The sequence below is a fragment of the Ixodes scapularis genome, unplaced genomic scaffold (genome assembly GCF_016920785.2).
Source record: "Ixodes scapularis isolate PalLabHiFi unplaced genomic scaffold, ASM1692078v2 PGA_scaffold1__304_contigs__length_218370807, whole genome shotgun sequence".
Classification (NCBI taxonomy): domain Eukaryota; kingdom Metazoa; phylum Arthropoda; class Arachnida; order Ixodida; family Ixodidae; genus Ixodes; species Ixodes scapularis.
In genome coordinates, this window is record NW_024609846.1 from 30,392,048 (window position 1) to 30,536,226 (window position 144,179).

At 48.0% G+C, this 144,179-nt stretch overlaps 1 protein-coding gene across 1 annotated transcript; it reads right to left on the reverse strand.

Moving 5' to 3' along the window:
• Positions 1-17,012: 17,012 nt before the first annotated feature.
• Positions 17,013-120,216, reverse strand: LOC8032665. Its single transcript, XM_029975445.4, has 3 exons — positions 118,777-120,216; positions 26,250-26,433; positions 17,013-20,669 (listed from the first exon to the last, which is right to left on the reverse strand). Exons 1-3 carry the CDS (start codon positions 119,578-119,580, stop codon positions 19,405-19,407), a joined length of 2,253 nt encoding a protein of 750 aa, XP_029831305.2. The 5' UTR covers positions 119,581-120,216; the 3' UTR covers positions 17,013-19,404.
• Between the last annotated feature and the right edge of the window lie 23,963 nt (positions 120,217-144,179).

Below are 144,179 nucleotides of genomic sequence, written 5' to 3' on the forward strand. Positions count from 1 at the left end.
TCAAATGCACTTTGAATAATTTCGTTCGTTTGGCGCACCGCATAGGGGTTCATGACCGTCCGGCGTACTTCTGGCAAACGGTGCGACATTTTTCACACAAGTGCTCGTCTTTTTCTTTCTTAAAACGGTTTGTATGTGCGGATGTGCCTATCTGATTGCAGGATAACTTTATGCGCATACGCGATGTTGAATATTAGTAAACTGCAAGCGGGTGGGGACTTCGCTTCGTGCAGTGCTGCGGGTCAGTACAGAGAAGAGATAAGAAGTGCGTTATAAATTGAGCTTTCCAATGGCGCCTCCGAGTTTTACCTCGCGTATTCAGGCGTATTAAGAAAACAGTAATTGCAAAAAGTAATATTTCGTCTATGGACGCACGAAACAAACTAACTTCCTGATCAACAACACTAATATGTAAAGGCGCGAGCTCGATGTATGCATACTTATTCGTTGCTACAGCTTGTTGATTGGTACGTAAGCAAGATCCCGGAGCTTCGCAGCAACGACATTCCCAGCACTGGCTCGTCCACATACCTCGAAACGCTAACAGAAAGGCTCAAGTACAAAAAAATGAAAGCCGTTTACAACTCCCTGTAACGCCGAATTAGAGCGCAGCTCTTGAGGAGGAGGAGGGAAGGGTACTGAGGGGTGTGGTCAAGTGACCTCGGGTGGCGGGGGGTCACGTGACCTCGTGGGAGTCACGTGACCTTGTGGGAGTCACGTGACCTTGGGACGTCACGCGACGTCGGGGGGGTCACGTGACCCGGGGCCACGTGACGATGCCGATGACGTCATCAGTGACGCCATCAGTGATGATGATGACGATGCGGATGCCGGTGACGTCAACAGTGACGTCACTGATGACGTCATCAGTGATGATGACGATGCGGATGCCGGTGACGTAATCAGTGACGTCATTGATGACGTCATCAGTGGCTATGACGTCAACGGGGGGTCACGTGACCTCGGGGGTATCCCCAGGTCACGTGACCCCAGGGGCGGTCACGTGACCTGGGTAACTATCGTGACCCTCGTGAGGGTAACCCTGGTAACCCTCGTGAGGGTAACTCTCGTGACCCTCGTGAGGGTAACTCTCGTGACCCTCGTGAGGGTAACTCTCATAACCCTCGTGAGGGTAACCCTCGTGAAGGTTACCCTCATGAGGGTTACTAACCCTCGTAACCCTCGTGAGGGTTACGAGGGTAAGTAACCCTCGTGAGGGTAACTCTTGCGAAGGTAACCCTTTTGAGGGTAACTAACCCTCGTAACCCTCGTGAGGGTTACGAGGGTAAGTAACCCTCGTGGCCCTCGTGATCCTCGCAACCGCAACCCTCGTAACCCTCACGAGGGTTACGAGGGTTGCGGTTACGCCGACGCCGACGCCGACGCCGACGCCGACGGCGACGCCGACGGCGACGCCGACGCCGCTCAAGCCGGGAACGGGCCCCTAAGAGCTGCGCTCTAAAATACAACAAGCATGTGTTAAGTCAAGCTATACGTCTCGGGCTTGTGCTAAAGCTTCGTGGTCTGGCCATTTGGGCTAGTTTAGAGACCACAAATGACGCTCTCGGGACCAGAAAACTAGAGATAAGGGCCGTTAACAGTCCACGCTCAGTGTGTAATCTCTTGTCGACGTGCCGATCGAAACCGAAACCATGCCACTCTCCTCCCTGGCCAACTAGTTCCCAGAGTGCAACGCGCGCCGTGTTGCATGCAGGGCTTTATGGAAGTAGTCTATTCCGCCTAGAAGTTCATTAAAATCGCTGTCAAAGTTTGACAAGCACGAATCCGCTGGTTTTGGATGAGACGTGCGGGCCAGACAACACTGCCCGGCTGCATTTCCGCTTCCTCCAAATTCCTTCTCCCGGCACGTCCGCGACGTCATCAAACATGTACAGCTTCTTTTTTTTTTTTTTTTCAATTTTGTTTTCTTTTTCGGGGAGAGCACGGGTGGCGCCAGCGCCGTGAAAGACATGAGTGACGCGCTCGGCCGGCCGGGCGCTCGACTATTGATACTACTGATAAGCCGATGGCCTCGTTGAGCGGGGCTTGTGTTACATCGCATACTTTTGAACACCAAGTAAAAGGAGGAGAGGGAAGCTGCTTTTGTAAGAATTTTGAGTGACAGGTTAATCTTCTATAATCTTCTGGGAGGAGAATAGCGACGCCTGTGCTAATCCAGGAGGCACAAAGGAGGGTCCTGATAAGAGGGGCGCCGCCATCTTGAATTGTCGTCACTTCCAGTATGGGCGACGAAAAAAAAGTAAAACGTTTCAACCTGTAACTATACTCCGTTTCAAACATCGCGTGCAACGCTGGGAAAGCTACTGAAGTAGTGCGCATGAAAAAACACACAAAATTGTGTTACTCCGCGAGATTTCGTGGACGAGCGGTACAAGGCGCTGCTCTGGCGATGCCGGCGATGCCGACATCTCGGTGGCGGTGGTTCGAATCCACTTAGGGCGCGAAGGTTTTTTTTTTTTTTTCCTCGACCGATTTTTTGTGCAAGATTGTGCGTATTGCGGAAGTGCATATTTCAATTCCTCTTTTCTTGTTGATTTTTATTTTTATTTTTATTTTTAATTATAAGAAGGTAGACTAGGGGCTGGTGTTCCGCTCGAACTTGCGCCGGCCTCGTCAAAACGGAAGAACGGTCGAGATCCAGGGCGTCTCTATTTAAAGCCGTTTATTTACATGGTAGCGTGAAAATCAGAGAGTACCTTGAGAGTGTGGTGGACGGTCCTTTATATAACGAATATTGTGATTAGGGGACCGTACTGCCATTGTTCAGGCGGCTTGGCATTCCCTCACGTGATGTGACTTCATGGAAGTTTCCTTCAGAGTCAGAATACTCGCAGGTGTATGAAAGAAGTCATCCAGACGGCAGTATCTCGGTGCTCTGGTGCCGGCGCCCACATGAACCGGGAGTGATTCACAATAGACGCGTACACAACACACGGCACTCGAGATCAGGATCGAGTGTTGTTTCCTTTTCGAGGAAAGCAGGGGCCTCGGAATACAGGCACGGGCATGTGCGTCGTTTACTTAGCCGATCAAGGTTAAGGTGCCTCAGGCAGACGGAGCCGACCAAGGTTACGGTCCCGCAGGCAGAAGAACCCAGACGCTTCGGAATGCAATCACGGGCACCGCCTGCTGTAAGGTCCCGCAAGCAGACGGAGCCGTAGGCACGATTCATCACCGACACAGTTCCTTCATGATGCTTGTTTCACTTTGAAGCCATAAGGCCGATTTCAACACCAGAAATAACAGGTGGCAGTTCACAACACTGTCCGCGTGCTCGGAACTTTCACGTCGCGAGGTCTTCGCTTCGGGGACGCCACCTTGCTGCAGACACTCCGGTGTCGTTACTGACCGTCTCCAGGACCTCACAGACCAACGTCTCCGGGAAACACGTTCTTGAACTCGCGTACACGTTGGCGATCACTTGCTTGCACTTTTGCGAGATCTTCACACAACGAATCTTCGAAAATATCCGAGCAGGAAAAGAAAGCTTCCCGCGTAAGACGCCATCTTCACGAAACCGGCGAGGCAGGGGCAGCCGCACAACCCGAAAACCCGAAGCGAGTGCGAGTGCCGCACGAACGAAAACGGAAAATAATTTGGAGTAGTTTACATTATATTTTCCTTTTTATTGAAAAAGAATGGGTGTTCCCTCGAAGTCATAACGCCACTATTAGTTACTAGCTCCAAAGATGTACACTTTTCGACTTTTTTGTTTTTTTCAGGGGCCGTACTATTTTGTGGAGCGAACGTAGTCGCGGTCGGCTGTGCAAACCGGCGCGCTAGCTTTGACTACATTGCACGCTATGTTTGAAACGGAGTATAGTAAAAAAATAGAGGCTAGCCAAAACGAGAATGTGTGACGGTTAGGCTTATATCCTAAATGTCTTCTATTGGCGTGGCAACGGCAAAGTTACGTTTTCGCCCATACTGGAAGTGACGTCAATTCAAGATGGCGGCGCCCTTGTGGAAAAGGTAACATTTTCCACAGGAGCGCCACCATCTTGAATTGTCGTCACTTCCAGTATGGGCGACGACAAAATAGTAAAACGTTTTAACCTGTAACTAGATAAAAAAAATAGAGGGGAGTCAAAACGAGAATGTGTGACGGTTAGGCTTATATCCTAAATGTCTTCTATTGGCGTGGTGACGGCAAAGCAATGCTTTCGCCCATACTGGAAGTGACGACAATTCAAGATGGCGGCGCCCTTGTGAAAAAGGTCTATATCACGTGGGTGTACATGCTTAGTGATGCCGAATATACAATGTTGTCCGGCTTTGCCACCGTTTCGGTTTCGGTTTGTGACCATGGCTAGAGTAAAATTACACGAAAAATATTTTATTTTTCGCGAAACAAAGGATCGGGGATTGTTTTTGAGTGCTTCAAAAAGCAAAATCGGCCACTATCTCAAAATTTTTGAAATTAAGCGGAGTTGCCCTTTAAAGTCATCCCCACCGGGCCATTTAGCAGTGTATGTAAGGGATTGCAAGTGTTCCGCAATGTTTAGCCACACCAAAATATTAAAACGTTTCAAGGCTAAGAGACCTCGTGAGCTGTACGGGGACCAAATTATTTTGTCCAGTAGGGATGCCTGCGTCAGCGCGCCGTCAACAGCGATGACATACAAATAACTTTATTACCTCAGTCTCACGACTTCGGACTTCTCCTTCCTCGGCCTTCCTCCTCAATATGTACAACCAACTAGCCCGCCAGACGATCTTAACTCAATAACAGGACCGTTCTTTCGCACTCGGGTCTGGACTCTGTAGCAGTCTCTGCCAAATTATATACCAACGTTGTTCAAACAAAAAAGAAAAAAAAAAATCGATGCGTTTCTTTGTTTCGAAAGTCTCTAGACCGAATGCAAAGTTACGACAGGTGGGTCAAACGCGATGTCGATCTCCGGCTATCAGCTTCTATCAAATGGGAGTTTTGCCATTGAACCAGGCTCAAGTCCCGTATGCTGTCTGACTTTTTTTTTTTTTTAACCACCTATTGGAATAAACAAAACACTGGGACTGAGGAGAACCTCACACACAGTTGAGGTTTATTAGGCTAGACCTAGTTCTTTTTGTGTGCTTCACTCTATGCACGCTGTAAGTATCAGTTTTATTGTTTATTACAAGCAATCTCAACCACCTCGTTAATTTTAGCGCTTACGTTTTTTCTTATTACCACAGTGCCACAAAAAGTTTAACATGCATTTGGAGGAGCGGTGGTTTGTTTGTTTTTGTTTTTCCTTGTGGCTGAATAGCGGTGCCTATTGCTGTGACTTCGGCTCAGCAGCAGTCTGCCTTGGTTTTTAATAATTAGGAGATGACACACACACACACGCACACACACACACACACATGCAAAATAACTGTTCATCCATTGAGAAGAAACAAAACGCTTCATCAAGAGCAAGTGCCTGCCCACGGCTTGAACTCTTATTTTTTCTACCCTCCCTGGTGGTGGCCGCATTCAGAATATTTTACGACTGTGGCCGTTTTTTTCCCCCTAAATGCCAGTTTCACTTTTTCTTTTCCTCTGTCGAATTTAAAGTTTTTAGGTACAATACATTCTCCGCGCTTTTTACAATAGCGACAATTATTTCGTGGCCGGCTGGCCTGACGGCGCAGATTCTAGGATGAAAATGGCAGCGTATGACGAAAGCATAAAACGGAAGAGGCAATATTTCCTTCCCGCAAGATGTGTTTCATCATGCGTGCCTCTCGTTGCGACTTGATGAAGACGGGGCGCAGTACAAAGGGACCTTTGCCGCAGCCGCATTGTGCTTATGGCGTGACGTATACGCTCTTAAATCATTTGAAGTCGTTATAGATCGTGTCATCCCGAAAGGGGTTCACCACGGTTGATCGAACGCCATTTTATCGATACACGTTTTAGAGAACGGGCACGTTTTATCGAAGCTCGGTGTAGAGAAACACGCTGTTTATCGAAGGGGGGACGCGGTTGATGATGATGATGACGATGATCCTGTGACTGTTCTCTTTGTAACAGACGAGCCGCGCCCAGTGGCGTACCAACTTGTTTTTGAGCGGGGGAACAAACCAGGCCCCTCCCAGCCCCCCCCCCCCCCCCCCCCCCAGGGCCGCGGGGCGGTGCCCTTGGTATCTCTTGGCCGCCGCCAGCGTTTGCCCTGCCCAGTAGCGGCTGTTTCGGGGGAGGGGAAGGGGGGGCAAAACACGTGCCTTGCCCCCCCACTCGGAGAACTGGGGGGGGGGGGGGCAAGCGTTCCCCTTGCCCCCTCCGGTTAGTACGTCCATGGCCGCGCCCTAGTCCTGCCTGATGTGGCTGAGCTAGCCATGTTTGAGTTTCTCCCACCCATTCTGCCTGCTCCTCTTGTGGACGCATTGCCCGTTTCTGAGTTCAACGGGAACCCCAGTGCTTCCGCTAGCGTCCTTGCGGCATGAGGTTGGGGATTTTCCATCAGAGGTGGCACGAGGCATTCGCAGAATAGCACCAGGGCCCGTTTTCTCGAACGCGAACCGTTAGTTAAAGCTAACTATTGTCCCTAGAAGGGGAATTCTAGGTCACGTGACTGGGAGAGCAGGGGCGCCGAGGGAGGAGCAGTACCTACAAGCAAAATAGCCGCGACGTCGCTTACTCAGGGCTAATAGTTCTGCTTGGTTCTGCTGAACATTCATTTCGATCCGGCTGTTATATTAATGACTCACCATCAACCTATTAGCACGTCAAGCAAAGCGTTAGTTTAGAGGGACAACTAAACTAACCGACGGCAGCATTCCGCGAATGCATCACTCTTCAGCAGTCCGGAATCCAAGACATATGACGGTACATAAGCCTTGCAAGTGTTCTTATGGTGAGTAAAAAAAAATGTTTTGCGAACAAGTGTTGGTGTATATTTATACTAACACGTTTAATTTGTTACACTATGCACGAACTCGTGAGCAGCGATTACTTTGCGGAGAAAGGGGGTTATCCTTGATAAAGTCTTCGTTCTGGGTGAACAGCTGGGACATTGTACTGTGTTCTTCAACCCATGCACAAAGCGTGTAGTTCTTCCGTTTTTTCACCAGATTTCGCATAATCTTAAATCCATTGGTAATAAGTATGGTATTAGCACGGTCTTCAGCAATGATTACAGACTGAATCGGTTGACTCCGTTTGCTTCCGCCAGAGCAGGGTGCACTAAGAAACACAAGGAAAAAGAGGTCAGTTGCGTGTCGGGAGTAGTATACGGGATCCCGTTTGATTGCGGATTATGCTACATATAGGGCAGACCAAGCGCAGTATAAACGATCGTCTCACCGAACACAAACGTTGTGTCAAAACACAAAGATCCTTATTCGGAAGTATCAAAACATGTAGTTGAATGCTATAATTGTCTACCTAACTGGGACTCAACAACAGTCATCTTATCAGAAAAGGATGATCGGAAGCGTTTGATTAAAAAATCTATAACAATCATGCATCATGGGAATCCGGTAAATAAACCATCCCTCACAATAGATGAAGAACAAAGAAAGTTCCTACAAATTTGATGTCTGCGCGTCTTGTCAATTATTATGTTAAAACCTTTGTCCGATTTTAAGTCATTTCGCTTTATTGCTGCCTGGTCGTTTGTTCGTTGCGTCCTTCCTGTTATAGTGTTGGGGTTTCTTGGGGACTAATGCACTTTAGTCCTTCTACTTTGTTTTTGTATAAATGACTAATACACTTTAGTCCTACTTTGCTTTTGTTTTTCAATAAACGATCTCACCACTTCTCAGTTCTTTTGTAATACTTGTTTTTTTTGTACTGCTTGTGGCACCGGTTTCTCTTTTGTTTTGTGTAGGTTTCTCCCTCTCTTTCCTTCGTCTCTTTTGATTTGTGTAGGATTTGACGCCTATATAAGCACCCTTCGTTGTCAAATAAAATTCAGCTGTGTTTGAGACTTTGTGTTTGTCCGTCCCTTATTGTCCCAGTCTCGGTTTTTTTTCGAAATGTTTAAAGGGACCATGAAGGCAGTTTCAAAGTTTTATTCGACGATTGAAATGGATGTCAGGCACGTATCAGATACTGTTGACCGAGTTCTAGCCCGAACAGAAGTTTGGGTGCCGCAGCAATCGAGCAAACAGGCGCGGTAATAATAGCACCGGGAACGATGCCTGAGACCCCACCGAGGCGGCGGCAGAAAGGTGAACTAAAGTGCGCCGAAGCGTGACGACCGTGACGACATCGGGCACCTCGTCTGGCGATTGGTTCAAACGATAGACGCGCTCTTGGTTTCGATTTCGGTGGTGAGATGTGATGAACAATTTTTATTTGAATGTTGGATAATCTTTTGAAGTTGTAGTTGGGAATTAATAGGTTTCATATTGTGTATAAAAGCATAATCTGAAGCGATCCCTCCGTTTGTCACTGGTTGAACGCATCCCGCACTGCTACCTCGGGCGCGTAAGAAGCATCGAGCAACCATGGACAAAAAAAAGAAAAAGAGCTACGAGCGCCGGGGGCGGCGGACTTTTGGCTTTGGTTTCGTGCATCGTCTCGTGTTCGCTTTGCGAACTGATGTCTCACCAATCATGCCGCGTTTATGTGCAGTAGTAGGTTGCGCGAAAGGTCGGCTAAGACGTGCGGTCGATCGGGCGACGTTAGTTTGCATAAACTGCCGACCGATGCAGCAATGCGCAGCATTTGGTTGCGCGCCGTCGTCTTGCGTAGGGCTGTGGACAGCGGTGTCAGGATTTGTTCGTTACATTTCCGACCAGAAGACTTTGAGCAGCTCCTTCACGTCAGCCGGGGTCTGGGTAAAAGTGGGGCGGGGAGTCGCTCTGAGGCGGCGACCAAGGAGTTGGTGGTAGGTCTGGGGCGCCCTCGTAAAGCGCCAATCCAGAGTTCTACGTCCTTAGCAGCTTCTCCCGTTCAGTCGGCGTGAGGTCGCTGAACGGGAGCTCAAGCTCGTTTGCGAGCGCGGCGTTGTCGTCCAGGGGGGCTATGTTGCGCTTCCTGGGGTGCTATGTTGCGCTTTTTGCACTCCCAGGAGATTTGGAAGAGGGAAGTGACGTCAGCGACTAGAGCAAATGCAGATTGGATGTTGACAGAAGAAAACAAAATCAACATCCAATCTGCATTTGCTGCGTTGTTGACGTCACTTCCCTCTCCCTAGTCTCCTGGGAGTGCAAAAAGTGCAACATAGCCCCCCAGCACTCCCGGGAGACTAGGGAGAAGGAAGTGACGTCAACAACGCAGCAAATGCAGATTGGATGTTGATTTTGTTTTCTTCTGTCAACATCCAATCTGCGTTTGCTCTAGTCGTTGTCGTCACTTCCTTCTTCCAAGTCTCATGGGAGTGCAAAAAACGCAACATAGCACCCCAGTTCTTCCGGGTTTTCTTCACAGACCGCCGTGCACTAGAGCGAACCACGGGAACCACACTGAGTGTGCACTAAATCCTACCGATGCCGACAGTGCTCTCTGACGTCACTTCTCTTTCCAGAGGCGAAAAAGGGAAGACATCTGAATGTTTGTTTCGGTTTCGCAAATTTATTTGCAGGTACAGAAATAAGAGTCACAACGTTCTAGAAAAAATTGTGTGGCATGCCAGGACCCCAATGCTTCCGAAAACACCTTCTTTTTAAAAAAAAAAAAATTAGATTGCCTTCATGGTCCCTTTAACATTGTACTGTTTTTTTGTTCGCAGTGCGCCGGCAGTATGCCGACAGCATCGAGGTTTCTACATATCCCCGGTGGCCAGCAATTCAACGGTGACGAGAAAAGCTTCTCGTCACCGGTGGATCGGTTGGGAAAATGGAAGAGAGGGCAAACAGTTGAGATCAGCAGGAATCGCAGAAACGTGCGTCGCAAGGAACAAAAACGAGACTACAGCACCAGCGTTGCCAGACTGGAAGACACACGGGAAAGTTATGCGTTGTTTATGGCGAAAGATATTGAAGGAAAGGTTTCTTACATTTTCGAATATTCGTCGACAAACTCTAGTATAGTGGCTAAAATTTCTTCGTACCATCTGAAGCAAATAAATTGGTCTCCAAGTACAACATTACTATATTTTTACTTAAAATACCATACTAGATCGATAACAACAAGCGGAAAAAGAGGATAAACAAAATCACTGGCCTGTTTCACCGATAGATGGCGCATCTTACTGCTTAATCAAAAATAATTATTGTTGTTCTATATCCAGCCGTTTATTACAGTACGTAGGTACTTTTTCCTTCCTGGGTACCGTGGTTTACCAAAATGGGTTTACCATCGCTTCGAGAAAACTGGCCCAGGTGTTCCACTGTCTCGGCTCCCTTCCCGCACACGCGGCACTCTGTATAGATTCAACTTTGGGGTCATAGCGCTTTCGATAGTCCAGCGTTCACAGGGCCCTCGCTCGAGCATCGAACAGCAGACGACTGCCCAAGCTGTTGTCATAGATCCGCGTTTCAGCAGAGATGTTTGATTTGGGCTCCCTGTATAGCTTCACGGTCGACGTCGTCTGGGCCGCTTCTACCGACTGGAGGGCTTCTTTTTTCCGCACTCTGCTCCGTACCTCTGCAAGCCACTTGTCTCCCGTGAGTGCATTCACAGGCTCAGCAAAGAAGCCGAATTTCTTCTCAAGTTGGTACAGCCGCATCATCCATCGTGTCTTCACTCCCGTGATATGTGTGTAGATGCATACCCTTTTGGCCCATCGGCACCGATCCATGTGCCGTAATCGTCAGTCGTAGCCTATCTTACTGGCCGCCTCTCGTGCCTCAAAGCTCGACCATCCCAGGTCCCCCTGGACGGCCTTGTTGGCCACATTGCCGTAACAGCCCAGGCCTTGTCACCCTACGTCTTGTTGTCTACGCTCCAGGACGTCGCAAACTTCACAAGGGGTGCAAATAACTGCATTGTTTAAAAACACCCTGCCCGCCATCTGTCGGCGCTTGCAGAAGCTGTTTCCTAGCCAGTTTTTACAGCCAGTGTGGCTGTGGTGCCATCCCGCGGCGACGTTGCGAACTTTGGTTATTCCAAACCAGTCTAAGGTCATCGCATGTACAAGGGCACTAATGCTAACACATTAAAAATCGCTGCTGCCGCTACGCTGATTGTCGAAGAAATGCGTTAGCGTTTCGCGCAGCGGTTACATAACAGAGCATGGCGAACGCAGCATCTCGGCACTCGCGCATGTGCACAGATAGATCGTGCACATGAGCGGCCTGTGCAACGTGAAGTACGCCACATATGCCGCCGTTTGAATGTTATGTGCATGGCGACTAAACATCAGATGTATTCGCAACTCCAGCTCGCCGCTCGCCCTCTGCGCAGCGGCCTTGGTCGGCCTTTGTGCTGCTCTTCTGGTCGGCGTGTTCGCGCCTCATGCAGTTTTCACGGAAAGAGCGAGGGCGTTAAAATGTTTTGCCCCGCTTCGCAACAACGTTGCTTAAAGGTGCCGGAATGTCTCCGATTTGGGATCCTTTTGTAGATCGCATAGGCTGTAGATGTCGGGTCCTGCTGTCACCAGCACAATCTCTGCTCAACTTGACGGCAAAAGCTCCCGCTTGTCGCTCACTAGCCAATGAGATGGCGGCATTAGCGATACGGACGCCGAAGAACCAATCACAAAGCAAGAAACATAATAAGCCATGCCTGCTCCACACAAAACTTTTTTTTTTTTGTCAGGCGATTTGTAATGGTGTCAGAAGACAACCCAATGAATATCTTGCTACAGCGTCGCGTAAATTTTTTCATGAAGTCAATAAACGTAACTGCTCGATTCCGAAACAGAAACATGAGCACGGAGTTAACGCCCGCGACATGCGGACTGGGCAGAAGGGATAAATGTAGAGGATAGAGTTGCCCGAAGTCACATGGCTACACCCGAAAGCATTGCCGATTTCTTCATGGTCCCCGATTTGCTTGAAATTTTGCTTAACTCGCCAAACAACATCCTCAAAATAGTATCCCAAATATTAGGTCAAAATATATTTTTTCACGAAGTTATTGAATTTACAATTTTGGTCCTCACCGTGTTTTTCAAACTGAAAGTCTCTACTGGCAACAATGAAAAAGTGACGTCATTGGAAGTGCAGGGGTTCACTCTTTGGACTGTAGAATTTGTTCCCAACTGATTTGAAGCAGTTTCATGGTGTCAAATGAATGCTTTGGAAGCTCGCTCCAGTCCCCGCGCTCCATCACGGAACAAATGATTGACATATTCTATTTTTTAGACTGCTCGCCCGACTGGCAAGCTGACCTTCCAATGACGTCACGGCCCTGAAAAGGGCGGGTATATTTGAATGTTTTGTTTTTCCATGATTTTCATTTGCCGATATCGCAATAACTGTTATGAATTTCACAATACTAAATAGCATACCAGAAAGGGTAAAGGCCGGGGAGTCAGAAAATATAGTTAGTTGAGGTAGCTCAAAAATCGGCGGAGTACCCCGTTAACTGTCCCATAGAGCGAGCCGACGTCATCAGTTTGAAGGGCGCCACACGGCACTTTAAATCCTTTCTCCAAGTGAAGCCAGCTCCCAGCTATGAAGCCACGCGAAAAGCGTAGACAACGGCACCTAGTTTCCCCAATCCCAAAGGAGTGGAGTAAAGCTGATGGATCTCGGCTTCGATCCCATTGGCTGGCGCGCGTCGACGAGGCTCCCATTGGCCGCAGCGCGTCAGTTTCCACGACCGCTCACCCCATGGCGCTGCGTGTCCATCAGCGCACCGTTAACAAGGAGCGTCCAAGGTCAGCGCGGCGAGGAGAGGGCGCGCTCTGAATGACGTGCATGCTTTTGGGCTCGCAACTCATAAGAAGTTCTTAGGTGTACCTCGAGCTTTTATTTTTTTTGTTTTCTTTTCCCTTCGGTTTGTCGCTTGTGCGAAGCAGACGAAACACGCGCACGCACGTCGTACAGCGCACGAAAAACGCAAACGTCAAACACGAAGTGCTTGACGTTTGCGTTTTTCATCCGCGTTTTCAAGCTTTTAACGTGCGCGCTTGCGTATTTGCGCGTTTTTCAAGCTTTTACCAATTCGTGTTCGTAAGACGAGCGATGTCTTCAACCAGAAGTGGTCCCTCAATTTCCGCCTAACGTCGTGGAAGTGCCATGCTGTCGCCCAGTGGCACAGCCAGGGGGGATGGGGGTGGGGGGGAGGGGATTAAGTGTTGAACACCTCCCGAAATTTCGATTTCAACGTTTCTCTCTTTCCCCCCCTTCCAATTTCTGGTGTCAGCTTCTGTGTGTGTGTGTTTATGTGCGCGTGTGTTTCGTTGTTTTGTCAAGGCAATACAAATTATATGTGTTTCTCTTTCTGTTTGACAACCCACTACGGCGACGGGCCAGGCCCACAACATTCCAAAGCAAAACAAAGATAACGACACTGTCATAGAGGAGGCTATGACACTGTCCGTGGATTGCTTGGATAACAAAAGTCCGGCTCCGGCTTTCCAAAGAGCTCTCGCCGAACTCGGCCGTGTTAGTAACCGAAGCCTTTCTTCATGCTCACAGGTGCGAATGGCTCGAATCCCGACGTCACAAAAGCCGCGAAATCCTGACCTCGAAGGACGCTGGCGTCGCCTCGGAGAATGCAGGCGGCTTGTCTAAAGTTCCCCTACCCTTTGAGTCTCAAGGACTCGACGACAATTTCAGGGCAGCAAACCCTACAATGAAAACAGGACGACGGAATGACAAACAGTTTAGCGTTTTTTCTTTCTTGTTTTCGTCCCGTCTTCCCCGTACTTAGAGTTTACTAGCCTGCACTTTTTATTATTTTCAGCGAACACCAACCAAAATGTAAAAGAAAAAAAAAATCCTCCCTCATAAAAAAGCAGACTTGTACGTAGTTCAACTACTCTACTCAAGTTACTGTAGTTTAACTGCTTTTATGAGTAGTTTAGTAACTTTCAATTACATTTTTATTTTGGTAATTAGTAGTTTACTTTAATTACTTTTTCTCAGTAACTTCTACTCAAATTACAAATTACTTTTGAATTTTAGTGGTGGTTTTGCCTATCAACAAACATTCCTGCACAAAAGAGATAAGAAGTGAGATTAGGTGATATTTGCAAAGAGGGGGAAGCACGTGGCGTAGGAAAAGGACGGGGGGGGGGAGAGAGAGAAAATGAGTTGAAGAGTCCAAAACCCCCCGAAATCCCCCCCCCCCCCCCCCCCCCCCCCCCCCCCCCCCCCCGCTCTGCAACAACACTGCTACGAAGCAAGGGGAGCGAACAGGCACGACGCAAGAGAGTCCGAGTAACTGCGGGATTAGCTCCAAAGACTGGCGTTTCTTTGTGTCCCGAATCTGAAGGAGACTTGACTCATTCGAAGAAGGGGCTGGTTCCCGCTTCTCCCCAACGTAGAAACTCTCGCCCACTACAGGAGGTGCACACACTGCATCCTCACTCAAAGCAGGCAACACAATGCAACACCTGCTCTGAAGCTCATCTGGTGCTCCCGTAGTTTCTGCTGTACTCGAAGAATCGCGTGCTAAAGGGCAACGCAAAGGGGACCTCTTTGCGTTGCCTCCCAAAACATACAATATGCAGATCTTCAAAGATTTGAAGATCGTTCGAGAAACCTTAGTCTGTGGCGACTTGACTTTATACAATATTTGCTGCGATTTCCGTAAAAAACGGATGCACCTCCGATTACCTTTGAAACAATGCGCACCAGTTAAAAAAACACTGGGGAATGAAAGGACACCATGAAAGATTCTGTTAAAAGCACTGATACTTTACCTTGAAATATATTCTATTTATAGTACGTTACTTCAAGAATATTGCACCCGTTGTACTAACTACTTCACTTGAAGTACATAACCTCTAATTTACTTTGTACTTCGCTTCAAGTACTTTCTAGATGTACTTTACACAACACTGTAGACAAGCAAACACTGTCTAGAAATCAAGCTCATGCAGTGCTAAACCTCAAGCTGGAAATGACAGATTTGTAGCACATCACTGATCAAGCAAACAATGAACAACAAAACAATTAGGCACGCAGAAGCAGAACCAGCTATTAAAGCATTTCTTTGAAAAAACAACCCGATCCATATTTGGCTAGCCCAATTTCGCTAACGGATCAAATCATATATTTTTGCTTTTTAGCATAAAAAAAAAACAAATAAAAGTAACTTCCAAGTAACTTCAAAAGTAATTCGCAACTTTTTTACGGTAATTAGTAATTTCCTCAATTACTTTCGATTTGAGTAATTTCTACTCTACTCAAATTACTTTTGAGGTCAATACTCAGTAACTTAACTTAATTACTCTTTTTGAGTAACTTGTACAAGCCTGTAAAAAAGATAACAAAAAACGAAGCGAGAGAAAAGTGGCAGCATATGCACCGTGAATCAACTTTGGAATGCTCATTGTCACTTTCTTTGAAAGCGTACCTTGTTGACTTCTTTAATCGCTGCAGTGGGTAGTATTTATAATCTTTCGTTCAGCACCTGAGTCGTCAAAGTAATGAGTTCAATAGCCAAGCTATTACTTGACGCTTTTTTCAAGAATAATTATTGACCTACAACTTCGCGTCATCAACGTCTCCAACAGGGTCGGCACACTCACGTCTGGCAGCATCGCCCTCCCTATAGGCAAGAGCGATTTTGTAGCCAACGACGTGGAAATAAACTCAATTGATTTGATTTGATGCCACAAGCCTTGACTTTGAGCAAATCTCCAGCCTGTGCGGAGCATTCGGTTTGTTAAATAAACTCCCTGGGGAAGTTCTGGTTTAAACACAGAAGTGGAAGGACCACACCGCTTAGCGCGTCTCAGCGGTACAGGCAAATTGCCTTTGCATGGAGGCCTTCTTTACTAATGTAAACCGCTTTCTGCAAATCCTGGCCACCATGTCCGTTAGCAGCGCAGAAACGGAGGGTTCGTTCTCGAGACTCCGAAGACTCAAGCCATACCTGAGAGCTTCAACGTCCCAGGAGCACTTGCTAGAGGTTGCGCTTCAGAACATTCACCGGAACATCCAAGTCAGCCCCGAAAGTGTCCTCTCGCTTATTTCTATCGACCGACGGCACCTTCCACTAAATTTTTAGACCCCATAAAATGATAGAAAGCGGTGATTTTTTCTGCCCCTTCCTTGCAAAACGACATCAAAAAACGAAAACCTCAAAGCATGACCATAGCACGATCACTATTCTCTGGCACTGTTCCGTAGTTTTTCAGTCATTGGATACCTGAGTGTTCCGCAGAGAATTGTACGCACCGAAATATGTGGTGGGCCTGTCTGGACTTTTTTTGTTCAAAGCCCATTATTTTATACTGATTGCGTGCTTTCGTTGTTCACCGTTAAAGTTTCCCTCTTTAAAAATGGAAAAAAACGAGATATGGGAAAAAGTTGAATTTTTGTCTTCTAAGAAAAAGAAAAAGAGTAGATAAAACTGTGTTTCTGCATTTTCTTTTCCTCTTTCTGGTTTTTTATTTGCATTTTAGACAATTTGAGCAAAAAAAAAAAAAAAAAAAAAGACACCCCCTGAAGACATCTTCTGGCTACGCCACTGCGTCGCCGGTCGCGATCCTGGTGGTGTTGCAGCAGCGGTTGTGTATGTGGAAGACGCCTGTTCTGCCGCAGGTCGCTCTCCAGTGTAGCAGCCCACAGAAGTTTCGGCAGCCAGAAGTTGGGACGCCGCGACGACAGCGACAGTCACGTTCGCTCGTGCTTTTCGACGGCGTCTCTACGACCAACCGCCAGGATCGCGACATTGACAGGAGGACTGAAGCAGGACGCTCAGATTTCGACTTCGTCGTGACACGAATGCAAGTTATCAATGGCAAATATCTTACCGTGATTGCGTCGCTTCGTGTATATACGTGGTACCCCACCGCCGTGTTTCAAAGTAAGCACACGCAACGTTAAACGATTCTCTGTGAATCAACCTTCATTCAATCTTCGCGTATCTAGTGACCTTGTAATCTTGGACGGGTGCTTGTGAAAACTGAGGGGGCCATACATTGTTGTAAGGTTTTCCGAACACACATAGATTTCATGAAATTGCGAGAATCGTCAACCTACAGACGTACGTCAAAAAGTCAAATGAGAATGGTATGAATTTTTATTTTATTTTATCGAGCAAACCGCTGGGTTACACACACACGCGCACACATGCACTCATACACACATACTGTTTTTTTTTTCTTGTTTGAAGAGGAGGAAGTGCACGGCCATCGGGAAGTGCGCGATGCGGGCGTGGCCCTTCGGATAAGGAGGTATATATTAAGCTTGTAAGTCGTCACGCGGCAGGCACTTTGCAGACAGGCGGCGGCACTTCCGTCGCGGCACGGTTCATTGGGAAAGCAGACATCCAGTTCGTTAGCACCGGGCACACACACGCCATTGTCTAAAGCAGACGCCGGCACCCAAGCGTGCCCGCTGTCGGCCGTTCATCGACCATGCGCACGTTCACAAGGTTCACTCAACCTCCGGCCGTGGAGAAGAGCAGCCGCACTTTACTCCAAAGCCGTCAGCTCGGGGCGACATGGCGTACAACGGACGCCAAGTGCCACGTCGGACATTCACGATGAGCATATGTACAGTGAGGTATTTCCGGGTCATGGGCTGATCGAACACACCGAAGGCACTGAAAACGGACGCGGCGTCCCGCTGAAACTTTCCAATTCGCTTCGGGACGTGTACCGAGATTCGATGCGATGCCAAACTTTATTCTGTCGGAAACGAATCGAGACTTTGCGAGAGTGAACCCCGTAAGTCACAGTCATACACTGCTCGTTCATCTTACATTGGGTCCGTCGTTTTCGGGTAAAACCCGACATTTCGCGATGTTTACACCCCAAACGTATCTTATGAAAATCGGGTTAATGTTGATTTTTACCCGAATTTAGAAAGTGAATTCCATCAGTTGCCACATTACTTTGTTCCCCAAATATTTTCCATGAAACTAAACGTTGGTAGAAACACGTACGCTGGCTCCGGACCTGGGATACAATGATATATCCTGTTGACTTCATTGAACCGCAGTACAGATCGAGCATGCACCAATATGTCGTTTCTGTGTTTGTTGCAACGTATCCTTTGCTCTGTTCTTTTCCCCTTGCATTTCAACTAGTGTGAAAAAAGAAGTTTATACTAAAAGCTGCGTTGTTCAGAGAATCTTTTCTCATTTCAGATATTTCCAAGAACCGAACACGTTCAAAGGTTGATGCCACTAGCCCAGCAGAACTGCAGATGATGCCAAAATGCTGTCTCGTGCTTTTTAATGACTTGGTTGCGAAAAAAAATATTCAGCTTAAACTAATTAGTACTCTTTATTGTTATTTGTGCATATTTATTTATTAATGAAACTGAAAAACCCGAATTGCAAAATGATTCTTCGAAAAATTCGATTTTCCTCCGATTACCAACATGGAACCAAGCGCCCGATTTTTACCCACCGATTTTTGAAAAATATAAAACCCGAAAATGAGGGACCCTAATCATACATAATACACGGCGTTTGCATGCGGACATGATGACATGATTGTCTGCGCACACATCTCAGGCATGTTCGAAGCATGTTTGCTTCATTCATGCGTATACTTCGAACATGTTTAGAGACAGTTCTTTTATGACCAATGTGACATGACTACCATACAAGGAAGAAGCGCGCTTCAGACAGTAACTGCAGACAGGGCCGACCTTACACCATCAAGCGCCCTGGGCAAGCGCCCTGGGCAAACCCCGGCCGTGATGCCCCCTTCCTTTTTATACGCCCCTATCTAATATAGTACGACATGTGAGTGGTGGCCCAACACGAGCGTTTTGGAGAACCGCACTGCAAAAACGAACGGCAATGTCGGGCGCAGTGTTCAAATAAATAAAAAAAAAAAGCTAAAATAATTTCAAAAGCGGGGCGCGGCGGCGCCCCTCTACTGATGGCGTCCTGAGTCGCTCAACTCCAGGGGCCGGCCCTGTCTAGAGACGGTCTTTTGTATGATGTATTAGCGGTGTGACTGCAACTTGCGAAGTATGGTGCGAACGGCTTGCTGTTCTCGGTAAGCTGTCGCAACGCATCGTTGGTTTACTGTCTCGATGCTACAGCAGTACCGCGTTAATTTACTACGAATCTAACAGCCCGATTTCTCCATAACGGGGTCTTCACGTATACGAAACACGCTTTACTGACCATGAAGGGATAAATCATGAAAGCACGTTAGTGCCACTGCAATGCCAGTTGCTGCGGCATGTGATATCCTATCGGGCAATGGGAGCATGCGAGGCGAAGCTAGAAGTGCTGGTCGCTACGCGTATCATATCTTAACGTGCTATTTTTGATTACGGAACGGCTGGAATAACAACACGCGCTTCAAGGGATGACAACGGCACCATTTGACACTTCCGTTGGCTTCATGGGACGAGTCCACAGTGTATACATTATTAAGGCAACCTCTAGATGGCGAGTCGGTCGACTCGAAAGCAATGGTTTGTTATGTACACCTAGATAAATTCGGAAATGACCGTCAGCCTTCCGGCGGGGCCGGTGGGAACGTGCCACTGGCTCGTGGGGCTTCCGATCCTCCGAATGGCGTTGATGCCTCCGAGCCGATGCTGTTGGAAAGAGAACCTTCGCACGGCCGTAAAACCGTCGTCGATTCCTTCGCAGTCGAACACGAGCTTGTGTTTCTTGAGCCCTATCCTCTTCTTGGCCTTCCGCACATAGTTTCGTCGGATGACAAAAGAAGATCGACCGTTCTTCATGATGGCCTCCATCACCTTCTGCCCCAGACTGTACGGGTCGTTGCTGGGGTCCTTGGCGAGGATCTCCTCCGGGACCTGTGGCAGTTCTTCAACCGGGGGATTGTAGAGGGACATTAGGGATTCGCTTCTGGCCGGTTTCCAGGCGGTGTGAAACCCTTCCTCGGCGGGGTCCGCGTCCAGCTTGTCGATGAGATCGAGATCGTTCATTGAGTAAGACGCGCTCCTGGCGGCCATGGTACAAGACTCTTGGTACGGTGGCGGATCCGGGGGCCTCTGCAGCCGTTGTCCGTACTGGTCGCCGGTGTTCTGCTGCAGCCCGTACGTGGCTGCAAACGTTCCGTACGCCGTGTCTGTTGTCGTGGACGGACGCATCCTCACTTCGCCACCACAGGGCCTCGTGTCGTGGAACTCAAAGTCGTCATTGGCGTCCGTTGTAAACGAGCCGGCGTCGTCTGAGTCGGTTTCTTCTTCTGGGGCGCTGAACGTCGCACAGCTCTCGCCCGCGATGGTCGACCGCAAGCTAAGAGTATCCGAGAGGGTTGCGTAGATGTGGTCTTCCTCTTCCGCCTTGATCCACGAGATATCATGTTCTTGACGGTCGTCGTTGTCGGGCCTTCCTTTCTCGGAGTCGTAGTCAACCGCAGGAATGTGGACCTTGAGGGTGGAGTCGATGGAATAACAACTTCCAGTGTCTTCGGGAGTGACTATGTTTTGGGACATTAGTCTCGGACTCTCCTGCATCTGGGCGGCCCTGAAGTAGGCGGACTTATCCAGAACGCAGTCTACGTTGTAGATGCTCGGCACCAAGAACTTGGGCGCCGTCACCGGTAATCTGGCTCGGTCACTGCAGTGGGAGGCCGACCTGACGGCCTTCTTGGAGACCTTGCCGTAGCTCGCAGAGGAACGCTTGTAGTTGGTCACAATGCCAATGGGCGCCACCGGACCAAGGCTCTTGATGTAACTCTTGGAATCGCCAGTGTATAGCCGGTAGCGATTGTCTTCCCCTGTGAAAGAAAGAAAAAAAAAACAGATTTCCATTAGCCAATTTCAGCGCTATATATGCACTTCTAATCTTCCGTAAAGCTGCCGTTAAAATCTTATTTGTTGAGAAGCAAGGAAGTAGGAAGAACTGTGGAATTCGACGTTATTAGGTAGGGTACTTTTGCACACGATTTGTACGTAGTTTCTAAAAAAAAAAGCAGGAGAGTAACGGATGATAACAAACAAATGGTGAGGGTATGTCTTGCCCTGGTTTCATCGGCTTGGACGTTATATGTTCAGCTTTTATCATTGCCGCTTTCAAATTATGGTATATTTCAAGGTTTGTATCCATGCCGTAGATTACGCAACACCGCGCGGACATGCGCGATAAAATTAAGGCGAAAAACCAATCGCTGCTCTCGGAAAGCAATGTTCTACGGACTGACGATCTACCAGGCACCATGAATGAAACTTCCGTTTCAGCGTCACGCCGAGGCGCGCTCACGAAAACAAACGCCCTCACGAAAATGCACGGTCGTGCAATTTGCCTCGAAGTCGATCACGGTATCGATAGAGCGGCGAGGCCGGCATCCAGCTCCGCACGAAGCGAGGCAGCTAAACTGCCAATTTCTCCTCCGGGAAACAGTCTCGCGTCCGCACGATCCCACGGAGTCTTCACGGCTTCCCTGTGGCCATCACGGCGGGCCTCGCTCGCATACATCTTGACAGGCGCTGCGAACAACGAGTACGGCTTCCCTTTGTTGGAGTAGGAGCCGGTTGCCGGATGCACTAAAATAGAGCCTCGGGATTGGTTTAGGCTGCTCGCATCTCGAGTGTCGAGGAAGTGTCTGCGTGTACACGGCGATAGCTGCACGTTAAGATTAGCTGATTATCACCATCACTCCATGGTCGTTCGGCATAGGGCCCTCTCATCGGCGCACTCTTTACTTCCCAGGGAGGTTGATTTTTTAATTGCTGACTAATATTTGCGTCACACGAGCACGAATTCTAAGATCCTGACGCCGACAGGAAGCCACGAAGAGCACCAATTCGAGCTCCTGGCCCTTACCTCTAAGTCTAAACGTGTGCAGCGTGCACCGGCTCGCCTGTTGATGATCTTCATCAACGTGGAGTTTGACCATCCGCTTTCAAGCAGAAACGATTAGTTTCAGGTGCGTTACAATCAATAACTGCATTTAAAACGAAAAAAAAAAAAAACACGCCTAAGCAAGATCGAACATTGGTGATAACACGGCGCTGGTTTTCTTTTTTTTTCTTTTCTTTTTTTGAAAATAATTAAGTCCACGGGATGTTGACTTCTCTTCTCAACTTTGTCACGCTGTACACCCATCACACAAAATACACCGTGTTCGCTGCAGTCTCACACATATTCGAAGAATGTTTGCTTCATGTATGCTTCGAACATGTGACATGACTGTCATACAAGGAAGAAGCACGCTTCAGACATTGTCTGCAGGATTTCTTTTTTTGCGATCTATTAGCAGTGTGAGCACGCCTTTAAACTTAAGAAGGTTTCTGAGATCGCCTAAATATGGCGATACCTCACTCTCTATGTTGCCGCTAAGCATCCTAGAAATCCCCAATTCATGACGATACGCGCCCGATTTCCCTATCCAAAAAAGCAATCAAAGATCACGACCGCCGAGGTCATCTCCGGCGTTGGGAGGAGCATGTTCCGAAATTAGGACCGCTGTCAGCCAATAGTGAACGAAGAATACGCGCGCCTCCGAGCGGTGGAACCGCGGAGTGATACGTCGAATGCACGCGGCTCGTTGCCCAACCAGCGAGCGCGCGTTCGAGAGCTGACAACCGAACACATTACTCTCGCGAAAAAAACAAAAACAAAAGAAAAACTTTGTGCGTTGTTTTTGAGACGATTATTGCAGTGTGTATGCAAAAGCATACACATTTTGTAATACCAGCGTCTGCGATCTCGACGAAATGTCGCGTTTTCATTGGTCACATGTCGTCCTGGCTGCCGTAACAAAGCTCCTCCCATTGCCGGAGATGAACTCGGTGTGTTCGATCTTTGATTTCTCTTTTAATAGGGAAATCGGCCGCGCATCGTTATGATTTATGGGCCCGCAGAGTGAGTTATCGCCATATTGAGGCGATCTTAGAAATCTCCTCAAGGCACCTGTGAAGCAACCAAATATCACAGCTACTTTCGTCTGCCTCGGTGACTTCGTTTGATTGCAGGCGTTCTTGTGACTGCGCTTGATACTCCGATGCAACATTCTCCAAATACCTCTCTCTAACCGAATCCCTCTTTGGAACAAGAGTCAATCAACGGTGTCAATTGTCTATACGATATGATCTGGCTCTTCGTGCCAGGTCGAACACGTTTCTGTGAAATCTTTACCATCCTGGACCTGCGCTGCATGGGCCTCCTGCCACGGAGCCGAGCGTACGCACCTCTCGCGAGAGTTTTCTGGGGGCGCGCGTCAGCGAGTGAAAGCAGGGGACCTCCTGACTCTCGTCAGGGAGGGGGCACCCGCCCAAGCGACATTCCCAGCTTGAGAGCGCCAGTCACGTCGGTGCCGGAAAGGGAAGCGCACTCTGGAAAGTCCGTCTCAAGGTGGCTGGGGGTCGAAGGCGAGAGTGTCTCGCGGGGCATTGTCTCGCGGCCGCTAATTACCATCCGAATTTGCGTACGCGAGTCGTTCCCGGACGGAGAGGTGTGTGCACGTCGGGTCTTTTGTCCCGTGGACCTTTTGTCCGCGGAGCTCGCATGAATGGAAGGGACAGCGTGGCGGGACAGATCTTCGTCGCGGTGCTTGAGTCTTGCGAAAGGGAACAACGCTCTGACGACTCGGCCGGCAACTTGGACTGCCCGTTAGTGCTAGAATAGAGCGAAAGCCGAAAAAGTCGATGGTCATTTTCGTACGCTTCGTGACAAGGAAGATTTTGAGAGTCAATTGCACTGAGGTCTAGGCAGCGGGAAGTTGGTGCGTCTTAATATTTCGTCTTACGTTTCCGCACTAGCAATGCGATCGCTAATTCGGGCTCTTAACGTGTGTCACGCACTGGTGATTATACACGACCGCGTGTCGCTACATTGTACTTCGTATCTACACTGGCGGGGCGAAAACCGAGCCTGCAGGATCTCTGGGCAGCGCGGGTTTCTGCTACGTGTGCTCCGACACTAGATCATTCTTGTTGGCAATTTCAACGCGACAAGACGGACGAATATACGTAAAAGACAAACATTGGCGCGAATCTGAGCCGTGGGAGCCGTCGACGCCCGGATCCAGTCAATAGCTCCGGAACACAGACCTCCTCTGTATGACTGTCTGTGTGTGCTCAGCGATCATTGTGGCGATGCTTCTCGCGCGCGGAAGTCGTTAGCGCAGGCGTTCGCTTTGTTATTGTTTTTTGTTTTCTTTAAGGAGGTCAGTGCAGTCAACATCTGCGAACGCTTCTGCTGCGGTTTCCAGGCTCATGACAGCATATTTAACGAGGAATCTGGGCGGAAGCTTGTTAGCATGCGTAGAGCTCGGTGCAGGGCTCACAATGAATCGCACGGAAAGAGAGAAAGAAAACGGGAAGTTAATATTTTGTAAGCATTTCAGAATCTCCGCGAAAGTAGCTTTCATTATTCGAGTGTTTCCTACTTGGACTTCTTGCGTCTGTGTGTATAACCTTTGCTTCCTAAAATCTTATATATTGCGCGCTGACAGGTGTTTCGGTTTAGTTACGTGTTCCGTACACAAACGCGTTTGTGCGGAATTTTATTGATTAATGAAGAGGATATACAGATATTGATGGATCGCACTTTTGCGGTATTGTATTGATAAATATGAAGAACGTATACAGATATTGATTAATTGTACTTTTGCGGCATTTTATTGATTAATGAAGAACGTATACAGATATTGATTGATCGCACTTTTGCGGCATTTTATTGATTAATGAATAGGTTATCCATTCATTACTCGAGAACGCCGCATACATTATGCGTGTAAAGCGATAAAAAAAAAAAAGAAAAAGGAAAGGAACGAAGCAATATACCAGGCGCGATTGTTAAAATAAGCAAACACGAAGATAAACTAGTGACGAGACCTTGAAAAAGCAGTCTCATAAACGAACCTGCTGCGCACGTCGCTTGTGTGTGTGTTGGTGGTTTACGATCTCACAGAGGTATAAACAAAAAAAAGCGTCGACCGCATTCGAGGAGCGAGCAAGACGAAATTCGGATAGGTGGCCGTTATTTCCTTATCTCGTCATCGCTATTTGAACACGCTGTGAACTCTTCCCGCGCACCTGTGAAACACAAGGTTGCTACTCTGCGATGAAAAAACGCACGTGTCCTTGAATTTGTGTTTCACGCTGATGGTATACCATTACCACCGAAGAGCAGTCCTGCGCATTTACTCAATTACCGCCATTAATAGTGGCCAAATACCATCCAAACCTACTTGACTATAAACGTTTGCAAGTACTACTTTTGGGCGCCGCCATCTTGCTTGGTAGTGAAGCCCAGTGGTGTAGGCGTTAGCAAAAAAAAAAAAGTAACGAAATACGTTTTTCGTTATATGCAAATAAAGGAATGCTTTACCGTTACCGTTAAAAAGTTACCGTTACTTGTGCGGTACATTTTTAATTATGATTTAAAGGGGCAGTGCAACGATATCCAATGGGAATGTTTTTTTCACTTTACACAAACTTACTGGCACTAGTGGGACTCAAGGATACTCGCACGCAACGCCACTGACCAAGAAACTCCTTTTTTGCGGTGTAATTTCGAGGACAAAAGCGATCGTTTTCAGTCAATCTCTCCTTTGCAAAACTTGATGACGTGACTGGGGGTCGCAGTACACCCTAATGACGATATTTGAATACGGTTCACAGATTGGACCTGAGCATTTCGTGGGCACTCGATTTGGGCTCGTGATAATTACTATCTAGAAAAGCATTCGGGTAGTGGCCCGTGTCCAATCGCTGCAACGGCGACAATAGCCGAGCCATAGCAATGTCTGGAACTCAGCGTGTGTCCTGTGCCTTGCCGACCCCAGCGCGTGGCTATAGGATCAACATTGGCGGCATATAATCGGCTCCAGTCCAAGCATCATGTGACGGGCTAGTTGGTTATACATTACGAAATTAGAAGTAGCGCTAAAGACGAGGACAAGTAGAAGACACAGACACGGACAGGCGCTGACTCGCAACTGATATTTAGTGAAGAATAAAAGGATTCAGTAGCACGTAGAGCTATTTTAATAAGTTGTACCACACGGCTATCAAGCCCCTCGTAAAATGTTGGGCCGTCTGCTCGACTATAGGGCGCTGTACGTCGAATTGAAGTTTTGAGGTGTATTATATGGGACAAAGGGTGTAACCATACACCCTTTTACACCCTTTTTTTAGAGTGTAGTCTGTTCCCATACAGAACCCTGCCCTAGGCACCACCTCAGCTAAGAGAACCACCCACCCCAGGCACTGAAAGGCTAAGGGTCATCCTGCCCTAGGCCTCATCCGAACTAAAAGCACCGCCCACGCCCTATAAAGCTACCGCATTTAAGAGCGTTTGACAGAATGATCAAACATGTAGCCAATTTTTTTCCCTTCGACAAGGAGCGTACCGGTGAAGTCAGCCGAGGCGGATCGCCGTTGAAGCGTCTTCTTGAGAGCCGTCCAGTGGTACCTGTCCGTAAGGCAGAGGATAAGCGGGAACACGAAGCCCTGGGCCAGTCGGAGCCAGACCACCGCCATGTCGTGCCACGGGGTCCAGAAGCCGTCGATGTACGCCCCGAGCACCACCAAGACCTGGAGGAAGAACGCCACGACTATTGTAGAGTAAGGACACGGACCATCGGCCCTGGACATGCAATACTCGGCGGACTGCAGCCAATGAGAACACGAAAGCAATCAACCGGTGAATTCCTCGTGAAAGTATGGTTGGGCCGTCACTTCGCTCGAAGGGTTGCAAGACAACTGAACTCAAAAGGGACCACTATGGGCCACAGGCCTCCATCAATAGGCAGGCGGTGCCATTATCGTTTACACGTTAACACCATCTCTCACCACTTTTTTTTTCTTCACATTTTGGGTAGAAACGGATTTTTTGCAACTTTTATGTCACGAAAGTTTACTCCTAAATCCATCAGGTGGCGCACTCGTTCGTTTACGAGTTACATCTCAATAACTTCTTACAAACTTCAGGAGGTTTCTCTAGGTATACGCAACGCGGCGCCAAAACTGATACAAATTTTAATGTTGCATTCTGGAACACAAAGCCCATACACGATTACATAAGCTGGCATCGGCTGAAACCTGCAATGGCACGGCATTTTCAGTGCTTAACGACCATTTGTTCGGGGCTCTGTCAGCCTGCTTGAATTTGTTGACGTCGTGAAGCCACGAACACCAGCTCCGAAGTTTCATTCCTAGCAGCTCATGACTTGAATCTAAATCACCTAATTAAAATAATAGGAAGATTGTCACAGACCATATACCAGCTATACTCCATTATACTGGAGCAATCAACATCAGAATAGAGATCTTTCGAGGCAAAGAATGGCGAGGGCATGACATGCCCCGGATTTTGCCGTAAACAAGGTTCGCCACCCGTTCTCCACTACCAAACGATAAAACAGCAACAAAAACGCGTATTCAAGAATCTTCGGAGTACGATCTCGGAAAGGATGACGGCGCGTTTTCGCGCAGGAGCGGGCTCGATCCCAATCAATGAGGATGCCGACTTCTATTTCCCCGCCGTCCGGCGTCTTTGCCGTCGGCAGACTGCCTTGGGGCGGCGAAACAATGAGGCGATCGAGGTGACCGGGCAGGGGCGTTGAGCGAGCGAATGCAAAGCCGATCCTTTTGTTCGCGGCGATCGTTGTCGGTTGCATTCGACGGTGCGATACGGAACCGGAAAAGAGCCGAGATGTCCGCGAATTCCCAACGGTTCCCAATGCATGCGCCTTCAGATCGCCGCACATAAATCGGAACACGTTCGAGCGTTGACTTCGAGCGTTCGAGCTTGTAATTAAATCAACAATATATGCGACTCGCGCTTTTACCCTCGTGTTCGCACATATACACCGACACAGTGTTTAGAAACGAGCCCGTGTCTGCCCACACCAAGTATGGGCACTGCGCGTAAGGTGAAGGTGCCTGCGCGCACGAAGCGCCACCACTGTATAGAATGACGTCGGAGAGTCGATAGATGCACCCCCAAACACGAGTCCGTCTGGCACGATGTACACCCTTGCACTTTCCAAAAACGTAATATGCCCCCCCCCCCCCCCCGCGGGCATGAGACCCAAGCTCTCAAGGCTCGTTCACACAGTTGCGTCGACCGCGTTGCGCCGCGTTGCCTCGTGCAGCACAGCGCCTCCCCATTGGGTCGTCGTAAAGGTCGCCATAGCAATAGCTCGACGCGACTGTGTGAACGAGCCTTCAGGGGCCGTTGCGTCTTATTTCAACTGAGACGTCGCCCGCTTTACTGGTTCGGGCCGGCATGTGGATTTCGGTGGAAAAAGTGACGCCAGTCAAGTCACTCCGTGTCCGCTTGCTCGAACCGTGCCGTCACTATACGAGTTCGTACTCGTTTAAATATTGAAGGCACAATGTCACGCGCGGCAAAGGCAGGGACGCTGTGAATCGATCAGTGAGGCTCATTAGGGAGTTTCCATAAATTGTGACCGCCGTCGCGCAACGCTTAACGCAGCGTAGACGCTGCTACTGCACCCGCGCGCAGCAAGCCTTGTCTAAAAGGTCCGTATATCTCATGGCGTGTTGCTGAGAGCGTTACGGGACGGCGGAAATATTCTACTAAAAGTCTCTATAGCTGTGGTCGGACTGCTACTACATCATACAAAAGACAGTGTGCATGCATTGTCCGGGGCGTATGTCTTGCCTGCGTGAAGGCCCAATGAACATTTTCCGAGAAGCGTTCTGCGCACGCGCGAGCGCCCGATGCCAAGCGGCGGAAGTCGGAACGAAAAATCGAGGAAATTCGGAACGAGCCTGTGGATAAGCGAGTAGAACAGGTAATTGCAGCATATATATAATTAAGTTACACAAGAAAAGAAAGTGGACGAAAGGAAAAACACAACGATTGGGTGGACGCCACGGATGCCCATCTTTAAGCTCGCGTTGGGCACGCGCCGCAGCTCGGAGAGCGAAGAAACTGGTAGCGTAGCTCCCGGTATCGATTGGTAGCGCAGGTAGGTCATTTCCTCGATTTTTAGTTCGTGCAGCCACCGCCTGGTGCCGTCGGTATGTGGAAAAGGTCCATTGGTGACTCAAAAAACTGTCTGCACACGTGTATAGAGCACACATGTGTATGAAACAAAGCGAACATAACCTGGAAATACTTGAGGCGTGTGCGCAGATAATCACCATGCCTGCAACTATGGTGCCTGGATCGCGTCTTTGACTGGTGTGTTTACCGCGGCCAAAAGAGTGGTCCCTCGATTTCCGCCTGATGACGTCATAGAAGTGTCATGCTGTCGCCGGTCACGACCCTGGTGGCGTCCCAACAGTTATGGTGTATGTAGCAGATGCCTGTTCTGCTGCAGGTCGCTTTCAACGGTGACAGTTCACGGAAGCCAGTGCAGCCGGAAGTTGGGATGCCTAACGGGACGCCGTGACGACAGCGACACTCGCGTTCGCTCGTGCTTTTTGCCAGCATTTCTACGGCCAACCGCCAGGATCGCGACAGGCAACAGCATGACACTCGCGTCATTTGTTGCCACATCGGGACCACTTTTGATGTATGGGCGGGATAGGACGCTAAACACACCAGTCGAAGACGCGCTCCAGGCACCATACCTGCAACAAACACCTTTTTTTACGATGATGTCAATGTGACTGCGCGGTTTAATGAAACACTGCGTTTCTGCGCAGCAAACTGTTTGGCCTGCGTGAACAATTGCCTTTATTTTGGGACAAAGAGTTTCCTCTCTCTTCCCCTCCGTCCTATCACGCCCATCATGAGCTTAATTTGGTCCAAATAGACGCCAAATCGGTGAGACAGCAACGATCCGAGGCAGGGGCGGATTTAAAGGGGGGGGGGGAGGTCCGGATGTCCTGACCTCCCTCTTGATTTCTGCATGTGTAAAATTTAAGGCGTGAGACGAGGGAGAGGGGGAGGGGGTACCTAAACATATGGTACGCTGACCAACACCTGACCCCCCGCTCAGGAAACTCCTGCTTCCGCCCCTGATTCGAGGTTTACCGCTTGCTCTCGGCTTTCAAAGGTGCAGACGAAGAGAGCGCCATGGTCGCTGCGGTTGGACGGAAGCTGCAAAGGTCGTGCGGATGCTGCATGGACCGGTTCAATTACACTTTCAAAATACTGCAACCGAGGTCGAAAAAAAGAAAAGATTTTCCGCGTCCGGATCGTTTTTGATTTGGCTTAGCGTCGTAATAGAAGGAAGCACATCGTGACCTCGAGTGGTATCGGAGGAGTCGCAGCGTCTCGGGCGAGCGTTCTGCAGCACTCGCCATTTTCAAATGAAACGCGGTGAAACGGCAGCAAAATGGTGGTTTGGGCCAGTAAGGAACTTATGTGGGGGTCTGCCTTGTCCTGTTTGGTCTATCTCCGTCCTTGTCGGTTTGGGCTATCATATTGTGTACCTAAATATGCACCAACTAGTCCAACTGCGTAATTGAATAAACATGCAACCGCCAAAGGGCAGCAACCTATGACGAGGTCGTGGCCATCTCCATGTAAAGCAGGCACACACACGCGCGCATGCACGCTCGCACAGACAGAACTAGCGATAATACAAACAATTATGAAATAACTTTATTTCATGTCGAGTGGTGCACCTAAAAACAGATCGTTCGTGTGAACCTGTACGGTACTCATTTACTTTTTGAAGTAATTTTGTGCTAATTTAATTACGCTTATTAGGGAGTAATCGCAACAGTATTATGATTACTTTTGGAATTACTCAAATTACTCGTAAGCGTTTTAATTTTTTCCCTCTCCCTTTGTTCGAACGAGTTTCTTACTTAGGAATGCTCGAACCAAATCTCGGATAGAAGGATAATTTAGCAAAATGTGTGGATCATAATTCGGTTACTCGAATCCAATAATACACAGTACGAAGTACTCGTTTTGAAACCGGCAGGAAAATGTCGTTCTAAAACTGCGATGTAATCGGAGAAGTAACTGTTAATATTTAAATTACCAGCCAATTATCTTTCGTCTCGAGTAATCGAGTAATCTAACCGAATACTTTTTAATCGAGGGAAATTGTAATTCTGATCAAGTAATTTTTTTTAGAGTAACGTGTAGAAGACTGGTGTGAACGGTCCCTCTGAGATCATCTGCGCCTATTTATTCGGCGCTCTAGCAAGAAAGAAAGAAAAAAGGATGTCTTATACCACCCCACCAGACAGATAAACATGTCCTAGTATTCAGCCATCGAGAACGACCCGTTCCCCGCGATACAAATCACACCGACCCGCAAAGTACATATTGCGCGAGCTCAACGTGCCGCGCGCCTTCTCGTCTCTGCACGAAAACGCCATCGTGAACCCAGACGTTTTCGCTCGTAAGCGCCACAAAGGTAAGAAAAAATAAATAAGTAAATAACGGCCCGTCACACGACGGAACCATTGCTGTCGTTCTACGACTAGCAAACGGTAGCATACCCGAAACCGTTAGCACACTTGGAAAGCTAGATGCTTTGCGGAAGGAAAACAAAAAGAAAAGCAACGTAAAAGCGAGACGACTGCAGCATCGTTGTTGCGCTTATTTGCTTTTCCTTCTCTCCGATCTTGGTAGCCGTGCGGGTGATGGGCGAGCGTTTTCTGGGTCACTCGAAGCACGGCGCATCTGCGGCAACAAAGCGAGCATGCGGCACCTAACGATCCATTCAGCCGGCAGGAAGGACGTCAATCGACGTGCACGGGGGGCGCCACAGTTCATCCCTCCATGAAAAGGAGGGTCAAGCTTCCTCGACCGTCGAGGCTCGTCTCTCTCTCTCACATGATGGCCGTCCACATAGTGCAAGATCGCTGGCTCGCTAGCTTTCACTCAAATGTGCCCGCGATCATGCCGTCGTTGAGCGGTTTCTCCATGACCGCGTAGGACTCGTGAAACGCTACTGTATGAAAAGCAGGGCTGGGCGCGGTATCGCGATAGTATCTTAGAGATACTTTCGAGTATCTCTATTTCTCTATCGAAATGCATCTCAAAAATGTATTTGTGTGCCGGTAGTGAAATACGTTTACGATGTATCGCTTGTATCGAGATACTCTGCCAGGCTTAGGAATTGCGTTACATTTATTGTCAAAGATGACTTTCAGATATTTACGGGTGAACTGAAGACGTTCTTTTTGGCGCGAGGGATCCGAAACTTTAGATGAGCCCACCCCATAACGTTCTCTACAAGGGGGGAAGTCTGATTGATTGGTATATCGTGAACAGTCGCCAATATTGAAGAAATATAAAAATAAGGGCAAACGTGGCATGAGGAAAGGCCACAGGAAAGAACATCAGGATAACCACCTCCAGAAAAACTCTCGACTCTTTGCCCTTTAGCAGAATAAACGCTGGAAAGAAAGCGAGTGACGAGAAAAGAAAAAAAAGCAGCAATCATCGATAGTGAAGAAGGCAGAGACTTCTCTTTCTCTTGTGTTGCAACAGATTGTGTGTTTCGGTTGTCCATTCTTCTCAACCTGGGTGACTCAAGCCCCGGAAAAACAGGCTTCGTTTCGGGCAGACTTTTTTTGTCGAGTATGGCAAGCTGTCGTGGGCTTCCTGTATACAAAGATGTGGTTCACTGGGAGTGATCATACTTTTTATCGGCATTTGTGAGGGTAGCTGTGACTAGATTAAGAGCTCGAGGGAAGGGGAACTGCATTAACCCAACACAAAAAAGTGGAACACAAGTTCAACCATTTCCAATCGCCACGACCTGCACCTATACCACCGTTTGCGATGCGGGCCCAGACGAATTGGCCGTATGTATCTGTATCTGTATTCCGAATACTTTTTTGCCGTTTATGCAGAAGGATCTGGGGGATATCCTGTTACGTAAATGACAAACGCAACTCAGTATCTGTGTTTTGGCCTTCAAATACATGTGTCGCCGTATGTGTACTCCGGAAGTCTTTTCGGAGTATCTCTGCCCAGCCCTGTAAGAAAGTAAGGAAAATCTAATTGGTCAACAATGGGTGCGTTAAGTAGACAATCGGAGTCGCGAACTCGAGTCACTCCTCTCACTAAACGGGCCACGCGCACTTCCCGTGCTCGTGACTCGAGTCAAACTCCATCCTCAGACTCGGTGCTTGTGGAGTCAAAAAAAAAAAAATAAAATAAATAAGGACGTCTGCAACTTTCTGTAACGCCGAATTAGAGCGCAGCTCTTGAGAAGGAAGAGGAGGGTAGGGTATCCTCATGAGGAGGAGGGTAGGTGCCCCATCCTGTCCCCTCCCTTCTGCTCATCCCTCGTCCTCCCCTCATCCACAGTCCTCCTCCCTCCCCCTCCTCCCCGCGTTCCCGAGGGCCCCGCGCGGTGCATTATGGGGCATTTCCCATGATGCACCGCGCGGTTACGGCGACGGCGACGCTGCTCAAACCGGAAACGGGCGCCTGAGAGCTGCGCTCTAAAAATTATACTTCGAGAAGGCTGACGCAGTTCCGCGTGGTTTCGCCAAGAGCAGACGCATATCGCGGGCATCTCGCTCTTGCTTTGGCAGCCATTTCGAAACTGTTGGTTCGTTCGGAATACGTATCTGATAAACCGACGGACGCCACAATGGTTTTATCGTCGGAGAAGCAACGAAATGTGATCCATATCATCGTGCGGCATTGTGATGAAGTCGGAATCTGTTGGTAGCCTTGTTTGATGCGTGAAATAAATCGTCTGCTTCCTTATGCCGATCTTTTTGTTGAAGTTGCTACGCGTAAGCACGTGCAGCTATATTTTGTAAACGCTGCTAATTACCTCCCCTTGTTGGTGTTCACCAGGTGCTTCTCGTGTTCTTTCGATCTTTATCGTGTACGGCGCCTAGCGTTTATGGCAAACACAACCTTGGGAACGATTAGCGGTTCTTTTTCTGTAATATACTGTATACTGCGTACGTTCTTTGTTGCTCAGGCAGTTTCAGTAAATGGTTCCATCAGCCGCTTAGCTAAAGAAAGATGTGCAGCTTCTTCATATCGATACTGTGCGCACTACACGAACAAAAGCTTCGCAATCGGACTATGTTTACATTTTTTTTTTCAATCTGACGATTAAGCAAAATAAAGCTCACAACGTTACCTTTGTTACTAACAGACATTGTCAATTAAATTCCGGCGTACTTAAGATAAGTTTCATTCGGTTCAGTCTCAATTTCAGCAGCTATAAAGAACAAAATGACACAAGCTTACGCTTCAGCAGCTGCAGCGTCAGATTAGCATCTTTGTTCTGCTTTGTCGGCCATCTCACAATGTTCCACAAGAAAAGCAAAAGGAAATAAAACAAGCAGCAATTAACACAGAGGGTTCGAACTGCATCCGGGGGTGCTCTGAAGCCGTTTAATGGAGACTCCGACGGAGGGACAGGAGTCGGAGTCATAGAGTCTCCGCTTAACTTTGGGAAATTTACCTACCTGAGAATATAAACATACTATTTGCTTAAAACGTTCACTTTTACGTTACTCTCAGAGAACAAAAAACCGCCGTGCAATAACCTCGTTTTGAGCATCTGCTTGTGGCTGTAACACATTTACTCCGAACATGTGAGCCGTCGCATCCACGATGCTGGAAATATTTAAACGTAAATCTGGCACAACACGTGAACAAATTCACTCTTGGTGAAGAATTTCTTGGCATTTTGGGAGTCATCATTGTATGTTCGCCCAAAAGAGACGCCTTGCACTTGGCGTCATTCAGCAACCGTGGAAGGAAGAGGGCTGTCACGCAGCAAAATGCCGTTTAATCGTAGGCCATAAAACTGCTTTAGGCCGCAATAACGTATAGACCTAAAAATTATAGGCCATAAAAACTCGGCGACGCAGTTAGGACGATTGTCAGGTATGGGACCGCTGAGTAACAAAAAGTCAACAGGACTCTGCCACACCACATGAGAACGGAAGTCATTAAGCTTGCAGTGGAGACAGCGAGGACGCATCACTTCGACAAGCACCGTGGCCGGAAGCCAACGACCAGAGGGTCGTCCTGGTATCGGTGCCACCCGGGCACGGTGCGCCCACAGACATCGAGCGTTTGTTTAGCGTCCATCCTTCTCGACTCTTTTTTCCTAATGGGCCATCGCATCACTCTAGAGGCAGGTTAGCAGCTGGCTCCAGGCACCACTCTGGCCACCTTCAATCACAGGCCGTCCCGTAGCACCCAGAAGTAATGGCCTCGCTGTGTGGCATCCCTCGTAATGGCCCTCCAATCAGACGCAACGAGTAAGCCAGCGAGCGCCTGCACCCGGGGCGCCGCTCACATATTGCCCTGTCATTGGGAGGCAGCGCAGGAAGAGCGATCGCGGCACGACTTCCCGGCCTCATCAGCCACGTCGCTGGGCCGGCAGTTCCAGCACGGCGCCATCGGCCCGCTCTTGATCACGAATGCACATGGCGCAATTCTCTCCCCGCCGATGGTCGTGACCTGACCCGCCATTGTCTCGTCCCGGGGGTCGCCGCCAGGGGGACCGCGGATTGGAGGAGGGGCGTACCGAGGTTAGTGCGTGGGGCACCCGCTGACCCGTCAAGGTCACCTCAAGGTCAAAGCACAAAGTTCCTGGGCCAGAGACGAAGCGCGCCGCTCATTTGGAAGTAAAACGTGTGGGTGCGCTATGGCGCTGGCCTGGCAGGAGAAGGTGGGGGGCGCACAAAACAATTTTGAGCTAGAGGAAGGGGCGGGAAGCGGCCAGGCAGAGCAGGAGGGGAGTGGACGGACACGAGCAGTTGCAACCGGTACGGCGCCCGGAATGCGGCCAGGGGTGCAGTTGTCGGAACCATCTTGGACGCTCTGTGAAGACTATTTGTTGAAAACAACGGGTAGGGGCTAAGGCAACATTTTGGACCATAAATCGCGAGTCGATTGAAGTACGATGTGTAGCCTGGTAGGCGGCAAGTGCGGCCACCAATCTGGAGCTTCTGTCACCGACCGAGAACGTGGGCATACTGTTGTGTCCATCAGGCTACTGACGTATAGAATGCGGTTTCATAACTGCCTGTAGTGGAATGAAGTCGAAGCCGGTGATATCGTTGCATCGGCAGCGAGGAAAGAAAACGGATTTCCAAGCAGCAGACGTAATGTATTACTTTGACTTCCTATATTGCCCCATAATGCGAAGCAGGCATGTAGCCAGGATATTGTTTCGGGGGGGGGGGGGGGGGGGGGGTGCCCATGACAAAATGCTGTATGAGGGAGAGGGGGAAGAGGAGGTCCCAGCAAAATGGAAGGTTTCAGCGGGCCCCCCCCCCTGGCTACGTGCCTGATGCGAAGCCACTGATATCGCAACATCAGCAGCGAGGTAACAAAGAAAACGGATTTCCAAGCAGCAGACGTAATGTATTACTTTGACGCAAACTTGGAAACAGCGCGAAGAAGACAAGTGAACGAACACAACGCTGACTGGAAACTGAAGTTTATTCCTGCGAGGAACAGAAAGGAAAACATAAAAGATGCAAGATAGATAAAACATAATCCACCCCCTTAAGGCACGCCCGAGCACTTAAACAAATCTGCCGAATTTCTTAATAAAAAACACTTCGTCATCCGCCAAAGCCACGGACGGGTCATTAACACACGTGTCCACTCCGTAGGTAGAAATAAAGAAGCGCCTAATCAATTTCTCTAGTCACTTTGTTGCGGTGACGAGCCAGAATCCTCCGTGAAAACCGGAGAACACGAACACCTATTGCAGTGAACTGCAAGGTGTCCCGACGGTGAAGACCGAAGGGAAAGGAAATGCTCCCTGGCCCTAACATTGACACACCTTCCCGTCTGACCTATGTACACCCTGCCACACGACAAAGGGATCAGATACACGACACCCGTCGCCCACGTAACATATCGGGTTCGGTGGCTAACCACACACCGAGGCCCAGATGACCCAACACGATTAACTGCGGCGCAAAGACTTTGAAGGAGCTGAAAACACAACAGGCACGTCAAACTTGCGTTCTCACGGCTCGGGTTTCACGGAGATTAAGATTCTGGCTCGTCACCGCAACAAGGTGACAAGAGATATTGATGAGGCGTTTTTTATTTCGACCTACGGAGCGGACACATGTGTTAGTGCCCTGTCCCTAGCTTTGGCGGATGACGAAGTGTCTTTCATTAAGAAATTTGGCAGATTATGTTTTATCCATCTTGCATCTTTTATGTTTTCCTTTCTGGTCCTCGCAGGAATAAACTTCAGTTGCCAGTCAGCGTTGTGTTCGTTCACTCCTCGTTCTTGTCCCTTGTCTTCATCGCGCTGTTTCCAAGTTTGCATTATGAACCAACTAGCCCAACTTCACGCCTTGTCGTATTACTTTGACTTCCTATATTACCCCCTAATGCCTTTACCGACTTGCAAATTCGTTTTTTCCCCATCAAAGAGCGTCTTTAGATGGCGAGGAAACAACGCCTGATTGTTGCCAATAATACGGTGCTGAAAGCTTCCTTGCGGGTGCGCGTTCATCAGGTACACGAAAATAATAGACTGCCGGAAGAAAGGGTCCCATTTTATTTGTTCATATCAAAGTTTATAGATGCTTAAGTCAAGGAATTAGTGTGTCAGTTCTAGGAAGTTTATTTTACTTTCTCCTGTTTCCAGATGTGTGGTGACACTGCCTAATTGCTCTCAGGGATGAATGTGCTTCAATGCTCCATGCCCCACCGTATAGTGACAGAACGGCAACCGATTCGTGGTTGAGAATGAAAGTAATTATGCCGAGAAACGTAATTGGCTAATTTAACCAAAAAGGCTCATACAGCGAGTATACCGTACATTCCGGGCTATAGTCCGCGGACTGTGTATGTTTAAAAGTCGAAATTTTAGGCTGTGCGGACTTACGCGTGCGGATACAGGAAGTTTGTTTTCAAGATCGTTCCTTATGACGAGACGTGACGGATTTTTGTGAATGAAAGAGTTTGTTAATGATGATTTATGTATAATACAAGTTTCTTTGGGAGCTAAGAAAGCAGACATTTGTCAATGTGTGCCGTGTATGAGAAGATTTTCGTGTCGACTAAGCACCTGGTGGAGACTATGCACAGCGTGCGGACTATGCACCAGGTAAAAACTATCTAAGCAAAAACTTTGTTTTTTGCCTAAATTGGTTTTTGTAGACAATACACCGGGTGCGGACTATAGCCCTGAAAATACGGTAGTCACGAAATCTTACTCACCTTTCAAACGCAGAAGGCTTCAGCATTTATATATGAGAGTATAATAGGTAAGGTTTCATATATGTAGTCGAGAGCAAAACACTATTCATACTAAACTTAAAATTTCAGATAGTTCTTCGCCTACCGTTGTGTAGATTATCCTGTAGGTGATCAATGATGGAGCAAACACTTTCTACAAGGAAGCAGACACGTAGCGTACTAAAGAGACTGGAAGCGCGCATATAAGGGACACCTAATTAGGAACGACTAATTAAGAACGCGGTCATTAGGAGCGTTTCTTCGGAACCCGGCCGTGCCCCGTAAGGAGCCTTGAACCCGAAATATAAGTGAATGTGAAGCTAATAGAGATGGCGTTGATGTCTCCGGGCGCAAGCAATACCACCTACAAGACAAGGCCTGCGCATGACGTCATCGTTAGTGGACCCCCGACCCGCCCCAAGCGGCAAACACGCTCAACCACGACGAGACGCCGCAAAGGGGCAGGCGCGTCCGTCTTGCCGTCACCCCATGCTAACGTCGGGCTCGTTGTGGGATGCTGCGAGACGCGTTGGCGGCGACGCTGACGAAAGCTATAGCTAGGCCTTGCTGCATAGACCCACTGGTGATGACGTTTGGGGGGGGAAAGGAGCAGGCCTTGTCTTCTAGGTTTGGTTTGCATACCCCTGGAGACGCTTGCTATTCTCGTCACGTGATCGCAGCAGGAGAGGCTAGTTAACTCGGCGCTAGCTCCCCACTGGACGGGGAAATAGATCTCTTCGGAAGTTACCACGGCAATTACGAGCTGTCGGGGACAAAGCCAAACAAACTGCAAACCCCGTCGCACGCAAAACGACTTTAATTGCCAGACCTAGCCTTGGCCGCAAATGCACGTACTTGCAGACGAGCCAGTCGCATACATGGCTCGAGGCCGAAGGGGCCCCGGCCCTCCTCTAACAAGTTGCTTGAACAAAAATGCTCACCGCGCTGGAAGTTCTCGTTCGTGGCCCGCACAAGAGGTCACCGCCGATCGCGTGCTGGGCATGTGCAATCGGTTTCCGAAATAGCAAATCGTTTGTTTCAATCTACCCCGCTAGCCGAAACAGCTACTTTTGTCTCGCGAGCGCGTTTTATTTTTAGTCTGCTCCGCCACTGGCTGCTGCAAATAAAAGGCAAGGAGGAAAAGAAAGAGGAATAATTGACGTTTCGTGACCCCTGTCCTGGCGGTCGTTCGGCGGACCTGTTAGATTTAGACATGGCCTCCGATATTTAGATGTTGTCCGTCGGTTATTAGCAAGGGGTGTCATTTATCTTCTATAAGCTTTTTCTGCGTATCAATCGGAAATTTTTTATATTAGCATGCAAGCGTGGAAACATTTTACCACACGCAATCTGCTCTGAATACATAGCTTGCATTGACGTCACATCAGCCGCCATTGCTCCGGATCCCGATCCTGTGCCCGTACCTTTTGCAGCATACTTTTGACACCATGGAATTTGTTCTTCTGGGCAAGGCTTGCCAAGAAGAACAAATGGGATGATGCCAAATGTATGCTGCAGAAGTTACGGGGACAGGAACATGGTACGGAGCTATGGCAGCTGGCACGGTGCCATGACGTGACGCGCCAGGCATGTTTATATGCTGACGAGCGGAGAAACCTCTACCGCCGGTATGCAGTTCGCGGTCTGCCCTGCTCGACCATTGAAGATCTCCTGCAGGCACAATGCCTTCAAAGCCATCGTCAGGTGTGCCTACAAGAGATCTATGACATAAAGCCAAATCAATTTTGTCGGCTTAAAATGTGCACGTAGACCTTTCTACCATTCCAATAATTCGGAACCCCCGCTAACTTTCCACCTTATTACTTTTTTTTAACCATTCCCGGTTCCCCTGTTTCTTTAGCTGGCTAGCGACTTGCCTTGTATAGTGGACTATGCAAGGATATTCGGGTATTCGTTATTTTTTTTAATTTTTTCCTGGACAACAACTGCACCAACAACACGCGTAAATTACTTTACCTGTCTCCCTTTCTCTGCACACCGTACGGCGCTTGTCATCTAGTGCTTCGGGCGGGCCAAGCTGAACAGAACTCAAGACTGAGGACAAGACACTCACACGGTCACTTCAGTACACTATCCACAAGGTATCGAACAATTAGAACAGCAGAAACCAAAAAACAACAAGAGGCAAATAGACCGCAAACACCCCGTGAACGAGTATTATTTGACGAACATATACAGCACCGACCCGACCACTGAAACCCGGACCTGCCTCAAGAACAACCTGCACCCTGTTTCAACTTGTTATCTTCTCCTTCCTGGTCAATGTAGCCTTCGTTCACGCGGGTGCACATCGCTCGACTCGATCGTCTCAGAAACTTTCAGCATTAATCAGCTTTTAATCGAGAACCGGCAGGAAAAAAAAATAAAAAATAAAATATCGCAACATTTTTACGTCTGGCGCCACCTGTAGTACACGTACGCGAAACGAGACCGACAAAAGAAACCAGGCGAAGAAAGATTGGGCCGTGATTGACACAACGCACGAGCGCGTTCGGCCCTTTTTATGTCCCCATTGTCCGAATCAGAACTCCGTTCTCGAAAAAATCGGCGCGTGTCGTGACGCGTCGCTTTACGGAACAATAACCCTGAACGGGTCGCGCCCGCGTGGACGGCCGCCCGGCACCCCTCCCAAACAAGCGAGCATTCAATGGACGTTGTTTGCCCACTTGTCGGGATTCGGCAGCCATGATCTCGAACTCGCGCGGAGGACCTCCGGTCCATCGCGAATGCATCACTTCCTGCGCCTTCCGAGTCGTCCGCTTCGGTTTGCCGTCTGCTCTGTTTGCATTAGCAGACGAGTCGAAACGAGGTCAATACTCACGACCCTATTTTAGAGATTCAAAGGCGGATTGACACTGGGTGTTGCGCTACTTTTATTCATTTATTTGTTTAAAACATACTGTAACTGCAAGCCTTTTGAACGGGCCCCTGCGGATGACTAGAGGAGTCTATTCATTGTACTATGCCTTTGATAGAGAGAATAGTGTAATAACATATTTCTGTGACCCAGCTCTCGTGCCCATACCCGTACATGGCTTGCATTGACGTCCCATCAGCAGCCATTGCTGTGGACTTGCTGCTGAGCGCGTACCATCTGTAGTGTGCATTTCGCACCACTGAATTTTTTTTCCTCCAAGAACATGTACGCATGATTACCAGCACGTAGGCAATGACTCCAAGAACACACACGGATGACCCCCGAAATGACCACCAGCTCGTGGCATTGACGTCAAGTGCAAGCCTGTGGAGCAGTGCGGGGTTTCCGAAAGTGAGTCACAATAGTCGAACTATAATAAGTAGTCAAATAAATCCCAATTAAAAAAAACAAAAAAAACTTTGATGCCGATCTGTTTGCGAGTGTTCACCGTGCTAGTTTGTGAAGTTCCAGAGCGCTTTCAGCGTGTTTCTGTCGCGTCTGCAACCGGGGTTGGTTGAACACGGGCCTAAAAGAACCAGGAAAGGCAGTGACGCATAGGATGAACCTGGAAGGGAACTTTTTGGAATCCTCAAACGTTACACAAATGTTCCTTTCTCTCTCGTGGTTCACGTTATGATGTTTCCTACTCCCCTGCATACTTACACTTCTCACAAACCGTCCTGTTATTTCCTCTTGGTTTAAATAAAATAAATCGGCAAAAAAATCGTCTCTTTCTTTTACTCTTGGAGAAGTGTTTCTATTCTGACAGCTGCCAGCACGTGGAGGAAGATGCGCCCTCTCCGTCTGCCGTCTTTGCGCGACTGACACCTAAGCAGGCGTCATGACCTGGGCGCTCAATCATCCACCATCATTAGTGAGACGCTTGCGCAGAGCATAGCTTCAGTAACGACACCATGCCGGTGCTAGCTTCCTTCTAAATAAAGATCCGTTCGCGAAATTGCCACCGCTCCACTCCGCGCTACAGTCAGAAGTACAAGATGGCACTAGCAAGGTCGATCACCGAACACGGAAGAAGACAACAGACTCCCGCTTCCTTCCCCCGCGGCCGTCAATCCGCGTCAGCGTCCCGTCTTCCTGGAGCGAGCTGTTTGCCGGCGAAACGTTGCGAGAAGATCACGCAAACCGTACGGACACCAGAAAATCCGGAGGAAGTCTCTGAAGCTCTTTCTTACCTCTTTTTTTTCTTTTTTTTTTGGCCCGGTAGCATGTACGATTTGCTTCGCTACTTTCCTTTCCTGCCCTCGGACAATGTGTGCAGGAGTTTCGAGAGGCCTCAATGTCAGTGTAATTACCACAAGCAGGATAATAGGAAGTTTTAGCCAGTTGTTTTTGGAGCACACGGTTCCAAAATCATGAACGGTGCAGCTGGTCCGTTCTGTCATTCCGTACGTGAAATTTAATGTATTTTAGCGAATCTTAAAACTTGCGCAACCGTGTAAACGATGATGATGATTGCGTTTGACAGGCAGCGCCATCTGCTAGTAAACATGTGAAACATTCTGCATCGTGCGAATCCGTGGCTCGTGTTTCCGGCGTACGACTGCTGTAAACAAGGCGGTCAACCTAACTTTTGCCGGTCGGAATTGCAAGACCTGCGAAGCTAGATAGTCTCAACGATCGCAAAGATAGGCAATGTGTCTCCGTCATCTTGAACTTGACCGATCGTTTACGGTGTGTGTCGTCGAACCAAATCATTTAGTCTGCTCGCGCTCACCATGACAGCTAGTCAGCACGCAGATCGCATAAACTTACTAGCATGAGTAGTTTACAGCATTCTTGATCGCTTACCATTGTGAACAGTCCTCCAAATGATTTGGTTTAATCTCTCAAATGAAGCGGAGTAACAGGATGGCAAATTGCCTCCCGCTGCTTTAAGCCTAACACTCAGCTGAGCCGGCGGACAAATCGACCGCCATCTTTTTTTACCCGAGTCCTGAACGGTGCTGGCTGCAACGAGAAGAGCCTCCGGCTCCCGAAGCCTCCAACGGTTCGCGCGCGCATGCGCAGTGGTGTCGGCGATGCGTTCGAGGACGAGCCGTTCGTGTCGAAACGACTCGCTAAAACTCCTTATTAGTTAAGCTGATAGGATTAGCTTGAATAGAGCCACGGTGCCTCCAGATGTGACGTTTTCTAATCCAAACGGCGTCGTAAAGAGGCCTTCTTTTTATCACAAAGTTTGCAAACGACGTGGCGGAAGGTGATGCTGATGTGCAAAGAATATCGCAAGCGTCGTTCTGCCAGATGTTACGCCGTATTGTCTTCGACATCATCTACCTTGTGGTCTGCATGATGAAAAATTAAGTCACCTCTCGCTAAAGCGACCAACAAAGTTGCGAAATTACATCATGTGAAAGCCCCGTTTGCCGAACTTACAGCGGACAAGAAGTTGCTTCGTCTTCAGTCGTAAACACTAACACAGGCAGTATCGAAACAAAAAGACAGCGGGCTCGTAATGAAATCGTGAAGGCTAATTTAGATTCACACATAGTCTAAGAAGCATTCCATTTTTGTATGGGAAATCTTTTTTTTTTAACGTTTGTTTTATTTGCTTTAGTGGTGCCCTTCTAAAACTTTCTTCGGCATTGATGCAAGCCGAAGTCACGAATATTACACTAACTTCTAAAAGTGAATCGATCTTGACACCAGCCCCGTATGTTTGGGCCACCGGGCGCATGCCCCTACTCCAAAAGTACGTATTTAATCCCCATTCCTCTGTTTCAGATTTTCCCCGCCAGATCGCGGAAGTTTTCGCTGCGCATTTCAACAGGCGCGAGGTCGCCGTTTCTAAAAGTCACATGGTTGCCGCTGAGCGGCGTTGTCTTCTCCAGAATTCCGAATACATCTTATTGTTTGAAAACAGTTTCATAAAAGCAGTACCGAATTCTTTAATCCACAGCCACAAGAAACGTTACGAACTGCTACATAACACACAACGATGCGGAAGAAAACAAACTCGATCCGGATGGCGCAGCGGCGTCTCCAAGTCGCCTAGACATACTAATAGCAGGCTGCGGCACCGATTCTCCCAAGTAATGCAAAGTGAATGACATGCATACAGGGGCTGAAGGCCCTCTAGCTTGACTACGCCCCGCGCCTCTTTGGCTTGTTAAGAGACAATGGTTTCCTTTCAGAGCTCGTGTAAGTGAGCCCTGCAATCGCGGCCCTTCGGAAGACGCGGCTCGCGTTCGGCAACAACAACCGACCGGAGGGACGACGTCCGAGTTCATCGTACCGCGCAACGGCGCCCTCCCGACCACGCTTCGGATGCATTGCGATGACAAGCGCACGCAATACCACCTAGAAGGCCTACGCATGACGTCATCATTGGTGGACCCCGATCCGCCCCAAGCGGCAAACACGCTGAAGTTCGACAAGAAACACCGCAAAGTGGCGGACACGTCGGTCTTGGCGTCGCCGTGTGCTTGCGTCGCGCTCGTTGTGAGATGCTACAAGACGCGCTGGTGGCGATCCACCGTCGGTGACGTTTGGGAGGAAAGACGCGGGCCTTGTCTTCTGGGAGGTATTGGCGAAAGCCTCAACGATCGGTTATTGTTGCTCGCGGGCGTGCACGAGCGACGCAGCAGCGCCGGCCGAGTCACGACGATGACATCGCGTGCTCGGCTGCTCACAAGCACCCCGGTTTGTTCGTCTGCTGTACGCGGCTGTACCGCACTGTTAGTGGACGGGTGTATACGGCCGCCATTGCGGTCCTTGCTTCACATTTCTGAGCGTGATGCAAGGCGGGAGACTGGTTTGTTTCTTGGTCGTTACTTTGTAGCGGGCTGTGCCTGAGGCGTCGTAGTGGATATGGCCCGGGTAAAACGGGGCGACCACGCGTATGGACCTCTTTTTTCTTCGCACACGGAGAAAGTGGGCTCTGTTCTTCGTGCAGGAATGTAACGTGCAGAAGTCTCGTTAGGCCGTATATCATCATCATGGTACCGAGGCAGTAACCACGACACGGCTACTTTTCTTCCATCTTTTACTTGTGAAGCTGGTTGATGGATAAGTCCCAAAAGAAAGCGATATTTAAAAAAAAAGGATTAAACACACTAAAGAAAAAAACTACCCCTAAAAAAAAGCTTTAGAAGCATTTTTTTTAAATTATTATTTAAATGTTTTTTTTTTCTTTTTTTTTACATAAAGACGACACCAAGTGGCCGAAGCTCCAACTATACGGTTGGTGGATGGAATGGATGCTGCACTACATCCTGCCTTCTCTGCGGATGATCCCAGTGGCGGAAGAGATACAGTGCAACCATTCTTCCGGACGCCAACGGAAGTTATAGCTTTCGCCGCTCGGAGAGGAAAATACATGGGTAAATTACTTTCAAAATGAAATTTAATTACAATTACAATTACTTTACTTCAAAAATAGTTTAACTACAATTACAATTACTACTGCGTGAAAGTAATTAATTACAATTACAAATTACTTTTAAAAAATAATGCAATTAGTTTACATTCACTTATTTCTGAGCGACCCGACTTCGGACATATAACTTTAAACCTGTTGTATTCGCGACTCTAGCAAAACGAACGGCACCTAGCGGGAAAACACTGAAGTGGCCGGAACAGGTCCCTTCGCGATTTCTGCTCGTCTCTTCTGGCTTCCGTGTTTCCATGTTGTCGGTGGTTTACGCGACAGAACAGTTCTACCGGTGACTGTGTCGTAACCCTAGTACCGCCTTGTGACATAGGTTGCTCTGCACGCGACCTACGTAACCGCGTGATCCAGACATTCTGCGTTTCTCAACGTTCATCAGCACCGTGGAAGGACAGTGGGCAGTCCTTTCCTCGTTTCCTCGAAGAAAGTCAAGCCTCTGGATGTTCGCTTACCCCAACACATCGCAGCAGGCTCGAAACGTGGAAGATAAAACGCGGGGGAACAAATTTTGAGTCCAGTGCTTACTTGCTGCTGCCCCAGCGTTGTGCGTGGAGCTGGCACATGGCACGCCACGACCTGGATTCGACCGCCATATTTGCCCGATAGTGGCGTCCCCTATAGGTCGCTGGAGTCGCGAATAGAACGCAACGTATTTGTTTGTTTCTTGCTCCTATGTTTGAGGAGGCTTAAGCATCGCTGCGTAAATGCCACGTGTTGTACTTTCCTTTTGTGAATTTTGTTAAATTAATAAAATGATAATGGAACTTGACAGTCTAAGGCAATGAAGTACTACGTTCTTATATTTTTTTTTATAAATAATAATAGATTAGTTCATATGCCGGAAGATGCCAGATCGCTAAAGGCAAAATTGGGTTGACAGAGTTCTGTTAGCCCGGGAAATGAAAATGCGACGATTAGTCATACATGACTATTTTATAAGTGTTAATAAAAAACTAAAATCCACACACGCTAATACGACCGCATTCACGTAAAAAAACATCGTGGTATGGTAAATTATAAACATTGAGTTGAAATTATAATGACTCAGAAATATATAAGAACCAAATCGGGGCTCCTCACTCATTGGTAACAATATTCACAGGTGCGAGGTCAGTTTCCAAGATGCTAATGCAAAAACTACACAAAATAAAACCAACAAGAAATAAACTCGAAAATACTATAGATACAAATATGCGACAGTGCTGAAAAAAAACGTCAAAAACTGGTTAAAAAAAAAAAAAAAACTTTATAGACAATTAAATGTACCTAGCTCAAAAGCTGATCGAAGCTCAATTTTTCGTACTTCCACTCTTTTTGCATGTTTACGCTATTGTTTTCTGCTTGCACAGCAGACGGCGGAACACGGCTCCGTTGAGGTAGGCTCCAAAGGCTCAACCCGCAGTGTAAGCAACAGAACAACAAACAGTGCGGCGCTATTTATATTGTGCGTGTGTGGGAGTGCGTGTCGGTGTGCGAGTGTTTCACCGAGAGCTAGGTCGCTTGTGCGGGCGCTGAGGCTTTCAGAGAGGGTCCGTCGGCGCCGCAGAGGTTTGCAAAAGTAGTTGTAATTGTGCCTGAAATTTCGCAATTTCTGACGCTTGAAAGTAATTAAATCACAATTACAATTCCTTCTGGCCGAAAGTAATTAACTACAATTACAAATTACCAAGAAAAGTGATTAAACTACAGTAATTCAATTACTGTAATTGAATTACTACCCAAGTGTGGAGAGGAAGGCCCGCGCATGTGCAGAACTCTTCTTGAAAAAGATCCATTGCAAGGTTTTTATTGTCTAAAGAAATACGGACCCATCGTGAACCAAGCCTTGCAGTTGATCTAATAATATTACGGCTCTAAAGTGTACGGAAGCTGCACTTGTAACCGTGACAATAAGTGAATTTGTTTCGACGATCTTTTCGAAGATTCGGTTCCAGATGCCCTTTTTTCGGTAATGGCCCGCACCGAAGAACGCCTGCCCGTTTACGATGTTGCGTTTACTCAGGGGCTGTTCCAGAACTCCGTTTTCTATATATTTTTTGGGGGGGGAGGGGGGGGGCGGGAAATTTGTAAGGATACTATTCTCCCATTCTTTCGTGTGCACCGGGTGGTCTACCCATGTAAAATTGCCCTCCGAGAAGAGGGGAGAGGGCGGAGGTCGACCTCGTTTGGGGGGAGGGGGGGGAGGCCACCCCCGTCGCCCCCCCCCCCCCCCGCCCCTTGGATCCGCCACTGCGTTTACTGCATACCAAAGTATACAGTTAACACAGAGTATAATTGTTTTCACCTCAAGAAAAAGGAAGTTGTGCACATTGCTCATACGCCGCGCGAAGCAGTTCTTACGAGATATGGTTGTTGTTGGAGGCAGAAGCGATGCTTTTGGCGTCTGAAACGTGAGCGTCTTGATGAGACAACATATATCTAACCTAAGATGCACCTACAGAAATCTTTATTCTCCGCATACAGGGGAAATCACTGATGCTCCCGAGGAACTGGACTTCTTTTACATCGGTTCTTGAGGGGAAAATTTTTACAGTGCCCAACTAACGCCTTTTCTTTTAATTTATTTCGGGAAGTGTACATTTCACAAAGAACGGGATTTCGTCCGCGGAAAATTAACATCCAGTTTACCTTCAACGAAAAACAGGGCCCCAATCTTCTCGGCGCCAGAGGTACTCTATGGATCACCAAAACGTTATTTAATTTTATTCCACGCACGTCTTACCTGGAAACGAACAGATCCAATCGCTGAGGGAAAGCGGAATGTAAGAAAATAACTTCATACATAACGCGAACGAAGAGAAATAGTACAGTGTATACCTCTAGAGAAACGCCGACGTCTTTTCGAAATTCCGAAAAATAAAATGAAATATTTCTCTAAAACTCTCTCGGGATAGGAAGTATTCGATCGCTTAATTATTGAGGCGCGAATGTTATCTCTTCCGGTATTTGGTGAATCGAGGACGCACTCTCATAAACATGTCAGATCTGGCTTTACTCCGTTTCACCTCGCCATGGACCGCAACGGACGCTATGAGCCATCGAGGCCAATTCGATGCCACCTGAGTGTCACTTGACCACGTGGCGGGAAGTGTAGTCACGTGACACGTTCCGCAGCACTTGATTGGTTGAAGTGAGATCGTAGCGCCCGCTGTGGTTCATCCTAAGGTGAAACAGAGTGTGAGGGGCCACGTATCCGAACGTCGTGTACCGGCGTGCGTCCGTATCACATTAGGGGACCCGAGTATTGCGTATGCCCAGCCTGGCAGTCGTATTGCACCGCATAAATTTCTCGTGGAGTAAACCGGTGTCGCCATACCTTATTAAAGACGGATCGACCTCACGCTCTAGACGTCTGATTTGTCTTCTAGTTTTGCAAAGGCTCTGACCAATAGCTAAATGAATTGTGTACACGTGCGTTTAGTATACTCACTATGTTCAGTTCACTTTGAAGCTGAGAGGAGAAGCTCCGCCTCTTCAGCGCGAGCTTTCTGCCCTGGCTAAAGCCAGTATAAAAGGCTCTGGCTAAAGCAAGTTTGAACGCGCATGCAGGCACGCGCAACCGAAGCACCGCGGAAGCCCGCGAGCTCGCGCTGAGGGCGGCGCTTAGCATAGCCACGTGTGCTACTGCTGAGAGCGTGCTGACGTCGGGCTTCCAACACCATCGAGATTGCCGGGCCTATTAGTGTGAACTCGTTCAGAGTATGCGCTCTAAACAGCGCCCTCAAATGTGGCGTCCCAGAGAACACCCCCCATCAGAGCCGTATATACAGAGAGTATGGCCATTGATTGGGAAGTATAAGAGACGAATGAGGAGGCGCTATATTGACCGAAAGCGGGCTGGGCGTGTTCCAGGACGTCTTAAAAATTTCGAATGTGTGTGTGTGTGTGTGTGTGTGTGGGGGGGGGGGGGGGGGTCAGTTTATTTTGTCTTGTGGGGAAAGGAGAAGAAAAGAAAAGGGGTTTTGATTAAAAAAAGTGCTAGAAAAGAGAGAAGATTGTACATTGCTCCCGAGGCGGGCAATATCAAATCATTGGTGCAGGAGAGATCCGGGTTGTCATTTGCACAGCTTAATAAGTTATTTTAATTTCGTGGTCGAGGAGAAAGTTTCGTCACATCCAACGAGTCAAGCAACGCCCGGAATGCATCAGACCGCTCAACCCGTGTGCCTGTCGAAAACAGAAGTCTTCGGGTTGTGCTGGTGGGGATGTCAAGTTTTCTGTCGGTCTTATATAATGATTGTCCGCGATCGGCGTAAGTAGGACATCCTCAGAGGGCTTCACAATGCTGCGCTTCATAGCGTAAGCGGTAATATGAGCGGTGTATTCGACCGTTTGTAGTGGTGCGAGCGGGTGTTATTGGTGCTTGATCAACCTGCTCTCAGTCTGTGTCAGCGCGTTGTTTGTCTTCGGTAAATATATAGTTGCCGTCTCTACATTAGGATCTAAGCTTTTCAACTTTTTACTATGACTAACGCGACACTAACCGCAGAATAAATTGTGTATATAAATATATATAAGGAAAAAACACCGAAGGACACATCTGACCGAATCTCCTGCTCCGATAACCTCCGCCATCTCCAAAGATGTAATAAAATCCACCAGAATCCAGAAGGAGGCGGACCCAAACAAACATTTCGGAAGTCTTTGAACCGACGCCAAGCAAAAGGCGATCGCAAACATAAAAAAGAGCAAGAAGCAATCAGAGATGGCCGTCAGCGGTGTCACCGAACCTCTTAGAGCCACGACCGTGTCCTGTGAGGGGGTTCCCGCGTGGAAGACGCCTGGATGTACACGAGGCATTGTTGCGAATCTTTCAAACCGCAAAAGAACGATTCCAAATACATCAAAGCGAAAGGAAGATCGAGGCCAACAACACAAAACGCAGCAAAAAAATAGAAAGAAAGTTTGATGTTTTTTTTAGCAGCCTCTTGCTCCTGTGACCGAGACCAACATCCTCCAAAAAGGCTCTCATCAAAGAAGATGCCAGACGAAGCCCTTACCCAAAAACGTTACTAAGAAAGAAAAAAGGGGGAAAAAAGAGGAAATCAAAGAACTGCTCAGCCAAAACAAATGAAAAAGAGAACGTCAGAAGTAAGAAGACACCTCCTGCTATTGTAACCGGGACCGTGTCCAAAGACGGTAGTCGTCGAAAGAGACGAAGCGAGCCACAGGACATCCGTTCGCGCCAAACACCATAAAAAAAGAAGAAGGAAATGTTTTACGCAAAATCCCAGCAACTAAACAGAGCAACAATAGATGGACTAGATATACACCCGCACCGGACCTCCAGTTTCGATAACCGATGTTCCGCAGCGGCTCGAGAGGACTGAAGTCTCGCTATCCGCCGAGCCGGACGAAGAGGCGGGCTGAACCAATGACACGTAGAAGACAAGGCCTGCCCCTTTCCCCCCCAAACGTCATAACTAGTGGATCCACGCAGCGAGGCCTATTGCTTGCGTTAGCGTCGCCGCCAACGCGTCTCACAAGGAGCGCGACGCTAGCAGGCGGCGGCACCGAGACGGACGCGTCTGCCACTTTGCGGTGTTTCTCGTCGAGCTGATCACCATGTTTGCCACTAAAGATGACGTCATGCGCAGGCCTTGCTTTCTAGCTGGCATTGGCTGGACAGAGAGCCTTGAGGGCAGCGACTCTTCTAGGGCCGAGTTTGTGGCGGCAGACCGCTCGTTGTTGTCTCTGGGCCGTGCAGAAAGGAAACGACGGCCTTGCGTGACTCTCGAGAAGGGGGCTGCCTGTGCGCCAGACGTCGGCAGCGGGCCGGTCTGCAGATGAAGGCCCTCGCCATGGACCTCCGCGCGGAGGCATGACGCAGACGAGAGCGCCAAGCGTTTACTTCCGGCTTGCCTTCTTTCGAGTTTTGACGGGAGGCAAGCGACCAGGAGGAAGTCGGAACGGATCATCCGGGAAATTATTTCTGCCGCTCGTTCTACATACAGTAGAAAGCACATTCGATCGGCAGCTGGCTCAGACTCTGACGCTATCGATGTCTCTATATCAGACTTGTACGTAACGCATTACAAGTAATAGATTACTTGTAATCGTTTACATTATACTGTAATTTTGTAACGCTTTAATTACTTCCTTTAAGGAGTAACGATCCTTGTAATTGAATTACTTTTTTGTTGTAATTAATTACAAAATTACCCCTTACAATTTTTCTCATTTCTTTTTTTTTTTTGGGGGGGGGGGGGGGGAGGAGGGGGGTAGATGTGCTGGAGTTAATCAACCCCGGGCAACGGTCTCTTTTTTTTTTTTTTTTTTTTTCAATACCACTATGTACGGAACCTCGAGGATTAGTAGGCCACTCCACTATGCTTCGTTTCCTGGGTACATTCTTTTTTTTTTTTTTTTTTGGTACACCGGAGACTACGTTTGGGTATGAAAGGTGGCGTCTTATCCAGCCTCTTGTGCGTAATGCATTTTAACGGCGCTCTTTTTATTTATTTATCACAACAGCGGGGGTGTTGGCGTCACTCACACAGCTCTAAACCAAAACAGTCCAGGCTTTTTTTTTTTTTTTTTCGCAACAATTGAGCGAGAGCTTAAGGATTATGCTACCGTAATAGAAAAGTTGAATAAAAAGTAACGTGGGAGGTAATCGATTACTTTAGAGTAATTTTTCGATTGCATTTCTGAGGCTGTAATTGTAATCGGTTACTTTTTACAGTGAAGTAATTGTAATTGTAATCGGTTACTGTTTTCAGTAACGTGTACAAGTCTGCTCCATATAAAAAAAAGCTTCGAGACTGCACAATGTAATCAAAAGCATAACCCTTAATTCCTCGCAACACCTGGCACAGTGCACTGGCGTTGCTCGGTGTAGATATCCACCTAGACAGGTTAATCAATATAATAGTGTGATAATCACACCCATCGGCACAGAAAGAGCGTTGCCATAGATAATGATCAGTCAGCATTGCTGACGATCTTGAATTATCTTTCAGGAATAACAAGGTGCCGTAGACTGCCAACCAAAAGAGGCGATTCGCAGTGCTCGTTCTCATCGGTTTATTGAGCGCTTAAAACAAAGCACACCTCGCTGCTTTATTGCTGGACACCCTAGCAAGAGCGCGGGACCAGTGAGACGAATCAAAAGCACCGCAGCTGTTCCGTTCTTTTCAATGCGAACAGAACACATGGTGTGGTCTAAACTACAAATTACAGTTTCCTTGATGCTTTCAGAAACATTTGAGCTTTCGAAAGGGCCATCATGTATGCCAGTCGGTCAGACACTCTCACAGTTAGCGCCCCTCAGGCACGGATGCAAGGGAAGTGGCGGTAGAAAGTACCGCCCGAGTCCGAATCCCCCCCCCCCCCCCCCCCCTCCTTCCCGGAATGTCTGGATCCGCCTCTGGCACCTCTGGCCGTCATCAATACCACTATGCTTGTACAAGGTACAAATGATAGAACTGATAGAACTTTCAAAATGTTCGCTGAACAGACTCCTTCAACCAAAGATCCGAAGGCATACCGCGCTGTCGAAACAGTCTACCTGACTTCTAAACAGTGTCAGTTTGCTGACAGCACCATGTACTCGAGAAACACCGTAACACTCTCTCATTGCGACACCCGTATATCACCATAAAACGAAAAATATAACGCAATGTCAAACAGCAAGACAAAAAAAAAAAAAGCAATTTCTAAGAAAGCACAGTGATCTACATACCGCTCTGTATTCTATCCAACTACCCGCGTCCGGCTCTCGAATGCACTCCTGCATGTAGAACGCCCCCGAACTCCGGTCATGTAATCAATCAATAAATCAATGAATGAACGAATCAATCAATCTTTATTTTTGCACAACCTAGAAAAAGGCCTCCACTCCTTTGACCACTGAGACTGAATGACTAAAGAACTACCGATATTCATACTCTGGCTGTAATTCGTAAAAAAAAAAAAGAAGATTGGTCTATACGGAGGTTATGAAGCGCACTGCGTAGGCTCAAGGATTTCTGAGAGTGTGGTTGTTTGTTTCTTTATCAAAGAATCAGAATCGGATAGAATCAGAGCTAGAAATGTCAGGTGGACATCGGACGTGAATAGCCATAGGCGCTGGAGCGAGGCTGAAGCTCGTTGCGAGAACGAGACAACTCTCTTCCACGCGTCGAAGCTGCCAAGCAGGCGACGAGATGGGCTGAGGAGCTGCTGGCGGCCTACTGCCATGTACAGCAAGCCAAGCGTGGAGTCCAGGAAGCCGACGAGCAGGATCCTTCAGTAGCCCGAAGAAAGCTACGTCTCCCGCGACAGCAGCGGTCTTTTGTGCGACCAATCTCTTTGATACGAGCTCCTCCTGATAGAGACGTGTATCTGTGCCGCCGTGGCTCCTGAATAGGCCCGAATGAGACGAGAAATCTTCCGGAATGCTGAATCGAGAGCGCCGCCAAACAACCCCACCTGTCATTGTTGCCAGGCGGTCTATTGATGATGATGATGATGCGGGGAGAGGGCTCAAAGGATCTCTATATATTTATAGCAGCGGCTGCGGTGGCACCGCTGTCTAACTCATACAGCCCGGCAGTGGAACACTTTGTTCCTGATGCGTATATGGACGGCTATGGAAGAGAGAATAACGATCTCTCTCCCCTTTTTTTCTTTTTTCAATTTCCTGGTCGCGCCGCCCGTGCGCTCCGGACTGTGTGACCCGCATTCGGACAGGACTGGCAATCACACTGCTCACAGGGCATGCCCAGAACGAGCTCCTAGTTATCGTTAGCATATTCAGCTATACTCGTTATCGTCTGCCAAGAACGCCAGTGTCCACACGGTGGAAGGCATATTATGGAAACATTGTGCAAGTTCGCCGTCAGCAGCAACAAACGCCATTCCAATATTTACAAGTCCACCCTTTTTAGGGAAACATCTATGCTCTGTAACGGAGATATATCCGCATCGTTGGGGCACATTGATGTAAGTACATAAGGTAATACTCTGGCCTACGGAGGAGTGAACGACGGAAGCTCCCTCTTGCTCGTTGTCCTGCCCGGAGCAATTAGTCATCGATTGGGTCCGTTCCACTGCCTGGAGGAGCATTCGTGCAAGCTGTGCCGTGCTCTCGAGCGACGCAGCACCCACCGCGGGCCGTGCGCGTAAATAAAGTTCGTTGCAGGTCACGAGCGTGCGTATTGGGGCCCGCACGCGAGCAGAGTGTCACGAGTGGACTGCCAAGGCGCTGGAATCGGTGCGCAAGAATGTAACCTACAGCAAAAAACAGTCATGATGCAGCACATTTCGCTCGCAGAGGACATCTCCCAGTTCATTCTGTCTCGCTGTTCGCCGCCGTTAGTATTTCTGAAACCTTGACCGTCACGCCAGTCGCGGTTCCACTGAGAATGTCAAAGAACTTGTGAAAAAGCACGAAGAGCGCTATGTCTCTGGAAACTTTAGCGCAAACGAAACTTGTCTCTGAGCAATTGCCCAAAGACCAAGTGCTGCCTCCGTGAGTTAATCTTAAGAGTACTGGGTGGACGTTATCGTATACACTTTTACGATACAGGGTCTCTTCACCGGAAGCAGCACAGTGGGACGTTCCGTATAGTCCGCTCTCACCGCACACAGTACGGTGGAGGCACTTCTGTTAGCGCACCTCTACTCCGAGCACGTGGAGCGAAAACTCGCTCTGCAGAACCCAGGGATTCAGACGCGGCTTGCTAGAAACAGGTGTCTCCAGCGGAGACACCTGCAGAGGCTCGTTAGGCGTGATTGTCTTCCCGCTGTCTAAACAAACACACAGCGCCATTATTTCACGCGGTACGGCGAAAAGAGTCGACTGTACTGAGAAACGTTCCGAGTGTAGCCTCTCCTGTCCATCCATCCGCCGACGCCTCGTCAGGATCTCGCCTTTTTTGCGTGTTGATCTTCCGCGGCCAGACACGAGGGCTCGCGGCACTACAAACCAGGTCAGCACCGCCGCGTGGTCTTTGCGGGGCGTAGGGAAGGAAACGCACGACTGCGAGAACCCACGTCGGCGAGAACGAAGTCCCAGACGAAGAGCAACAAGCGCCCATCCAAGACACGATTTCCGAGGGCAGCGCGGCTCCTCATGACGGCTCGGTCGTCTACGCGCGAGGGCCGTGTGACGCTCGGTTACAATATCCGTTGCTGTAAAGACGTCTGCAAGTACAGCATCTGGGCGCCGCCATCTTCTGATCGTGTGTGCAGATCATCCGACACTTGGTAGGGCGTGTCCCAAGGTCGCCGGACGCCGGAGTGGTACTGGTGGTATACCATCGAGCCACACTCGCATGCACTGCTGATACATCATACCAAAGACAGTGTGTTCGCTCCAGATATGATGGCAAAGGAATCTGCCGTCAAGAATCTTAGAAGCGTTTCAATCATGTCTGCAGACAGTTTTTTTGTGACCAATGGGACCGTCAGACAGCCTGACACAGTGTCCGCAGACGGTCTTTCGTAAGATGTAGATTTTGCCACCCACAGTGGACTATAGCTTCTGAAGGGTGGCTACTCGCAAACGTGTATACGGTGCACTCTTGAGCGCAACTTCCTGAGAGAGAACTGCACTATTCAGTCGGAGTGAGAGGCTAGTTCGAGCCCTGGCGCGTTTAATTAAAATCGTCGTAAGATCACGAGCATGTATTCGAGCTGGAGCAGTGGCGTATAGCTTCCGAATTTGCGCGCAAGTGCATCGGACACAAACGACACCTCTGAAACAGGAAGTAATTTACTTCCACTTAAAACATCGATCATTGCAAGCAATGTGAAGGGCGATCCGTATCATGATTCGCGAGTCACGCAGTGACAAATGAGGTATTTTTTTACACTAAAATTGCATGATTATCGCGGTGTGCTAGGTCTCGCCTTTTTTTATTGGCTAACTTGGTTCAAGATTAATATAATTGGCGTTCCGTGTCCGTCGCGTGGGGAGCAACATTCACGCAGGAGCTGATGCGATCGAGGGTACAAGGTCACCTCCATTGAAATGTCGCTTGTTCCACTGCATCGACAGCTTCTGAGGGAGGGAAATATAATTGCTTCCTGTTATATACAGTCGTCTCGGCGTGTCTATTGATGATGATTCTCCTCTTTGTAGAAAAAACTTCCGGGCCTGTTCAAGCTTTTTTCTTTTTCCTGCGTCTGTATTTTGGTGTTTTTGTTTTGTGGAGTGTTTCTTTTTGTTTTGTTTTTTGCATTGAGATAAATGACAATTTCTGGAAAAGAAGATAGTGAACACAAAAACGATGTAACATCCCAGTCGCAACGGACCGCAGAAAATAGAGGGAATACATATGCCGGAAGTCTTTGGTGCCACAGGATAATCCAAGAAATATGGCACCCGGGGAGGTACCAAGGAGGCAGTCGCCGCCGCAGACATGCGACAGAATGCGAGCTGAGGGCGGAGGAAGGGCGTTGAACCGCTTGACATCCTCCACGGAACGCCCTTCACACGTATACACGTTGTTCTGGTAGGCGCTCCGCATGTGCACGAACCCGTTTCTTTTCTCAAGGAACACGGTATCTGCGCGTGCCCGGTTCCGCAACCATGAGCCACAGCTTTGACCTGGTGACGCCGCCAACAAGAACTGCTGACGTCACCAAATGCGTTGTCTCGGCGGCGTGCGATTCTACTTTGTGGCCAGTTTCCGTGCGGTCTTAACGAGTTCTATGCCGCAATTGCCTCCGAGAAAGATAGGGAAAAAAATAATAATTCGACACAGATACATGGGTTTGTGTGTATTTGTCACGCCGCTTATTACCCGAGCTGCGGCGCCCACCATTTCCGGCGGAAGTTTGCGGTGTCCGCTTTTGCGTGTTCCTCGTACATCCTTCTTCTTCTGGTTAAGGTCTCCATGATTGACTGGCACTTGAAAGTACTTCGGCAGTGCCGCGGTGTGTTTGAACTAAGAAGACGGAAGTTGCACGTACGAGGCAGATATAACCATCCGTCAGTTTCGAACGGTCCTGTATTCAGGACAAGCCGTTTTTCTGACGTATTCATCGGGGGATCTCCTGTCGCAATGGCGAGGTACATCCGGGAAAAACAGGCGGTGTTTGATGTACCTTCTGTAGGAGGCCGGCAAAGATGAAAGGCAGCTTTAATTGCGGGAGATATCAACCTGAGGAAGTACGTGTAAATAATAAAAAAGAAGATTCTCGAGCATTCCGTAATGAGTACTTGTTACAAGTTAAATCAATTTATTAAAAAACAAAACAAAAAAAACGTGGTTCAGTTATAACTTGTACCTCGCCCCTCCGATAAAGCTCCTTGGGTTTCTATCTCAGATAACCGGTACTGGGCAAATATGTCACAAATATTTACATACAGTATTTCTCACGCGTTTGAGAACACGAGGCACCATTACCGTCCCCATTGAGTGTTTCGTTATTTAGAGCTCCCACTGGAACACTTGAACTGATCAGAATCCTGTGATTCTGAGTTAGAGCCGCCTTCGAGTATCCGTCTGCGACAAATTTGCCTTTTTCTTTTATTTTTCTAATTTCTACCAGAAAGAGAGAGAGAAGAGAGACGGAACATAAAAACAAAGAGGGGGAAAAAGAGGGACCGTTAAAAATATACGCCAGGAACTTCCCATGGCCCTGGAAAATTGCTCCCAATTACATCCTCCGGAATTCTCGTGAGACTTTTGGGCCGCCGCGGTGGAACATCCTCATTTGGAATCCTCGTGCACGAGCCAGGCAGACTCGGTGAGCCCAAATCGACGCTTATATTTCGAGCGGCTCCGAGCGGCGTGCATGCATGGCCCGCGGCCGGCGGGAACTGGGCCCGGAAAGTCCTGTCCTATCTCCTCCTGCGGCACTTCCCAGTGTTCTGCGCCGCTGGCTCCGACACCTGCACTCGCCAGACGTAGTGCCATAACAAAAAAACTGCAGTGCGCCACCCGGAAATTATGTATGTTCCTTCCTTCTTTGAACGCATTTCCTACAGATTAGCTCTACATTGCCACACTGGGAATGATGATGATGATGGATATATGTAGTTATTTGATTAAAATAACATACCCTCTCGCTCTTGTCTACACAATACGTTGTGAACGTGTAGGCGAGAAGATACATCCTTTTGAGGGTACACTCTGTTAGGGGCTCTGCAAAGTCGCAGTCATATTGCCCATACACCATGCATGTTGCAGGCACGTTTGTTCATACGTATGTATGTTTCCAACATTTCCGCAGACAGTATAGTATGGCCAATGTGACACAAGAAAGATGCACGCATCAGACAGTATCTGCACGATGTCTTTTGTATGATTTATTGGTAGCGCGACACGCGGTTTAATTAAGGGTGGCGCAGAATATACATTAGAGCTTTGATTGGCCGCCCACGGAGATCCGCTCTAAGGAGAAAATTGCTTCGCGCAACACAGTCCCTGTTGATGTAAACAACAGCCCTGCCCTGACAATCTCTCCCCCCCCCCCTTTTTTTTTTTTTTTTCTTAGAGCAAGAAAAGAAAAGACTCGAATAATGCTTGAATTTTGTTTGTAGTTTGTCTTGGGTTGATCACGACGGCCAACGAAACATTAAGATTGATCTGGGCCTGGGAGTGCGATATACATAAAGAAAAAAAAGAAGAGGTGGCATCCGTCAACGTTGCGATTAAAATTAAACGGTCCGACAGAGGGGGGTTGGGCGCAAGGCGGCTGGAAGTGGAGGGAAAGGAGGAGGGGAGAGCGATCGTTCAACTCGACGTGTCGGCGACTGCTGGTCCGGAAAAACAACCTGCAGACGAGGCTGGAGTCGCCACGGGGGGAAACGCTAAGTCGGCCAAGTCCGATGAGGTCGCGGGACACGCCGCTAAGTATGTTTATTGGTTCATGTTCGTTTGTACGAGTTTCTTTTTCTTTTTGTTTTTATAGGCGCTTTTATAGGTGAGGGTCGCACTCACGTTTATAATAAACGAAAATGTCCTCACAAGTAGAATTCCTTCTTTTTTTATTTTTTCGCAGATTTACGTCAAACAACCTATGAGTCAACGCAGTGTTGCAGCTTGAGGAAACTAAGAAAAACAGCATCAAATTAAAGGCAGTTCGAAGCCCGTGGCGCCAAAGGGGAAGAACAGTGGCAGTATACTCGCTCAGAATTTTCTGCATTCGCTGTTTCTCGCGTAAGTTGAAACGTGGTGGCGCCAGTGTGCAAAAAGCCCCCAACCACTTCCGGTTTTGAACCAGACGGCGGGGTTTCCAGTGCTTGCGAAATCAAATATGCACGCTATCTTCTGGAAATGGCCACTTATAGCACTGTCAGACTTAATTACCTCGGACGATAAAATAACGATGAGTAAGAAACTAGAAAATATACATGAACAGGAAGTGTGCCGGGGCTATTCGATAGGTGGCGCCACCGAGTTTGTTGCCAAACAATAGAGGGCGAATATTTAGAACCCCGCGCAGATAACAATTTGATCATCCGATCCGAATCCGCAGACTTTGTATTAGCATTCGAACCGCATCCGCGAAATTCGGAACCGCATCACACCCTCAATCCGGGTATTCATTTTACATAATAAAATCAAGCAAAAAAAAATTTGATGGCATTTTGTAAGCCGTCTGCTTACCTTTGTAGAGAGGACTCCTTGTGTCAGAATACGGGCAAATCGTTTGATCGAATTTATAAAATATGCAATCGTCCTTCTAGAGGCAGTTCACATCGCTGGAAAGATGATCGCAGTTATGATGTCGTCATAGGAGTCAGTGATACTCTGTCCGGAAGATGTGCTCGAAAGAAAGGAGAGTTTAATACTGTTTTCCTTTTTGATTTGTGGAACACACTTCAAGCAGGCACATATTTTCTAAACATGAAAGTGAATAAAGGACAGACTAATAACATTGCTTCATTTTGTTTTAGGTCAAACAATAAAAAAATCGGGAGAGGAAAGGTTTTCACTGACCGCAGGAAAGTACGCCTGTAGATATGGCAAGGCGCGAGTACACCGCTGGGAAAATGTCCCAATACTCAATGATCGCAACACCTCCTATCGGTTTCAGTTTTAAATACAAACCCTCAACTTCATGCTCGGAACCGCATACTTAAAAACTAACTTGCCAACTGTCGAGAAGAAAAACACGCTACCCGTTAGATGAAACACAGCGACAGATAATGTGTAACGTCGGAGCCGCTAAGATGTCATTTTAGAGCAGATGGACTGAATGAACGGTAAAGGTGCGAGCGCGCATCATAGGCCGTGTTCCAAAATTTACTCGATCTTACTCCAGGGTAAGGGTTTTGTACCCTTGGCGTTCTAAAACCTACCCGCGTCCACCGTTTTTCAATCCGTGCTGTCACGTGATACGATCCGCCGGAGTAACTCGGATCCATTTGAGTAAGATTTGGAACACATGCCATAGAGTCCACATAGGCGTTTCGTATGAAACTGAGTAACACACTGGACGAAAATTTTATTGCGTTTTGTGAGGGTGTATTTAGTAGAGAGCATTTCCTGAACCTGTGAAACATTTTTAATAGACGCAAACTAGGACTGCCTCGTGGTAATTAAAGAACGCTTCGAAAATCGCGCTCCCAAATTTGAAATCCAGGGAATAATTAAACTGCATGTGTATGCACGAACCGCCCCCTGTCGTCGGTGTGGCCGCCTGAACTTCTTATGCAATGTTATTGGACACAAACTAACACCGCCTCGTGGTCACTGAAGGGCATTTCTAAAGTTGCGCACTCAAGTTTCAAGCGTGTAGCGCCACCTAATTTCACGCCCGTGGTTTCACCGGCTCAAAACCCACCTCGCTTTCTTCGCCTCTTCACGAGAACCATTCTGGCATAATTAGCGAAAACGCTTTGTTCTTCATTGTTTCCGTTATCAGCAGTCTCATGTTTGTTTCTACGTGCCGCCATGGTGCCACATGACGACGTATTGTCACGTGACGTCATGACATCACGTGATTCACGGTGTCACCTGACGTCATTCAGTCGCGTGGCGTCACTGTGCAACGTGACTTGCCATGACAGTGTCACGTCATGGTGCCAGCTGAGGCCAGGTAACAGGTGACGTGATGCGCGGTGTGACGTCACTGGTGTAATGTCAATGTGGAATGTTTTGGAGGAGTGCCAAACATTTCCTGCGTCGATATGGAGCGCGGTCGACACCGGAAAACGCGCGAAGTCTCCCTAAAACTGCTATCGCAATAAAAAAAAAACATATATATTTAACGTTTCACTTGGTTGCTGTGTAGAAAAAACAGAATGTCGTTGAAACATGGACGGATTCACACTGGTTCAATATTAAAATTAACAGGTGGGCTAGTTGGTTCGCTCAGATCGTTACCATCTGGCCACTAAACTGTACACGTGCGAGACTGTGGTTGTTCTCCAGTGTTCGACCATACGTTGATCCTAAAGCGCTGCCACAACAAGAAAGCTCGTGAACTTTATGAGGCACGGACTATTTTGTGAAAAGGAGCGTCCTGTATTAGCGCACCGTTCGTGGTACTGTCAGCCAAAGAACAGTTATACTTGGAACACTTCACATGACTTTTCTACACACCTACATTTCAATTTGATGATGACTCTTTTTTTATTTTGTTTAAAAATGCTTTCAATGCGAATATTTTCCTTTCCCTTTCTTATTCTTTCGTTTTCTTTGTCTTTTTCTTTCTTCTTTTCGGTGGTTCTTCTTTATCACTCATGATTCCCTCACTTCCATTTTGTCTTTTTCTAATTCTTTCAATACATGTCAGTTGTAAGTAAGCGCTCTGTCCTGTCCCCTTCTTTTCTTCCTAATCATTTGTGCTTTTTCAGGTCATCCACACTGGTTCGCCTCTCTTAAATTATTACCCACTAATGGGAAGCCTCTCACAGATGGTGCACTCGATGCTGGGGTGGCATGCAAGAACTGGGCTGTAGAAAAGCGATGTATGGAAACTTGTAGGCTTCTACTTTCTTGTGGCTCGTACTTTTTGGGTTTTCTTCGCCCAAAGAACGTTTTCCGCTCTTTCTTTGCCGAACAAGAACACGCTTTCCCAGGTGATGCTCCGGCATTCTTTACTTTTTCTAGGGACATAATTTTTGGCGAGATAGAACGTCTTAAAGCGATCTCTGGTGAGAATCGATCTCGCTTGACGTAAAGCACAATTTTCTCCCCAATCGGCACCTTTTTTTCTAAAAGAGCAGTTTTCTCCCGCAATAAATTCAATGATGAACTTCATAGTATCACTGACTTATTCACTTTTTTTTTTCACTCTGTGGTCGCACACGTTGTAAAAACGTAGATACTGACCCGCGGATATTCTCATCCAATCCGCACCCGCAGCCCTTGCATCCGCGTATTCGGTCCGCAATCCGGCAAATCTGGTTCATTTTTATCCGCATCTGCCAGTTGACTGCGGATATCCGCGTATAATCCAAGGGTAATTCGTGGAATTGCAGGACTCTATGTATAGTATAGCTGCCAACGGTATATGACTCCCCTTTCTTCTGTTTCACATTTCGGCCACCAGGCCGCACCAGATTTCGCTTCACACTTGGATAGGCAATACCTTCCCGTTTCTGTCTTTCGCGTCTTTTCCGCTGGAGGACGTCGGCTTCTCTGGTATAGAAAATACTGCGAATGTCCCAGGACGCACATGAGGCGCTAACTCAGCGCTCCGCTGTATGTGTGAACCGGCCTTTATTCTGCAGCCAATCATGCTCCTATATCATTGGCTTGATTTGGCTTGTCATTGGCAATCCACGTAACTATAGGAGTGGTATCGCCATCCAATAGTCACGTGGGTTGGGCGACAATAGATGTCGGTGTACTTCTGCCACTGAGACCGCATGACCATCGGGGCACAATTTTGAGGGATCTTGAATTTTCAAAAAAATTTAAATGGCCAAATAAGCAAGACAAATTTTTTGAGTTTTTAAAAGGCTGATCGAGTTGAACACATTTAGTTTCTCAGTAATATGTAGTCATGAAGATATTTATTAATTAGCTCACCTCCTCGACGTTTCGCAGCCTGTGGCATAAGGAAAGCCGTGTAATACTGCAGTATTTACAAACTGACAAACTGTTTTCTTTTCGCCTAAAGTCCACGACCTATACAAATTCCTTTTTTTTCTTTTTTTACTTTGGGTGTTCGATTGTGGGTGAACTGTTTTGCTAACTTCGTAAGTTACCGCTTTGATCTGTGGCAACAACTATCGTTGATGGCGATTGTTGCCCTCTATAGTTTATTTTTTGCCTTTCAAAACTAAAACAAAACGAAAACTGCAAAAAAAAAATCGTATTGAAGGAGACATTGTAACCGCCTCTGTGGCTCCGAGGCAAAACGCCGGCCTAGGATCATGAGGTGGCGGGTTCGAATCCCGGCCGAGGCGCCCGCAATTTGACGGAGGCTGAGAAGGCGCCGCACTCTTAGAAAAAAGGGTCAGTATAGTCCTCCCTAAAGGGAGGAACGCTCTTGACACATATGTTCCTTCAGAAAGGGAGAAACTTTCGTCCCTTAAGCAGGGGAGGAAAAGTTCCTCCGTCGACTGCATCTCATTATGGCGGCCACGAATCGAGCAAATCGAGCTCGGTAAGGCTTAACGAGAACACTAAGTCTATTGCACGAAGCGAGAGGAGCAGGAAATAAAAACGTAACACGAGCTTTCCGCGAACTGTATTTATTTCCGAAGTTTCTTTACCCCTGCAGGTAAAGAAACTTGCGTTTCGAAAGCATGCAGTCACTCAGTCTTCTCATCGTCAGCACTGCGATGTTCAACGGAGACAACCGGCACCCAGTTCGCGCACTTTATGTCCTACCTTTGCTATTCCTCGAGCCACAATTCCTTCGTCAACCGTAGCGTCAACCGCACATCACGGAGGAGTGAAAATCATTCGCCCGCAAAACCAAAAGCCGCTCTAAAAAAAAAAGCAAATCCGAAGCAACCTCTTGGCTTATCTCAGCACGGTAACACGAAATTATGGCGTAGCCGCGTAGCGTAAAAGGATGTTAAATCGCTTGCCACCAGATGGCAGGGTCAAGCAGAGTAATCGCACGTAGCTAGGCTAGGTGGCGCTAGGTACCGCCCAATTCATGTTTTACAAAAAAAATATTTTTATTTTCTTACGCCACAATTGCGTTTCCTTTTCTTCGGAATCTCTAACACATGTAGACACGTTGCGCACACTACAAGCATCAGGTGAACATACATTGAAGGCATATACAGGCATCGCACATACAAACATCAATACAACAGCACACTACCCCGATCACTACTAGCGAGCCCTGCGTTTCCGTCTTTTATAGTGGTCGTTCTGAACGTGCGGAATTTTTCGGTGACTCCCTAAGCAAAAAAAAATATTCCGAACATGTTCATTTTTTTCCAGCAATGTCATACATCTGAGGCTATTTTTAATGGCTCAGGGGATGAATCTCTTATTAAAAAGAAGACGCTCAATCATGCCATAATTATTTGAAAGCCAATAAATCGAGCCGCTCCAATGTGGTTCCAAGCCATGAGTTTGTTTTCCCGCATGGCCCTTCGTAGCCAGTATTTATATTGTAGTGTTCGTTTTTCTATTTGTGCTGTTCGCGCAAAGCTGCAATTGCCGTCTTGAATTAATCTCTGTAGAGCGGATATCCACTCAGCTGGAAGTGATGCTTCACGGGCACAGAAATCGCTTTTCGATCAACTTGAATGCAGTCAAAGCCGCGACTTCCGACAACTGTTAAGTGTACGGAGCTGCGCCGTTGCGAGCTCGAAAACTTCTAGTAGGGAGGCTCAAGTGAGGGTGGGTGCAACAGCTAGATCGGCGATCACGGGACATGGACGCCATTTAATTGCTAAATTTTGCTGGGAGTCTATGGGGCAAAGGGTCGTTTTCTTTCCTAACTCGGTTCATAAGAGCCCATTAAGGTGCTTGAATAATTTACGCAAGGTATAAATGATTACTTTTCCATAGCCACCAGTTTTGTTGCGATAGGTTAAGTATTTTTTTAACGCGAAAAATGGTAAATTTCGCCATCTTGGACGTTGCTGCTTGTCTGGCAACTTTGCTTTCTCCGCTCGACGTTTGCAATTCTCGGAGCGAGAAGGAAGCGAGAGAGGCTGCGCCAAGGCGCTCGTTGCTTGCAATGGGAGGCGAGAGGAGGAAAGGCGCATGGAGCAACAGAGTTGCAACAGAGCGGGCGCCTGCTCTCGTGCAGGCAACATTGGGGCATATCCTTTCTCGAATCCTCTCCCTCAGGCGCCGCCATTAAATTGCAAACGCTCTCCAGGTTTTGAGTTGCGCCCACCCTCACTACAGCCTCCCTACTTCTAGCGCTCATCCCAGCGCGCCACTTAGAGGGCAGTTTCTACAGGAACCGTAATATATTTAAACAGTAAAATAAAGGATAGCGTTTTTTTTTTTCGATTTTGCCTGTCTTTTTTTTTTTTTATGCTAAACTTCCATTATAAATATACGTACTTTCCGTCATACTTTCGTAGTGTTGTCTTTTCCCCAGAGCGCAATCGCTCTCGGGGACCGACAGTCACATTGGCCACTGTACCACTGTACGATAGGAGCTTACCGTTCAGACCAGCGTTCCAACATGACTATCCACACGTCGATCGACTGCACCTAATCCCTCAAGTGGTTTTAAACTCTTTAATGTAAAGCGGAATGTCATCCTGCGACACCCCGGCCCCTCCGATAACGGCCCGACCAGCGGCATAAATGCCCGACAGTTTACGTCATCCCATCTTGTTGTTACACCACTGATACGCGAACACACGGTCACATCGGCGATAATTCCAGTCTTCTGTTCACAACCCACAACACTGCCATCACGATGTCGCTGACACGAAGAAATACAGAACCACGTTGACGATGTTGCTGACACGCAGAAGAATCACGTTGAACGCCGGTTGGCACTCGGCACGGGACAACGGAACCGAACTCAGCACGGAAGGCACCCAGGCAGCCGGCAGAAAAACCTGCCTTCCTTGGACGCAGTTCCCGCGATTTCTATAACGTCGAAAACGTCGACACAGTTCGTCGTGGTTTCGCTGCTGTAGCGCTGTAGTTCCGCGTGTGTCCCGCAAATTGGAGACGGCCGTCTTACCCAGTGTATGTAGCACTGCTGGCACTGCTCCGGAACTTCGCTGTTTCTAGCGGCTTCGTTAGCTCATTTGATAAAATTAGTGGTAAAAACGTCAATGCAACCGAAATGTTCTGCACGTTTGGACTAGAAGACGGAATTACAGGCGGCCTTCGCTGCCGCTGAAGCTCAATCAACTCAACATTAATTTATTAAACAACGTGCGCGATGTGCTCGAAAAACAAAACCGAAAGAAGATGGGTCGGGAGGGCGAAAGCTTTCTCCGGTCTGCCTGGAGGAGGAAAACGTCTCGGAGAATAATAAGGACTTTAATTTTCCTTTCATCGGTCTGGGTTTGTTTATGTGTGTTTTGGTAAACAAAAATAAAAAAAAAACTTTACAAAAAAAAAACAAAAAACAAAAAAAAAAAAACACTTTCCTGGGGATCGAACCGTTGACCACTTGGTCAGTAGCGCGATGTTCTACCCCTGCGCCAACTGAACAAGGAGGAACTCGCCCTCCTCCTTTAATCTGAACTGCCGTTCCTCTCTTCTCTGGGCAACTTGTCCGCAACAAGGAGGAACAGTCGCTTTTGCTACCTTTCTCCTCCCTTTTTTCTTAGAGTGCGTGTGACCGATATATTTCTTTTGCACGTCAAGAGATTTCCCAGGTGTTCCAAATTACTCCTCAGCCTTCCGCTGGGGCGTTCCAGATGCCCTTCGTTGGTTTAAATCGTAAAACTTAAACAATAAAAAAACACACACTGTGCCTAAAAATTAAAAAAAAAAAAAAAAAAATCCCCGCTCTTGCTGTTTTCATCTGAATGAGCATCGTATCGGCGTGCGGTTGCGTATCACTACTGCGTGGTGCACGTTAAAAACCCCAGGCTAGCGGTTGTATCGCACTGGCTCAATTGCTCATCTACAGCTGAGACACCAGACGCCCACTGAGGTAGACTAACTTCCGGCTGTATTAACATACACACAACAATTTAAAAAAAATGTGTTTGCTTACAAAAAAATAACGCGCCTGCGCGCATGTGTCTGTGTGCGAGTGTGTAACACGTGTGTGCGTATTCGCGCACAACAGACATAATTAAAAACACATAAAATTTCGCTATTAAATTCAGCGGTCAAGTTTTCACCTAAAGATTGCTGCGGTTTAACGCCTTTTTGTGACGTAAAAAAAAAAAGAAATCGGAATCGTTTGTGTTTTTTAGGCATTTACATTTCTGTACTTTGCTTCACCGTAAGCCCGATTGCAGTCAAAGGCTAGAAGACGTAAGTACACACACGAACCCGCATACTAAAAGCGCAAGTTCACGCTGCATTCACTGCGTTTGTTCAGTTTAGTCGATTATAGCAGAGGCGACAAGACGATGAAATACCGCGACGTTGCACTTTCAGTGCTCTTTGATCTGCCCCATCCACCCGTAGCGACGGCCCGGAGCGCGGAGTAGGCAATGATACCAGTCAAGTTTGTTGTTGACTCGAGGTGTGGAATTCGTGGGGAGTCACTTCGAAGCGCGTTTCTCACCAGTGATGAGTCAGGCCGTACGTGCCAAGAAGCCTAATGGCCTTCCTTGTTTCGGCGAATTTTTAACTCTTATAGAGTTCTTGCCAGTCCTAATAAACGAGCGAAACTATAAAAAAATATAAGTAAAACTTAAACCAAGGTCAAACAAGAAATACATTGAAAGGCGTGACATATAAAACGCCGTTGATCCGTAGAAACAGTTTCCTTTCAAATGACGTGTTTCGAAACGTTTCACAGTTTTGAAAGGGCGCAAAACAGTCAGGGACGAAGAAAACACAAATAACGGAGAAAGGCACTTTTTATTACCTTTGGAATCATTAACCAGCTACCTTAATCCAGGATGTTTCGAAAGCCTTTCAGACACTGCTCGCTCGAGGAAAAGGTCAGCTCCCACCTTCCGTTACATTACCTAAGCACCGAAGAGCATGCTGCAACTGTAGTTGCACGGGCGGCACGTGTCGGCAGCAGTAAGTCTTCCAAAGTAAAAAAGTAAAAAACAAATGACCCACTGCAGTGTTTGAAAGGTATGTGGGCGATTGATGTACTATAAATACTCACAACTTGGCGCCTGGGAACACAAAATTTGTAAACGTTATTATATTGTAGGTATGTATGTATAATTATGTATGTATGCATGTACATACATACGTATGTATGTATGTAAGTATGTATGTTTATACAACTAGAAGTTAGTCAGCCTCAGTGAGCGTCTGGTGCACTCTAGTTAAGCTGTAGATGAGGAATTTAGCCAATGTAGTACAACCGCTAGCCCGGGTCTTTAACGTGCACCACGCAGTCGCGATACACGACTGTGCGCCGGTACGATGCTCATCCAGATCGGGCAGGGGTGGGGATTGAACCCAGGATCCTGGGTTCTGCAGCGCGAGCTTTCGCTCCACGAGCTCCGAGCCGGTATGCGCTAGCCCAATCGGCCACCGATCCCCTCGATCCTATTTTACCTCGTGGACGGCCCTCGCAATAAAATCTAACGACTAACATCGAAATTCATAACGTAAGTTGTTAAACCGTTACGGCTGGCTCACAGACTTGCGACTGATTATGACCGAGTGCATTACAACCTCTCGCGATATCTCACGACGAGAGAAAACAAGTGGCACGCTGGTGTCATCTATATATGGTGGTTCTGAAAATGCATTTCACTATGAAGCGAAGGTTTTGTAGTATTTTCTACATCAAATGTACGTACTATCTATGAGAAATGAACGTGTATAACACTGTCAAAAGTTTCTTGACCCAATAGCAAAATAATGATGCGTGAAAAGAAAAGGAGAAATGTACGGAAAATCTCGAGTGTTCCACGGCTGCTAGGTAGATGGCGCCAGAGTGTTCTCACGTCATGAGAGATCACAAGAGGTCGTAAGGCACTCAGTCATAAGCAGTCGCAATAATGTGAATGAGAGTTTAAGCCGCGGTCAAACTGCGAACACATGGTACAAGAGACAGTCTGCAGGCAGTGTCTGAGGGGTTCTTGTATGACGGTCGCGTTGGCCACAGAAAAAAAATTGTCTCAGACATTTTGTTCTTAGCCCGAGACTGAGTCAGGAAAAGAGGAAAGTTTCAAAGTAGAAGAAAAATGAACAGTCGAGGGCACGTCTCTAATGGTTAAAATGGTTAACATCCACCAGCTCGCCTGCGCAATCACTACATTGTGTCAGACATGTTCGAGGCATAAAAGCAAACATGCTTGTGTCGCGTCCGTCTCTCTTGTATATGAGCAGCCTGACTGGGGCTTTACTATTTCGAAAATGCAACGAGCATAGGTTGGGCGGTAACGTTGATACTTGTAACGACGTTAGCGCACAACGCTAGTTTCTTTCACTCCTCGGGACGAGTCAGGTAGCCGCAGGAAGGGTGCCTGGCGCCGATGCGGCTCCGACCGAGCAGCGAGCAGCAGCATGCCCATCGGGTGGTCCGGCGATCCTGTTTCAGCGGAGGGTCAACAGCCGCGCTTCCCCCCCGTCCCCCGATGAACCTTCGTCCACGGCCCGAGGGAGGCGGCGGAAGGGGGGTGGGGTCTAATTGGACCCTTGTTCTGCCGGTCTGGCCACCCCGGTCTCGCTCCCTTCTTCGTCGCCCATATGCGCGCCATCATCCGGCGGCATGCGGTGGCGGAGGACGAGTCGCCGCCAGGACTTCCGGGTTGGGTCCTGTCCCCTGGTCCACACACTTGCGGCTGCTTACGACCGTGTGCCATCAAACCTCTTACCACACTAGCGTCTTCTATCGGGTAGTCTTTTGGAACACTTGGCACTTCCATACAGTATCTCCTATTTTATCGTGCATAATTTGTTTTCTCGAAAAACGTTTGACAATGTTTTGTCACACCTGATGTAACCCCCTCCTGACGGGGCAGCGCTGCTGCCTGCAGTATTTGAAATAAAAACAATTAAATAGACGACCGTTTTTGTTTTATAGATAGTACGTGTACATATAATAATAATAATAATAATAATAATAATAATAATAATATTTATTCCGGCGCAGGACAGCCGCGACGCCGCAGAAAGGTCGATGGCCCATACCGTAGAGGTCTGCGACGCCACACAATACAAGGTTGGACAGTCATGAATTTGTATAGTAGCAATGACGTAGTGGTGTGAAAATCACAGATGGGGGATGAATACAAACAAATTGGGGAGAAGGGGGGAGGGAGCTTTCAGGTCTATGGGAACACACTTGAGACCTGCCGACAGAGAGCCCTTATGTCCTCGGGGCCAACAAGAATATCTACAGTCAGCTCAGCGGGCATGAAGAGAGCACCAATTCTTGGCTGCGCGCATCAAACAGGACTCGAGGTAGCGTAACGTACGTGCCAGGAGAGACTGCATCTTTCCGGTGCGGGCGTTGAAGCGAGGAGCGCCTGAGGGCTTCATTGAGGTTCCCATCAGGTTGCAGAAGAGAAGGATGGAAGTCACATCTCTTCTGTGTGCAAGGACGTGCCAGTTAGCTCCCTGTAGTAGGGCTGTCGTACATATGTCCCTGTAGGATGAAAGCGCGGAACGAGAGGAACTGCGCCTGTAGAGCGCGTAAGCAGCCCTGCGCTGCACACTCTCCAGGGCTTGTTCGAGGGATTTCTGGAAGGGGCTCCACACAGGTGAGCAATACTTTAGGTGGGGTAGCACCAATCCCGTGTAGAGGCGCCGGAACGCGCTCAGTGGCATGCCACGTGTGACATGTGTTACAAAGCCTCGTGACTGACGCGCCTTTGTCACAAAGCCCCTTATATGGTCTACGAAGGTCAAATGGTTGTTGAAACTCACCCCTAGCAGAGTAGTGCTCTGGACTCGCTGAAGGGGAACAGAGCCCAAAACAAGGGGCGGGGGGGGGGGGGGGGGGTCGGGCTCTTTGTACCTATGGTGAGTGTCATTGTCACACTTTTTTTGCGTTGAGTGGGAGTAGGTGGCTCTTAGACCACATGTGGCATGCTCTAGGTTCGCTTCAAGTTCGAGGTAAATGAGTTTAGAGGCTTAATCAGTGTCAGATCGTCGGCGTAAAAATTTGCTCTGGAGCGCAGGACTTTCGTGACCCCGTTTATTCAGATCGAGAACAGGGTGGGGCAAACTACAGTGCCCTGAGGGACCCCTGAAAGAGCAACACGAGACGTTGATGCAAAGCCATGGAACGGCACGCGCTCTGTCCTCCCGGTGACCAGGCTAAGCAGCCAGTGGGGCAGAAAACCCCTTATACCCGCCTCAATGAGTTTCTGAACCAGGAGGTGGTGATTAACGCGATCGAAGGCCTTCTCGAAATCTAGTTGCACCAGTTCACAGGGCGTGCGGTTGGCAAGAGACGCACTCGCAGTGTGGACCGCAACACCCAGTGCTGTCTCACAGCTCCTTTCGGGCCGAAACCCATGTTGGGCGTTTGACAAAATGTTGTTCTCCTCAAGGTGCCACAGGATCTTCTTGTTAATAATTCGCTCCAAGGTTCTGCAGACGACCGATGTTGAGGCGATCGGGCGGTAGAACCCAATCAAGTCGGTGCGCAGTCCACCTCCCTTGTGGACAGGGGTGATGAATGCCTGTTTCCATGAAGAGGGAACAGAGCCTGCGTCTATGATCTCTTGAAGCATCCTAGATAATACTGGCCCGTGGTTGTGGCCCGAGAGCTTCAGGAGTGAGGGATGTATAGCATCTGGTCCCGGGGCTCTGAAAAGGGTGGGGCCTGGATAGGGCATCTTCTAAGTCGTCTTCTGATAAGGTGAGAGAGGGTAAAAAGCCTGTGGTAGTGCACGGGGTTCTTTGGAGTGCTTCGTCTAAAGTTAATGAAGCTGCCAGGGGAGTGCTGCCACTGGACCAAAGTGAGGCGAAGTGGGCGATGAAGAGCTCCGCTATCTCCGCAGGAAGAGTGACTGGTTTGTGGTTACGGGTAAAGCAGGGGCTCAAAGATGTTTTCAGCTGCCGCTTGACATAGGCCCAAAAGCGCTTAGGCTGCCTGAAGACCAAGGCCGCAATATCAGCTACATACTTCTGGTGGGCTATATGGACTTGTCTTTTTATATCCTTCTGGATCCTTCGATCTTTGCTGTAGTAAAATGCAGTTCCAGAGATATCTCATAGATGGCGCCAGCGTGGAAGTGTGTACTTTCGGCGTACGAGATGACAAGAACTCGGGTGTGACCAAACGCAAATGTGTGAACGGGCCTAAGGTAGCGCACTGCATGTAACACGCTACTTGTAATTTGTTACCTCGTTTAGTGGTAGCGAGGTAACGACCTCCTTAATCAAGGCCCCTCTTCGAAAAAAATGAAAAAAGTACCGACTTCGTTGCTCGTTTTTGATCACACGAGTGTCTCCGGTGTTATAGAATTACATAAATGACGAGGACAGGACATTTATGTAATTCTACTATAATACTGTAACTTTACGAGCACGTTCTATTTCCACGACGATTATCTCATTTATTCAATATCTGATCCAGCAATGAGTAACAGTATTGAGTGCCCCTCTTTCTGGGGAATGTGTATAATTAAATTACTGCCCTCATCCCAACCAGTGTTGCACACGTTCCTCAAAACAAGAAACTAAAGCTCGTTCCTCGCTTTTTCTGATTTTTGGAACGCGTTCCCGTTACAAGTTCCATATGTGAAAAAGAAACTCGTTCCCGTTCCCGTTTTAAAAATTTAACGTATCGTTACATATACGTTACATTTGCATTTTGCTGAGAACCATATTTAGTTAGATCCAAGCAAAGTTTTCTTCTTTCTGTATATATCCCATCAAATGGGAACATACGATTTTGAATGCCGTGATGGAAGGGCACGAGGAAAAGAAAACAAGCGGATGCAAGGTTTCATTTGTTGATATATTCATCTGTAAAAATCTCAGCTTTTAACCATATTCATGTTTGTGGTAGACGATTCAGACGAGCCAAATGTACGGTTACCCCACATTGCACGAGCGCTTAACAACAGCCTCACGCGTTTTAATCTAACAAAGTCCCTTGTTCGAACTGAACAACATCTGTTACTCGATGTTGCTGTCCGCAAGACGAACAAGTGAAGGACGGGATAGGGCTTTTGGAAGGTCAGTCTTGAAAACTACAAGTCCTTCTTCGTGAAAGTTGGATTCGCTGTTCAGTATGAAGGTGGGGGACAAGGGGAGAAGTAATAAAGGTTCATTTTTGTGTACTTTTTAAGTGACCCATTATCGGCTTACAAGGGTACCGTTCGATGTCTGGTAATCTGTTCTTTTGTTGTAACTGTAGGTCTATTTGTAGAAATTCAGTAATGGCTGTACTCGGCCTTACCCTAGTGAAAAAAGTCATTTGTATGAGAAATTTCTTGTGTCCATTAAACACATATGAATCATACAAGATATATAAGAACATATAGACCGACACGCGGGCTTGACGTCACGGAGCTGCGGCGGCGCTGCGATCGCGCCGGAGTCGGGGGGTGTGGGCAAAAGCGCGCACGTTTCGCATGGGCGTCATAGCATTTGAGCATGCCGCGAAGCTGTGTTGCCGTTAATTGCGCCAAAATGTACAAGAAAAGAAGCAGAGTGAGTTTCCACAAGTTCCCGGCAGACTCTGAAAGGCATAGAAGGTGGATAATATCCGTGGATCGAAAAGTATGGTCGCCTCGCGCGAACGACCGTTTGTGCGGCAAACACTTTCTTGAAGGCAAGTGCGGCTTCCATTTCAATCTCCGTCCCGAGGCTTGCTTATGTGCAGGGAAACCGTTGTCTGATTGAGAACACCCGGATTTTGTTCCCATGATGTTCGCGCACAAAGCACCGGCCAAGCGCTCGTCGGAGGCTCGTTACGCCCATGCTACCCAGCAGAAGGGACGGCGACAGAACGGCAGTGTTGTAGGCGTTACCGAAAAAAAGTAACGAAATACGTTACTCGTTACTTGCAAATAAAAGGTACGCGTTACTGAGCTACGTTACCTAAAAATAAAAGGAACGCGTTACCGCTATCGATAAAAAGTAACGCACGTTACTTCTGATTCTGCGTTACTTTTTTAAATTATGATTTAACACATTTTACTGTTTTGACGATACAGGTAATATATCAAGAAACATTATGTTCATGCAGAAACTGAAGATAATTACTTCATCTCTTTTTACGGTTTCACCTAAATACTTACGATAAAAAACCACAAAAAATCATGGCTTGAAGCCTAAAACACGTAAAAAATTGAAGTGTAATTTCTTTAAGACTTAGGAAGTAGTAACGAGTAACGTAACTACGTTACTTGAAATAGTAACACAAGTACGTTACCCGTTACTGTGTCAAAAACGTAACGAGTGGGTTACTACGTTACTGAAAAAAGTAACGCGGTACCAACAACGCCGTTACTTGTAACCTGTTACCGCCAAGACTGCAGAACGGACAAAGCGTTACTGCTTGTCATGCCTGGTCATGAGGGCAGGGAAAATATCATACCTTGACTTGAAGACGCTGTGCGTATTTGACCAATTAATGAATACACACACTTCCGCGGACCCACAGGCCGCTGATCCCACCGGCAGTGCGGAAACCAACTCGAAGTAATCGTAGACCTCGAGAGACGTGTACGCATGCACCGTGTCGGCCGTGAACTGGCTTGGCGAAAAAACTAAATAAACGACGACGTGAGCCATCGACGTCGGTGGCAGCAACTTTACGTCGGAAGTCCAGCAGGTCTTGTTTATACGGCGTACGGATCCTCGTAGTCAACGCCGTCCACGCACAGTTTGTTTCGATACCGCTGCCGTTCAGGCTCGGGCAACGAGCTCAAATAGTCGGGCACAGCATACGACATACGTTGTGAGGATATACGACGCACGAATAAAGATACAACCGTCCCTAGGACGTCAACAACGAGCGCACGCCATAGAGCGCAATGGCGAAAACACGGAGAGCCGGGCTGCTTTTGCCCACATAGCTACCGCGCATGCGCGGCCTTCAGGCCGTGTTGGTAAACAGAGCCGCTCCGCGTGTCGGTCTATAAGAACCATATAATAACTATATAAGATATATGAGAACCATATAATAAACTTATAAGAAACTTCGCACAAGACTCTTATATGCCGCTTGTATGTTCTCATATATCTTATATAGTTCTTATATAGTTCTTATATGTTTCTTATGTGGTTATTATATGTTCTTATATATCTTGCATGATTCACATGTGTTTATTGGAAACAAAAATTTCTCATACGAATGAGAATTTTCGATAGGGTAGCTTTCTGGGTGTATGAGGATTCGTGAAAGCAAACAAAAAGTAGCTGAGTTTTAAACGTCTTTTTTTTTTCTGTCTTTTCCTTCGATTAAAAGTTTTGCTTTTTGTACCGCAGTCTCGGGCACTCAAGAAAGAATCGTCCACTGGCTCCCCTGCACCCGACTGTTACCAAACGAGGCCCACACGAAATAAACCCTAAGATAAGTAACCAAAACGTTAACGAGATACTGCTCTTCGCAAAGATTTTTATACTTTTAGAATTTCCCTCCTAGAAATAAAATAAAAAATTACCCCACTGAACGAAAAAAAAAAGGAACGCCGTTCCTTTTTCCGTTCCAGTAAAAATGTAACGAGTTCCCGTTCCAGTTCCACCGATGACAAATGTAACGGTGGCGTTCTTTCGTTCCTCCTAAAAGGAACGCGTTCCAAAAACGCCGTTCCTTGGAACGCCGTTCCGTACAACATTGATCCCAACTCATCTATAGACACTCCAGAGAGACAAACGGGGGCAGGCATCCTCCACAAATTTGGACAGTATGGTGCGCTTACCTCTGCACACGTGAAGTCCGTCTGATTCTTCCTAATAATGGTCCCCATGTCAAGCCAATAAAGAAGCATACTCCTTTATGCTTTTTCGGTTGACCCCTTAGCAACTGGATTTGCTGCATGTATCGCATCTCTAGTTTCTTGCTTCAAGATCACCCGCAGCTGTTCAACTTCAAAAGTACCAGAAAGGTGGCGCTTTCCTTTTAGGCTAAATTAACGGGTTCTGAGGAACTCGATGACGACTAATGTACTTAGTTATTATTTGAGTGAATAACAAGCAACGATGCTTAGTTACTTTCAAGTCACGCGTCTGCTACTAGATCTAATGCGGCAAAACGCAACACTGTGGTCGGCATTCCACGCCAAGAGCTCGACTTGCTATGACATCTTCAGTGGGATGTATCCTATTTTCATCGATGGAAATGAGATCAATGTCAGAACGTCAACTTTGACAGTGCTGCTATTGAGCAGGCGATGACAACATAAGCTTCGATCCTGCTCTTTACGCACACCATCGAACTTATACTGATCGCAACAAATGATAAGTATAGGATTCCAATCACCAGACGTGTTGAGCGATGAAGTACGTTCAAACAACAATGACAACTGAGACAAACATTTTTTTTTTTTTTTGCGTAACTTAATAAAAAACAATGACGTTTACGAGCATAGTTGTAAACCCGAGACTGGGGATACGGACAAGGGACAAACACAGAACGACACGAACGAAGTATCAGAAAGGTGGCGCTTTCCTTTTAGAGTAAAATAACGGGTTCTGAGGAACTCGATGACGACTACTGTACTTAGTTACTATTTGACTGAATAGCAAGCAACGATGCTTAGTTACTTTCAAGTCACACGGACAAGGGACAAACACAGAACGACACGGACGAAGTCCGTGTCGTTCTGTGTTTGTCTCTTCTCTGTATCCCCAGTCTCGGGTTTACAACTATGCTCAATTTACACCAGCTAGCCTGCATCCTCACCATTGCTTCATAACGTTTACGACTTCCTTTTCTTTTCTATTGGTCGCCATTATGTACAGGCTAGGCGTTCTTTGTCGTACCTAGAACCAAATTAACGGGCGACAAGGTCCGTGCCATTGACAACAGCTACCAGGAAAGCCCGACGAGGGTGCATTTAAAAGGAACCTTCCTGAAACCCCCATCGGCAGACAATAGTGAGCCCACGGAGGTCAGGGACCTTAAGGTGTCCCCCGTTTCGCTTTCCTCGGAACGGAGACGAAAGCAGACGGCGCGCCTCGTAACAGCAGCTCACGCTGAGGGCCGGAAACACTTATTACAGCCACTGCATGGTGCTGCTGCTGCTACCACTCCGACCAATTACACTTTCACCCGGGGACCTCGTCCCACGGGAGCGCTGGGCGCTACCATTTCGGATAGAGAGCCTAGATTTCGGAGAGTATCCAACTGCTCGGTCGCGGTCACGTGGTTCATGAGCCGTGTTTCCAATGTGAGCTGCGAGGAGGGGACGAGAGAGAGCGCATTGATCGTCTGCATTGCAAGCGTCGCCTGCTTTCCTCCCCGTCACCCGACAACGTATGCGCGTGCGCACTTGCGACCAATCGGCGCAGGAGGCGTCCACCGTTAAATTCCAAACGCTCCCCACGGTTTCAGTTGCTTCCTTTCTTAAACCTAGGCTCTCTAATTCTGGGACCTCGGGAAGGGTCGGATACGTGTCCTAGTTAGAGGAGTCGGCGAGAGGTCGTAGCTGGGGTCATCGGGTTGGCGACACTTGTCGGAGAAGTCGGGCCTAGAGGGGTCAATTGCGGGTCCCATTTTAGTCCGCGGGAAGTGGGGGTATAAGATAGGGCTCTCGAGACGGAGCTCTTTCCCACCTAAAGGGCATGGGACCGGCGTCGTGGCGCGCTGCAGCTGGACTCTCGTGAGCTGTGACGGCGACTGGAAGGGAAGGTTGGAACGCGACAACGGCCATCTTGCGCCAGAAGACGCGGTTTTGGCGTAGTTCAAGGACGCGTCCGGTGGGGCCACGCCGTCCTTTGTTTGCGCGAGTGTGTCGTGGCCCGTGAATAGGAGACGGGGCTGCTCGAGGAAGACCTTCTGCCCCCCGTGGACGTTTATGGTTAATTTGTGTGCAACCGGTTGCGAGTGAAGGAGCGTGAGTGAACCAGTGAGAGTTGTAAGCGATGTAATGAGCGAGTGGTTGGGCGAAAGTGAGGGAATGAATAGGTGAATGAAAGATCATAGATGAAGAAAGAATAAACAATTGAAACAGGGACAACACCAACCACATCTTTCAACTAGCAACAGACGAGTAAACTTTCAACAGCGAGCAGCCGACTATACCTAGGAGCAGAAGGGAAGATTAAAAAACGCGAAGTGCTAGTCAGGGTGGTGGTCTTATCTCGGATTTTAGAAATTCAACCTCAGTTTTCGTCAGCAGGGGGGAAGGGTTTGACGCGTTGTTTTTTTGCTGTGGTTATGGCGAATGATTCTATGATCTCCCCGCCGAATCTGGTGTCATGCCCCCCAGGATTTTTGTTTCATCAAAGAGGGGATGACAACGCAAACACGAACGGGCATGTATGACTATGGGATGATAAGAATGTGGAGAGGCCTTAGAAACTTCGTTGTGATGTTCGCGGAGTCTGTGATTGGTGCATCTTCCGGTCTGTCCTATGTATTGATGGCCGCAGCTCAAGGGGATGGAGTAAACTTTCTTCTCTTTGCATGGAATGAATTTCTTTTCGTGTTTGACAGTGCAGCCAATCGGAATCCGGTTGTTGTTCACTTGTTGACAGAGTTGTTTAAGACGCATGCGGCACGAGAAACAACATTCGTGTCGAACTTTGAGGTAATGGATTTTATCCGGTGGGCTGAATTGTGTACGTAAGGAATGATGGCGAGTCGGGCTTTCTTTTTTGTGGCTGGTGACTGGCGATCAGGCCCGCGAATAAGCCTTTCCATTACTGGTCGGAGAAGGTCGACGGGAAACCCTGCCCTGACGAGGTGCTGCGATTTGAAGCTATCTTCTGAAAGATGAAAGCAAGACTTCGTGAAGAATGAAAAAAACAACGATTTGATGATACCGTGTTTTACCGACTTCGAATGGGCGCTAGAAAATGAGAGAGTGTGGGTGAAACTGAGTGAGTGAATCGGTGATAGTGAGTTAGACAGTGAGAAAAACAAAAATTAGACTGAATGAAAGATTGAGAGTGCGAGCGAGTGAATGAACGAGTCTGACTGAATGAATGGGTATGGATGGGGGAGTGAAAACCCCTGGAAACCCTCGGGGCTAGCCCTGGAGTTCATCTTAACGAACGTCGGTGAGTAGACCGAGAAAGGCAGGGCGTTGGCGAAAGAATTGTATTATCGCTCTCCACCCAATCAGAGTGTTTTGCCAGCTAAGAACGCCGGTGAACGAATATTGAAGCCGTGCACAACGCCACGCCCTAAGCCTTTTTTTTTTCTTTTCTTTTTACTGTATGAGATTTTTGCGTGGACAACCCCAACAAACGGCTTCATCTTACCCAGCAGGTAAGGCGTCGCGTTCTTAATGGCAGTCCACTTTGGAAATCGAGAAACCATACGTATACATACCTGCGGCCAGTCACGCCATTAGTCTCCTTCCGTACAGTAGTAGATCGGAGTGATCGGCAGTCGGCAAGCTACGCCGTGGGGTGTGTATCCGCGCCCCCCTTTTACGGGGCTGTTGGTCTCGGCGAGTTATGGTCGTTGTGTGATTCTGCCCTAGATCTCCGCCTGGCCCAGAGGCGCGCACACTGTATGAACCGGTCGGCTGCGTGTTCACGTCACCGCTCCATAAACGCGAGATCAGATGGCACTAATATGCGATGGCCGCGCGAATGAATTGAGAAGGTTTCAACATCCCTCTTGTACGGAAATCCGTTCGGACGGTGTGGAGGTGCCAGGCGCGTGTACTGCGGCGTCCATGCCTATGGCGTTGCGTGGTGGTGGGATTGGTATCGGTAGACTTTGTTTCAGCATATCTTGGCAAGAGCGAAGGCCACGCTCCGTTCGAGCTAATCAGAGCGACAGAGCCGAGCACGTGACATCTCTCTTTGGGAGGAAAGGATTCAGACGATATGCCACCACGTGCCTCGCTCCGACACGCTGATTGGCTCGTCGAGACCGCAGCTTTGGCTGTTTGCCAAGCTTAGGTGAAACGGAGCATGCTAAGGATATGATCAGCCTGACAAGGAAATGGGGGGAGGCATGTGGCAAAGCGGTGATGTAGGGAAGAAGGATGTCATATCTCTGGTGTTACAAGCAAAAACTGTGTCTGCCTTGTGGCACTACTGTCTTCGCGAAATAACCGTTTTGGGTTGGGGGGAAGGGGGGGGGGGGAGGGGGGAAGGGAGGCGTAAAGTTTTTTTTGCTGAATTATCTTGTTTTTCTGTTTTGCAAGCTTGAGGTATGTCAATAAAACTACGATTTTTCCTCCCGAATGCCAGCGTCGCTATCGCGTTCTCGATGCGGGCAGACGTGCCCATCTGAAAGCAAAACGCTAATAAGAAAATAGGCCGGGTACGACGACAAGCGGGCTGCGATTAAGGGAACAAGCTTGGGCCCAAAGGTCTCGCAGGGAGGTACACGAACCAGGCCGGCACTAACGACCACCGCCGAGACTTGCGTAAGAGCGGCGGCAGCGGAACCGCTCTCTGGATGCGATCACGTCTCGGGTCGCGCGGCGAAGCGCACAATGTAGACCACAACAACGGCGCCCAAAGTGTTTTCTTCGCTCCAACGGCGGAAAGGACAATTAGGGCTAAGCGCCCGCGCTTTTCTTGTTCCTTTACCAGCACGCAAACAAGGAGAACGAAATGCGGAGCGTGCTGTGTGTGCCGTGCACTGCACGGCTCGTTCTTGTGACTGACAGCACGGTTATCCCAGCTGTTTAAAAAAATAAGTGCGACGAAAAGGTCGAGTGTCACAGCACCGAGATGTAAAGAAACGGAGGGCTCTCGTGATCCCGCTTTTTGCTTCGAGATTCGGCATTCTGATTGGCTAATATAGCGCCGCAGAGCGATTATCAGAACCTCGGAACTGGCTGCCAGTATACTTCTTATCCTGTCAGTGCTCTACAAAGGAGGCTCGTTGCTACAACTCCTCTCATTGTCGTAAATACGAAATGTCAACCTCTCCGGCTGATCATCTAAGAACCACGAAACAAATAACCACCGAGAGCTTTCAAAACGTCCCCGACAGTTTAAGAAACATGGGGTGTGGCGAGTTCAGTGCATATCTCATTATCGCTCCGTACAAAATACAATGACGCTCTCCAAGAACACCCAACCCTTACAAAAAAATGAACTGACTTTCAATTGAAAGTGTAAAGGACTCACTCAGTAGACCTCATTCAGTCTCAATTGAAACTTAATTGACTTTTTCTATTGAGTCGCTATTGATCCGTCCCAGACTATTGGCCACTGAGTCTTAATTGAATTTTTAGCAATTGCATTTCAATTGAATTTTGGCAATAGTGTTTCAACAGAACTTTTGCTATTGAGTTTTAATAAAAATATTGCAATTGATTTTCAATTGAATTATTGCAACGTGCTTCAATAGAATTTATTGCAACTGCATTTAAAAAAAAAAATGCTCTGGTTGAGAATTTTTGTTCACAATTCTTTAAAGCATGCAACATGAAGGAAACAAAGCAGATAGAGGAAACGAACACAAACATCGTAACTAAGCACTCACAACCCACTAATCGTACTTTCTTGACTACCCTACCGCCTTATATACCCTACATAAGAAGGGTATTCATTTGGCCGGTGACCACCTCAGCATCTACTAAGGTTCCCAGTTTCCTATTTCCTCCTTGAAAGTCTCACAGATGATAAACAGTGTTTCGACGTCATTGGACTCTATCCCTTAATAGAAAAACATTGGTACAAGCAATAATCGTTCGGTGCACACGGGTGCAGTAATCCACAAACGACCAAACTCAATTGCATTCCTAATGAGCAAATTCAATAGAATCGATATTGACTTTCTTACGACCAAACTCAATTGCATTCCTAATGAGTAAATTCAATAGAATTTATATGGAGTTTCTAATGATCAAACTCAATTGCATTCCTAGTGAGTAAAGTCAATAGAATCGATATTGAGTTTTTTATGAGCAGTCTCAATTGCATTCCTATTGAGTTAATTCAATATGATCGAAATTGAGTTTCTTATGACCAAACTCAATCGCATTCCTATTGAGTAAATTCAATAGAATTGATATTGAGTTTCTAATGATCGAACTCAATTGCATTCCTAGTGAGTAAAGTCAATAGAATCGATATTGAGTTTCTTATGATCAGTCTCAATTGCATTCCTAATGAGTAAATTCAATAGAATCAAAATTGAGTTTCTAATGGTCAAACTCATTAGACATTGAGTTTATATCGAGTTTCAATTGACTCTATAGGAACACAATAGAAAGTCAATTGAAACTCATTGATCATTTTTGTAAGGGAAGTACGACCCACGATAGCAAGAAACGTGAACATATAAAGCCACGACAAAAAGAAAAAAACACTGAAAGGTTTTTTAGTTTTTGGACTTTTCGCTGTCATGTTTTACCTCAGAGTTTATGTCACGATCAAAATCTTCACTCAGAAGCCACGACCCTGGCTTGCTTTAGCTGTCTGTCAGAATAGCTCGCTTTCCACGCCTCGTTTCATAGCTCGCCCCATTAACCAGCCAACCCAAACAAAGTCCACCGCCGGTGTACGCTTCGCGAAAACGCAACAAGTATAGCACCGCGCTGACCTTCCGCAGCAGAGGAGAGGGCGCAGATTAAGTTCGTGCCCGCATTAAAAAGAAAGCGCCGGCGACAGCAACGAGATCGCTACCGGAAGCGCAACTCGAAGCGGGACGCCGAGGATAATGTATATATATATAAAAGGGATACCCCTGAAACAATCGCCGACGGACGCCCAGGGAAACAAAAGAAACTGCGCGCGCTGGCTCGCGCGCTCGAAAATAAATTTAGCCGGAGCGGGCATGCATAGCCAAGACGGAAGCGCGGAGCTTAAAACTTTCACAGTCGCTGGGCAAGTGGGTTATTTATAATACCTCTCTTTCCAACTGTACGCGCATGCGCAGAAAGAATCGGGTGAGTTTGTGCGCGTGCGGATCTATGCGGGAATTAAATGCCGCGTGGAGATGTAATGCGTGGTCCGGACTGCAGCGTATATACGTATCTACAAGAGAGTTGGGGTCTTCTTTTTCTCCGGCTCGGTGGCTGTAAGTGGAGGGAGGAATCGAGGCTAAGGAATCGGGGGTTCGGTCGGGCAACCTGGCCGTTGCTCTGATCACCCCACCGAGAGTGGACCAGTCGTCGTTGCTGTTGCGCGCTGCTTCCATTGTCCGCCTGCTCCTTCTGCTCACTCCCTCCCCCCGCTCTTCCTCTCGCTATTACTGCGCGTTATAGTCTTGCGTGCCAGAATTAGATCAACACGCGAGGTACATGTTATACGATCTCCTTGCGGCCGAGGGTGTGGAGCGCGATTCGGTGGCCAGGACGAAAAGGACGGAACACGAAGAAACTATACACAAATGATTTCATTAAAACCATTCAATGCATGCTAAAAAAAAAAGTTTCTTTTTTTTTTTTTAAGTTACACTTTATTATTTAAAAAGAACGACGTACAGTCTTCCGCAATATGAAAGACCCACTGAAGCGCGTGGCCGAGACAGTGGCTGGCGGCGGCGCTGCGGGCGCATCGGGCGATTCCATTCTACCCCGAGGGGAGGACTCACTCAGGGATCAGCTAAAGCGCAACACGCGCTTATCGCTTATTAGTGTCAGTTTCGCGGCGGAGAGCGGTTCGTCAGCGTCATGCCATGGATATATGTGTCCTACTAACGCTGCAATGCGATTATTCTGACTTTATTAAAGCGCCAGATCCGTGCCATCCTTCTAACCAATGAGTGCACTCTTCGACGAATTTTATCTTTTAAATGTAGGACTCAGCTATAACTTTAATGTTTGTTTATTTGACAGTGCCCTGTTCTCACATCTTACACCAGAAACAACTGATAAGAAACAGTGATATGACTGGCTTCTTTCGAGCTTTCGTGGAAAGCACGCTCTTCCGCCAAATCGAAACCAAAAACCGTTACGCGTGTTCAGGCCCGAGTGTCGTCCCCTCGAAGCGGAATAGAATCGCCCAAAGCGAGCGCAGTGCCCCCGCCCGCTGCCGTCTCTGCCACACTCTCCCAGTGGGTCTTTCATATCGCAGGAGACTGGCCGTTGCGCTAAGATGCTTAGCACTGAAAAATCAATAAGTCTTAACGAACGTCGATTGATGGTCTGAGGCTTCTAAACAAACATACGAGTGAAAGAACACGTCGCATTGCGAAGATGCGGAGAAACGTCCCATTCGGACACCCACATAACTCGCGCAAGTCCCCAAAAAAAGGACAGGTTTACTAATGAGCCCTGCCATACCGAGCACATTTTATATCATGAAAACGGTTCTGCACTCTCGAAAGTTTGTTTGGAACACCAACGGTCGGCCTTTCCTTAATCGGTTTAACCATTGAGAGGGACGACCAACATTATCAGGGCACAAGGCCTCACTGTGACATGAAGGCGTCAGAACGTTGAACAATAAGATTGCAGGGTCATTGCAGCCTGGTATCAATAGCCCTCCTTATTGGTTCAACTCATTAAAGTTGCAGTATTCCTTCCGGCACTTCTGAGGGCGTAAAGGGCCGCCCACATTAGCGAGAAAACGCGCGTGGCACGCCGATCGCGGCAAGTAACAAAATGTCGCCGAAGCACAGTCAGCGCCTCGAGCGCGTGCAGAGACACGCCCTTTATCTTGCCGCTTAACCGATTTATCGGCGCGCCGGGCGCGTTTTCTCGCTAGTGTGGGTGGCCCTTAAGGCAGTGAAAGCGCGACTTGCGATTTTCCGAGCGAGAGCTATTTCGGTAAAAATTATGTGAAAAAACATCGCAACATCGTTGTGTTCCCTCCTCATTATTTGAGTTGTCCTTCTCGCACCTAGATCTAAAGATCGCCTCCTTCCCCTCCCTTAAAAAAATAAAAAAGCTATAATAAATAGTGGTAGAGAAAGCGCTCAATATCGAAGGTCACAAAAAGAAAAGGAAAAAAAGCAGCCCCAGTGTTTGTTGGCAAAAAGTAAACAGAGTCCAGCGAAATAAAAAGTCCGAGATGAAGAAAAACCAGTAGCCTGGCTATCTTTCAAGGTGAGTCGTATCTAGGGCAGGCCGAACTTCGCCTTCTGCCGAGTCGTTCCACCGTAGCGGCATGTGGTCCCTAAGGTCTCGGGTGCTTGGCCCCGCGGCGGCCGTGGGACTCGCTTGGCCGTCGGAATGCCACTTGGAGGACGCTCTGCGAGATAAGGACGCGGGCTTCTTTTACCCGTGTTTGCCAGAGCCTCGCGCGACACCGAGCGAGCCGCCATTGAAGAGTGATAGGAGCGGTTACTCGTTGAGAGAATAGACCCTTTTCAAAACGCCACCAAGCAACACTGACGGTGGCGATTTCTGGGGCAGAAAGCGTGTGATCTGTTTGAGTCTTGGCTGAACGCTGGCGCAGTCCTCGTGTACAATACAGGTGTTGCGAGTGTGTTTCCAAATAATGACAGACTCTGATGACTGACGAAGTAGCCGCTAGACAGCACGCACCCTTGGAAGTGGTCTACAACGGGCGCCGTCCTCTTGCTGCTGGTGTGCGTAGACCGTCGAGCCTTACTAAGGCGTACCTACGGTTGTCAGACTGGTCCCTCACCAAAGCGTTTTTTAACCCAGGAGGATGATGACCGCCTCGGTCATCATAGGCCTAACTTGCTTTGGGTGGATGGGTAGATCAATATTAACGGCTGCACGCTTCATAGCAGGCGGTAGCTTGTGCCGCCTACTCTAAAAACGTAAACCCCCGCGGCGGCCAGATTGACTTTTAAAGCGTGACTGCAGCTAGTCAACGAGCGTGCACCGGGTGTTTATAAACAAGCGCGTTTGCTCATTGGAGCCGTGGATACCACTGCGCATGCGCAGATTCCCGTCATTTTGAAGAGCAATTTATCTACGATTGCTGCCTTCGACGGCCAGTACCACCGCGCGGATCTGACGTCAGGTTTTTGCGGTGGCGCTGCTGTCGGCGCTCATGCATTGTTGCAGATTACTGTTGGATTTAGAAGCTTTGGCTAGGTGGCGCAAGCCGCCGTCCATTTAAAAGGGTTCAGCCGTATCCATCCATCTATACATACATATACAGACGTTCCATGCACACTGATTTCTGAGCAAGCGCGTTCGCGCACTTGGCGTGGCAAACGCGAAGTTATTCGTAAAAAGCGTGTCGGTCATAAGCGCGAGGTTGTTAGTCGTGACCCACTCGGGTCTTATCTTACTTCCACGTCACGTTCTTCTCCCGCATTCGCCCAGACAGAAACGCAAAAAAGAAAACAAGAAAGAAGCCAGGTAGGAAGAGTAGGCAGAGGTGCGCGCTCTTGACCGTCATTCCTGCGTGAGGCAAATGCGGCATGGTTGGCGACAACAAAAGCCTCACACGCGGCTCACGGAAGCCCATCGCCGAGCCACCGCCAAAAGACCGCACAAGTTCGTCACGCCGTTCTCTTCACTCCCGCCTCTCCCTCCTCTTAATGTTCGCACCAAGGTGTACTTCACACCCCGAGGCACGGCGCCACTTAACGGTTGGCTGAGAAAATGTGCGGGAGGCATTTTTCTCTTTTTTCATTTGTTTTGTCCCCTGAGCTCGCGCTGCAATAATGTGCCTGCAACGAATGCTTATGAGTGAATGACAAGTTAAGAAACGGCGGGCGTCGTTTATTATGTTTACGTTTCTGGCTTCTTCCTTCGGGGTTCTTGTTGGCTCACATCTCAATGGAGCAAGAACAAGGTCGCGGTGCATGCTCCGCCGCACTTGGAAGATCAATCATTGCTCATGTTTTAGTGAATTCAACTAATGAGAACAGCGATCGGTATTCTGCTCCACCTCATTGGCTAAGATTTATGGATGGGGACCAATGACTGGTGTTCCGAATCCCACGCCTTGTAAAATACGTGCGGGAAACACTGAGAGTGCAAGCAAGCTGACCAGCTTTAATTGCGAAGGCCATCTGTGTTGCAATAATAAAGGAGAAGGCTACTATCGCATATCTGGTGCGACATCAAAGCGAAATATCTGCCTTTGCTGAATAGTGTACCATTAAATATCGCAGCCTTTTATACGTGAAAAATGCCCTTCGTTCGATCGAGAAATCAATTCAAAGCGGACATCCAGCTCCGCATTTTATACCACATCAGCCCATCCGCGTCAAGTATTATCTCACTTTTCGCCCGCCCATTCTTTATAAACGTCGAAACAAACTTTAACACCACAGAACGAAAACAGACGCCTTGAACGGAACGAAATATCCCACCAGAAATCAACAAGAAAAGAGATACCGTCTTTGCGGTAACGTTGACAAGCATATATTAAAAGGGCTCGTGCTCGAATATGCCACCTAAGGAGTGGAGCGTATATTCGAGCACGAGCCCCAAGTTTGCGTCATGGGCAGGACAAAAAACGAAAGGGCATCGACTTTGGCTGGCTCCGATCCAGCTGCGGCGACTCGCACACATCAAACCCTGAGCATCCCCCCCTCCCTTCTTTCCCTCTTTCATAAAATCAGAAAGAGATAGAAAAGAACAGCATGCAAATGCAACAGTTGCAGATTCGAAACAAAACAACAAAACGAGGAACTTACGAAGAAAGGGGTCATGCCTGACCGCCTGCTCGTTAAAGGGGAACGATACCAATAATAACTGGAGCCCCCCCCCCCCCCCCCCCCCCAAAAAAAAAAAAAAAGAAAAAAAAAAAAAGAAACTCCGTGGGTAATTCAGACGTAAAAACGGGGGAGAGGGGACCGAGGCGCGAAAGCATCATCCAGCCTGCCTGCCCGCCACCTGGCGTGGGTTTATGCACGCGACAGACACAAAGCGGTCAGATAAAGGGCCGCGGGACAAAGCTGCTTTATTTCGTGATCCGCGCGGGAGATTGAAAGGGAAAGGCCAGGGGAGCTGCTATAAATGGAATCCGCTCCCCCCGCTACACTCGCTGGTGGTCGCGTGGAGCTGCTTTATGTCGTGGTCCTACTCGTAACTGGGCAAAAGAAAGAAACAAATGAAAAGGCAAAAGTTTAATGTAAAAAGATATAAAGGAGAGAAAGTACAGCCCACTAATCCGGCACCTGGGTGTTTCGGTGAGGAAGTGCGGGCTGTCGCAATCTGAATCGCAAGCTATATACTCTGGCGTCCCGGGCGCACCTGGTGACCGTTACAGCAGCCGCGTGCGTGTGTGCGCGTGTGCGTGTGATAGTAATGATGAAACCGTTGCGACCCCTCCTTTTTTTTAAAAATTTGAAGTGCGATCGAGAGAGCTACTATGGGTCGCCAGGGTTGGCAGCCCCTTTGATACATGCGAGCGTTCGTTCGAAGGCTCTCCGAATGAGGTCACTCTAGTGATCACGCTGCTGTTCCTTCTGATATGAATTTTGGAGCATGTAAAAATGTGTGATAGTGGAAGTTGACGAATATTTAATTAAAGAAAAACTAACATTCCTGAAATCAATGTTGCAGTGGATGCATATTTCGTTCTTTTTGAAACACTCGCAGAATCTTATCATTTGACTGAACTCTGGGTACTTTTTAAGAGAAAGGTTTTGGAATTATAAGATCGTTTTGTCCCTTTGGGGGATTTTGACCAAAAGACGCAATAAAAGTAAGCCATGGTTTACAAAGCAACCACGAAAGTTGATACAGCAAAAACAAAGAATCTATCGCGCTTTTAAAAACAATCCTTCAGCTGCGAATTTCGGAAAACTGGAGGTGAAAACCAGTGAGCAAAACATCGAGATAGCAAAAGCAAAATCTATTTTCTTCGAGTAATTTTAGTCTAACACCAGATGAACCCTAAAAAACTTCGGAAATACGTAAAAAGAAATAAAAAGGTAATGCACCTATTCCGCCTCTCGCGTGAACCCCCCCCCCCCCCCCCCCTCCCCCCAGCTATAATGCCGAAAGGCGCTGCTGGTACTGAATAAATAAATAAACTAAAAATATAACGACTTGAAGTGAGCTTCCTCCGAGTCTTGGAACCTTTTGACTGAGGAACGTTTTGATTTATTCAATAAACAACACAATATAAACAAACAAACAAGAAAACATAGTTTCTGTGACCACCGAAAGTACAAACACACGTGACTTGCTGTGTCCCTGATGTCACGTTCCTCCGAGCCGGTCATCTCTATGCCTAATTTGACACTGTACTTTTCCTCTTCTTTTTTTTTTTCTAGAAAAATTTGCAGCCCCTTTCTTGAAAATTTAATTAGGTGATCGTCTTGTCACCATATTGTAGTGTTTCGCTTGAAAGCACGATAACCCTTGTTTTCAAGCGAAGCCCCTTCAATATAACTTATATTTTAGGGTGTCAGGCATTCTTTAATTAGCGAAATATTCATAAACTCTCCAGGTAAACGCTATCAATTTATTGAGACCATTATATCGAACAATATTTTTTTCCTGGCTTTATTATTATTTTTTTTTAATAAAAGAAGTATACGCATCACTAATTTTGCCTCAGGAAAGCCGGCCCTGAAAATGCACGCCCCGCACGGGTTCCCATAATATGATAAAGCAATTAACTTTTCCTACCAGTGGCCCGTCGACAACAACTTCTCAGCCTTGAAGCACCGTCTGAGTCGTTGGATTTCAATGGCGTGTTATAAAGGAATTTTATAAGATCGTTACGATAACCGCGATAACGACACCTCATACTCCGCTGGCGCCTTTACGCATTCATCGGACCGTTATCGGGTATCGTTATCGGAACGCACAACCGCTCTACGATAACTCCCTGTTGGCAGAGTAGAAGGCATACGCTCTAACCTGCAAGCCGATAGAGGCTGACTAACTTCCGGTTGTATAGACATACGCACAACATTATTTTCATGAGTTTAATCGCGTGTTCCGAGCCAAGTAGCACACTATACAGGGTGGCCGAGCGCTGGAAACACTGTACTGTTTTGAACCGGGTTAAGAAGTAATGTCAAGTAATAGAGGGTAAGATACAAGACAGACTCCCGCTACAATTAACTAAGGAGGTTAATTGTAACGCCTCGCAATTAACAAGCACTTCGTTGCCTCTGCGCTATATTCCCCTACAGGTCGTAAAAGATTAAAAAACAACAACAAAAAAGGTTAAAAAATATATATATATAAAAAGTTTTTTTTTATAAAGAAAGCTCGGGTGCTCCGGATGTCCGTTGGTTTCCCAACCGGATGTCCGCGTGGCGGACCTTTACAATTATTATTCTACACTGATATTTTTGGCGGTCCGCACTCAGCGCCAAATGACTTTTCCTCGCTTTCTTCTTTTTATGGGCGTATTTTTAAACACAGGTTTCCGCGGTTTGAGGTAGCGCTACTAGACGATTTTGTGTCCGTCTCCGAAGCCAAAGCAAAGAGGAAACGGTTGCCCGGTTTCTCGGTGCTTCGTAGTGGACAGTTTCGAAGTGTGCGTCGTGGAAATAAGACACCAACTCATACAGTTAATGCTACGAAAAAGGCGATAGTATTGGCTGTGGAGCGCCCAGATCCCTTACAAACACCAAAAAGCTGTAAATTTTCGTGACATCAAACAGATCGACTGTCGTTATCGAAAAGATCTACTAAAGCTCCCTAATAATATGATGCTCGGTACCGGCCACGGCCCATGTTTGCCAAGCTGCCAGCCTCGCCAATCCGTTGTTTCCAATAGAGGCTGCACGCTGGTATTGACGGCATTAGTAATAATCCTGAGCGCATACGAAGTTAGATTCGATGATAAACGAGAACAGCGCCTTCACTTCCTTCGTCTTGCCACTTGAAACGTTCAAAATGCGTAACCCCAAACTAAGAGTAAAAAAAAGGTTTATTTGTTTATGGAAACTATTTCATAGCGTTGATTTCAGATGAAGCGCCAACGCAGTATCTCCGACGCCACATCGAACATTCTGCAGACGATGCATTCTACGTTCTAACGCAAATACTTAAAACCAAAATACATTTTCCACATAATATTTGGACCAGTTCCCCTCGTGCGAGAGCGTACGATTAAATAAACAAAAACACACTCGTATTCGCGATGTTACGTGAAAATAAAATTATAAAACAACAAAAAAAAACTGACAACATTGAAAAAGCGCGGCGCTGCGTTGCCCTTTTAATTATGCTTTCAAAATCGTCCGTTACCTTTTCCTGCAATTGTCACGTAATATCGCTCTTATGCCGTGCGCGCGCAGAGAAGGAAAGGCATTCCAACCGCCCTCGCCCGGAAGTAGGAAAAACAAGAATAATCAAGAAGGGGCTCTGCGAAATCATTCCACGGGACGGATCTTCATCGGGGCGTAGCATGCAGCGGCAGCGCTTCAGAGCAGCCCGTCATTACTCATGCCTGGCAACGGGCAGAGGAGGAAACGAACGCTTTACTTTCCCGCCCTCGTTCGCCAAATACGAAAACAAGAAATAGAGACACGCCTCTGGAATGTCGTTGCGTAACCAACGCCATGGCGCGTTAAAGCCTTCCCCTCTCCCCGAGTCCTGACAGCCCCATAAAACAAGAAGCATATAGGATTCCTAGTCATATAACAACAAAATAAAAGCACGTACACTCTTAGAAGGAGGTCATGCATGTTTACTGGCCCGGGTTTCAAAGAAAGACCAATCATCGGCTTTCTTTAACCACTTCATTCAATGAGAAACGCGACGAGGCATCATGCGTGGGCCTATGACCATCTGGTAGCTGGTATCAAAGCAAAAGAGGGGTATGTTCTTTTATTTTCTTTTGTTAATGATACTGCAAGGCGACGATACATGGCTCGCATGTGACGTGTTCTTGCCGAGAAAGGCAAATAAGATGGAACGAAATGTATGCTGCAGAAGGTACGCGCTCAGCAGCAAGGACACCACAGGGCAGCTGATGTGAAGTCAAAGCAACCCGTGTTTGGCGGTGCCGTATTGCTCGCCCCTCTCGTGGGCGGGACTGATTAATCGAAGACCGATTATTGATGTTTTGGTGCATCGTGGGGCAGCAGACATGGAGAGATTTCTGAGAGGGCATATAGAAAATTTAGTGTTGCGCGAATGTTCGAATTTTCGAATACTAGCTTCAAATAATACGCTATTCGACATTCGCTTCGAGATGAACTATGATATAGTTTCCGATGTGCTGATGGCGGCAAGTTAGCCCCGTTGAGCGCGCTTCCTACCGAGCACCGGTGCACTGCGGGGAAACAACACCCGCGGAAGCGAACTTTGCGGGTGTTGGTTTTCGGCCGTGCACCGGTGCTTGGCAAGAAGCGCGCTTAACGAAGCTAACCCGCCGTAATCAACATTTCGAAAAGTACAAATATAAAATATGTATGTATATTTTATATCAGACACAAAAAAGGGGTCTTGGGACGGGGGCAAAAGAACACGAGTTGTCTTCTCACGAAACTGCAGCCCCTTTCTTACAGCACTCGGAGGAGAAACAGGAACATAAACATAAATGTACAAAAATACGGCCATTTCAAAATCCACAACAGACACAATAACACATAACTATCAACTTCGTTTCTGCCATGGTTGGGTGTGTGTTTAATATATCTGGTACGAGATATGTAAGGTGCTGTGTACCGCAATTAGTTCGAACCCTAGGTTTCGTATACTGTGCACTTCTGAGACTGTAATTTGCCGCGGTTTGATCGAAGATATAAAGAAAGGGTGCTTGGATCTGTCTAGTTTTATTAAAAATAAAAATAGATAATTTAAGAAGCAGGGTTTGATCTATATTTCATATTTTATACTTTTACAATACCGGGAATGAGTGTTCGTACCTTTTAAGGTTCTGAATAAATCGAACAGCCTTCTTTTGCAAAATAAATAGTTTTTACTTCTTTGTTTGCGTAGCGGTTTTCCATACTACCATACAGTACTGTAAGCGTGAGTCGACAAGCGAATATTATAATTGCAGTTTCAACCTTTTTGGTAGCAATTGTCGCTGTCGCGTGCATATGAGAAAGGCACACTTTCAACGCGGTACAGTGCAAGCGCACGCCTGGTGAATTTAAATAGATACGAAAACTTGCGAATGTTGATACTTGCATTGAAGTCAAATTTTCAAAATTAAACTGTGGCTATTACATAAGAGCATACGTTAGGCACAGATGCCCCGACAACCTGCACTCATCAATTAAAACTTTTCTGTCAAAAAAAAATCGCGATTTAAGAAATTATATATTTGAATGTAGCAAGATTTATAAATCCCCTCGATTAGGAATAACTGTGAATCTCGATAGGTTTGATTTCATGTCAAATCCGTCGTTTTCTTGCCATCACAATGCAGGCACTGGACTTTTTGAGGCCATAATCTGCTAGTTAGAGTTAAAATAACTTAGCTTTAAAATGGGCAAGTGGAAGCTTGGGAACAAACTTTATGAGTTCAACTTTTTTTCTTTTTTTTTTAAGCATGGTGCAACAGTAGTGAAAGGCTTGGGAAAACTATTCGATATTCGGTTCAAAAATATTCGGCCAAAACCACTATTCGTTTTGAATTCGCTTCGAACTTAAAATTCGTCATTCGCACATGACTAATAAAATTCATAAACAACAACGCGCCAAAGTGTTCGACTAAGTGTGTTCCCCCACAGCGCACGGGAGTGTGTTACAGACGCCTGTACTGCACAGCAGAGCCCTCTTCGGTCTCACTTTCAAATGAGAACGAACAAGTTTGGGCAGCGAGCCCCATTTTCAGAGATAGCCACTTCAGGTCGGGATGGTTTCGGTAGTGAAAACACGTCCACACCACGAGGACTGACAGAAGCTTCTCGCTCGAAAGCCTGACGTGATCGCTCGTGCTTTTCTGGTATGCGCGAACCTATTTCGTGGTCAAAAACTCCAAAATCACCAATTCATAAATTGGAGGGATAAAGGCTGAACTCCATGGAGCGAATTATCTGACGAATAACTGTCGAACGCCGCCCGACGGCACGCTCGCTTTGCGCGCAACGTTGCAGGCACTGTGTTGATTCCACGTGCACAGCAAAAGCCGTCGGGCAAAATTCGTCGGTTCTTCGCAGCATCTTCGTCCCATGGAATTCAGCCTTAATGCTAGCACCTACTTCCCTTCGAAGCCCGCGTGGGCCTGTCACTACAACCTATGTCATTTTTTACGAAGCCAACCGTCTCAGAGACGGTTGACTTCGTAAAAAACAATATGCGCAAGAACGAGTGCGGCGTAAAGTCTCGTAAAGTTCAGCGATGCTAACAAAAGAGCCGTACATATACCGCGACGTTTATGGACGGGCGACTCACACCGATGCTGGCAGCCATGGCTTTTTTCCTGTACGGCCGGGTTACTTGTCGAGAACACGTAAGTTCCAAGGTTCCAGTAGATGTCCAAGAGAAGCAACAAGCGTACATTAGGGAGTTTTCGTAGACCGCGCTGCCCCCTCCGCTAAGCGTTCCGCAACGAAGAAGTTGCTACTGCGTCTGCGCGCCGATAGCCTTGACTGTGGAGTTCCCGCTATCGTAGCGGGTTGCGGAGGGCCTTGCGAGACGGCGAAAACGATCTACGAAAACTCCCTATTGAAAAGCTAGAAGAAAGCGCATAACACAAATTAGTGTTTGTGTACGTCGCACACGCAATCGCACATAAGTTACTAAAGGAACCACAAATACATCGTACAAAAATGCGGTCTGAAAACACTGTCTGAGTCGTTACCATGGTCCCGTCACATGGGTCGTACAAAACCTGTCTGCAAACATGTTAGAAGCACGCAAATGTTCGAAGCAAAGATGTTTCCGAACATGCTTGAGTTGAGACGCGACCGTAGATACGTCTGTCTTCGTGTCTGCACTCTTCAGCAAAGACCGCGCTTTTGTACGAGTCACGTGATTGTGGCTTTACGCTGCATGACCATTGGCTATGGGCTCTCTCATTGGCTACGAATCGATTAAGGGAAGGCCAATCGTTTGTTTTTCGAGCGCTTCGCGGTTCGGCATACGTGCAGAAACTTCAAAAAGGCCCCCGTATACACAATCGGTGTCGCCATTTGTCTTCGAGGGTATACGCGTTACGGTGCCTGACCTCTTTAAGAGTGCATACAGCTCTCAGGAATTTGATCGGAGCAACGTGCAGAGCGCAAGGCCGCCCACGCGGCTCTGGAAGGAAACCTTTTTCTTACTTTTCTTCTTTTTTTTCCTCCTAACGCGCTCCAGATAACGCAACTGGAAACCAGTTTGACCCCGCAATGCTTTCCAACAACGGCTTACGGGAGCGAGAAAGGGAGGGAGATGCGCAAGAGACGAGAACCGACGACAGTTCCTTCCTCCCCCTGGCGGGAGACGCGCCCTCCACGAAGAAGAATGCTGACCCGACCTACTGATCTCGCGCCAGAGGGAAGAAACGACGAGACGCATGCTGCCACGGAGGAAGAGGCGTTCAATAGAGGGCGCTGCGCGTTCTGTCGGGTTTTTGCTTGTTCGTTATGGTTTCTTTTTAACTTCTTTTTGTCATGCGACGCTGCAATTCGGGTTAGGTGCCGCGTGCGACGTTTGTGCTGTCATGTAGCTCAGCAGCGGAATAATAATAACAAAAAGAAGAAAAGCTAAGAACGTCGTTATCATCATCATACCGTCGGTTCCCCGTGGTTGAAAGGACAAACCAGGTCGCTGCCTCACTCTACAACGCCCACTGGCAATTTTTGTTTTCGATGTTATTTAGGTTGATGCGTCGACAACTAAGCATTACTCTACTCCTTTACAAAGTAGTAACTGTAGGGCTGTGTTCCAAATCTTACCCAAATGGATCCGAGTTACTCCGGTGGGTCGTGTCACGTGACAACACGGATAGAAGAACGCTGGACGTGGGTAAGTTTTGGAACGCCGAGGTACCAAACACTTACCCTGGAGTAAGATCGAGTAAATTTTGGAACACGGCCTAGGAGAAGGCCCGCGGGTATGATGCGGTTGTTTGCTTCTTCATGACAAGGGAGGGGGGGGGGGGGGCATGGGGACCGCCCCCCCCCCCCCAAATCTTCCATTTTGATAGGACCTCCTCTCCCCCCTCCCCCTCATACAGCATGCTGTCATAAGCGCCGCGCGCCCCCCCCCCCCCCCCCCCCCCCCCCCCCCGAAACAAAATCCTGGCTACGTGCCTGTCATGGACGTTAATTTTGAATGAAGGGCGCTGACAAATGACCCTTCCTTTCCGTGACGACAGGAGAATATTGCGTTTACACTGAGTGCGACTTTTTTCTCCGGGTTTGGGAGGGGGGAGGGGGGGGGGGGGGCTGACATTTTTATGCAGTTTTTGTGTTGCAACAAACAGACTATAGATAGCCAAAATACCGTAATAGCGACTCGACTGTCCTTGTCTTGAATTTGCGGCCTTCTTTTTTTTTTTTTTTTCTTATCTGATTAGAAGTTTTGGGGGGTTGCGTGAGTGTAATACTTTCTGCTGCTCCCATAATTTAGATTGCTAGATACGTCGTCTATTTGGAGTATGTTGGGCTTCGCAATTACTGTATTGTGCCGGTAGGCGGACCCTTCAAAACAATTTGAAAATTTGAAGAAAAAAAAACAGCGTTTGAATTTGGAAACATTCGAAACCGGAGGAAAAAAAAAAAAGAAAAAAGACTTACGAGCCATGGTGCTCGGAGTCGGATTCCAGTTTCCACAATTCGGAAAGTTCACCAGCTCGCTGCTGTATTTTTATTGGCACCTCTCATCTGCAGCGCCAAAGCATGGTCGATGTCAGACCAGGAACAAATATAGATACGGACGCACCGTGCGAGCGAACAAGATAGCCTCGGTACTCAGGCATCGGGCACTCTCGCCAGAGTTTCCCAGCTCACTGGGGGTTAGCGTGAGAACGCTGCCTCCGGAAACGCTCTGATCGTGCGCCATAGGGGAGCCCAGATCGGCCATTTAGTACCTCCTAATTACGATGTTTATCGGCAGTCAAGACACGCTTAATTGTCGTTTTTTTTTTTTTTTTGCTGTTTTTTTTAGGTATGTTTTCAGGAAGTTGTGCATTTGATGGCCTTAGCGCAACTCTTGGGTACGCGGTAGAAAGTCGACTGGATTCGCGATCTACTCCTTCGCGACTCGCGATACGAACGGAAAAGAGAGCGCTAAGAAGGAAACGCGCCGTACGGGAAAGTCGGAGTGACGTGAGATTAACACGAGGAAAATGGGGCGTGAATAGAATCAACGCCCCTCACAGAATCGGTAGCATTGAGCGTCTGATGCATGCGGGTGTGCACCGTGGCTCGCTTACCTATTTCCTTATCCTTTCTCGGTGCAGTTTTCGACGATTTCTGGTGGTCGGAAAACGGTGGCGATTTTCCGTCCTAACTTAATTCACAGAAAGCTAAACGAACTTCCTTCTGTCGGTTGAAATGTGCAAAAGGAAAAATGAAGGATCGAGTACAGACCTATTAGATATACAAACAGGATAGTTTATGTCATTGAACATTATTGAACAAGTCCAAAGTAAAGCTGGAGTTAACATCGTGCTAACAGGAAACACTCGTAAAAGAACCTGCTGGGGAGCGATCGGAATATGGTACCCAATTAGCCCAGTCTAAATTGCTGAAGAAACTCAGAGGCGGTCGGCTCCCATACTGAAGATCCCCAGGATATTCCCCTCCAGATACCGCAGCAAAAGTGATCTTGGAAGTCAGAGGGAATAGGGATTCCTTGGAACCTTTTGGTGCTTTTCTGCGGTTCGGATTAAACTTCAGTTCTGATTGCCTGTCAGCCATTCTCCGACCATATATAGTAAAGGCAGCGTATCATAGCTCCGGTTGCTGGTGTCTGAAGAATGCTTTTAAGAAGCGGCTGACTTCCGGGAGTACGGTCTTGCATCGAGGAGGATTACACGCCTTTTTACGGTCCAGTCGGCTTCTGAAACGGACAGTCGTTCAGATAAATGATTGGTGAGAAAGTATATTTATGCCTTCCCTACCATAGGATGTCACACATCATCGATGCCATCAAATGCCCAGCTGTCTTCCGCTCTGACACGCAGTCTTTTCTTTATATCCAGAAAAGCCACCAATTTTAAAGCGCAGCAAAGAACAAGACAATACCCCCCCCCCCCCCCTTTTTTTTTTTTCTGTTAAAAAAAGCGAAAAAAAAGCGAGACGTTTGCCGAGGACGGCTCGATTTTCTAGCACAGCATTTATCTCGAAACCAAAGCACACTACAAGGAAAAAATATATATATGCATATATCTAAATATACATTAAAAAAACAAAAACGTGTGGAGAACACGGCGTAGGAATGCGGGCGTCGAATCGGTGGGAGTCCTTTCAACAACCGTGTAGAACGGACCACTCCTCGACACGCTGGGTCCTGCACACGGGGGGGAGGAGGGGCGTCCCAGGTAGCAAGGGGGGGCCCCGGGCATTTCACGACCTCGTAAATCGAACGGGTCCTCGGCGCGTCACACCCGGCCGCGAAACGAGCGGGCCACGTCTGTCCTCCGAGACTAGCCTGCGTTTCGGCGATGGACCGCGGCGGACCCTACCAGCCAATCCGACCCTGCAAACGTGTCACGTGACCGAAGTGATGACACTCGCACGGCACTGGATTGACCTCGATGGATGGTTTGCGCGATCCGCTCCGCTCCATCGTAAGGGATACTACCAGCCATCCCAGCCAATCCAGCTCAGTGATCACGTGACAGCGTGCCCAGTGCGTCACTGTGCCTTTTCCGAAGGTCACTCGACACTCGTTCGGCATTGTATTGGCTTCGATGGCTCGTAAAATCCCCCGCGGTTCAACCTGTAAGGCAAACCGAGAAATAGAGGCAGCCCTCCCGCCACGCACTCCTCTATCTGGTTCGCCATCGTTCTCAGGATCCCTCGGAGGACCTCCGCGGCAGCCAGCGGAATACCGGCTATTCGCGGCCTCCGCACCGAGGCATAAATTTCAAAAGGAAATTATAGTTCCCCCGGCCTTCGACGGACTAGGGGGGCTGCTCACAACGTGCGCGAGATGGCGCGGCCAGTGTAGACGCTGAAGAACACAAAAGGCCGCAGCAACAACGACGAAGAGCGAGGCGAGGCGGCGGAGGGAACGAAAGAAGGACCACCCCAGGTGTCGTCATAAACGAGCGCCTCCTGGGAGGGTCGTGTGACATACGATGGCCCGTCGCCACTGTCTTGTCTGGCAAGTTTATGGCCGAGGCATGCTGACCAGTTGTCTGCATGGAGGAAGGAGGCAATGCCTGGGTATACGGTCCCACATCGTTTCAGCGATGGAATGTATTAGAAATGCCGCAGAAATACTTGAGTCATAACCGCTGGGTCCTATGAGGCACGCGCGACACTTTAACAGAAAGTAGATTAGGGCTTAGAAAGTGGGACGTCGATTCCAGAGCGCCCATGGGGACATTACCTAACTCCGATTGCATATACTATCTACAAACAGCACGAACGACCTGAAAAGATAAAGAGCCCAGTCGTCTGATCAGTCCAGAGACAAAGCTGATTGCAATGCGGAGATTACATATTCGCTGAACCGTGACAGCGATCTCTGCAAGTCAAAGACGCACGGAGGACGTGGTCGCACGGAAATCAAGGCCGACAGTGTTCCGTTGCGTTCAAGATCAGCTTTCGTGCACTTTTTAGGTGTCCCTGGCGCCAAACATTCATCGGTATCCTTCCAAGTAATCCCAGAGAGGACGGAGAAGCGAGCCTGGAGAGAGGAAAAGAGGACGGCGAGGGTACTCCGCGAATGAGGGTCAGGCGGGGGACCTACACGGGCCAACACATTTTACCCGAGGCACGGCGCTCGCCATTAATCAAGCTGTGGCACGCTCCAAGCAGGCTCCGAGGAGCGCGATGCCCCAAGTTCCAATCGAACACAAGAAACAGAAAACCATGATACAGTCGAAGTTGCATTACCAAAAAACGAACAGCACCAGCCGAGTTTGAGAGGAGGAAGAGGTGGGGGACGAAGGAAGGAGTGTCTCGAAAACGAAACGAGCACGAGTGGGTAAAAAAAAAAAAAAAAAAAAAAAAGCGTCGATGCGCAACAATAACAGCAACGAGCTTCGTCCAAAGCTGGAGCGCACGCAGCGCAGAACAGCAAGAACGATCGGCCAGGGGGATAACCGAAGGTCGTCGGGCCGTATCATACCAAAGCAGCCAACGGACGGCCGGGCGAATCGAAGCGCGCGCCGCGAAGCTCATCATCAGGCTGCCCTGCCGCCTCTAGCGGTTGAGAAGTACAAAGTTACAAAAGCCCCGAGCAGAGAAACAAGTGGCCGGAGATAAGGGGAACCGGCCATTCCGGATCGGCAGCCGACGAGCCAGAAGGGGAGGGGAGACGCTTCCAATTGAGATCTTCCTGCTCATGAGCGACGAGCGCTTCTCGACGCTGCTTCCCCCGCCTCTGGCCGAACTCCATCGTCGTGGAATCTTGACTGCCGCACCGTTCGGGGACGCGCCGATTACATTTCGGGAGGGGCGCAGCGGGGACCGAAAACACTTTTCGAGGCGTCGGGGAAAGAAAAACGAACGATTAAGGAGCGGGTTGGCTCCTCGTTGTGTTCTGTCACGCTTTCGTAACAGCCTAACAAGTTACGAGGAACGGGAGGGCATCCACCGTTAGGACACCCGCTGCCGCTGGAGAATCTCCTAACCCCTCAACAAAGAAGGAGGAATTTAGGAGGGAGAACCGCGGGAGTGGCTTCCGCAAGAACGGACTTTCGGCTGCAGATACTGGCGGCGGGGATTAGAGACTCGTTTGCTCTCGACTCGAGCATTTCGCAGACCGGATGGATACTTCTGACAACTGCGGACCGTGCGGGTCCGCAGTTGTCAGTTTTAACTGTATGATGCCCCGCTTTTCACAGCAAGCGTTTTAAGCCGAGGTCGCACTGAGGATACATAATAGAAAAGACACTGATAATACATAATAGAAAAGACACTGATAATACATGATAGGGAAGACCGTCTCCGCAGAAACTGTTTGAGGCGCATTTCTTGCTCGTATGACGTTCAGATTGGTCATGCAAAAACTGTCTTTCGGCATGTTTTGAGCATGCGTGAGGAGAGTCCACAGATAATCCTGCTCTCATGTCTGGAGCCATGTCTTTTGTCTGATGCTTGAGCGGTGGGACAGCAACATTAAAGCTGGTTCTCGTAGTTAAAAAGAAAAGAAAACGCAGCAACAACGATAGCCCGGGAACGTGGGACTATCCGCTGCCTCCGGCGCAATTTAAAACTGATTATTCGAACGAGCGTACTTTCGCTGCCCCTCGATGAGAGCTGTCTGCGGAAGGCGGGCTTCGTAATGGGAACAGGCCCGGACAGCACTTACACACGACGGTTGTTCCGAGGCCGTCCACAATAATTGCCGGTGACCCGCGTCGGCCCGGCCGATGTCTGCCCGCCTGCCCCGCGTATACAATCCCGCTGGTCAGCAGCACTGATCGCTGCGGGCTTCTAATAGCCGCTGGCCGGCTCGCCAGTTCTGGCAGCGCCCGCCTGTCCGTGTTTGTTGGAACACGCGGCATCGTCGAACTCAAGTTGGTCCCAACGATACAAAAGAGAGTCTGCAGAAAGTGTCTGATGCGTGACGGCCCTGCCAGATTGGTCATAAAAACTGTCTGCCAACACGTTGGAAACATACACATGTATGAAGCAAACATGCCTGGGAGATGGGATGCTTGAAGGGTCATTGTCTCATCGTGCATGAGCAGCGGGACTGCGACTCGACAGACAATGAGCAGCGGACAGGGAGATCCCCTTGTGCCCGGATCACGAAACGAAACACGGGGAACCAAGGCGGGTCTGACACAAGCGTCAATACAGTCCCAAAACACACACACACACAAACTCACGCAAGCGCACGCACGCAGACAAACACACAAAGTGTGAGTAGCTACTTTCCAACTCGCGAATGAGAATCAATGGCTACGGTGCACGGAAAAAGCTTTGCAAATTACGTGGCATTTTTTTGTTTTACCCGAGAGTGTATTTGATGTCGAGATATGACATTTAAGCATGACCTGACCACAGGAAACGTCAAGCTCATAGTCGCATCGGAGAACTATTTTTCTAGGAAAGCGTTCGCTATAGGTATTTCCATTCGCCAAGCGTCCATCGTAGATTACAATTGCAGTGCAGTGCGCGGCAAGAGACGCCCTGGAACGTTTAAGAGAAATTTTGGCCAACAGGATCGTCAAAAAGTTTGGCTCGGGAATCATGCTCCCGAGAGGATATCATCCACGCACGAAGGAAGAGTAGAATCCAACCCGGAAATTAAACAAAAAGATATGTTTAGCAAACATTGCTCAGCGTAAATAAGTCGGAGTCAGCTCACCAGTATCCATATTGCAATTAAACAAAGTATGAATTCCTGACACAACTTGAACAAAAAGCAAATACGTTTTTTGCGTGCCCCCCCCCCCCCCTCCCCTCTTTCTTCTTCATTCTCTGTTTCTTCTAGGTTTGATCTAGGTCAGCGAGGCTTTGAACCAAACGAGGCGGTGCCTCGTCATTAAAAGCAGCAACATGCAATTGTCGTCCAATCGCCACGTTCCCTCCCGCGATAAAACTCCTCGCCTAATCCCGTCAAATTGACGTCGAGCACGGAAGGGATCAATCCCACGGCGTGGTATCCGAGCACGATACACTTTGTCTAGATGGCAAAATGTCGAAATTGAGTTCAGGGCTAGACGATGCCGAGCTGCCAAAGGCATGACGCGAACCAAACCAAATTGTCGCCTGTGGCGTTCTACGTACGCGAAACGACCAAGCGGCGTTATTTTGCCCTTGAGTTGAACGACTCTTCGTGGGTCAATTAAAGCGGATAAAAATATTTAGCGGCGTGCAGAATCATTCGTGTTTAGTAAGTAGTCAGGTAGCTCACATACAGGCGCAAAAATCGATAACATCAAGCAAACATATAATAGGCGTTCTATATATATATATATATATAGATAGATAGCGGCATTTAACGATTGCGTCTCAGAGGACACTTGAGAAGTCCATCCGTCAGGAACAGACAATACAATGATGACTGCAAGCCAGTTGTTCTCGTGCATATATTTTTGTTTGACGGGAAAGCTGGAAGCTGCCATGCCTGAAGGAGCTTCGAGCTCCTTATTGAATGGGACAACTTGCCGCTAAAGACATATATCATGTATAGGGTTCCTTTGAGCTTCGTTCAACTCGAACGCGGTGGCGCCGCTACCATATCGAGAAGGTTATGGTCTCACAGGAATACGTCACGCATCGTGGCCCCCGAGCTCCCGGCGACAAGACGCCCATACCTTCGACGCTGGACGAGTTGGAAGTTCGATGCTCCGTCTTTTTGCGACTACCTGTCTGTCCTGGTTGGAGTCACGACAAAGACCAACTCCAGAAATCGATGAAGACGCCCTCGACGAGACGCCAGGCGCCTGGATGATGACAGCGTGGAGTGGCGGAGCCAGACGGTGCATGCCCAAAGGAGTTGGACACGCTTGGTGATCCGGATAAATGAGGCTTGACTCGTCGCAACGAACCTTCGGGGCGTCTCGCTCGTTCTGACCATACGCGGGCCTACGACTCGACGACAGAACATTTCGATAGCTCCTTGTGCGCCTTCGAAAAAAGATTTTTAAACAGTACGGGCACTCAGCCATCCCACCTTGTCGACATCATCGAGGTTATAACATTACTCTTTGAGCTTTGTCTGAGGGTTATTTTGCCTAGATTTTATTACTTTGTTATTGATTTTACCTTCTCTGCTGCACAAAATACTGGCCGTCGCGTTTAACCTTCATGCGTTCAACATATCGAAATTCCTGCGCCTGTAGCTTTCGGTGACAGAGCAAGTGATGCATGATTCATTTATTCATCCTCGATCGTCTTCATCTCCAACCTGCCAGCGGCCCATAATCCTTCAGCCGGTGCAGGATTCTCATCAGCGGTCGCTCACGCCGCCGACTACCAAAGTGAGGTTGCACGAACACGTCACCCTGAACTCTGCAAGCATGGTCGCCGTCATTACGGAGCAGCGCACCTGTCCGGCATGCATCCCGATAGAGGACTGACAATGAAGCCCGATGGCCTTCGTGGCTCCGCACTTTCGTGGATATGGAGGACACCATGGTCTTGTTTGGCGATGTTCGTGTTTCTGCTACACTCACATACGAGTGCCTAGACAATGTTGTCAGCTCTGAGCAGATCAAGGCGATGTGGGTCGCACGACCGTGAATTTGATGGCGAGTCCATTGTGCGCTGTGTATGCCGGGCGCCGAACGTGAAGTTATCGATACAATCGGTGCGAAGAAACTGAACGACCGGCCCCACATGCTGGGTTGCTTCGTTAGCGTCCGAGAAATTGTTCATTGTTGCCCGTTAAGAATACATGCAAGGTCATTGACTCTAAGCGAGATGCTGAATTAAACAAGTGAACCGGCGCTAATGGTAGAAGAACAATGATGAACCGGCAACTATATATATGGTGTTTGAAACCACAAGCTCGATCTAAAATGGACCGTAAAAATCGACACCTGAACGTAGCGATCTAGACTTTTCATCTAATGTGTATTTCACAGGTCGGTTTTTTCATATAAAATTACAAAGCGTAGCTCCCTTTCTGCAATAAATAGGACCAAGAAACTTGCCAGGGTCAACGGCGGAAGGCGACGCAGACGACCAAGTCGAGTTGCGGTGCGCGTTTGGCGCTCGTATTGATAGATGGCGCTACCTCCTTATCGAGACTGCTCGCGACCGCCGTGATTCATTAAAATGAACATGATCTTTGTGTACCGTACCTTTGGCTAAAAAATAAATGCGGACAATAAAAGCAAAACTTAAAGTTAAAAAAAAAAACACGGTTGCATAACGACGGCGTTTTTGTTGCCGTCAGATTTCGTCTGCGTATCATCTGCTTTCTTTCGCTGGTCGGCTACACCTTCCTACGGTGCTCCCGACGCCACCTATCAACACCAGCTCCAAACGCGTCCTACAACTCGACTTGGTCGTCTGCGTCGAGGGCCCGCCGTAGACCCTGGCAAGTTTCTTGGTCCTATTTTTTACAGAAAGGGAGCTACACTTCGTTATTTTACAATAAAAAAAACCGACCTGTGAAATACACATTTGACGAAAAGTTTGGATTGCTACGTGCAGGCGTCGATTTTTACGGTCCATTTTAAATTGAGCCTGGTGACTTGGGACACCCTATATATAAAATAACCCTACTGGGCACTTTCCAAGATTCGGTACATCGATAGTCACAGCACCAAAGATGATACTATCTGCAAAGTTAACGAATTACCTCGAACCTCGACTTGAGAGCGATAACGGCGGTTACGACGAGTGCCTCAATCATTAAACCGCAGTCACACTGTTTATACATCACAAACAAACAAACGAAGACACAGCGTTCGCTTCAGACATGCTTCAGACATCTTCGAAATGCATGTCTGCTTCCTACACATGAATATTTGGAACATGCCTGCACACAGAATCTGTATGACCGATCTGATGAAACCGCCATACATGGAGGAGCCTCAGAGAGCGTTTGAAGACTGCATCTTGTATGGTATGTATTAGCAGTCTATGACCGTTGCCTTCAAAGTTAGGCGGGGACAAGAGACGAGGAAGGTACGAATGCTTGGGATCTGTGGGGCGCCACGCTCTCCCGCAGAACACTGATCGATCAGCGTGGAATTCCCTATCCACCTCCTATCCAAAGGGCCCTTTATGATGTATACAAATGCTACGTTATCAGGACCATGCAGTATGACGATCCGAATTCGCTGGACCAAGCTGAGCGGTGGCATAATATAATTGCGGTCAGCCATTCGTCGCCACCTTTTCCGCGCTTACGAAGGTGACAGATGAAAGGCAGCGCTTGAGTGGAAAGAACGAGTCAAAAAAAGAACGGCGGCTGGGGAACCAACGTCGGTTGAAGACTGCAGTATAGTTGTGGACGTCGTCCGATTCGCGCCACATTGACCTCACTCTGGAAGCCGGGGGGTTGCTCAACGCGGCAACGGCACGAGCAGCGCAGGCATCTGTTGCGTAAACCGGCGAGCGCCAACTTCCTTCTCACGCGTTCCTGGCGGTTTCCGCTCGTCGCATTTGCAAATGAAGCGCCGCCGCGTGGAATAATAACTAAGCGGATGCGTGCAATAATAAGCGAGCAGCAAGCAGCGTTGCGCCCGAGGCCTTTCGTCGCCGAAGAACCCAAACGCGAGAACGCCCGGCGGGAGAGAGCATCGGTAGCGGCGAGCCGCCGAGGAACGCCACCACCAGAGGAGGCAAGGCCGGAAAGATCGGGCGCGTGACGTCATTAACGCCAGAAGGAGGAGGCAATACTGGAAATAAGGCTTCTCCTTAGAGATTCGTTTTTTTTTTTTCCTTATGTTTTTGAGCAGTCGTTAATTCGAACATCGTAGTGACGTTCTCGAAATGTTATAAAATGGCTTCTTAAATTGACATGTAAATATAAATTAATGGTTAAAAAAAATTGAGGCAAGACAAGATAAAACAACCATTCCGAGGTCGGGAGTTGCAAGTTTACATACTCTATATAAAAAAAAAAAAAGGGTGCTAATGAGTTGATGTAGTTTAAGACAAAGTTACTAACTGGCAGGCGAGCTGGCTTTTATTCGACATACTAAACCCCGAGACGTAGACAAAACAAGAGCTAGGACAAACACGACGTCTCAATTGAGACTTGTTTCTCCTCCCTTTTTGCCTGTCTCAGGATTTCTTATGTCAGAGGGGTAGTTTCCAGTCGCGATGCCTTCACATCAGCGCTTTCCCGAGGCGCCCGGCGGCCAGACCCGGTCGCCTCCAACCGCGACGTCACGGGAGCAGCGCTCCGGCCTTTACTCAAGCTGGTGTGTTGCCAGGAGCCGAGCGGTATCGAAGCCTCACGCGGCGGTCACGTCGTCACACGTTGCGTTCCGCGGGCGGTGGCGGCGACCTGGTTCGCTCCCTGCCTTCGGGCTTCTCTCGCTCCCTGCTGCTGCGTGCACTGCCGTTGTGTCTCGAGGCGGGTGTATCCCCGACGTTGCCCTTAATACTTGGGAGCAGAGGCGCAACAAGAAATACAAAGAGGCACGGCCTTCGATCGCAGCCAGTGATTAGCGTCGCCCGAGTTGGAGACCGGCCCCCAGGCCGCGACGAGCTGACTGACTGCTCTTCCAAAAAAAAAGAGGGTAAGGGCGAGCCAAGATGGCCGCATGCCAGTGCGGCCTAACCTGTTACGCGAGCGAAGAATGTAAACACGCTACTTAAATATGAGGTGTACGATCATTGCGCGAAATTTTTGCGGGCTTCCTTTGTACACGAGAGCTTTTTGTCCTAAGGTCGCACATTGCTAATACGAGGGGCAATCAGTAAGTTTTGACTGTACCCTTTTATTCAGTGATGGGATTGAAAGATCTTACATTATAAAGAAAGTTTAGAACCTCCTCTTTCCCGGTAGCGCATAATCTTTTTCAATATAGTCCCTACCGGCGGGGTATATGCACTCCCGCTAGATGCGCACTACTCTTCGCGCGCCGTTGTGGTGGTGGCCGACGGCACCAACGGCGCACTGCATCGGCAACCTCTCATCAGACGCAAACCGTGCACCCTCCAGATCTTCCTTCCTCTTGGAAAACAGCCAAAAAGTCTGATGGCGCGAGGTCCGGGGTGTAGGAGGAGTGAGTCAAAACATTTTGGAACTGCAACTCCTCCGTCTCCGCAACTATTACCTCGATGCCCTCCGCTTTACGAAGTGGGAGGCAAAAAACGAACTGGTTGTGGCTAATACTTGACGCCCGATACAGTTCCCTTATACAAATCAAAAGACCCGGAAAGCAAAATGAGGGCGCGCACTAACTCTTTCTATATTATTTTCTTCCTCCTAGGCATAAAAGACCCGCTGTATTCCGTACGCGCGTACTAGAGTGTACAACATGGCTCAACCTAGGCGTCACTCTATAACACGAAGCGGCCTGCCGGAACGTCACAAGGACAATAGCGAAGCCAGCACGAAGCAAAAGACGCGTCCGTCCCATCTTCCTGTCAGTCCAGTCGTCGGAACAGCCGCGACGAGACAGGTCGGCACTGCGCGCGAGAAAGAACCCACAAAACATTCATCGCGCGGCGTGAAAAATAAAAACAACTTGGCTCAAAAAAAGAAAAAAAAAAGGACACGACGACCTCAATCGCAGCTTGGCGTGTCCTCTTCGATTTCGCGACAGCCAATCGAACAGAGGGCGAGAAAAAAATTATTTCCATAAGTGTGCAATACAATCAGGACGTGCTCAAAGTCAAACAAAAGAAGCATAGAAAACAAAAATATAAGTAGAGCCCGCGAAAGAAAGAATGCTAACTCCTAGCAGCAGCCATGTAACGAGAGGCGGTTCAGGAATAGCAGCTCCGATCATATAAACGGCCACGGTCACATCCGGCCAACGCTCGTCGGTTCGTCAGAAACAAAGGTCAAGCAAAGAAACAAGCAAACAAAATGGAGGAAAGACCGAGCTACTCTTTAATCCTGTCCAGTGTAATTCGTGTTTCGAAGCAGACTTGTTCCGAAATGCCAAGCTCGAGGACGACGCGCGGCCTTATCGAACGCCACACGTACAATAAACCTTCCCTCGCATTATATTGCTCCTGTTATCGCGACCCCGAACCACCCTCCGAGCCTCCTCGGCAAAGTAAAATCTCGCGCTGCCCCAAAAAAAAGAAAAAAAAAAGAAATCGGGGTTAGATAACTTGGATCGTGTGGAGGTTACCGAGTGCCAGCTGGGGAGAGGGGAGAAGCGGAGTCTTGTTTTGCACCGGTCACGCGAGAAGACGCGTTTCGGACGCTGAAAGCATCTCGTTGTCGCCAACCCTTCCCTTTTCCTTGTATTTTGGATGTTTTTAGTCTGTAGTGGTATGAACCAACTAACCCAACTGACTATTTTGGCGCTAGCAGCAGTTGATCGGTGTAGATGAATCAAAGGGTGCTCGCTCCCAGTTACAAAGAGGAGCTACCACCGCACGGTAAAAGTACATAAAGTACATTAGCAGCGTAAATTGATACTTTAAAGATAGGTGAGGTGGCAGGGGCTACCGCCCGATTCAAAGAGTTCAACTAAATCCATCCATGCATCCGTCCTGTCGCTCTGCCTACAGTGTAAAATTACCCAACGTTGGCTTTATCTGCCGCAACAGACTGTGGCATTTATTGCCGAGGCATCCCATTTCGGCTTCACTGCGAAGACCCCACGAAGTGTCGTTAGTGGCATTACAAGTAGAAACGCCTCTCACAATAGATAATACCACCATGATAATACGTGTTTCGTGAAGGTTGTTTCGCCTTAGTGCGACTGTGTACACTGGAATGGTAGCTTTACAGGGACTGTGATGGATACGAAAAGTTTCCGACGAATAATGAGTATGTTTATGAAAATAGTGAAATTTTAACTTTGGTAAGTATACCAAGAGTCTCGCACTATTACAATCCTCGGGAATATTACGTTTCTTTAATGCGGAGGAGAGATTTAAGTTTTTTTCCAAAGTAGTTATAATATGGGAGGAACCCAGTAAACAAACCTATGTCAAGAATCGAAATAAAACATGTACGTTTAGAAGCTTCTATGTAGTATTAATTAATATTGTATTATTTCCGTCTATGATTCTTCCGGGGAAGATTACGATTTACGCAGTTGTTCGTCTGAAATGAAATTTCTTGATGCGTTTTGCTGAGGAATTTAGAGAGATGGCGCAACACGCGAATGTCCCAAAAACTTGGAATCACATTTTAAAAAAATAATACTTTTTTTAATTGATTAAACGAATACTAGGTGTTGAAGCCGCTACAGAATTAATCGGTGTTACGTCAGGCCATCATCTGCTCAGCACTAAAACTGGCGCCATATTTAGACGTCATTTTTGTCCTGGGAATATTGATCGTATTGTCTTGCTCCTCTAGTATTATTTACAGCATCACACATCATAGTACTTTGAGGATGCCAACCACACACGATACAACTTTGCGGATGCTTTGTCCTTTCACAGCGCCCCCAAGTTCCCCCACAGCGAGACTTTTAATTCCTGTGGAGGACGGATGCGGTAACGGCCGCCAAAACTTATCCGGACATTTGTAACATTCTTGGCCCACCCCTCTTTTCCTTCCAAATAATCGATCACATTTACCTTCGTCTTCAATCCTATAAACAAAAAAGGAGAAAAAAATAGTCTGCTATGGCTAGCGGAGCATGAAAAAATTAATGAATAAAAAGAAACGAGCAAAAGCAAATGGTCGCGTCTTCGGCTTCATTTATCAGACGACACGAAGATGTAAAGCGGTCATTTGTTTTACGCACGGTCTATTTTTCTTTGTCTTTTTATTATTTCCCCTCTCTTTCCGCAGCAGCCGCTCAAAATAGGTGACAAACGGCGGCTGGCACGTTTCTTGTTGGTCTTTCGAAGTTATTGAGCGCGCCTCTTTCTTGGAGGCACACGCTATTTCCAGAAAGTAGCAACAGCAAAGCGGCAACATCTCAAATCCAGACACTTTTAGCTGCATCGGAAGCCAGCCACTTACTTTTTTTTTTCTAGCGTAATTATTTAAAAGGGCAACGAGCCCATAAAGAATAAAAGCAGAAACTGCCCCCTCCCCTCCCCTTCCTTCTTTAACCGGTCGGTATCCAAAATTGGAAGCTGTAGCGAGATTGGAGGCATCCCAAAATACACGAATATTACTATCGAGGAAGAGAATAAATTGAATGCACTCCTGAACTGCACTTTCGCTGTGTCACGTTTGATTGGAAACTAGATTGACACTAGACGATAATTGAAGTCATTTGCTATATGCACGAGCTATTATATCCTATCGAGCTCGGTTGAGGAGTTCATTTTTTGTAGTAACCAAGAAAACAAAAATAACGGCTATTCTTTTTCGTGAAATATGCGACCGTAATACGTCACGACTAAGGATACATGCCAAATTTCCTGACGTATAATACGATATTTTACCTCTACATTCCTAGTCAAACATCGTCAGTTTATGGCAAGGTTTTAAAAGTACGCAAATGTTTCCGAGGCGAAAACATTCACGCCCATTTGTCACATGTGTATTTTTACCGAGAGCAATTCGTTGGGACAGACGCAGGGAAGCACATAAATGAGGAAAGAGGCCTTCAGGCGACAGCTTAGTCCCCCGTCGGCGTCAACATGTTTACGCGCGAGTGTCCGCTAGCGTGATCTATCGCAAAATATACTTACTGGGCGGGTGCTTGTTTCTGCATAGGGCGACAAAAAGCAACGTCGCCTCTTAATAATTTTTTTTTCACATAAACACTTGCGAACGTGTCATGTACGCAGGGCTTCTGGTTTCAACGGCAGAAAACGCTGCATAATTTTTAAGTGAATAAGTGAGAAAAATATAAGCAGAAAAACACTGGCGTTTATGGCCTTTTATATATATATATATATATATATATATATATATAATTATACCCAAAGTTGATAAAAACGCATAGCATATAGACATAACGCTAGCTTTTTTTTGAGTATTTGGAATCGGAAAGCATGGCAGAATCAAAGAAGTATATGTCTTATGCTCGTGAAGATTGGGCTTATAACTTCAAAGAAAACTATCTAAGTACAAACATAAGCCATACCAAGATGGAATGGAGCCTGTGCTGTAGGAGTAAAACTGCTCGCCAGGTTTTTCTTGGACATGGTCCTTTGCACGTAATAGAGGAGAACCACAAAGCTGCAACACTTCAAAAAAGAAGAATGAAAATGATTGCCACGCCGTTCTTGACGCCGGCGATTTCGGGAGCAACTTGAAAAGCCTTCCAGAAGCATTCTGTAGCCCCTGACAGCGAACGTAGGTATTTCGAAAGCTAAAATTCAGGGGAGCGAGAGGGTGATCGAAAAGATAATGATGACGCGAGCCGGTGCAAAACACGATCCCCTGCGAATCACTCGAGGATGTCTGCAGCAACTTCATCGCCGCTCGCCCCAAAAGACCTTGCTCCCTTCGACACCGGAGGATCCTGCCCCCGATACGTGCGAGAATCCTGTCTCCCAGGAACGATTCTCTCTCGGCGTTGATTTATGCTAACAAGCCGGCCTCAGGCAAAGCCAAACAATGGCGTCGAAGCCTCTGGCGTCGGGCCAGCTCTCGCGACTCTTTCACACGCCGCATCCGAGCCAGGGAATGTCCAATGCTCGACATTCAAGCTCATTCGTCTCAATCAGACGAGGCCAATTGAGCATGCATGCGAAAGAACCTTCGTCGTCTGCGAGCGCTGCTATGATGGCAGACGAGAACCGGCCTGTAGCACCCCCCCCCCCCCCCCCCCCCCCCCCCCCCCCGGGACCCTGTGGTCGAGTCGCACAGATCTGCTCTTTCGTTCAATTTCATGTTGTTGATTCGATGCCGTGGAAATGTAGCTCGCGCATAGTCTGGGGTCAACACTTCCTTGGAGTCAACGATTAAGGCCAGACAGGGTCCCGTAGCTCGAATTAGGAGCAATGTCTAGGCCAGGGGGTGACATGACTGATATGACTCTTGTTCTTCGACGACCGAAAAGAACAAACGTCTGCAGCTGAGAATAACGAAACTGGAACGAAGAAACTATTCATCCCTGTTCAGATGAAGGAATCTCTGATCTGAGGTCTGCACGCTCGCAACAAGCGCAGCGTCGTGGCTGAGGGTCGCACTTGCTCGCGACATTGTTAGTGCAAACAAACCATTGCCGTTTTTTTCTGTTTTGTTTTGTGTGTTGAATTACTATTATCAAAACTACTATGTATAGTAGTGGAAAGTTCTCAGTTGAGGTACTAACCTAAGTGGCAAATTGTGATGCCCTCCAGCATAATTTCGAAGTAGAATGCGAAAAGCACGAGTCACATTCGCAGTATATCGCGGAGTGCGCGTATATAAATGTACCCTACACTTTTAGAACTAACAACCTTATTCTTAAAATACTTCACACGTGGACTGTTTTTCAAACACATGTGCAAACACACACACAAAAAAACAGAAAAAAACATGGCGTTACATTTTCTTGCATACAGTCCGAGGCTGGCTACCCTGGCACCATAACCGTCTCCGGTGCCGCCATGGAAATTAGGACGCAAATAGATATTACCAGAATTTAAATTCTCGTTTTGAGATTAGGAAAGAGAGAGAGAGGGAGAAAAGAGAGATCGGCACGGATGGGCGCAGATAAAGAACGTGGTGAATGAACGGCCGACTCAACGCGTTCCCCACAGACAAAAACAGAAGCATAGATTCGCCTTGGTTCTGGGCCGCTTCACCGCAAAGCAAAGCGTGCATACATGCTTAGCGCATATCCTCCCCGAGGCACTGGGAGAATCTTGTCTCATTCGCCCGTTTGACCCGCTTTCTTCTGCGAAGATGCGCCGCAGAGATTACAGGCGACGCATTGCACGCATTCGCTCTTCTTCTCTTGGAGGAAACAAAACCTTATCGCCGCGACTTTTTTTTTTTCTTTTCTCCCGCTGTCACAGACCGCTGGAGCATGCGGATTCCGAAACGGTCCCCCAGCTAGCTCAGGTCGCGAACGAATACAACAGGAAAACACCGTGTCCCGTTAGGCGGAGAGGGCACTATTTGCCGCCGCGTACGCTGTGGCCCACTGCCATGCACCTGATCTCACCGCTATCGTGAGAGAGTTCTTCTGTTCTTTCTTTTTTTTTTAGGTATATACTGCGTTTGTTTCGTCGTGAAACGGCACTCTCTTGAGAGCCTCTGAAATTATACCTCGCGTAAAATTAAGGAACCTCAGCCCTTGACCTCAGCACGACCTGGTGTAAGTGCCGCGCAATCGCGAGCGCCATCAGGCGGTCGTTTTCCATTCTGGTATTAGTGAGGATGTATTGTTCGCTGCACAGCTTCTCCCGTGCGCTTATGGACGGTGACAGGATCAGGTCAGGCGCGTTCACGTTCCGAGAGAAATTCACATGCAGTTAAAGGCTTTCCCCGCTGACTGTGTATTCTTTCGCTTCCTGCGGCTGATGAGCCGTGTCATTGGCCGTTCCTTTATTAAAAAAAAAAAAAGAAACAACAGATTGTTTACGTACTTTGTGAGCCTTGGGAGCCGCTATATACTTATTTCATAGCCTAAATCCGCGGTCGCACTGCTGATACGTCATACGCCAGAAAGCCTGCAGACACCCAGACTGAGGCTCTTCCTTTTATGACAGTAAAATTGGTCATAAAAACTGTCAGCATAGATGTTCTAGGTCGAAAAACTCACGAAACAAAAGCGCGCGGCACATTATTATTTTTTTCTGCGACGGCACCACCAGCTTTTACGCTGTAAAAATACCGAACGCACGGTCTGGAGGACGACCTCAGGAAGTTTTAAGCTTCCATGGACGTCTGGGGATGCTCGCAGGACACATCTGTCACCTGTGCTGTGGGCGCGTGCACAGTGCCCGCAAGCCCCGTGAGCGAGTATGCTTGTGAGAAAACAATAACTAAGTGTGAACTTTGAAGCGAGAAAACGGGTTGCCAACAGTTTCCCCCTTCAGAGGCCACCGCATACCTGATAAACAGTCCGACCTAAGCACAAGTCGGTCGTCCAGCTGGTCCCAGGGCAGACTTGTGCCCGTTACTTGAAAAATATGATGAATTACAATTACAAATTACCGAGTCTCAAATGTATGGATTACCGTTACAAATTACTTTCGCTCTAAAAAGTAACGGATTACTTTACTCGTTACGTTACAACATTCTAAAAAAAAAGCCCGTGCGTCTGCTTTTTTCCCGCACCACACTCGGAGAGCCAATCACCGCAACTTACGGAGGAAGCTCAGCGAATGACAATGCCGAAACATATGTTTACACCAAAAAACGCAGTCTTAATGCAAGTGTGACGTTTTGCATTGCTCAATGTCACAACTCAGACTGGTTTTTTTTTGGTCTCAACATATGTTTCGGCATTGTCATTCGCTCAGCTGCCTCCGTAAGTTGCGGTGATTGGCTCTCCTAGTGTTGTGCATGAAAGTAGACGCACAAACATTTTTTAGAGCGAAGTTACTTACCCCGTCCACATATCAAGAAAACAATAGAAATATTTATGATGTTCGCAATGTCCGCATTATGGTAGTCCCTGTAAAAATGAAATATTGTATTTAAGACCAGGAATGCTGGTGATATCCCGTTCACCTGTAAGCTGACAAGGCAGCGAAAGCTGCAACCACACCCGCCATCCAGCTAGCTTACGGCGACCGGAAACTTATCCCTGGAATTCCGCAGACAAAGCTAGCGGTGCGCATGCTCAGTAGCAGCGTCTACCTCAGCCGGGAGATTGAGAAGATAGCACCTACTCGGTGTTGACTTCGCGATCTTTGTTTTTCGCATATTTGTACATGCCTTGCACGTTTTTCTAGTGGTTGTAGTGACCGCTCGTACAAAAGATCGTTTTTTTTTTTCTGTTATTTTTCTCTGCAAGATATTTTATATTTTGTCGAGTCTGCTATCTTTATGCTGCTGAATTGCCTGCTTATATTGTCCAGCTTCTGTGTCATGTACATGTTTTGAAAAAAGTAACGAGTAAGTAAACTAATCCGTTGCCAATATTTTGTAATTAAATTATATTACAAATTTCTGCCGCAAAAAAAAGTAACGTGGCAATTACAAGATACTTGAAAAAGTAACGGATTACAAGTATTCCGTTACGAGACTGTTGTCTCAGGGCAACCGAACCCTTCCATTCAAAACAAGAGATCTCGGTGCGCTTTCGCACAAGATCGGATGTCTCGAAGAGTTCTCTCGCTCAATTCCTTTCGTTAGTTCCCTGCAGAATACGGAGGCAGCCATTCATCATTGAAGGACGAAACTCAGAATATACGTATAGATTTGGAAGATACGATATGCACAGGGACGAGGAACATGCTCATTTCCCCATGTTCACATCTTTCAGTGCTCCCTGTATTCTGAGCTTCGTGATTCGCTGAGGCCTTCATATTGTTAACCGTGATTGGCTGTGTTCGGGTTCGGCAGAGAAGTGACCTCAGGGGCTGTTTTAAAGCATAGTCCTACTTATGATCTTGTCTTTTTCTTTTTCTCCCCTGCAATACCGCGTGTGTTAGATCTGCCCTAAGCCTTGGATTACAATCTCTAACGCGGAAGATATAAATAAATGAATACAATTGTCGAACATTCGTAACAGAAAGAAACCGACGCAAAACAGAAGTAGCTTCGGTTTTTGGGTCAGTTAAAAATGGGATATAGTGACAGTAGGTACACTGCCGCGCTACAGCTACGACTATTTATACGGGGCTGATTAGGTAGGCCGACCTGCGCGAACGTGACCGCCCCGGACAAAAGCGACCGGCCAAATAATCCACATTCAGATCGCACTGCGTGGGAACGGAATCGGTTTCCCGCTTGTCCGCTGCGGCTTCCTCGTTTGCACAACCCCGCGCTGCTGCTGCTGCCAGGGGTGCACGCAGCAGCGCGAGCCGTGTAATGCGGCCCGTGAACAATCGAGTTACGAGACGGCGGAAGTGCACACGCGTGTGTGTCAAGACCGGAAACGCGAGGCGGACGCCCCCTGCCGTCTCTGCTTACAATAAGCGGTCGGTGCCGCACAGGAAACGAGCGTGGCGGCGCACACATCATGGCGACGGGACGAGGGTTCCATTTCGGAGCTGGGGACAACGGCGGAGGAAGCGCCACACTTCCTATGCGTTCCTAGGCTTGTGTCTCTTTTTTTTTTTTTCTCTCTTTTTGTTTCTACGAGCCAGCTTAATGTCTGTAAAGGGGTGCATGTCACTCGGCGTTCAGACAGCATGCGTGATACTGATGGCCATTCTCGTTGGTTGATCTGATTGGAGAAAATATAATGACTCCTGCTTCTGGTGAACCGCACTGTACGCCTGCAGTATAAGTCGCGGTCACACTGCCAATGCACCATACAAAAGACAGTTTGTAGACACTATCTGAAGCGTGTTTCATCCTTGTATGACGGCACTGTCAGACATTGGACATACTCACATACAAAAACTGACTGCAGAAGAGATGTTCGAAGCGTACATACGTACCAAGCAGGCAAGCTTCGAGGATGCGTGACGTGCCGATAATATGGTCATGTTTGCAGCAAAATCCATGTCTCTTGTTTGATGTATGAGCTGTTGCGGCTTAAGACATCGGAGGGTGTGCTCACGGTGGCAGCTTAAAAAGCGTAGGGCGCGTCCCGAGCTACTTATTATTGCTCTTCAGCAAAATTCCATTGCGATTGGCCGACAAGAAGGCCAAAGAACGAATCTCGAAGCTACAAGCATGGGAGCCCTGCGTTAGGGCTTCAGTGTCAATAGACCCGCAGAATCTCCGGGCATCTTGCCCTGCAGCTAACGAGGTTGCAGCCGATGCCGAAAAGCGAATCAAGATGCGCGTCAACGGAATAAGCAACTTGTTTCTTACGCTGTCAGTGTCCATACAGTTCCACACAATACTCTACCAGCACCCGCGCGTCGCGTAGACTTGCGCAGCATGTAATGACTTGGTCGTGTGGCCACGAATTCTCCCGTAAAATGAGTTTCGGCAGCTGGGAACAACGCTCGCCGCACGCGAACGCTGGCTCGTGTGAGAACGACTGTTCGTCGCCCGTTGTTACTACAATGGCCTGGAGTCATTGGGGACTCCATGGCGGTGCAGATTGCAATGCAGACGCAAGCTAACGTCATTTCAAAAGGCGGCCAAAAACTGATGTTTCTTTTTTTCACCAGAATGCAGTCATTATGTTCGAGTCCTACGAGTGTGACGAACAGAAACCACCGACACCGACAAGCCTCAAACAGGCACAGCATGCTTGCAAAGGTAGCCCAGGCAATCTTGAGATCACCCGTGTTTACTTCACGAGCACCGAAACACTGCAAGCTTGCCGAAGGTGCCTTCGCCTGCATTACACATTCAGATTTAAAGCTTGCCGGTGTCGGTTGTTCCTGTAGTGGGACTCGGGCATTACTACTTGGTTCGCGTTAAGTAACACAGGCTATAATATGGTCGCACTGCACTGACCAAAGACATCAGGCGCAATATTAAGGCAGGCAAACTACCCACTTCCGAGACAAAAATACAACGAAGTTGACTTTTTTGTGTAACTGCGAGCGGCAAGGCAGAACAAAAACCCAGTATGGTCCCCACTGATATCGTGCCATTAAAGCAAGCAGAACGAAAAGACAGTCAAATAACATGGACGAAGAAGATGCCGTCAAACTTGTGATTTCGTTCGCGTGCGATGCTGCGGTAATGGCCGTATGATAGGGCGACGTCCGGTGTGTTGCGTGCCGCTATTTTATGACGGCTACGCTGCTTTTTAGTTATGATTATTTTTTGGCAAACAATTGCAACAGGATGTGAACGGCAATAAGCGAGTCATGTACGCCCATAAAAGCCGAAGGCTCTAGTGCCCAAGTTTATTTTTGGTCTTAATGTGCGGATTTTTTGCGGTTCTCTTGCATTAAATGTATTAAACAGAGCCGTAGCTCCAATTCCCAAGATATAACCCTCCAGTGCCAAAAAAAAAAAAAAAAGATGGGAACTGTAGATATACACAGTGCAGTATTTAGGTTTTTATAACCAACTAAGCGCCGATTTCTTTTTTTTGTAGATGACTGTTAGTGTAGAAAGCGACTTACCAGATAGGGTAAATGGTTGATGGCGAAGGACAGTAGGGTAACCACGGCCACAACAGTCCAGCGAAACTCGGACACACCGGCTTCGCAGAGCACCTGTGGACTGTAGGGTCTCCTGGAGGTCTGCCTACCGAGCACGTGCAGCGGCCTCGAGCTGGAAGAACTGACGCTGCTACCCGTGCTCGTGGTTCCGTACTCCGGGGTGGCCGTCCTCAGCTGCTGAAGACGCGCTTTTCTGGTCAGCTGCCAGCGCTGAACCTCCATGGCCACGCTCATGCAGATGCTCGCAACCATGAGCGACCCGTAGAGCACAAGCACAAAGAGCGTGTAACGGCCGTCCCACAGCTGCGGGTGAAGCGAGCACTCCACCATGGACTCCGAAGACCTGGCGAAGGCCGACGCCACTCCGATGAGAACGCCTATGACGGCAAGCACTGCGACGTGGTAGCGAATCTGGTTCCTCTGCACGCTGAACCGATACCGGTAGGGCCATCGCACGGTCAGCAGGCGGTCGCCCACAGCGGACGCGAGTGTGGCTAACTGGAAGGTCCTGGTGGCCGCCAGGCCCCACAGAACGAATCCACAGGGCGCAGCGGCCATCTTCGGCCCTATGAGGCGCAGCACCGAGAATCCGAAGCAGAAGAGCGCGGTGACGAGGTCCTGGCATGAGACAGACAGGAGGAACAGGTCTACGGTTCTCCACTTGCGGCGGTACGTGTGGAAGACGTAGGACACCCAGAGACACAGCACGATGAGCACGGGGGCCGTGGCCGACACTGCCAGCCAGAGCACGGGGAACAGCTCCATCTTTGGGGTGGTGCGCGTTCACGGAGGAATCGGATTCTCTACGTGGCTGGCTCCAGGAGCCGTGGCAAGAACGGTGTCATGACAACCATCAACGAGTTGACGAAGGGGCTTCGATCCACTCGGTTTCAATTAACAACAGCCGGCCACCGTTTCGATGCCTCTCTGAGGAATGTGCGGACATTTCTAACTGGACCCCAGCCTCGCCTTCTTGGAAAATACTAGTCCTCGGTATTTGGCGACCACAAGATCACTCCGCGCCCGAAATGTACGGACGTCTGCTCCGACACGACCACAGCACGTAAGAGCAACCACTCGAAAGAAACGGTCACGTACTCGACTTGTCTACACCACCCGAACAAGTTTGCTTCCACCGCCTGTCCGCTAAGTTCTCGAACAGCCTCCAGCAGCGCGAACGTTTCCAATCCCCAGTCTTCCGATATGGTATTCCAAGCTGTCTCGACGGCAAATATCCAGTTTCAGCACAGCGGAGACGTGCACGCAACTAGCGCAACGCCGTCGTCGTTCGTTCCTGCGATGGTCACTCGCGCACGCACGCACGCACCACACCCCCACGGACCTGCCTGCGTACCACTCTGACGGCCGAGCTCCTGCCCGGGCTGAGCCAGATCAAGCTCTGCAAGTTGCCGCCAAGCGAACTGGCAGCCCCCACCGCGGAGAGGGAGGAGGGCCCTCCTTCTCTCAGTTGCTCGGGGAAGGGGGCGAGGGGAACTGGTACACGAGGGAATAACAGCGGCCCTTCCTCCTTCTGCAATCTTTACAAGAGGCTTTTTTTTTCTCTCTCTCTCTTTTTATTTTGTTATTCGGGCAGCAGTTTGCGTTACCTGCCTCTAGCTGTGTCCAGACTCAAGAGTGAAGGGACTGCCCGCACATCGTATAAAAGACAGTGTGCAGACCCTGTCTGTTTCTTGTATGACGGTCAGAAACCGTCGGCAGGCAAGAGGCACACATATCTGATGTTTGAATGTTTATTTATTTTCCGGAATCAACCGAAATAGAGACAGGGACTAAAGGCGTGAAGCCTGACAAGGTCTCTGTCCCCAGTGCAGCGCTTTCCAGCAGCACACAGTTTGCAAAGTTAACGCTTAGTATAGTAGTAAACAAAATATTCATTTTAAGATTATACCAGAAAAGCAGCTAGTTATTACATACAGATTCAGATAATAAGGGGTTACCACTGCCCACCATAAGTGTCCTGTGATTCCTTTTAAGTTTACTAAAAGTGTTATTAAAATCTATGTGGTCTTTATGTTATTAAGAGCTTTACTGACTTGATATTCCATTGTCTGTGTTCCATAATTTGTACGGGTATGAGGGGGCCGCTTATGTGCGTGTCGAAGAGGGTATGCATGCATTAAATCACTTATATCCGTCACATATAGTTTTTGTCTGTGAATCAGTTGTAATAACTTAAAGTCATAAATCTGATTGACCATAAGAATGCCATATTTTTTTTTTTTTTTTAAAGTGGTGCAGTGTGCAGGTCTTATAATTTACCCTTATAATTTTCAAATAGGCGCAACATTTTTTTTCTGCAGTGTGAGCAACGAGTTTGTGGTCGATGTCGGTGCCCCACACTAGAAGACAATAGCAGATCCTGGAGTAACCGAGCGAATAATATAAGTTTTTCTTTCGCCATGATGGTGTAAGGTTTCCTATTTTATATAGACACCCAACCGACCGTGAAAGCTCGGAACTTGATTTATTCACATGTGTGTTCCAATTTAGCTCTTGATTAAACCAAACTCCCAAAACTTTTGGTTCGTGGACTTGTTCTATAATTTCATCTTTAAAATATAAAACTAAGTTGGTACTGTCGCGTTTGTTTTTAGGTGCATATAGTATATACTTAGTTTTTTTTTTAAATTTAAGTTTAGCTTGTTAGCTTGAAGCCATGTAGCTAGGTCGGCAAGATAGCTGTTCGTCATGAGTTCCAACTGGGCTTTGGATGAGTCTGCGAAGAATACACTGGTGTCATCCGCATACATAATAAGCTCACGAGATCCCGGAATTGCTGTAATATCGTTTATATAGAGAAGAAACAGAAGGAGACCTAGAATCGAACCTTGTGGAACTCCGCATTTTATTTCGGATGTACTTGAGACAATGTTGTTCATTTTAACAAACTGATATCGATTTTGAAGATAAGTTTTTATGAGAGCCAAAGCTATTCCACGTATTCCATATGTATGTAGTTTTCTGAACAGTATGTCGTGTTGTATAATGTCAAATGCTTTACTTAGGTCTAAAAAAATTCCTAGTGTATATAGGTAGTTTATTCTCAATATTGTATATTATTTTGTCTTTTGCCTCCACGAGTGCTTGCTCCGTAGATTTACCTTTCTGAAATCCATATTGTGATTTGTTAATCACATAATACTTGGATATAAATTGGTTTATTCTGCTTTGTATAACGCCCTCAAATAATTTAGAGAATATAGGCAAGAACGAAAGAGGTCTAAAATTTCGTAAGTATTTTCCGCCCCCTTTGTAGACAGGTGTAACTTTGGCAATTTTAAGTTGCTCAGGAAATATACCCGTTTCTAACATGCAGTTTATGATGTGTGATAGGACGTTGCGAACTTCTTGGTAAACGTATTTAATAGAAACTGGTTTAAGGTCATCGATGCCAGCGGCTACATCTTTTTTTTTTTTTTTTTTGCTATTAGTAGTTTTATTTCCTGTGGGGTGACTGGTGATAACATTATCGAGTTTCTTACGGTAGTCGTGCTAGGTGCGTCGTAATATACTTGCGTATCTGCAGTACATCTCCAACTTTTACAAAATGCTCGTTCATTGCGTTAGATAAGTCCAGCCCGCTTACGCGCTTGCCATCGACAATCACAGTTTGTATTTCCGTGGCGCGATTGTTATTGTTTGGGAGGGCATTTACCGCTTCCCATATTTTTCTGGGCTTATTCTGGACCCGGAAAAATAAACGTTGATAATAATCATGTTTTGCATTTTTCAAATCGGATGTTAGCTTATTTCTGTACTTTTTGTAGGCTGCTAAAAGATCTTGATCTCTGCTTTTAAGAAAATCATGGTATTTTTTATTTTTTTATTTAATCTGAGCGTATAACTCATTGGTCATCCAAGGTTTGCGCAATCTACCTTTTCTTTTGTTCACTACTTTAAGTGGGAAGGCAGTGTCATAGCATATTTTAAGTTTTTTTAGAAAAGCTGGCGTACGGGATATTTGAATCTTGTTCAACATATTCACTGTTCCAATCGATGGCAGTGATTCGGTCACGAAACTTTCTCAAGGAAGCTTCGTCTATTTTCCTGTAACTGTAACCGCTACGTTGAGTTTGCTTTTTTTAAAGGAATGGTGCAAAACAGAAAATAGGTAAATGGTCACTTATGTCGTTTGTAAAAATGCAAGAAGAAACCTCGTGAGTGTTTAAATTAGTTATACATACGTCGAGACAAGTAGCGGTATCTGAGGTCAACCCGGTGGGCAGCGTTACCGTATTAATACATCTAAAGGCACACAAAACATTTTGTAATTCAGACGCATGCTTTTCTTCTTTATGTAAATCGATATTTATATCACCCATTATAAAGAATGGTTTAGCTATTGAGCCAAGAAACCCAAGCAAGTCCTCACAATAAGATATAAACACAGATTTGTCTCCCAGTCGGTGGCCTATAAACAACAGAAATAACAACACCTCCGGCGTCCACAACAAGAGACTCGACGTCTGTCGAGATAACGAAAAACTCATCTAACACATAGCAGGAAATGTTTTCTCTTTAATAAATGACTACCGCGCCTCCTTTTTTTTATATTTTTCCTGCCCAGGCTGGTGCATTTATACCCACTGAAACGGGGGAGCTAAGATTTTTCAGGGATCCACGTTTCCGTACAAAGCAAAGCATGAAAATTTATACATAATGATTCAAAAAACAAATTTACATTGTCTTGTTCATTGTTTATGCTCCTGGTATTCAAATGTACGAAGGAAAAATGTGAAATATAACTTTGATGCGTTTGATCGAAAAATGAATCGTCGTGGTATCTACAATCTACTGGGGGTGACACAATCATTTTTGTCAAAACTTAGTTGGCTTCCCAGTTATCTACAAGTTGTCAAGGTCATCGTTGCACTTGATGTGAACGGCGCGTGCTCCTTCCGTTTTTCGGACAAGAATCTTTCCGTTTGTTTTTCGGATTGGCGCGATCTTTAACTGCCCAAAGAAGCTCCCGATTACGCCGAGTCAGGTTCTCTTGGATAAACAATCGCGGGGCTCTTTAGCTTATTTGTTTTTCTTGAGCCATGCATCTCTAGTCTGTTGCTTTGCGAAATGAAGAATCACTCCGGGCACATTTCCTTGTCTAGCGGGTAGCCTGTGAACTGATACTATGTCGGACTCGGTGAGGTGAGTTACCTCTAGTTTGTTAGCAACATCGTTTAACGAGGTAATCAAATTTTCGTCCTGCCCCGCAGGTATCCCATGAACCTCTAGGTTGAGAGACGCCTGCTCCGAAATTCGAGTTCATTAACTTCCTGCAGGAACTGATCCTGTACGTGTTTACTTTTATCATCCTTTTCTTCCTGTTCTGTTACTCTCTTTCTAAGTTCTTTAATTTCGGTCATTTGAGAGTTGAGGTTTCGTTTCGATTTCATCAAAGCTTTTAGACATGAACTGGATGGAGAGCTCCGTATTTTCTACCTTCTCTTTTAGAAGGGGGAGGCTTTCCAACTTCTGGTTGATAGATGCGAGAAGATTTCTCATATCGAGTTCAGGCTGATGTTCCTCTCCACTACCAGCCCGATGTGCCTCGAACACGCTTCGGGCATGTCCGCACATTAATTATGTCGTCTGCAGCCGTGTCCTTTGTATTATGTGTGAGCGGTGCGTCCCAAATTACGCAAAGCGTAATTTGGGACGCTTTTTTTTTTTTTGTGGGGGGGGGGAAGTTTTTTTTTTTTTCGGCCTTCACATCTGTCAATGCCACAATCTAATTGGCGCCGAAGCGACAATAAGCTGCTCAGAACTCGCCCTACGTGTCTTGTTAAGCTGTTCGTCACTATACACATCTTATCTCATGGCCGTGTGCGTATAGTGTCCCTCTGAACCAGTAGCGTCACAAGGGGGGCGCGGGGGGGGGGGGGGGGGGGGGGGGGCGGTCCGCCTTGGGTGCAGCGCTCCGGGGGGTGTCGCGACGGGCCGGTTTGGGGGGGAGGGGGGGTCGTGGTGGGCGACGAGCGGAGGGTGGGGGGGGGAGGGGGGAGGGGGGGGGGGGTTGTCGCCGCGGGCCACCGCCCCGGGTGCCGCTGACCCTAGTGACGCCACTGCTCTGATTCTGAACCGCAACCGCGACGGGGCATCTTACAAAAACTCACGCCTCTGTACTTCTTCGGGGTGCATTCGGAACGCCACTCATTAAAGAGTTGTGGTAGATCTTTCCTACACTCTTAAAAAAGCCCGTGCGTCTACTTCCCCGCACAACACTCGGAGAGCCAATTACCGCGACTTACGGAGGCAGTTCCGCGAATGACGATGCCGAAACATATGTTTAGACCCAAAAACGCAGTCTGAGTTCTGACATTAAGCAATGCAAAACGTCACGCTTGCATTGCTTAATGTCACAACTCAGACTGCGTTTTTTTTTTTTTTTTTTTGTCTAAACATATGTTTCGGCATCGTCATTCGCCGAGCTGCCTCCGTGAGTTGGCGTGATTGGCTCTCCGAGTGCTGTGCGTGAAAGTATACGCACAGACTTTTTTTAGAGTGGTTCAATACCCACCCCTGCACGCTTCCATCTGAATGTTCATCGTACCGGCGTGCGGTCGTGCATCACTACTGCGTGATGCACGTTAAAGACCCCGGGCTAGCAGTCGTACTGCATTGGCTAAATTTCTCATCTACTGCGTAAACCAGTGGCGCCGCACTTCAGAGGCAGCCCGACCTTATATGCCGTATAAACGCGAACGTCAAATTTGATTTTTTTGGTTTCCAACTTATTAGAGAAACGTCAGTGATTGGTATTCCGAGGGAATTGCGGGCAAGTATACGTGATAAGGTTTCGAGTGTCGTGTCATTTTAGGAGAACTTGCAGTATAGTTTGCAGATAGAAGTGAGCATATTCAACTACCGTTTTCTTTATTATTGTTTTTTCTTATGATTATCACATGTATATTTCTGTTAACACCTTTCCATTCACAAATAAACCTATAATATTAGCAAATATATATAAAAATAAATGAATAAATAAACAAATAAATAAATAACACGTGATTTGGCCGATTATAAATATAACATGCTGTCTCCAAAGTGCAGCCAGTGCAACGACAAGGACAGAGTAAAAGAAGACTGGCCCACAACACCGCTGTGGTTTCTGAGTCTTCTTTTACTCTGTCCTTGTCGTTGCGCTGTTTGTACTCTGAGGGATAAACCAACTATACCCAATCGTCTACGTGATGCTGTCTCGCTCCCTAGCCAGTCAAGCTGACCCCTGAAACGACATGTCAGGGTTTTCTTTGAGGCAGCAACCTTCAAGTCGGCACGTCGTACACTATAGTCGAAGAAATCTGAAGCACGTCCGCTGTCCTTCAAAGCATCTGGGAGAGTCAGTCGCTGCAATCTACGAAGATCGCTCGGCGAATAACGGGAATGACATCATATTAAAAAAAAAATTCTCTCCGCCGTGGAATTTAGTAAGAGCTTTCACCATGCTCACTGCCAAAGCGCCGACTCTCTTTTTTTTTTCTTTTTTTTTTTTTTTTTTTTTGGGGGGGGGGGGGGGTAAACTTATTATCAGCCTTGTCATTGCCCGAACCATCTCCGACTTTGTACTGTGTATTGGCTAAGTACACTCTAAAATCCGTCCGTGCACGTTTGCCACAGACCACTGGGAGAGTCAATCACTTCAGCGAATGACGAAGAAAACAAAAAAGTAAAACAGTTCGGCCCGAGATCAATTTCGAGATGCAACACCGAGGACGGGAACGCGTGAAACGTCGTTCTTAGCAGTGTCGCACCGTGTGCTTCGTTTTCAAAACGCAAAACGCTCTTTTCTGCCTCAAAAATTAAAACAGCGCAAGGACACAGACAACAACAAGAAGGTAGACGAACAAGGCGCTGTTTGTCTACCTTCTCGTTCTTGTTCGTGTCCTTGCGCTGCTTTAATTTTTAATCATGAAATACGAACTAGCCCAAACTTCTACGTTAGTCAGCTTCTTTCCTGCCTCGCTGTTATTTTTTGCCTCTCGGCGTACATGGTGAAGATTGACAATTTGAGTGGCCTGCGTGAACCAAGAGGGACAGGAATTTATTTGGAAAGTGGGTTTTAAGGATAGACAAATACAAAAACCTATTTCTAGAGTCGGCTGATCTCTAAACGAGCAGTGCGCTTGAGAGTTAATTATGAACATGGTCGCTTATTGCGTAATTACCCGCTGCGAGGGTGCCTTAAATAACACGCACTATTATTCTCTCAACACATTTATCGGAAAAGTTAAATGAACAAAAGCGTTTTGGAACGTGTGTTTTCCTCCCTAAAGAACCTCTTGCCCGAACTCATTCCGGTCGTATTTGTTTTCTTAATGAAGCCATTGCGCAAGCATGCATCTAACGCGACGATCTTTAAATAAACCGTAGTATTCTCCGAACGAAAAGCGAAACACAGCCACAACGAGAAGGGGGCTCCAAAATACGCGCCCCTCTTGGAACCCCTTCTTGAGATTCTTCTCTCTGGAAGACTGAAACGCACTCAGGTTGGCGTTTGACGCTGTCATCCGCTTGAGAGCTGCCGCATTCCCGGTTCTTCCTCTTGCTCCGTGTCTTTCATACTTCGTTTCTCCCGATGGACCACAGAGGGTGCTACGAGTCGTCCAATATCCAGTTTTTTTAATGCGTCACGCGACCCCGTGCTTTGCTACTGCAGCCCTCCGGAAGGTCACATGGCACCAGCGTTCCGAGTAACGCTTTACAAGTTCTTTGTAACGCGTTACATTCTTCACTAATTTACTCACCTACTCGCTAGAATCCGAAAGGACTACGAGCGAAGTAATTTCGTTGCTCCGTCTATCGAGTTACGACACTAGTTACTTCGTAATAAAATAGGTCCTCCCGATGACTCCGATAACGATAGCAGACACTCGATCCGCGTCGCCGCCGTATCGTATCGTTATCGGGTGGCGTCGTCGGGGGTATCGGAGGTATTCGGAACGATCTACTAAAACGCACGCACAAGTAATGCTATTTGGTTCCTTAATTTATGTAACGGGCAGTGCACTGCGTGACACTCACGCGGTGTTGGGTTGGCTCGGGTGGCTCGTAGCATCGTCTGTGGTCCATCGCAAGGTGGAGTCCCGAGCAGGCTGGCATCCATCCGGCGCTGGAGGACCGAAATAGACCGAAGCGCAGGGACCGCAGGCCTTTTCGTTCAGTCAGAACAAGTACTCCGCTTATACAACGCCGGCGCTTCTTGTCTCCCCGGGCAGGCGTTGCGTCTTCGTTCCTCCGTGCATCCGTGGCCTCCGCGTCATAAGAGCCGTGCGCATGGGCGTTCGAACCTAAAGGGGGGGGGAGGGGGGGGGGCAAGGCATGTGTCCCCCCCCCCCCCCCCCCTGAAACAGCCGCCACTGGGCAGAACAAAGACTGGCCGGCGGCGCCCAAGGGATACCGAGGGCACCGCCCCCCGGTCCTGGGGGGAGGCGGGGAGGGGGGGGGGGGTTGGAGGGGTCTGGTCCGGCCCCCCCCCCCCCCCCCCCTCCACACTCAAAAACAAGTTGGTACGCAACTCGCCGTGCGATCTAGCGTCGACGTCGCTGGTATACGCACGAGAGAAGGCCGCTGCGCTCTAATTCGACATTACAGAGAATTTTAAACGTCTTGCATTTTTTTTTTCTGCGTGTCTTTTGGCTTCTAATCCAGACAAACTGATAACGTGTGCCGTAACGTTGCGGTTTTAGTTCGCCATTGTGGAGGGATCCCACACCTACCGACAGAGGGCGGACATTCGTAAGAGGTGCATTGGCGCGGAAGCTTCTATAGATGGCAAAAACGTTTGAAAGCGGTCTACTGGCACACAGTTTGCCCTTTTCGAAAGTACGCCGAGCAACATTGCCGGTCGCCATTGCTTGGACAAAAAGCGCGTGATTGGATCACAGATTTCGGGGAACGCTGGCGAAGCCCCTCTTTTAATCCTCTCACCCCTCTTCCCCAAAACAAAGTAGAAAACCGGGACAAAATACCCCAGGTTAACTTCTTTGTCTTCCTTTCTGCCCTTTCTTCCTTCTTCCTCGTGTTCAATCCATGCTCAACGAATGGGATTCAGCAGTGGCAGAAGGATCGGTGGCGAAGACGCCGTCCCGAACGAATGCGCTTTATGTTCTCCAAGGAAAATACACCGGCCACTGGCCGGGGAAATGCTGAGGCTTCGGTCAGTTCTTCGGAAACCAGGACAAATGAATACCGGACTGTCTTACCTCGTCTACCCACAGGTAATTTGAGCCTAGCCTCTGTTTTTCTGCATGGAGATCTTGCCGCGAGACCCTACCGCGCACCTGACTTCCGTGATGCCTTACGATGAGTGGTTGAGGCACAAGATATCATCGGAATCGGCCAATTCCAAATGAGCCACGTATGGATAGTGACTTGCACTAACGCTTTGGCGAAAGCCAAGCTCGTCAACAGGGCCGAGTTCTGTGTGAAGGGGCACAGATGCATAGTCATCGACCCAGACACCGTTAATTAAGCTCAAGCTGTTGTTGTTGCCGGTCCACATGGAGAACAAGCGAATCGAAGAGGCTCTAGCGCCCTTCGGTACGGTTCGTTCAATCGTTCACGAAAAGTGAAGTTGCCCAGGGATGGAGAAAATGGAGACTTTAAACAAGGAATTAACGTTAACACTCCGTGAAGGGATGAACGCAACCCAAATCCCGCACCAACTCACGATTTTCGGATGCCGAAGCCTCGTGATCGTTCCTGGTCGCCCCTCAGATGCAACCGAATCGGACACATACGTCGAGAGAACTCGTCGCTGCAGCAAATGCCGCCGCTATGGACACCCTACAGACGAATGTGTATCGACATACGCCGACAAGCTGCGACAGGCGAGAACCCCTCTTGATGACGTCGTTCAAGGTCACCTAATGGACATCAGCGAGATGGTTGACGTTACAGGAGAAGTCGTCGATTCCATAGCACCAAGGACAGAACGGGAGACTGCTCCCCAAGAAGCACAAACGACCAATCCCGTGTCACATGATGTCTCCTCCGAGCCAACCAAAGAAGACTCTGTGATAACCATTACAGCAACCACGCGAAACTGGTCAGAAGACGAGTACCCTCCCTTGAAGGTAACACAAGAGCCATCCTGCAGCCAACAGCCACTGCCTCGTCGGGAGCGTTCCACCACATCCAGTGGAGCGTCCGTCAAGAGACGCGTTCCTAAGGCAGAGTCGTCCCAGCCCTCTGGAATGGGTGCCGAGAAGGAGAGCAAAAATGACGAGGGAGGCGAGGCAGAGAGCAATCCAGCAGCGCTCCGAGAAGACCCTTACAGCGTGGCTCCACAGCTGAGCAACGAAGTGAAAGACAGTGATGTTCTACCTACATAACAACTAATACCTCATGGCACGCCCCCCCGTCCCCCTCCCCCTCAGTTTCGCTACCCTCGACGTCAGAGGACTGTGTTCACGTGCGCCACAGTTCCAAGTATATAGGCCCCTTTTAAAAGAACAGATAGACTTTGTTGCCATTGTGGGGACCACGTGTTTCCCGTCTCCCTATCTAGGCCTAGCACAAGCAGGCCGTGGGAGCGTTATGGCGACGTCATCCCGGATACGGGGGTAAGGCCGCATTCCTCGAAGAGGGCGTGTCTTCCCTCGCCCTTTTGGGTGAAAGTGCCTCCGGCGCACCCTTCGGAAATGATTGTGGACGCGGCCCATCTGCGGGATAAGCCACACTACCTACCCCGGGCGCGTCCACTTTCCGCTGGCTAGATAAGCGGCCGCGAACGGCGGCCCTGGGTCTCGTCCGGGGAAGGCTCTGGGCCACGGAGCCTCGTTCTTTTTGGAGCTTTCCCCATTCCACGAATCTGCCTAATGCGGCAGCGTGGGCCCCCTCCAGGTGAATCTGTCTAATGCGACAGCGCCGACCCTTTTCCGTTCTTTTCTTTTATTAGTTTGACCGACGGGCACAGCGCATTTCCTCGCTCCGAGATACGCTTTGAGTTTGTGCGCTGACGGGGTGTCCAGTTTGGGTGGGCCCCGCGAGCCGCCTCGAAGGCAAAAAGCTGCACTTGCTTCTTGTTGCGTCACCGTACTTTGTTCGAGAACGGGGTTGACCCCGAAAAACGCAGGTGCGCTCTCCCCAGCGAGGTAGGCTGGCGTCGTCCCGAAAGGGAATGCCTCGGACGCATTCCGGGCGTTGAGTCACCTCCGTGTGGGAGGGCGTTCGGCCGAGACACTTATTCATTGTCTCTTTGCGTGGCTGACGCGGCCACTAAGCCATTGAGTAGCATCGGGTGTTGGGCGTTCGCCTCTCCCTTTGTCCACCTGTTTGATCCTTGACCGGAAATTGGCGTGGTTCGCTGTCATTGCGAAAGTGCTGCTTTGTTTGCAGTCGCCGGACAGGCCGCACGTTGGGGCGCCAAATGTGGGATTCGACTTGCCTTACTGCACCACGAGGTCGATCCCACTCCGTAGCTCGATGTTGAGGGCTGCTACGGCCGGGTCCGTCCGGAGGCTGCCGTGGACTCCGAGGAGAGGATTCACTCCAAAACACAAAGATACTGAAGAAGCGGGTTTATTTGGCTGTTGTGCCACCACGCTGTGCCCGTCGGCCAAACTAATAAAAGAAAAGAACGGAAAAGGGTCGGCGCTGTCGCATTAGACAGATTCACCTGGAGGGGGCCCACGCTGCCGCATTAGGCAGATTCGTGGAATGGGGAAAGCTCCAAAAAGAACGAGGCTCCGTGGCCCAGAGCCTTCCCCGGACGAGACCCAGGGCCGCCGTTCGCGGCCGCTTCTCTAGCCAGCGGAAAGTGGACGCGCCCGGGGTAGGTAGTGTGGCTTATCCCGCAGATGGGCCGCGTCCACAATCATTTCCGAAGGGTGCGCCGGAGGCACTTTCACCCAAAAGGGCGAGGGAAGACACGCCCTCTTCGAGGAATGCGGCCTTACCCCCGTATCCGGGATGACGTCGCCATAACGCTCCCACGGCCTGCTTGTGCTAGGCCTAGATAGGGAGACGGGAAACACGTGGTCCCCACACCATTCAGGAAACAAAGATATCGTCTGACGAGGACGCCGCTCGAGCACTGGACCCTTTCCTCTTGACGTACGAGGTATGTGTCAATCATGCAGATGGCTTGTCGGGAGGGTGCCCTTTGTATTTGAAAAAAAAAAGCCTGGGTTGTTCTTCACTGTCCTATGTCGTTGGCGACAAAGGAAGGTTGATATGCTTTGATTTTCAGTTACGAGGTATTTTTCTTCGTTTACTGTATATTTACGCTTATAACTACGAGCGAGAGAGACGTTTTTTCTTTGAAAATCTGGCCCCACTTCTTGATACAGACAAGCAGATTGTTTTGTTTGGAGACTTTAACTGTGTGTGTAACGTTAACGACAGATCAGTGCCTTCTGCAAGGCGTGATAGCATTGCCGAAATTTTGAAGTCTCACAACTGATTACTACCTTTTTGACGTTGGGGCTTCGCGAAACGTTTCTAATCGATTTACCCATCTTCACGCAACACGCAATGCGAGACTGCATACCATTTATGTATCAAGTCCCCTTTTTGCACAAGTGAGTGCCTACGACGTAAAACCAGTTTCCTTTTCGGATAAGTGCCTTGTAAGGGTGTGTATCGGTAGAGACGTACAAAGTAAACAACCTCCAAATTGGGCTTTATGGAAATTTAAGACCAGACTAGTAGAAGACAAGGAGTTTAACAAGCGAGTTCGAGAACATTTTAATAAAGCGAGTACGAACCGCCAATTTGGCATTTTTGCCCAGTGGGACTCGTTTAAACAAGAAATTAAGAACGAAGTAATCGAATGCTCGTGCATAACATCCTTTCATGCAAAGAAAGACGAAATCTTCTTACACGCATACTACAGACCCTCTACAAGCTCGAGTGTGGGACATGAAGAAATACTACCAGTGAAATGTCAGATACAAAGTTACGAACAAAAAAGGTTCCACGGAGCGCTAGTACGGTCTCGTTCTAATTTCTATCCTCCGCGATAGCCACTCGACGAGCCCTTGACGATGAGACTCGCAATAGGGAGTCAAAAAGGATACAACTTTTGAATGGTAACGGGGCATTGTCACCTGACGAACTTGACATCGTGTATGCTTTTGAATCACACTACCAAAACCTCTTCGGGCAAACGCAATCGATAAATAGAGAAAAAGCAAAATATCTAGTCTCGTTGATGCCCCAGGTCAGCCAGCTTAGGAGCGATCTCCTTGGCAGACCAATAACATTAGAACACGTACAATGCGCGACAGATGAATTACCAAATTCAAAAACACCAGGGCCCGATGGACTTCCAGCAGAGTTTTATGAAAAATACAAAGACCTCCTAAGCCCATTTTTACTTAAAGTCTTGTTGGAAGCGTATGAGCAGGAAACACTACCACCTTATTTTTATAAGAGCCATACGGTTTTGATCTCAAAAAGTAAAGAGGCAGATAAACTCCAGAGTGTTGAAGGGTATCGCCCTATTACACTCTGCAATGTGGACTACAAAATCTTTGCGAAGATTTTGACAAAACGACTCCAATACGTCACATCCAGTGTTGTTGGCAATCACCAGACTTGTGAAATTAAGGGCAGAACGATACAGAGAAACATATACGTAGCTCGTACAATAATAGAGAGCTGTATACGTGCTCATGTAGATCAAGTGGCTATGGTTCAAGTAGATTTAGCAAAAGCTTTTGATCGCGTCTCCCATACCTTTCTATTCGACATCCTCCGCCACATAAACTTAGGACCAACACTTTTAAAGGAATAAAGATATGCTACCGCAATTGTACCACTAGGCTTATAGTTAACGGCTCCCTGTCGGGTCCAATTCGTCCAGAGTCATCTGTCAAACAGGGATGCCCCTTGTCCCCCCTTTTGTTTGCACTGTACTTAGAGCCCCTATGTCTAAGCATACTAAACAGCCCTACTGTAGAAGGATACCGTTTCTACTCCACAGAGGTAAAAGTGTTGGCATATGCGGATGGCATTGCGTTTTTCTGTAAAGACAAACGAAGCGTAGACAACGTGTTCGCTTTAGCTCAGAACTTCTGTTCTCGACTGGGGCGCTCATCAATAAGGCAAAGTGTACTGGCTTCTGGTACGGGCAGTGGGCCACAACACCTTCAAAGTACGCAGGCATTTCATGGATCAGCATTGCCCCTCAGTACTTAGGAGCTCCCCTTAACTGTGTTAGGAACCATGGACATTATTGGACAGTAAGGGTCGAAAAGATGAAAACTCAAGCGGCAATAATGAAAGTAAATCAGTGGTCTATTTTTGGACGGGCAAAAGCATGTAATATTTTCTTAGCAGCGAAACTTTGGTACACACTTCAGGTGATTTTCTGTACTAGAGGCCACGTTCACAAGTTTCACAGAATAATTGCAACTTTTGTATGGGGTTCCCTTTGGGAACCCCATACAAAAGGCTGCTTTAACTGTATACGTGAATAGAATTGAAAGCTGGACGAGTTGGTGGGTGTTCGTGGTCAAAACAGTGCAAATGGAAACCGGAACGACAGAAAAAAAGGCCCGCGCCATAGCACGCTACCATGCAAGCTCTGTCCTCTCTTGTTGCGTCCTCCTTTCTATTAGCCCCGTTTTTACCCATGTTACGTCAATTTCGTAGAATATATTAATCCTAATTGGGTATTCGACTACCCTTCTGAATGACACACATCTCTTCATCCTATAAAATAAAATGTAGAAAAAAATAGTAGTGTGGGGCAGGGTTCGCAACTTATAACATGGACATAGACGGTCCCCGGTTTTTGTGCAATAGAATACCATTAACAAAATCTCTACATTTTGAATAGCAGACTGCGCATTTCAAGTCACAACAATGAAGAGACACCAACGTCGTGTTCGTACAAACCGTGATGCGCCGTCAGTGATCTTGAGCCGCACTCCACTCCTCGTGCATCATACAAAGGACACGGTGTTAATTGCAGACGTGACATCTGCGCCTGGAGCATGTTCGAAGCGCGTTATACTTTTGCATGCTTTAAACGTGTCTGCAGACAGTTTTGTGGGACCAATGTTATGCCTCGCACACTCTCCGCAGACTTTGTGTGATATCTACATAGCCTTACGCTTGCAGTTACGACGCTTCCGCCCCGACTACCCTTTGGCACAGAGGGGTCCGAGTGCCAGTTACGTGGCGGTGGGACGTGCCCCTGGAAGATGAGTGCCGACTTATTCCGAGTCATGCACCGATCTCTGTGACCCCGACGACATCCACCCCCGCCACTGCCTGCGAGCGATGGCGCCTTCGCCATGGGGCGTGGGAGGACGCTCCGTTTAGCGTGTTCAGCGGCGGGAAGGTGCACGCTCTCTGTGCGTAGTCCGATGCCGCACCAAGGTTGTCGCCTTTGTGGGATCCTCGTCTCTTCGTTCGTTTTCGCGGTCGCTTCTTCCGGTTGGAATTCCTTCAGCTCCTTCGCACAAAAAGCAAGAAACGGACAAAAACTCTCAAACTCTCTCAAAACGGATCCCCCGGTGTGCCCACTATATGAGACCAAGGGAAAAGCAGGTCACCGTAAGACCTCTGTACAGTCTATTACAACCTCGGAACTAAAAAGAAAAAAAAAAAGAAAACCTCGCCCCTCCTTTTTCTTAAAAAGAAGAAACGAGGCGATTTATGCTTTACGCAAATCTTTTCTTCGTGCGTGGACAAAATTTATTTTTAAAAAAAATAACGGAGGGATTTTTTTCCTTTCCCGTGACGTCAGAAAAAGAGCAGCCTACTGGTACAATCTCTCACCAGAAATTCAGGGACAGCACATCCTGCAATTCTTATCCCGCGATAGATCATATGCAAAAAAATACGAGAGCCATCTATAGTGTACTCGTGATCAAACATCACATTTCCGCCATATTGGGGGTTCCCCGTACCGATAGTTTCGCCCGAGAGACTATGGTCCTGGCAAAGGAGGGTCGTAGAACTAAAATATGATCAGTACGAACCCTTCACAGAACGACTTCGATAAAGACCGCGCACTGACCTGTACGGCCCAGTTCACTGCTTGAGTGACGAGCCTTGCGACCTCGTTGCTGACAAGTGCTCTTCCAGAATTTCACTGCCTTCTTTCTTTTCTTCTTTGAACCAAAACTAAACAGCAAACACATTGTCCTAATAAAGAGTTTTAGTAGATCGTTCCCATGACTCCGATAACGATATCCCGATACTCCGCCACCGCCTCCCTTGCGCATGCATAGTATCGTTATCGGGGCTATCGGAGGTATCGGAACGATCTACTAAAACTCTCTAATATCATAAAAACCGAGTTAACTGAAGATTTATCCTTGACTACAACTGGATGATGTGGAAAAAAAAAAATCAATATGGCGGCTCCGAATGGCATGATGATGATAGCTGGCAAGAATTTTGCATATGGCCTACAAAAATTGAGATAGAAACACACTTCTTGAAAGCGTGACAACTTACGACATTCCCAGGTCAGTGCACTCGCATGACAGGGATTAGGAGAAAAATGAAGGCGTATACTTTAGACCTCTTTTCAAGCGGGTACAAGCATAAACTAGAGGACGCCGTTTTCTTACCAAGAATCATTCTTCGTGGTGCCTGCCAGTTCCCGTCATTTGTAAATGGCATTGCACGGTGCCGAAGTAACTTTCTTTACGGCACAGGGGCTGGTATAAAGAGACTGGCGAGTTCTGGAATTTGGGGTAAAATCTCGCTCAATTGCGGATCACACAGTTTATGACAAGAAAACAGACTCGAGCGGATCTCGAGGGCATTAGAACAGAGGGTCCAAATGCTTGAGCGGTCTCAAAATGTTTCCGCTAAGGGGCCGGTTCAGGTATCTGTCGCTGTCTCGAGAGCCGGAAAAGAAATAATAAATATAACTTAGAAGAAAAACATATAATCATAAACTAGCAAATATTAAATACAAACGAGAAACTTAGAGTAAAAACTAAGAAAGGAAGAATGCAAGGCGGATGAACACAACTACTTTATTCTTAAACTCCTTAGCTAAGAACTATATGTCCACAAAATATGGGGTCCAGAAAACTGAGCAGGCATAAACAAAAGGGCATAGAAACATTGACATGTTCCAGCAGGGCAGAAGATTTCGCCCAACTGCGATAATGATAGAACGTACGCTGACAATATGCAATAGATACGACGCAGGACACAAAGCAAAATATACATGGGAACGCGTAGGAATTTTGACGTACGAAGTTACACAGGTAGGAAACTGGGAACTAAGAATGGTGATGCTGGTGAGGACAATGTCCAATCAATGATATGACGATGACAAACAAACTGATAACACTCTTTTTTTTTTTTTTTTTTACTCGGTTGGTGCGCGATGCGGCGCCGTTCATTTACGCGCGCTTATTCTTGCGCCGGTATACCAGCGGACCGGTCGGAGGATCTCTGCGGGACGAAATTCGCCCGCGGGCCGGGGCTTGGAGACCCCTGCTTTAGATCCTCCGAAATGCTTCGGGTGTCACACTGCGCAGGCGCAGGAGTTCTGCGCATGCGTATTGTGAAGCTCCAAGCTGATTGAGTGACAGCTTTCGGGCCTCCTATATGTTCTAAAACTTTCAAATTAAGGGACATCCGTGGCCGAGTGTGCTATCGCACTGAAGCTTGGAGCAAGTGGAGCGAAAGCTCGCGCTGCAGAATCTAGGGATCCTGGGCTCAATCCCCACCTATGCTTGTTTAGATCTGGACGAGCATCGTACTGGCGTGAGGTCGTGTATCACTGTTGCATGGTGCACGTTAAGACCAGGCTAGCAGTAGTATACTTCATTGGAAATCTTCCCACCTAAAGCTGAGACGCCAGACGCCCTCTGGAGTTGCGGCTAACTTGCCGATGTCTTAATACGCAATGAAAGAAGATATTACACCGCTGGATACCACAATAACGTTTACTGTATACGGGTTCTTGCGCGCACTGAAGGGCATTCTTCGAAGTCACAGCGCCATTTCCGATAGCAATGCCGCTACGTACGGTAGCCTAGCTGCGAGCCACGTAAAAACTCCTTATTATGTCTACGTCACAAGTATGTGAGTACAGGCTACACCGACACAGTAATGTTTGCAAACGCGCCTTGTTCCTAAGAGTTATGAGCAGGTTCGGTCCACAACCTTGGCTGTCCGAAACACGAGTCGGTGTTTCGGACGAGTAAGAATTAATTAAAGTGTGGATTACGTAGCCCATTACGCAGGATTAATTAGAAGCGGTAGGGGAGGCCCCCTTCGTCCGACGATCGTCGTTGTTTCCTATCTCGATACTTGGTCTTAATTCAATGGCGCCTAGCCCCGCATAGACCACCCAGGCCCAGATCAGACTCCCTGGAATGCTGTTCCTAGCCGCCCGCGTGGCTGCAGCCGCTCAGGAATGCCTTTGAAGCGACTATTTTTCGGGACACAATAAGGGCGTGGCTGAAAGGGAAAATTATTGTGCAATTAAGACTGCCCTTAATTGACCCTCTAATAATGGCGGCGTCTCATCAGACTCTCGTCCCGTTTAAAGTGTTCGGATTTTTTTGTTGTTGTTTTTTGCGCGCGCGTCGGCGTGTATTTTTGTCTTCGCTCCCTCTCTACTTCTTTTAAATTGGTGTATATGTGGATTAAGCCCGTCATTGCTTGTGCCTATGCTCGCCTTCGATGAGCGGATCCATGCGTGTAAGATGGGTAAAAGTTGTTTTCGAAGTTAAGACAAAAACCTTAAGCCTACGCAACCTCAGTCGCCAGTTCTCGACCGGCATGAAAACCTCATCAGAAGCCCCACGAGAGTGAAACCATTTTAAAGCATGAAACATGCTTTTGAGCAGAACCCCCAAGACTGTGTCCATCCGTCCGTGCATTTCCCCGCTAAATTTAGCGTGGAAACTAAATTATTGTTTAGCTAACGTGATCTAGACACCAATTAAGTTTCCCCGCCGAAGTTGGCGGGAAAATTGATCCATTCCCCCGCTCAATGCGGCGGTGAAATCCTTGTCACGTGGCCTGACGACGCGTGAGACATTGATACAATTTCCCCGCTAAATCTAGCCGGAAAATTGACTCCTCGTGACCCGCGCACCCAGTTCCCCCCTAAACGTACCGGGGAAATGGATAAAAATAAAGGTTCTTCATTTTCTAAAATGACTGGTGAATGTCTTGTAAATAATTTTAAACGAGGCATTTCGTGCATCACTTTAGAAATAAAGGTCGCTGCCAATTTTTAGCACGTATTTTTCTTAATTAGGCCGCCGTCACACTGGTAAGGCACTATACAAAAGAGGCTAAGTGTTTCTTCCTTGTATGTCCGTCACAGTATAGTCATACAAACACTGCCTGCAGGCGTGTTTGTATGTATGAAGCAAAGATGCTTCGAACTTGTTTGAAGTCTGTTCGCAGATAATTTCTCATCATCCATGTGCAGCGAGCTCCCTGTCTTTTGCATGTTGTAGGAGAAGTAGGACTTGAGTACTGCGCGACACTGGATGCTAGAGCGAACAAGCTATATACTGACATGGTTTTCTATTTTTCTCTGAAGATCGGTCAGTTATCATTCAACTACATAGGGCGGTGAAAAGACTCATTGAGGGCACTAATTGAAGCGGTAAAATTTGGAGCCCGCTGATATCTTTTTGAAGTAAGATGTGAAAAAGCGCCGATGTCCTCTTCGCGCTTACAGTGTCCCGCGTAGTGTGCGTGGGACTTGTTTTGGAGGTCGGCGTCCCTAATGGCACTGCAACGAACGAGAGGATGACAAACCGATATTTAGATTGATATTGATAGTTGCTTCCGAATACGCCCCTTTCGTATGTTTTCGACCGAGCCTGCGTTGGAATCAATCACCCCTAGAAATTATAATGCAGATCCCTAAAGCTTGGAGGCACGTGCGAACCGATAGAACTTGTTGGTTGATGTGGCAGTAAGAATTGTCCTTTTTCTCGATGAGGCGAGGCTCCCCTATAAACTCTACGTTCACTCGCTGAAAATAAATAAATAAATAAATAAAATAGAGGTCGACTTTTGAACTTACCATCTTCTATGATGGTCGACCTTCATTCAATAGAGTCGTCGCCCACGAAAAGAGAGGCCACCAATGTGGCCAAAGTCCAACCTCAGAAACCGGGCCATCTCTTTGAGTGTCGCAAAATATCAAATGGCCGAGTGCACAGTGCAGCGAGCCCGCAAGTATATCCGGTGACGGGGAATAAATAAAAACATGTTCAGCAGCGACTGGACTCCATCCAGCAATCTCACCGACAAAGGAAGTGGCACAGTTAGGCGGCGCTCACTGAGTCCGAGCGCCTGTAATCATCAACCTCAAGATGGAGTCAGCCATAGAAAAACTAAGTCAGCAGACAAGGTCGACGAATGCAGCGGCGCATGGAGTCATCACCACGATAAAACTCAGTTCCACGTCACGAGCTACCGCAGAGCAGGTCATATATACGGGCCATCGAAGCCGATCCACGGATACAGTGTTAGTCTCACATTCGGGAGAAGCACAGCCGGGGTCACACTGCTCATACATAATACAAAAGACAGTCTGCAAACACGAGTCACCGCATTATCCTGCTTCGAATGTAGCGTGCCAAGTTCCTCCTTGAACTCACTGCCACGGGGCATTCGAAGTACGGATCTCGCGGTGACTCGCTTTTGAATCTGTGTTGCAGGCTGTCTTTTGCCCGATGTATAAGCAGTGTGACCTCAGCTTTAAGCCCGACCGCAACCGACGTTATGAGGGAGCTAATCAAGCGCTCGTTCTCTATCTGACCTCTCACCGGCTATATAAATCAATGACGCAAAAAAAAACTAGTGCAAGATTGCCAGGATTTGATATCACTGTGCGCGATTCGTTTAGTTGGCGATAGCAGAGGCGATGAGTGCCGTGACGATACACATTTGGTGCTACTAGATATTGGCTCCATCGCATTGTAGAAACAGAGTATAGAGGAGGGGTGCTTAGTCACGGGACACGTTCACAGCGCTGAATAGACATCGCTACAGAGACCAATCGGACAGCGTCAAAAGCGCACCATCATGGTGTCCGTCATATTTCTCTCATTCTACCATCGCTGGACCAATCATGTGCAGAGAAGGCCTAATGCGTTTAATTGGCCCCATTAGCTCGTAGCGTCAGTCGCGTCTGCATGCACTTAAACTGAAAACGAAGTATAGGAACGTAGAACGGAGTATGGTTGTTGACAGCCGAAACTGGAACAACTTGAAACTCGACATCGAAAACCGCAACGAGTGAAGCAACAACCACAGAAAAAATGGCCGCCGAAGGCGGTTTACAACGACCACTGGCTACGGTGCCTAGAATGCGGCTTTGACTGGTTCGTTCAGCGTCCTGTTCCGCCCATTCATCCGAGGTGGTCCCAAAGTGGCAACAAATGACGTCGCAAAAGCCGGAACGTTATGCTGTCGGATGTCGCGATCCTGGAGGTTGGGCGTGGAAGTTCCGGCAAAAAACACGAGCAGACGCGAATGTCGTTATCGTCGCAGCATCCCAACTCCTGCACTGTCAAAGCTTCCGCGTGGACCAAGCGGGACCGGGACATCGCCGCATTCTGCGATCAGCCAGCTCCGTATACCGCTGACCAGTGGCAGCAAGCGGCGATGTACCAGTCTCCTCGTCCCGCGTGGTACTGCCATCTTTACTAGGGCCCCTGGAGAGAGAGCGACCTGCAGCAGAACAGGCGTCTGCCACATTCGGCACCACTGCTGTGACAGGATGGCGGCCGGCGACGTCATGACCCTTCTATTACGTAATCAGGCGGAAATCGAGGGAACACTCTCTTTGCACGCGGTGAACACACCAGTCGGAGACGCGGCCGCAGAAGTGGGCACCCGACGCTCCACACTCGTGCGACGTCCTCCAAGGTTTCCTCTCTGGTCTGTCTCGGAGGGACCGACGACGAGCGTCGGCCGACCGCATGAGCGATCTCCGCTTCCTTCCTGGCCCTGATAGCGGAAAGAAGCTGCAAGAAAAACAAACAGAGGGGAAAAAAACGCAGTCGAGAAAAGAAGGCAGCAGCAACACGGCGTCTCTTGGGGGAGGAAACTCTCAGCCCCGTCGCCGCTGCCTCCTGCAGGTTCACGTAATCACGGCGCCGTGTGTAATGACGGGGGTGGGTGCCTGCCTCGGCTGCCTTGGCCCACAGAAGAAAGGTCGGAATGGGACTGGGGGGAGGATGGCGAACCATTCCGCGACCTTGAGGGGTGAGGACGGCCATCAGAGGAACTGTCTCTCGCCCTTTTCTTTCTTCATTGCAAAAAGGAAGGAACTTTTGGTCGGTGGGAACGGCGCTAAAAGTCGTAGAACCAGGACAATGAAACAAACAGAGACAGGGCGCTGACCTACAACTGAAAGTTTATTGCTCTGCAAAGAGAGATATAAACACAAAAAAGGAGGAAGGGAAGAGAAAAAAATAGCGTTAACATCCGGCATCAGCCAAGCCTACACACAGTCACACGAACCTGCTAAACTTTTTAATGAAATCTACCTCGTCACCTACAAAGGCAACAGAAGGAGCGCGCCGCTATGCTCCCATCCTACGATGGACTAAAGGCCAAAGCCACGGGCCGCAGGTCCGATCATGTTCCACGCTGTACTATGACACGCTTAACATAGATTAGGAGTGGACGAATAATGCTCGAATCCAAAAGCGCCGCATCATTTCTATAGCTTCGACGCTGCAAAGAGCCTGTATGTCGTTGAATTCTTTGCGATGTAAAAATGTTGAGTCACTCAGTGCTTTTCGATTCGAACCATTGTCCACCCGTCCCTTATCAGTGATCCGAGACGCGGGCACCGATACGTGCACCGAAGCGAAATACCACAGAATTTCTAAGTGTCTCTTGATTGGACCTGGCGGTCCGTAGCTTTTGCCTTTAGTCCATCGTAGGGTGAGACGAAGTATAGACGCTGTACACACGCCAAATTACATCCACCATTGCTGATTTTCTCTTGTTTTACCGAGACACCGAGCCACCAAAGACGGGCGTTGACGAGTCTGCAGAAAGACCAATGATGGGGGGAAGGACGCGGTAGAATCTAAAATGGCAATGACCTGGCCTGCTATGTTAATGACGAAGTGAAGCGAACGGAATAAGAGGAAACAAAAACTGAAGGTCGGTTATGGCGGCGCCCATGCACAGCTGCTGCAAAGCGTCTATAACACACGAGTCCGCTCCATGAGTCGCCATAAAGTACGCTTCGTCTATCTCTCTCGCAATCCTGTTTCTGTGTCGAGACAAAATCTTCATGTCATGGAATGACGGCGAGCAACAACACAGACTAAAATGAACCGCTAGGTTCCCCGAGGGCAAAGAGCGCAGAGAATGTTCCCTTGCCTTTACGTCTACACACGGGCACGTCTGACCAATATACACCCGGCCGCAGGACAGGGGACGTAGTACACAACCCCGCTTACAAAAGCAATTCGCGGGGTGCGATGTTTGACGTCACACTGAATGGCAGGGCGTCCCGCTCTACTCACAGAGGCAGAAAGGCGGGGCAGCTTAGATGGCGCCGAGAAGACGACAGGCACATCAAACCTACTGGCAACGTGCTCGATTCGGTGGGGCAAGGAATGGACATACGGGGGTACAACAGGTCTTGTGGTTGGCCTTTGTTTTTCTCTAGGTCTAGTATACCCGCTAAACATTCTCACAGGGGACTCAGCAACACCCACAACAACCGCCGAGGGTTAGCCCGCAGGGTCGGTGTCAGGAGCGAGACGTCTTAGCTTGGAAGCTTTCTTTAAGGTGAAAACCCGCAAAGAGTTGATGCCTTTTAGGGCTATTGTCCCCAAACGAATTCGTGGCAGCTGCATGTGTCCTTGTTTCTCCAGCGCCACCTGTCCTCGCTCAAACTAAATGACCCTTTTTTTGGTACGTAATTCGGAGGCTCCGGTTGATATTTTGAGGGGTGATAACCCAGGATCATGCGACATCGTGTCGCTTAATGTTGAGGATAGGTTTCATTCTATACCCCCGATGAGCTCGTGACGGCCGTGGAAGAACGTATCCAAATCAGTGGGTCCGTTGCCTTCAGTAACTTTTCAAGGATTTCGAGTGACTCGTTTCTAGAGTTGCTACATTTTTACCTCGAGTCAACCTGCGTTGCCTACGACGGTGATACCATCGTGCAAAAGAGTGGTAACTGTATTGGATCTAGCGCATCCCCGGTGCTTAGTGATAGTAATTTTGCAGAGTGTGATAGAGCCATTGCTGGAAGACTGCCGGATGAACGAGTTTTGAGAGTTCTAAGATGTGTCGATGATTATCTTATTGTTCTTAAACCCAGCCATGACCATGACTGTGTTTAAGTGGTTAAAGAGAATTAGACATTTTTACGGAATGTTTTCAGGGCCTAAGGTTTAAGCTCG

Excerpts from the sequence above, each read along its gene's own strand:
- LOC8032665 (XM_029975445.4), bottom strand. The coding sequence starts at position 119,580 with ATGGAGCTGTTCCCCGTGCTCTGGCTGGCAGTGTCGGCCACGGCCCCC. Across the intron at positions 26,434-118,776 it reads TCAACCATTTACCCTATCTG|GTCTTGGTGGTGCTCGGGGC; the intron begins GTAAGTCGCTTT and ends TTCTTCCTCCAG. Across the intron at positions 20,670-26,249 it reads CGCCTCGGCTGACTTCACCG|GGGAAGACAATCGCTACCGG; the intron begins GTACGCTCCTTG and ends TTTCTTTCACAG.